The sequence below is a fragment of the Pelobates fuscus genome, chromosome 2 (genome assembly GCF_036172605.1).
Source record: "Pelobates fuscus isolate aPelFus1 chromosome 2, aPelFus1.pri, whole genome shotgun sequence".
Classification (NCBI taxonomy): Eukaryota; Metazoa; Chordata; class Amphibia; order Anura; family Pelobatidae; genus Pelobates; species Pelobates fuscus.
In genome coordinates, this window is record NC_086318.1 from 386,824,993 (window position 1) to 386,969,171 (window position 144,179).

The 144,179-nt window shown below is 42.6% G+C and overlaps 1 protein-coding gene across 2 annotated transcripts; it reads left to right on the plus strand.

The window, feature by feature from the left end:
- The first annotated feature begins 60,439 nt into the window (after positions 1-60,439).
- DUSP10 (dual specificity phosphatase 10) lies at positions 60,440-109,468 on the plus strand. Of its 2 annotated transcripts, none has more exons than XM_063441427.1 (4): positions 60,440-60,549; positions 62,267-63,125; positions 101,879-102,247; positions 108,170-109,468. In XM_063441427.1, the coding sequence occupies exons 2-4, from the start codon at positions 62,315-62,317 to the stop codon at positions 108,433-108,435; spliced, it is 1,446 nt and encodes a 481-aa protein (XP_063297497.1). In that variant the 5' UTR covers positions 60,440-60,549; positions 62,267-62,314; the 3' UTR covers positions 108,436-109,468. The 2 variants fall into 2 exon arrangements, with proteins under 2 accessions (XP_063297497.1, XP_063297498.1); XM_063441428.1 differs by lacking the exon at positions 60,440-60,549 and adding an exon at positions 60,576-60,775.
- The last annotated feature ends 34,711 nt before the right edge of the window (positions 109,469-144,179 follow it).

Below are 144,179 nucleotides of genomic sequence, written 5' to 3' on the forward strand. Positions count from 1 at the left end.
CCGTGTCCTCCACCTCTTACCCTATCTCATTTCCCATGCAGGCAGAAGGCATGATTATATGCGGGCTTTTCTCTAGTGAGGATGAAGCTCAGTGGGTCGTTTTTGCCTGCCGTCATATAAGGTTGTGCTTTTTAGTACAGGCCGCATTGCCACCATTCTAGAGACTCGGCTCGTGGTGTGCGCCGTCAGGCAGGTCCGATGTTGGGCTTTGTAGGGCGAGGATTCCCTCCGGTGGGGACCGGGATGACCCCTCCGGTCCATGTGGGGGGAGGCGAGGCCTGTGAGGTGCATCACAAGGCTGTTGCGTGGCAGCCAGGTTCGCAAACAGGACGGCGGCCGTCCGTCCCGCTCTCCACCCGCCTAGGCCGCAGACCCTGAAGTTCCATTCCACCCGCTGGGGGCTCTGGCACTCCCGATCTCAGGGCCTGCGGTAGCTCCAGCGTCAGCCCGGACACTGTATATAGCTTCAGGTCGCTCAATGTGCAGAAATTGCTTACGTTTTTAGCCATATTTGATCCGATTTATCAGGAGCCTCTCCAGCCTGCGACCGGTCAGCATGGCGGTCAGGCCCCGCCCCCTGCCTTCTGCATTTTTACCCCACTCTTTGGTCCCCTTCTATCATAAAAATCTTGAATATTCATGTTAATGGCTGCTGACGTTAGTGTGATCACAAATACAATTTTCTGATAACTTTTGACAACACTTTTGGCATTTTTTGTATCTGCGCTTTATGTCAAGTATTTAAAGCAGCACAGACCCTGAGTAGTCAGGCAAGGCCTAAACAGAACAGGGACATGTGAGAGAGAGGGGAGTGTGTAGAAAGAAATATTAAGGAGGTCCAAGAATGGTGGGTGGAGATTTAGGGCAAAGGGTTGTTCCCAGTATAAATAGGAGGGCATTTTGCAGGCCACACAGCCATCTTAATTAATCAGATTGGTAACAGCTTCCCGGCATCCCTTCCCCTGTGGTTGTTTATCAATTGTTCTTATTTGTTTATCACAGCGTGGCAGGGTTGGACCAACAGTCCGTGGAAAGATGCATGGTCGCTGGGGCTGATCCCTCCCGTAACCTCGATTACAGGTAGTGATAACAGACGTGCCCACTGAGCCAATGATCGACTAGTAGTTAGCATTAAGAGAATGGAAGGCCCTTTGATGCTGGTTGGGACAAAGTGGGAGGGCAGTTGCCCAAGTGATTGTGTCTGGTTGGCAAGGTGGTTTCTAAGCAATGTTTAATTTTGCTGAGAAAGTTATATTATGTTAATATGTTATAAAGTTGATGTTATAGATATATATATATATATATATAAAATGTAATAAAGCTGTGGCCTATTTCCACCAAGTAAGTTTGTGATTTGGTTATTTTGGGAAGTAAAGGGATGGGGCGGGGACAGTAAGGTGTTGCCTTTGGTATGCCCATACATAATACCCTCTACCTACGTACATGTCATCGCCTGTGGACTTTACATAATTTAAGAGACCTCTGACAGTAACATCGCTGCTAAGGATCAGGTGGCCGGGGGTGGGCAGGCACAGGTAAGTTTAAGTAACCTGAGCCTGTCCCTTGTGTGCCCCACCATCTTCTTCCAGTTGGTCGTCTTTTGAAGTGCCAGGAGCCAACGCCACTGCTGTATATAAAGTGTATTTGTACATGTTCTCCTGACAAACCTGAGAGAACGAGAGAAATCTCAATGTAACCCTTCCTGGTAAAATATTTTGTTATTATTATTATTATTATTATTTATAAAGACCCAACAAATTCTGTAGCGCTGTACAATGGGTGGACTAACAGACACGTATTTGTAACCAGACAAGTTGGACACACAGGAACAGAGGGGTTGAGGGCCCTGCTCAATGAGCTTACATGTTAGAGGGAGTGGGGTATAGTGACACAAAAGGTAAGGATAGGATAGAAAAGTAGGTTGCTAGGATAGTACTCATCGAAGGCTTAGTGTTTTGTTTTGATGACAGTTGCAGGAGAGGAATCAGGGTGCGGGGAGGGGAAAGCTGTTCACAGTTTAATTGATATGCTTTCCTAAATTCAAAGATTTTTTGAAATAGTGGAGACTGGGTTAAAGTCTAACAGAGAGGGGAAGGGCGTTCCATAGGAACGGTGCAGCCCTAGAGAAGTCTTTCAGGCAAGCATTAGAGGAAGACCACTGAGAAGCGGATTACAGTAGTCAAGGAGAGAGAGGACAGCCATTTTCTAATTTAAGTAAAATATTTTCTAGAGGAATATAACACTATAAAAATCAAGTAATATTTAAGGGGACATTTCCACTTTAAGGGGACATTTCCAAGTTAAATGTTTTTAATAATCCAACACAGTTATAAGCTATAAAATCAGTTTTATTTTATATTTTTATGAAATAGTACCGGTTACTTGATTGTATATGTCCATCTTGTAAATTTTCCACCCCACACAACCACACTATACTTACCACCTCACTGTACCCCTACAGTGCTGTGCAAACGTTTTAGGCAGGTGTTACAAATTGCTGTAAAGTCAGAATGTTTTCATAAATATGCCATTGTGCCACACTCACCCGTTTTGCAAAGAATATTTCTATTGGATAAATATATAGCTCTGGCCACTGACCGCCAGCAAACTTTTTTTCATGTGTTTGAGTTAAATGGTCTCAACTTGTCGGTTTTAACGTGTTGGTGCCCATAGGATTTTTTTTTGTTGCTTAGCAGAGAAAAATATTACAATTAGCAACAATGAGTGCTCAGTTGTTGCAATGGGAAGTTTTTGTCCAGCTGAGAAAAAAATTAACTAGGTTCATAGACTACAGGAAGTTAACATATGTAGCAAAATTAACATATATAACAACATTTTACCCATTACCACTAGGGGTAGCCACTATGTGGAGAAACACTGTGAGGCATGCCATTGTATGGCATGTAATTAATTAAATCTAATCCATTAATTACTGGGTTATGCATGAAGAACTGTTCAAGGGACATAGGATGCAATATTACAAATGCAATTAAATATGGAAAGGAGGTGAACTCTAATAAATGTATTAATTATGAGATGAAATATTGCAAACGGGAGGAAATAAAGTAAGTGGGGTGATCCATTCTGTGTGAGTTTTTCTTTGTTTTGGTGGGTTATTATACGTTTATGTGAGTGTTTCTTAGCATCTGACTACATGAGTCTGGTTTTCTCAACCTCAGACTTTGTCAAGTCTCTGCCTCAGACTTTGTCTATCGGTATGTGACAGATTGCATGCACCTTTCTTAGTATCTGTCAGTGTGAGACTGTCTGCCACAAACGGTCTCAATACCTCAAGTGACTTTTCACATTTCAATATTTTTTTTGTGTTTATGTATCTCCAGGTGTGTGTGTATTACTCTCTATCTGGGTCTCAGCTGCCTTTGTCTTTGTCACAGGATGTAACTTAAAGGCCACGATGTGGTTTTACTGACAAAAGCCAAAAAGGTCTTCTGTTTTATTTTTGTTTCTATTTGAGTTATTTGTAATAATAAAAATAAGTCAGAATTGTGTAATAATATTCAACTTAACCTGCCAGTTTTTTGGTTTAAATACAGTATACATAATTATACTGAAAATGAAGGTATTTGCAAAGACTGAAAAATGTACTAGCATCTTATACATGTAGGGTTCAATAAATTGCTGTGGTTACTTATCGGATCAAGTGCCACAAGTGCTCTCCTTGAAGATAATATACGGCGAGGGGGGGGGGGCGGCCTGGAGTTTGCAGTGTGACAAAGATTATGAGGTAATTGTTGGTCATAATTAAACAACGCTGGCTTTGCAATGGTGTTTGTGATTGGGCAGAACCGCTACTTTCTTTGTGTTTAGGCAGAACCGCTACTTTCTCTAAAGTTACCTTAAACACTAGAGTCTGAGACCTCATACATGGAATCTTCCATACATGGGCCATTTTGACAGACTGGATGTGACATCCCACCAGCAGCATCTGTCTCCATGTGAGGAAATTGGTGTATGGTGTCTAGGTAGCTGGGTGTACTTGCAAGTCGCTGCATCTATGAATGTGTGCCTATATATAATATATAATTGTTTCTCTTCACATTTTGCACTCTGTTAAATTACATACTATTACTCGCAATGGGTGGCCAGTGGCCAACTGTGAGTGTAAGCTGACTCTTTCAGCATGTCATTGGCTACAACGTTAATGCTACCCTCTTAGCAGAGTGACCAAGTAGAAGACTTAACGGGGAACTCTAAGACACATGACAGCTTGGTGATGTGGTTATACTGCCTAGCCCTAGAGCAAGCCTCAAAATTTCCACTGAATCACTACCGATAAGTGAGTGAAAATACAGCCATGGTGAGTAGAAATCACATCTGGTGTGACTCACTTAGTTTACAGTGATCAGATGCTTTTAGGTCTAGTCTGTAGTATAGGTTCCCTGGGTGCTATTTTCTGGATTTATGTCAAACTGTCTAGAAGTGTATTGACAGCAATTGGGACTCTCCACAGCACCCAGAAACCACCTTCTCCTTAGCTACATTAGTAATGCAGAATTTACATGGCTGTGTTATTATTGTCAGTTTTGTCCACTATTAAAGGGATAAAGTTCCAATTGCAAAATTAAAGGGACACTATAGTCACCCGAACAATTATAGCTTATTGTATTTAATCTGGTGAGTAGAATCATTCCTTTCAGGCTTTTTGCTGTAAACACTGTCTTGTCAGAGAAAATGCAGTGTTTACATTACAGCCTAGGGATAACTCCCCTGGCCACTCCTCAGATGGCTACTAGACGTGCTTACTGGGGCAGTGCTGCACAGTGTGCAGCACTACCAGTCTGTGTCTCTTCCCTCTGCATTGAGACACTGAACTTTCCCCATAGAGATGCATTGATTCAATTCATCTCTATGAGGAGATGCTGATTGGCCAGGGCTGTGTTTGGCTCTGCCCCTGACCTGGCTCCTTAACAGTCTCAGCCAATCCTATGGGAAAGCTTTGTGATTGGCTCAGAACACCACTTCTGATTATGTCAGCCAAGCAGGCCGATCAGGCGCAGAGGCAGCAGCTGCAGACATAAACAAAAGTGAAATGTTACTATATTTAGGAGGGCCAGGGAGGCTAGATGGTGGGTTTAACACTATAGTGTCAGGAATACATGTTTGTGTACCTGACATTATTGAGTTCCTTTAATTGTGGTGATTTCATGAGAGTTTAGCCTACATTTCTCAGCTTAGTAATGCCACCCGGGATATAAGAAGTTATAAGAGTGCAAAAAACTACAGAATCATGATTTCTGTTAATTTCAGTTAAGTTGGATACACCTCAGATGAAGACAGGTGGGGTGTTCTTTATATCCAGCCTAGACTTCTGGAATTACAGAAGTAGATAATTATTTTTTTTTTATCCCATCTGTTGTTTCTGTGTAATAGTATTTTTTAAACAACTAAGAACAAACAGCAAACCACATATTGAAAACATGCAGAAAGGTGAAGTATTACGCATTACATTTACCATGCTCCTACAGACAACATTGCAAATCTCACAATGCAAAAAAAAAATCACAATTTAGAAAATCATATAAAGCCTTTTAGTCAATTAAGGTTCATTTCTAACTCATGTTGTATGTTAACTTTTTTAAGTAATCTGACATTTCAGGGAGGAAGCAAAAACCCACAAACCTCATAGACATTACAGTATATCTGTTACAGCTGCCACAAATCAAAATGTAAATGTATTTTTTTCAAGAAGAACCATGTGTGTGCCCATTCGTCTACCCCATAGATACCCTAAAAATCTAATTTGTTCATTGATATATAGTATCAACTTATTTATTTTTGCTGACTGATTATTTTGGGAGGCTATTGCACTTGTACAGCATAACGTTGATTCTATCAAACACTATTTTCTTTGCAATTGAACAAGTATGATTGTGGTGTTTCCTCCTTTTAGTTATTATTGCTCTTCGGTGGCCTATTGGAGATAATTGTGAAATCACCCGACATACAGAAGAGTCCAAAATTATGTCTTTGGGATGAATGAATTCAAGTTTAATTTGGCAAGGCATGGGAGAGGAAATTTCACAGTAATAAACAATATGTAAGAGCTATAAACAACATATTTTCTACCTCTGGCTGAATTTAACCTGCCTAGGGTTCATACATACAAGAAAAGCAAGATTAAGTTAATAGTTAATATAATATTTCACGAGATGTGTGTGGAAAGCAGGGAGTTTTAGGGGGTAAGAGATGGGTAGGGTTCCCCCCCCTTCCTCCCCCGGCGGCCGGTGCGCTTTCCCCCCCACCCGTCACAATGATGTAGCTTTAAAAAATATATGTTTTACTGTTTAAGAAAGATGATAAAAAGAAAACATATTATACAGAGTTGGTCATATTCACCGCACAGCTTGTAAACCAATTACATTGAAACAAAAAGATGCAAAAATATCAGTGGACAGACATTTATTAAATAATTTTTAAAACATTGTGAGATATTTAACCCCTTAAGGACCAAACTTCTGGAATAAAAGGGAATCATGACATGTCACACATGTCATGTGTCATTAAGGGGTTAAATAGGTCTAAATTTCATTCACTCGCCAGTGATAGCGTATCATTTTACCTATACAAAACGGAATAGTTTAAAGTATACTGTCTAAGGGGAAAAGCTTTGTCGTCATCCCCTGATTTTCTTTGGTTTCTACAATGATGCCCAAAGAGTAGCCTTGGAGAACCCAAGAGGGCAAAATAGCCCTTTGCAATGATTGGTGTTATGAGGAAACTGCCATAAGTCAAACATAAGCTAGAGCCAAAGGTGACATAGTACTGCCAAAAAAAATCCTCATTTTATATATCTACGTGTAAAGGATATCCTGTTATCCCAATGTTCCGCTTTCGTTTCCTGTTGTGCTTTAATGAATTGTTTTATGTAATTTAGTGAGATTTATCTTTTATATTTCTTAAACCTGTATAAATATATAGGGTGGGGGGGAAGCATATTCAGTAAATGCACAAGATTTGCAAACGTTATTAATTCATGGTATGATTCTCTTACTATTAGGTCATTGTCACGTGGCTGTTCTACGCTGTGGATAAATAGTAATTAATTAAAGTCAGTGAGCATGAAGACACAGGAACATTGTCAGTCTAATGACTGGATAAACCTGTACCTCTGCTAACCAAGTCAGTTACTGGCACGGGGCATAGTGTCTGTTGATCAACTGGCAGAGGTATACAGTATTTTGTGTACAAAAGCATTTAATGACAGTATGACAGTATGACAGTATACCATTATTATATTTTATAAAAAGAATGTAACTTTTGTTATTATCAAATTTACTGTGAAACTACTGATGTAGGTATATTTCCAGTTTTTCCATATGATAAAGTAAGAAGCTGAACTAAAGTTACTTGTATTGTAATTGGGGGGAGGGGAGAGGGGAGGGGGTGCACAATAACTAAAAGTTTGCTATGGGTTGAGTTTTCTAGAAAAAAAAAAACTAAAAAAAATCTATGTATCTTATAATTTATCTTCTATACCTACATGTCCTTTTTAATTAACCCCTTAAGGACCGGACTGTTTTTGCGATGTTGTACATTTGCGACCAGGCATCTTTTTACACTTTTGTGGTGTTTGTGTTTAGCTGTAATTTTCCGCTCTCTCATTTACTGTTCCCATACAAATTAGATATTGTTTTTTTCAGGACAAAAGGGGCTTTCTTTACATACCATTATTTATATAATCTCATGTAATTTAATTTTTAAAAAATGAAAAAATATGATGAAAAATTGAAAAAAATACATGTTTTTTGACTTTTATGTGAAAAATCTTTTACTCATCTACAAAAGCAAATGAAAAAAACTGCTAAATAGATTCAAAATTCTGTCCTGAGTTTAAAAATACCCAGTGTTTACATGCTTTTTGCTATTTTTTTGCATGTTATAGGGCTATAAGTACAAGTAGGATATTGCGGTTTCAAAACATACATTTTTAAAATGTATCAATAGTGACATTGTAACACTATTATCTGCCATAAATCGCTGAATAACACCCCACATGTACATATTTTTTTTAAAGTAGACAACCCAGGGTATTCAATATGGGGTATGTCCAGACTTTTTTAGTAGCCACTTAGTCGCAAACACTGGCCAAAGTTAGCGTTCATATTTGTTTGTGTGTGAAAAAAGTAAAAAACTAAATTGAACGCTAATTTTGGCCAGTGTTTGTGACTAAGTGGTTACTAAAAAAGACTGGACATACCCCATTTGCAATACCTTGGGTTGTCTTCTTTTGCAAATGGTATGCCATCATGGGGGTAATTCTCATTCCTGGGCTACCATACGCTCTCAAAGGCAACGTAACCAACCTGGCCATTTTCAATGTAAAAATATTTGACCCATATATTTGACCCTGTAACTTTCAAAAACGCTATAAAACCTGTACATGGGGGGTACTTTTATACTCAGGAGACTTTGCTGAACACAAATATTAGTGTTTTAAAACTGGAAAATGTATCACAACAATTATATCATCAGTAAAAGTGCTGTTTGTGTGTGAAAAATGCAAAAAAAGTCACTTTCACTGACAATATCATCGCTGTGATATGTTTTACTGTTTTGAATCACTAATATTTGTGTTCAGCAAAGTCTCCCGAGTAAAACAGTACCCCCCATGTACAGGTTTTAGGGTGTCGTAGAACGTTACAGGGTAAAATACAGTGACAGCAAATTAAATTCTCTGGACTTTCGGCCTGGGTTGGCAGGCAGGTCCCTTAAATTGCAATCAATAAAATAACGTAATTATGTAAAAATATTACATAAATACGCACGTAGAATTTAAATATATATGCATATTTATATATTTGAAGTCTACGTGTATATTTATATAATTATTTATGTAATTTTGTATATGGACATATGAATAGTTCGTATTCTTTTTATTTATTTATATATACATAGATATATATACAATTTCATTCTAAGTGTATTTTGATATAAATATATATATATTAATATCAAAATACAGTTAGAAGAAAATTTCGTATAGATATATAATTTTTTAAAAAAATTTTATTATTATTTTTACATGTTTAATTTAATTTAAATTACTTTTTATTTGTATTTTATAATATATATATATACAATATATATAGTTATTATATATTATATATATATATACGTGTGTAATTTAATTATAAGTGTATTTTTATATTAATATATGTACATATTAATATAAAAATACACTTAGTATGACATTATATATATGATATATAGACGTATATTATATAGGTATAATATATGTCTATATATCATATATATATATATACACATATATAATAATAATTTTTTTTATTCACTTTAACTTTATTTATTTTTTATGATTTTACACTTGCAGGGAGACTGCCTGTCAGCACAGACAGTCCCCCTGCAGGCAGACACATGGACACCTATTGTGACCATGTGGTCGCCCTGTTGGGCGATCACATGGCCACAGGGGTCCTAATCCGCCATGGGGAGACTGTCTGGGCTGCAGGCAGTCTCCCCACAACGGGAGCACCGCCGATCGCCGCCGGGGGAACGACGGCGATTGGGTAAGTACCTCTTAAATTTAGGACGGTTCAGGACCGTCGTCGGTCCTCAACGCAAAAATGCCGATGACGGTCCTGAACCGTCCTGCGTCGTTAAGGGGTTAAAGGAACACTATAGAGCCAGGAATACAAACATGTATTCCTGACACTATATGTCGATGTGGCTGTTTAGGTGACCGTCCCTGCTCAGATTGTACTGAAAAGGTTATTTTACTTACGTTTTCTCCCACACAGCGCCTGCCACGCCGCGGCTGACTCTGCCTGGCTCCGCCTCCATGGCTGAGCTCATCAATCCTGATTATCTCAGCCAATCCAATGCTTTGCCATAGGAAAGCTTTGGGAGGCTATTGCACTTGTACAGCATAACTTCGTTCTGCACCAATCATCACTTCCTCAGAGAGATGCATTGAATCAATGTATGTCTATGAGGAAAGTTCAGTGTCTTTATGCAGGGTGTAGAGATGCTGAATACCAGTGCTACACACTGTGTAGTACTGGACTAGAAAGCACCGCTAGTGGCCGTCTGAGTGACTGCCACTAGAGGTGTAACTAGGCATCAATGTAAATACTGCCTTTTCTCTGAAAACACAGCGTTTACATTGAAAAGCCTGCAGGGACTGACAATAGACACCATAACCACTACCATAAGCTGTAGGTGTTCTGGTGACTACAGTGTGCTTTTAATTGAACCCCTGTGTAGTTAAATCCATTACTACATGAACATCTACTACAGCTCTCCGAAATTACAAAGTGTAGCAGCTAGGATGGCATTCTTCAGCAGCTTTTTTGGATATACATAGTCCTAAACATGAGAGCAGTTGAGGTTCCTTCCTTCTGTATTACTACGTCTCTATACAACCCAGCAAATACTTCAATAGTTATTTTTGGTTTGAAGGAACAAGAAACTGTTCCAGAAAAATTATAGTTCCATTTAACTGACAAATGTACAAGGATAGGTTTTTGTTTGTGCCCTAACTAACTTTACTCGTGTTCATTCATGGTTCCTTCCAATGCTTATCCTTTCTCCATTTAACCCAATACTAATGAGTATAGTCTACTATGGTAGTTTGCATAGACCTTTTGTAGAAATTATGCACAATGCTTAGATTCAGCATCACAATGAACGGCCTTTGTCAACTCGGGAAATATTACAGAGACACAGAAATTAAAACATATTGCTTTACACAAACACTGGAACAGTGGACAGTTAAATAAAATATATTTCAAAAAGAAAAGAACAATCACCTAAGCACTATACAGACCTGAAAGCCGTGTAAGAATAAAGTAGTTCAGAAAGAATTACAAATATAGAAAGTGAACAGCTTATAGTAAATTCATTGAGATTCACTGCTTTCACTTATATATAAGTTAACTGGTAATTAAAAGAGAGAGATAATAAAGGTGTTTTCGTGTAAGTGGATTAGTGAACAGCGGGAGTGTAATCCGACTGATTACCTCTGCTAATTTCTCCTCTCAGCCAGACTAGAACCATTAAAGAATCAAGCATCCATTCCCCCAGTAGCCAGACAAAACATAGTACTGGGAGTGAACTGATTTGTTTCAGGCCACACACGGCTTTTATGCACAGACCCCTACATGGGGTCCCTCACACAACAATACAGGGATTCCCTTCCCAGGGTCCTTTGTGCCTGAGAGATAATTGTGTGACAAAAAACTATAATTCAATTATCTGTCAGGTACAAAAAACCTATGCAAAATATACAGTACCCCAAAAGTACCCCCATCATAACTAGGAACCCCACAAAAGTTATATCCCTGGATAGCCCTGGTCTGAGTGTATAACATGTCCAAAGATCACTCAGATCGGTTTGGTGAAATTGGATTGCCATCGGGGTAAAGTCTTGACTGGCTGGACACGAGGGAATAGCCCAAAACAGTTCCAGAGAAATAGGTGTCCCAGCCGGTCTCTGTTCGGGGGTTCCTGTGCGAAAACCATGCAAGGGATTCTCTTGCTTTCAGTGTACGAATGCTCCACCCAGTCGGTAGCTCCCATCTCCTAAACGTCATTCATATAGTTGGTCGGGAAGTAGAAAGGGCAGCGGTATAACCTTTACCAAGGTTCGTGCGAGTGCCTAGCCAAATATAGTTCCAGGCACTTGAAGACCAAGTGCCGCTGCCCACGGTCGGAAGACAAAATGGCCGCCACCCTTTTGTCGACCACGTGCATTTGTTATACGAAATGGTGGCCACCCAGGGGGAGCATTCATTAATTATTTCCCTTGTGGTTTCTCACTTAAGTTACTAGGTGAGAACGTTCTAATAGGGTACCAGGGTGGTCCTCGTTCGGTAGTCGAATGTAGAGTGTTTGCATACCATAACTCCCGATCGAAAAAGATAAAACATACAAACACATACGAATTTGGTGGTAGGTTCCACCACAGGGAGACAACTGATTATTTAACCTCTGGGTAGGTATACCCACCACTTAGAGTAGGGGTAGGCAACCTTTGGCACTCAAGATGTTGTGGACTACATCTCCCCTGATGCTTTGCAAGCATTATAGCTGTAAGAACATTATGGGAGGTGTGTTCCACAACATCTGGAGTGCCGAGGTTGCCTATCCCGGACCTAGGGTGTCATTCTAGAGTCTTTAAGAACCATCAATGCCAACAGATGTTATAATTTTACTAACTTCAGAGACTATACTGCTAAGAAAGAACTACAGGCAAACTTACTATACCTAAACTGAATTTCATGAATTTTGCATTTACCTAAACTGAATTTAATCTGCTTCTCGTCTGCCAAGATTTCCTATAGCAGAGAAGTAGCATCCTGTTCAGAGTGCATTACCTCACCGAGCTTTTGTCATCTGCAAACATTGAAACGTGACTTGTTATGTCCTTTTGAGAAGTTTATACAGTAAATTTTTGGCTCGATATATATTTTGCAAACATTGGATATTGTCGAATGTGAAGGACACAGTTTTCTGCCTAAAGGAAACATGTGCTTGGAACAATAATATCTAAGTCTGGAGATTGCTCAGTGCTTAAAGTGCTAAGGCTACCTATTACTGATTAATATTGATGAAGTCAAGCTGAGAACTGTGAACTCTCTTAATGTGTTTCTAAGACCATAAATATAAAATAATTATTAAGATCTGCACAACAAAATAAATCACTCCAATTAGTTTTGTAAAAAGGTGTAGTTTTTTCCCCCCATAACATTGAGCAATGTCCAGCCATGGATATTGTTATTCCAATACATGTTTTGCTTAGGAAGAAATCTGTGCCCTTCAGATTTGACAATATCCACTGTTATGCATTCCAGTCCTTTCCCCTTTGACACACTTCAAAAGTCTGATAAGTGAAGGGAAGCATAATTTCTATTATCAGGTGCATTAAGTAACTGGGCTGATGTAATAGAGGCTGATACCTAAAGAAGGCTTGCCGAAGAGTGTTCGATAAATAGTTTAACCCCTCAAACTAAAATATGACTGGAGAATGCAGTTTCTGGGTCCCAAATAGTTGAAAATAGTTGAAAATAATGCCAAAATCCTAGTCACAAAATCTATACCCATTTGACCATGCATCTTGACCATGCATCTAAATCTCATCTCTCACCCCAAAATTAAACATGTCTCTAGCCTACCTACTGTCATAAGCACTAGAGGTGTGGTATAAGTTAAAAAAAAACTTATAACACCTTTCTTCCTTGAAGACCTATTTATTTTCTTTCCTATTTATTTATTTTCAAAACTCCCAAAATGTGTACAAATATAAAAAATGATACATTCTAAATAACTCTCCAGAAAAATAATACCCACATGCCCCCCCCCTTTCTCCCCCCCTAAATTATGATCCAAAGCCTCCATATTTTTGGCCTAGATGGTAAAATGGAAGACTATTCAGTCAGCAGGGCTTTGTCTTTATGTCTCTTGGATTGATTTGCTTGAGGGGAGACAGACAGCAGCCCTGGCGTGTTCCATTTGTGATTTTGAGTGGTTGGGAGATTAAGCCTGAACTGCAGATTCTTGCTGATGGTTGCAATTAAAGGTCCATGAGTCCGGTTAGTTCCCACTGTTTTGTATTAACATATATGTTTAACTTCATATTCCTATTGGACTTAGTTTTAGATATTTGCCAGTATTCTTGAAGGTTTTTTTTTACATTCAGCCCTCATCCAAGGTGGCCGCCGCAAATCGTCACGCGATTTACGAGTGTGACCTTATATATTCGAAGAAGTGAACATTCACTCCAGATTCCCTTCAGAAAGGTCTAGGAATTCGCAGTGTAGTATTTTTGCTCTCCTTGAATACATTCGCATTCCGTTAAGGCCTTTTAAATCTGATTTTCTAATTTCATAGCCGTGTCTGGTGACTCTCTAACCTGATCTTCATCATGTGACTCGATTTCTATAACAATTTTACTCCACACTTATCCCTCCCTCTTGCCTTCTATATAAACATATATCTCCTCGCTATTAACTGGGACAATACCACTTTCGCTGAATAAATTGAGTGGCTCATCTACTCCCATAAATGTAAGTAGGATTCTTACACCTTTTATTTATTAAAAGTAAGAGAGAGCACTATATTGTTTTTTTTGGGGTGGGGGTGGGGGTTTCTGTTCATGCTGTTGGAAAAGAGTATAACAGAGAAATATCCTTAAGGGGGATCATATCCCCCTTTGCCAGAACTTCTGAGCTTGAGATAAAAGCTTTCCCATTTTGAAAGCATTTCCTATTGTTCTAATACTCACCACATAGTACCAGTATTACACTATTGCAATGTTTCTCTTTTATGACTGCACACCTACCACCGAACATCAGTGAGGCTATGAAAAGAGCATACATATACATAAGTGGGGATTATACCACTGCATGCCATTTATCCTGGAGCTGGTTCATAAGCTCCTTAATATGTGAGTTTGCATTTATATACTTGTATGTTTTCCACGTATACAGATATACTACACTATTGGTTCTCCTCTCTATTCTCTTATATGTACCCATGGAAATACCTCCCAGCTACATAAGAAGCAAGATCACCTGGCAACCAGTGAAAAATTTAGGACTGTGTCCCTCTGATTTATTCATAATTTTCTAATCATATTTTATTACTTGTATATAATTAGGCACAGCCTTTTGTGTTTTTAAGTTTGTTTGTTCCTTTTTTGGGGTTACTGAGGGAGTCCCTCATTCTGAGTACCTGCTTGTCAGGGTACCTGTGGTCTCTACCTCCGAAAGAGGTAGAGACTTAGCTGTTCCTCCATGCAGACGGTCTGATGGCTCCCTTCCCCGCGGTCTATCCGGTCATGCTAGGCCGGCCGCGAGGGAGTGACTGCCTTTTACAGCATCTAGGCAGGAAGTAGTCATCAGGACACTCCCCCGGAATGACCTGTCAGTCAAATGCTGCAGGACCAATCAGGACGCCTCGGAGGCGTGGTTACTGCTCTGAACAGGGTATTTAACAGAGCTTCTTTCATTAGCTCATTGCCCTGTCGTGGTTCTAGCTTGTTCTAGTCACTCAGTGCTTGTGTATTCTATTATCCCTTTTGGTTTTGACCCGGCTTGTTTACCTTACTCTGCTTATCTCTGTTACCCTTGATTCGGCTTGTCACTCGCTTACCTGTCTTCTGTTACCCTCGACCTCGGCTTGTCTTTGACCATTCTATACTGTACTACTTACGTTAGTCCGGCCATTCTAAGGTCCGGTATACGTATCTGGCTACTGTTTGTACTCTGCGTGTTGGATCCCTGTCCCGATCCTGACATTACGACAGGGCCAATGGATCCTGCAAGTACAAACAGTCAGCTGGCTGCTCCTGATCCTAGGTTTGAAGCCATGGATCACAGAATGGATCAGATGGCGCTTGCGCTACAGGCTCTATTAGCTTGTGCCAATAACCCACTGTAACGGACCGTTTCACTTACAAGAGGATAAAACCCAGTTTAGGCGATAATCCCCTTTCCAGATGCACAGGCAGCTACTGCAAACACCATTCTCCCGGACTGGAACCACACGAACACTGGAACAGCTGAACAAGAAAAGCAGACATCGGCTTACACTCTTGGCAGTCAGCATACAATCCCATTCCCCCAAAGACCGAGACGACACATCGCTTTGAGGGTTAAGCAAGAACTCTGGACTGGGACACCCAGTCTGGCTTTTATTACAAACAAGTACATACAGGACACTCCCAGGGGGAGGATGAAATTAACCAATCACAGGGATGTACCTCCCACACATTTCCTCCCCTTAGATTAGCACTTAACATAATTATACCGTACACCCTTTTCCCCAATTCCTGGATGTACCCCAAATACATATGCTACACCTCCAAAACAGGTATCCCCTGATAGCCCTTATTCAGGGGGACAACATATCCAAGAATCAGGTCATTCGGATGAATGGTTCGGGAGATATGAAGTTCCAAAGATTTGATCGACCGCATGGGTAAAGTATCCGAAAACAGTTCCATGCATTTTGGCCCTGCGGTCGGTCACAAACAAGTGAATGAAACAGACGAATTACTGGTGTTATAGAGACTAAGGGGGATTCGCATGAATCCCCTAGTTCGTACGTTTCTTTCTACCGAACGGCGGGCCGTTCGGTAGTTTCCCCACGAAATCCTGGAAGTCTGGAGGTCTCAGCGGTGTTTGCCTAGTCGAGTGTCCGATTTCAGTTCCAGACACTCGACGGCAAAACACCGCTGTTCGGTAGTTTAAGATGGCCGCCGCCACGTGTTTGTTTCCCGAATGGCGGCCACCCAGAGGACACAGACCACACTACACTGATTGCCAATTACCCGTTTGCAACATTGTTGCAAACGGTAATTGGAGGCACACTTAGTCCTGGGTGGTCTGGTTGTTCGGTAGTTTCCTCAATACAATGAATGGAGTGATTCTACCGAACAATCAGATGAATGCTGGACATATATATAACCCAGGTTAACTGCATACAAAAATACATACATGACATTAAAGTATTAAAGGCCGGATTACTGTACTACGCTCCACAGTCTTAAAGGTACAGTAGTCCCAAAAGTCCCAATATGTCCATCGCTGCTTTTAAAGGGCCAGTAGCAGCAATATGAATTATTACATGCCCAAATATAGTGTTTCTAGAGCAATATGTCCAGGGGCCGTAGTCGCAGGGCAGGAGGCTAGCAGCCAGGCCTCTCCAGTTCACAGTGGCGAAGCTGGTTTCGCCACATTTCTCCCCTTTGCCAATTAGACTAACAGGGTACCTGACTTTCTGCCGGTCAGTGCCCTGGTTAGTCCAGCAACCCACCCACAAAACAGAAATAACAGAGCAGCCCACCCACACTAACCGGTTACTACATCTGGGTGAGGAAGAATTTTGTCCAGGTTCTGGTGTTTCACCACTGCTGGGTGGGAGACTGGTAGGCTGCCTTGGGGGGTTGCTGAGGGGGCAGAGACCAGCGGTACTCTGTCCGGTTGCCAGCACTACCACGGGAGTAGTCTGGTGGGCGCCTGGTTGCTGGAGACTGACTGTCTCCCCTTTATGTGCACAGCTCGACTGCCGGAGGGGGAGACCGACTGTCTCCCCTTTGGATCCATCACCCTGAGGCTGGGGAACAGGACCGACCGTCCCTATCCCTTGTGCTGTAAGTGCAGAGACTACGGTCCCATCTGCACAGTTGTGGGGCTTAACATCTCCCCTTGGTGGGTTAGGCTGCCGTGGGAGAGAGGGTATAACAAGCTCCTCTCTCTGGACGGTGAACTGCTGCTGGGGAGAGGGGTTAGCAGGCTCCTCTCCCTGCCACTCCTTCTGCTGGGGAAAAAGGAGACCAGCTGTTTCCCCTTTCATTCCCTTGTCTTGCGGTTGGGGTGCGAGACTGACTGTCTCTGCTCCCTGCAGGACACACTGCCGCTGGGGAGGAAGGACGGTGCTCTCCTCTCCCCTCCCCTCACTTCACACTGCCTTCCTGGCACATCACTTTGCTGCTGGGGGGCAGGAACAACAACCTCTGCCCCCTGTAACTCAGCCTGCCGCTGGGGAGGATGGACGACACCATCAGCTCCCGGAGACACACACTGCCGCTGGGGAGGGAGGACGCTGCTCTCCTCTCCCTTTACTTCACACTGCCTTCCTGGCATATCACTTTTCTGCTGGGGGGCAGGAACAACAACCTCTGCCCCCTGTAACTCAGCCTGCCGCTGGGGAGGAAGGACGACACCTTCATCTCCCTGGGACACACACTGCCGCTGGGGAGGAAGGACGGCACCTTCAGCTCCCTGAGATACAATCTGCCGCTGGGGAGGAAGGACGACACCTTTAGCTCCCTGGGACTTACTCTGCCGCTGGGGAGGATGGACGACATCATCAGCTCCCTGGGTTACACACTGCCGCTGGGGATCTGGGCCGACTGCCCAGCATCCCTGTAGGGCCGGTAGAGAGACCTCGGTCCCATCTACACCTGCCTGTTGTGGTTCCTCACAGGACCAATCTATGAGGACCCCTACTTCGGGTTCTTCCTGCCGCCTCGGGGGGGGGGGGGCGGCTAACCTCCTCGGATGCAGCCTCTACTCTGCTGCTGTACCACTCTTCCTGCTCATCATACTCTTCGTCCATCTTTGAGTTTTGCTCAGCCATGACCTGGTTCCAGATCCCCTGGAATGTGTCCATGGATATATAACCCCCATACTGGGCCACTTGCTGCCTCACCTTGGCCATAAAATCATCTTCAGCGTCAGAGCCTTCCATACTTGTCTGCTCCAAGTCGCTGGATACCTCTGCTGCCAGGGGCGCTGCACGAATGCTAACGTTGCCCTCAATTTGTAACTCCAAGGAATTGGTGTTCTGTAGCTGTCCTTCTGGCTGTGGGAACAATCCCGCAGCTTGTTGGTTCCTCTGCGTCGTTCGCAGCATGAGGTACGCCTGTACATCGTTGTAGACCCGGTCTGCCATCCGCTCCGCTCGGGCTGGTGAGAATAGAGCCATCCTGCTCCTATATTCCCTGGCAAACTCGGATTCCTCCTTCTCCCTCGGAGGTGCTGCAGCAGCTGCGACTCTGTCTCCTTCCATTTTCCTGATTTCCTTTGTAGATAGGGTCGCTGTACGGATACTAGCGTTGCCCTCAATTTGTAATCCAGAAATGGTGTTGTCTGTAGCTGTCCCTCTGTTTGTAGGAACGATCCCGCCGCTTGCCACCAATTGTAACGGACCGTTTCACTTACAAGAGGATAAAACCCAGTTTAGGCGATAATCCCCTTTCCAGATGCACAGGCAGCTACTGCAAACACCATTCTCCCGGACTGGAACCACACGAACACTGGAACAGCTGAACAAGAAAAGCAGACATCGGCTTACACTCTTGGCAGTCAGCATACAATCCCATTCCCCCAAAGACCGAGACGACACATCGCTTTGAGGGTTAAGCAAGAACTCTGGACTGGGACACCCAGTCTGGCTTTTATTACAAACAAGTACATACAGGACACTCCCAGGGGGAGGATGAAATTAACCAATCACAGGGATGTACCTCCCACACATTTCCTCCCCTTAGATTAGCACTTAACATAATTATACCGTACACCCTTTTCCCCAATTCCTGGATGTACCCCAAATACATATGCTACACCTCCAAAACAGGTATCCCCTGATAGCCCTTATTCAGGGGGACAACATATCCAAGAATCAGGTCATTCGGATGAATGGTTCAGGAGATATGAAGTTCCAAAGATTTGACCGACCGCATGGGTAAAGTATCCGAAAACAGTTCCATGCATTTTGGCCCTGCGGTCGGTCACAAACAAGTGAATGAAACAGACGAATTACTGGTGTTATAGAGACTAAGGGGGATTCGCATGAATCCCCTAGTTCGTACGTTTCTTTCTACCGAACGGCGGGCCGTTCGGTAGTTTCCCCACGAAATCCTGGAAGTCTGGAGGTCTCAGCGGTGTTTGCCTAGTCGAGTGTCCGATTTCAGTTCCAGACACTCGACGGCAAAACACCGCTGTTCGGTAGTTTAAGATGGCCGCCGCCACGTGTTTGTTTCCCGAATGGCGGCCACCCAGAGGACACAGACCACACTACACTGATTGCCAATTACCCGTTTGCAACATTGTTTCAAACGGTAATTGGAGGCTCACTTAGTCCTGGGTGGTCTGGTTGTTCGGTAGTTTCCTCAATACAATGAATGGAGTGATTCTACCGAACAATCAGATGAATGCTGGACATATATATAACCCAGGTTAACTGCATACAAAAATACATACATGACATTAAAGTATTAAAGGCCGGATTACTGTACTACGCTCCACAGTCTTAAAGGTACAGTAGTCCCAAAAGTCCCAATATGTCCATCGCTGCTTTTAAAGGGCCAGTAGCAGCAATATGAATTATTACATGCCCAAATATAGTGTTTCTAGAGCAATATGTCCAGGGGCCGTAGTCGCAGGGCAGGAGGCTAGCAGCCAGGCCTCTCCAGTTCACAGTGGCGAAGCTGGTTTCGCCACACCCACCAGAGGAGATACGTAATACCCCTGTTTCTCCTGTCGGTTCAGGTCTAGAGGTAGCCACAGTGGGTGCTTCTTCTCACATTACCCCCCCAGTACGCTATGGTGGGGCTCCTGAGAAGTGTCGTGGTTTTTTAAACCAAATTAGTATCCACTTTGAATTGCAACCTCGCTCTTATCCTACAGATAGGGCAAAAGTAGGATTTATTATCACCCTACTCATTGAGAAAGCTCTGTGATGGGCCAACCCACTATGGGAGAACGATAATCCATTAGTTTATAACTATAACGCATTTGTAGCTGCTTTTAGAAGAACATTTGACCCTCCAGGTAGAAAGGTTAATGCAGCCAGATTACTGTTGCGCCTGAGACAGGAGAACCAAACACTGGTGGATTATGCACTAGAGTTCAGGTCTCTGGCAGCAGAAATCAAGTGGAATGAGCAGGCGTATATGGATGTATTTTTGAATGGCCTATCTGATGTAATCCTTGATGAGGTTGCTACCAGAGAACTCCCTGAGAATTTAGAGGATTTAATTTAGTTCATCTCTCGTATAGATGAACGTCTAAGAGAGAGACAGAACACTCGAGAGAGGAACCAGAGACCTTCTTTTAGGTTAGCTCCCGCTGTTCCAAGTCCTGACTCCACGATATCTTTGCTTACTGAACCTATGCAGATAGGGTATACCCGCCTCTCTGAGGAGGAAAGACAGCACAGGAGAAGAGAGGGTTTGTGTATGTATTGTGGAGCCAAGGGTCATTTACTCTCGAACTGTTCTAACCGCCCGGGAAACGCTCGCACCTAAGTCTCTCTAGAGGACAGGCCTTGGGTGTTTCTATTTTGTCCTCTACTCCTGATTATAAAGATCACAGGCTTCTGCTACCAGTTTCCTTAACTTGGGGGAAGGAAGTAGTAAGGGCTATGGCATTGATAGATTCCGGTGCTGCTGAGAATTTTATCGACCAAGCCTTTGCTAGTAAGAACAATTTCCCATCCCAGCTAAGGGAGACACCCTTGGCCGTTGAGGCCATAGATGGTAGACCACTACTAGACCCTGTTATCTTTCGTGAGACCATACCCATTAATTTAAATGTTGGTATCCTACACGTGGAGAATTTATCTCTTCTGCTCATTTCGTCTCCTTCCGTTCCCATAGTTCTGGGGTACCCATGGTTGAAAAAACATAACCCTATTATCGATTGGGAGTTAGGAGAGATACTCTCGTGGGGCCAGGGCTGCCAGGATCGGTGTTTGTGCAAGGTTTCTCCATTAGCTAATATTAACATACCAGAGAATCCTACTCAGTCCACAGAAAGACAAATACCAGACCTTTACCTAGACTTAAGGGCAGTGTTTGACAAGAAGAATGCCGATTCTTTGCCTCCACACAGGTCATTTGACTGTAAAATTAAGCTTCTACCCGGCACTATGCCTCCGAGGGGCCATGTATATCCTTTGTCTGTTCAGGAAAACTCGGTTCTAGAGGAGTATATTCGGGAGAATTTAGAAAAGGGATTCATCAGGAGGTCTTCTTCTCCGGCCGGGGCTGGGTTCTTTTTCATTAAGAAGAAGGATGGCACGCTGAGACCTTGTATCGATTACCGAGGCTTGAATAAAATAACTGTCAGAAATGCCTATCCTATCCCACTGATTACCGAGTTATTTGATCGTCTTAAGGGCTCCAAAATCTTCACCAAGTTAGATCTCAGAGGGGCTTACAATTTGGTGAGAATCCAGCAAGGTCACGAGTGGATGACGGCATTCAATACCCGGTATGGCCATTACGAATACACTGTTATGCCATTTGGACTATGCAATGCTCCTGCAGTATTTCAAGATTTGATTAATGAGGTACTTAGGGAGTTTCAGCATGATTGTGTTATCGTTTACCTGGACGACATACTAATACACTCTAAGGAGATTGAGACTCACCATAGACAGGTCAGAAAGGTATTACACAAGCTGCTGCAACATGGCCTATATTGCAAATTGGAGAAGTGCAGTTTTGATCAGTCTCAGGTAGACTTTCTTGGATACGTGATTTCTGGGGAAGGTTTTAAAATGGATCCTGTAAAACTTCAATCTATTTTAGACTGGCCCTTGCCCAAAGGACTCAAGGCTATCCAAAGGTTTATTGGTTTTTCCAACTACTATAGGCGCTTCATTAAAGGATACTCCTCTATCATTGCGCCTATTACCAATATGACCAAACAAGGGGCTGATACTAAGTTCTGGTCTAAGGAGGCTCTGGGTGCTTTCAAGACTCTCAAGGAACTTTTTGCCTCGGCTCCCATTCTAGTCCATCCTGATACGACTCTGCCTTTCTTGCTCGAGGTCGATGCCTCTGAGACAGCAGTTGGGGCTGTTCTGTCTCAAAGGTTAGGGGTGGATAAACTGTTACACCCTTGTGGTTTCTTCTCTAAGAAATTTTCTGGGCCTGAGAGCAGATATGACATCGGGGAAAGGGAACTGTTAGCAGTCATTAAAGCCTTAAAGGAGTGGAGACATTTGTTGGAGGGGACCCTACACCCTATTACGATTTTGACGGACCACAAAAACTTGTCCTATATTGGGGAGGCTAAGCGCTTATCCTCTAGACAAGCTCGTTGGTCCTTATTCCTGACTCACTTCAATTATGTACTGACTTACAGACCTGGTTCTAAAAACTCTAAAGCCGATGCATTATCTCGCCAATATGAACCTTCTACTGTACCTGAACCAGTTCTTTCTTCTATAGTTCCGAAATGCAATATCATTGCTAATACGAATCTCAGGATTCATTCTCCATTATTGGCCGAGATCATTAAGTTGCAACATCTAGCACCTAAACAGACTCCTGCGGGCCGTCATTTCGTTCCTCCTGCTCTTCAACTGGAACTTTTACAGTGTTTACATAATAGCAAGATGGCGGGACATCCTGGTATTCGCAAGACTTACGCGTTGATCTCTAAGGACTTCTGGTGGCCTGCTTTACGGAGGGATATTGAGGAGTTCATCGCTGCATGTGAAGTTTGTACTAAAACCAAACAACCCCATACGCTTCCATGTGGATTCCTGCAACCCTTGGAGGTTCCAGAAACACCATGGTCCTGTTTGGCCATGGACTTTATTGTCGATCTACCTATCTCTAAAAGACAGACTGTTATCCTCACCGTGGTTGACAGGTTTACTAAGATGGCACACTTCATTCCCCTGCCTAAACTCCCGTCTTCTCCCGAATTGGCAGAGATATTCGCTAAGGAGATTTTTCGCCTACATGGGATACCCTCTCAAATTGTATCGGACAGAGGCTCCCAATTTGTTTCCCGCTTTTGGAGGTCCTTCTGCTCTCAACTTGGTATTAAATTAAACTTTTCTTCTGCCTATCATCCTCAGTCTAACGGAGCTGATGAACGTACCAACCAGAAAATGTAACAATATTTACGATGCTTTGTTTCTGAACACCAGGATGATTGGGTCGGTTTGATTCCTTGGGCGGAGTTTGCACACAACAATCTCGTTTGCGATTCTACTCATTCAAGCCCCTTCTTCATGAATTATGGTTTTCATCCGTCTATTCTTCCTTCGGATTCTCCTTCCCAGGGGGTACCGTCGGTTGATGTTCATGTTGCCAATTTGAGGAAGTTGTGGGATCAAACTCGACAAATCCTTGTGCACAACTCTATGTTGGTCAAGAAACACGCTGATAAACGTAGAAGGGCGGCTCCGGTCTTTGTTCCTGGTGATAGGGTATGGCTGAGCACGAGGAACATCCGTTTAAAAGTGCCCTCCATGAAGTTCGCTCCTCGTTATATTGGACCCTACAGGGTGCTGACCCGTATCAATCCAGTTGCGTATCGTTTAGCTCTTCCTAATACCTTACGCATCCCGAACTCGTTTCACGTTTCATTGCTGAAACCACTCATATGTAACAGATTTTCCTCCACAATAGCCCCTCCTCGCTCCATTCAGGTGGAGGGTCAGGAGGAGTATGAGGTTAACTCTATTATTGATTCTCGAATCTGCCGGGGGAGAGTACAATATCTGGTTGATTGGAAGGGATATGGTCCTGAGGAGAGGAGTTGGGTACCTCAGGAGGATGTTCATGCTCCCCGTCTCCGCAGGGCGTATCACTCTCGCTTCCCATCTCGTCCCGGTTCATTCCGCCCGGTGGGCGTATCTGAGAGGGGGGGTACTGTCAGGGTACCTGTGGTCTCTACCTCCGAAAGAGGTAGAGACTTAGCTGTTCTTCCATGCAGACGGTCTGATGGCTCCCTTCCCCGCTGTCTATCCGGTCATGCTAGGCCGGCCGCGAGGGAGTGACTGCCTTTTACAGCATCTAGGCAGGAAGTAGTCATCAGGACACTCCCCCGGAACGACCTGTCAGTCAAATGCTGCAGGACCAATCAGGACGCCTCGGAGGCGTGGTTACTGCTCTGAACAGGGTATTTAACAGAGCTTCTTTCATTAGCTCATTGCCCTGTCGTGGTTCTAGCTTGTTCTAGTCACTCAGTGCTTGTGTATTCTATTATCCCTTTTGGTTTTGACCCGTCTTGTTTACCTTACTCTGCTTATCTCTGTTACCCTTGATTCGGCTTGTCTCTCGCTTACCTGTCTTCTGTTACCCTCGACCTCGGCTTGTCTTTGACCATTCTATACTGTACTACTTACGTTAGTCCGGCCATTCTAAGGTCCGGTATACGTATCTGGCTACTGTTTGTACTCTGCGTGTTGGATCCCTGTCCCGATCCTGACACTGCTGCCTTTAAAATCATTTGTTGTCTAATTTCTTTGGCACTTATGCTTTTTGTTCAGCTAAATGCATATTGCACACCTGCTTTCCTTCTGGACAAAATGGGCAAAATGTATCAAGCAAACAAGTGCAATTTTGGGGATAATTCCCCTTCCTAGCTCTTTACCCCTTGCACAATTATAACTTACATTCTGTGGACTGTAACCTCACTGTTTGCCTAAAACTGTATATCGTGTACTTTTGTGATTTTTTTGTTTAACCATCATACAGCACTGTGGAACATGTTGATGGCTTGATGCCCTATTAATAAAATAAATAAATAATTTCCAATCTATAAGTACTGGTGTTTCATACTAGGTTAGACTAATTTATTTGTTTGTTAAAACTAATGCAGCCCACTGATGCCTGCAGGCAGCCGAGAGTAGCTTTTAGTGGCTAGAAGTTCATTCTGTTAAAGTATATTTCCAGCTGCATTAGCCTGGGGAGACTGTTATTGTTTCTTAATTATGCATTCTCCGTAAGAAATGACCTACAAAGAGATGTCTTTGGTCGGTATTCTAAACCTTGTTTTTACTAACCCCTTGTTCACTCAATACTTCTCCACCAGCCATCAAAAAGTAAATTTGTCACAAGAATCATAGAAAAATGCAAGTTATTCATTTTAAATCAAGAGGTTCCAAACTTTACGTCCCTCTTGTAATTGGCCTTGTTAAAATAGAAGGATCCAGGAAGGAACAGCAGATGATTAATTTTCTGTACATACTCTGCAACCTATGAACAAGCTAAATTATATATATATATATATATATATATATATATTTAAAAACATTATTATTATTTTTTTTTTCAATTGATAGTTTAACAACCCGAGTAAATTCTAGTGGAATGTAAAGAAAGAAATAATTATTCTAATTGGTAAATAAGATAAAAATAGACTAGTCTGATCTTCAGGATAATATTCAGCCACCAAGGGATTACAAATTGGATTTATCAAAACCTCTGTGGCATATATTTTCAAAAACTAATGCTGAAGAAGAATCCAAAAGAGCAGCAGACTAAAATACTCTACTCTTTACATATTCATTGTTCTTTTTTTAATCCTTTAAGACCGAGCACCAAAGTACATTTTTTTTTTTTGCCACAAGATGACTCAAAACTGTGAAAGTCATGGGGGAACACATCAAAGCCAATAAATGTATATTCATTTTTTAAAAAAAAAACAGGGCTGTGATATGATGGCAGATACACAGTAAAACTATTTGTGCATATGCAAAGATCTTTTTCGATGAATCAATGCAGTTTCGACACACACTCGCACGCACGCACGCATGCACACACACATACATACCCATCTGTTTATACTGAAAATTCCAAAATATATACTTGTGTTACTACAGGTTCATAATATTGAATTCGGGACTATGTACGGTTTTAATATTATTGTATATGCAGTTATTCCAGATACATTATTAAACATAGGGCTTTGTCATGCTTATATCATACGAGTCTCTTTTTATTTGTTATGCTTCATAAAACATATGGGTTCCAGATTACAGCTTTACAGTTTATATGGAGCGCCAGGTAAACTCAATGAAATAGATGTGATCTCTTGTTCACACTGCCATCCACTCTGATAAGGTGATTTCTGCATCCCACAATACATCACATATGAGGAGAACAATCATATATGTTGTTTTAACTTATCTGACATCAGAAGGTTCACACAGTAATATAGCTACCTATTTTACATTATGTTTGTCTTGACGGTGTCATTTTAAAACCCTAGATGTTATCAATAGGAGTTGTTTTAAACCGTTCTTAAACAGGTTCCATATCAAATAGTATGATAATACTAATACCGGAATGTTATCTAACACCTCATTTTATTTATTTATTTTAATATACTGCCTTATGATTGTATCTGTTTTATTTCTCTGTATTTATATCTGCTATTGCTTTATGACTAAATCAGTCAAACATCCTGCATTTTTGTAGCATTTTTTCTACCCTGAGTAGATATCTATTTCTCTTCCATCCACCCTCTCATTTTGCCTCATCCCAAGCAATATAAATATATATACTCTTTTCTAATACTCTGCCATAGCTTGGTACTTATCATCCTAATCCACCTTCCAAATTTGTGAAGTTTGATGGTAGAACTGCCATATGGAAGGAAAGCTGCCAAGTTTAATCTCTTATTTCTGCTGGACAGTTATCTAAATAAGCCCTAAAATGGTTTCTCTAAGCACCTTAACAGTGTATGCCCATTGCATTAGTTATGGTGTCTTAGAGACACATAGTAGCCAGGTGTAAGAGGGACAGCGTACACTGAGAGGCACAACCAAGTCGAAATGAGAGATGCCACAAAGGGTGGTTGAGAGTGACAAGGCTAAGATCCTGTACGACTTTCAGATCAAGACATACAAGCAAGTACTGTCCAACCAACCAGACATTGTATTGGTAGACAAGAAACGGAAGACTGCAATGAATGTGGATGTGGCAATACACAGTGACTGTAACATCAAGAAGAAGGAACATAAGAAGGTGGACAAAAACTAAGGTCTGAAAGAGAAGATACAAAGTATGTGGAAAATGAAGGCAGTGGAAGTCCAAGTTGTGATAGGAGCAATCGGGTTCTCTAACCCCCAAGTTTGAAGAGTGGATTCCACAGATTCCAAGTGGGGTATCTGAGCTCTATGTCTAGAAGAGTGCAGTTCTATGATCAGCCAAGATACCACACAGAACCCTCCGACTCATAGGCCCTGGTAAAGGTGTGAAAAACATAAAACACCTTAAAAAGCAAGATAATTTATTATGACTCCATTTAATTTGTCTAAACATCTAAAAAAACAAAAGACACTCTGTTACCCTAAAGTTCCTTCACATAAATTTGTTTAAAACACTAGAGTATTAACTATAATTAGTGATGTCCCGAACGGTTCGCTAGCGAATAGTTCCTGGCGAATATCGCTTGTTCGCCACAGATGGCGAACATATGTGCTGTTCGGTCCGCCCCCTATTCGCCATCATTGAGTAAACTTTGACCCTGTACCTCACAATCAGCAGACACATTCCAGTCAATCAGCAGCAGACGCTCCCTCCCAGACCCTCCCACCTCCTGGACAGCATCCATTTTACATTCATTGTGAAGCTGCATTCTTAGTGAGAGGAGGGACAGTGTAGCTGCTGCTGATTTGATAGGGAAATTGATAGCTAGGCTGGTGTATTCAGTGTCCACTACAGTCCTGAACGACTCGTCTGATCTCTGCAGTAAGGACAGCACCCCAAAAAGGCTAGAACATCAGTCTGCTTTTTTTTCTCTGTGTAATGTAATTGCAGTTGCCTGCCTGCCAGCCTCACAGCATTTACTGTGCCCACTTGCCCAGTGCCACCACTCACTCACTGGTGTCACAATAGCTTGCTTTTAAAAAAAACAACACTTTTTTGACTGTAATATAATAGCAGTCAGTTTCCTCCACTAGTGTGCATTTCAGGGCCTGCCCCGTGCCACCACTCACTCACTGGTGTCACAATAGCTTGCATTTAAAAAAAAAACACTTTTTTGACTGTAATATAATAGCAGTCAGTTTCCTTCACGCGTGTGCGTTTCAGGGCCTGCCAGGGCACAGTGTCACACCAGTGCAACTCATATCTGGTGTAACAGTAGTGTACATTTAAAAAAAAAAATGTTTTGACTGTAATAGATTGAATAGCAGTTAGTTGTCTGCCAGCGTGTGTGTCAGGCTCACAGCGTATACTGTGCCCACTTGCCCAGTGCCACCCAGTGTCACAATTAGTGATGTACCGAATGGTTCGCTGGCGAATAGTTCCTGGCGAACATAGCGTGTTCGCGTTCGCCATGGCGGGCGAACATATGCGCGGTTTGATCCGCCCACTATTCGTCCTCATTGAGTAAACTTTGACCCTGTGCCTCACAGTCAGCAGACACATTCCAGCCAATCAGCAGCAGACCCTCCCTTCCAGACCCTCCCACCTCCTGTACAGCATCCATTTTAGATTCATTCTGAAGCTGCATTCTTAGTGAGAGGAGGGACAGTGTAGCTGCTGCTTATTTAATAGGGAAATTGATAGCTAGGCTAGTGTATTCAGTATCCACTACAGTCCTGAAGGACTCATCAAATCTCTGCTGTAAGGACAGCACCCCAAAAAGCCTGTTTAAGGGCTAGAACATCAGTCTGCTTTTTTTCCCCTGTGTAATCTAATTGCAGTTGCCTGCCTGCAAGCTTCTGTGTCAGGCTCACAGTGGATACTGTGCCCAGTTGCCCCGTGCCACCACTCATATCTCTGCCAGTTCACAGTGCCACTCATATCTGGTGTCACAATAGCGTTCATTTAAAAACCCAAAAACTTTTTTCACTGTTATAGATTGAATAGCAGTTAGTTGTATTCAAGCGGGTGTCAGGCCTAAAGCGTGTACTCTGCCAACCTCTGCCAGTGCACATTGCCACTCATATCTGGTGTCATAATAGAGTGCATTTAAAACCCAAAAACTTTTTTCACTGTTATAGATTGAATAGCAGTTAGTTGTCTTCAATCGTGTGTGTCAGGCCTACAGCGTGTACTCTGCCAACCTCTGCCAGTGCACAGTGCCACTCATATCTGGTGTCACAATAGCGTGCATTTAAAAACAACATTTTTTTTTCACTGTAATAGATTGAATAGCAGTTAGTTGTCTGCAAGCATCTGTGTGTCAGGCCAACAGCGTGTACTCTGCCAACCTCTGCCAGTGCACAGTGCCACTCATATCTGGTGTCACAATAGCGTGCATTTAAAAACCCCAAAACTTTTTTTTCACTGTAATAGATTGAATAGCAGTTAGTTGTCTGCAAGCATCTGTGTGTCAGGCCAACAGCGTGTACTCTGCCAACCTCTGCCAATGCACAGTGCCACTCATATCTGGTGTCACAATAGCGTGCATTTAAAAACCGAAATTTTTTTTCACTGTTATAGATTGAATAGCAGTTAGTTGTCTTCAAGTGGGTGTGTCAGGCCTACAGCGTGTACTCTGCCAGCCTCTGCCAGTGCACAGTGCCACTCTTATCTGGTGTCGCAATAGATTGCATTTAAAAACCAAAAAACAGTTTTCACTGTTATAGATTGAATAGCAGTTAGTTGTCTGCAAGCGTCTGTGTGTCAGGCCTACAGCGTGTACTCTGCCAACCTCTGCTAGTGCACATTGCCACTCATATCTGGTGTCACAATAGCGTGCATTTAAAACCAAAAAACTTTTTTCACTGTTATAGATTGAATAGCAGTTAGTTGTCTTCAAGCGGGTGTCAGGCCTACAGTGTGTACTCTGCCAACCTCTGCCAGTGCACATTGCCACTCATATCTGGTGTCACAATAGCGTGCATTTAGAGGCAACGCAAAGAGAGAAGAAGAGGAGTCAAAGGAGGAAGGTGGCTTTGTGGAGGTGGAAGACCAAACACAGCAGGCGTCCCAGGGGGCTTGTTGTCACCTTTCGGGGACCCTTGGTGTTGTACGTGGCTGGGTGGAGGAAGAGACCTTCAATGATATCAGTGAGGACAAGGAACAGGACATGGCTAGCTTGGTATCCAACCTTGTGCAAATGGGGAGTTTGCGTTTGTGCAAATGGACTGTTTGCGGTCATTTGCGGTGCGTTAAACGGGGAGTTTGGTCTGTCACTGTGAAGCGGGCGTAGCCCTTACACTACCTGATTGATACAACATCATACCTGATGTTTTAAAGCAGGTTATTCCAAACAATTTAGGAATGTTAGGTGATTTATGCCCTTTATGGATTAAAACCAGACTCTGCATCAACTATGTAATTTTCCATGGGAGTTTTGCCATGGATTCCCCTCCGGCATGCCACAGTCCAGGTGTTAGTCCCCTTGAAACAACTTTTCCATCACTATTGTGGACAGAAAGAGTCCCTGTGGGTTTTAAAATTCGCCTGCCTATTGAAGTCTATGGCGGTTCGCCCGTTCGCGAAAATTTTATGTTCGCGACATCACTAACTATAATAAGTATGGCTGGCAAGTATGTCTTAAATACATTTTTGAATTAAATTACAATTTAGAAACACTAAAACACAACCATGTTTGCACTATGTAGTATGAGCAACCAATCAGAGCCTGTAATTTCTTGAGGTGAGTTCAATAGTTCCTAGCATCTCACATTTCACACTTTTAATAACCCTGATTATGTTATATACCCAGTGCGGCCCCTGGCGTTCGAAGTTAGGGAACATCTTTTATTTTTTAATGTAAACATAGGTATAGGAAGATTAATATAAGTGAAAGTTTTTTGTTTGTTTTTTAATTCTTTATTTATTTCAAGACAGGATGAAAGATACAGCATAAACAAGACTTCCATTAGCTTTAAACAGACACACATTAATGTACTTTGAACAGTAGTTGCACAGGTATAAACAATGAAGATAATGCCGGATATAGTATAACATGTGGTATCCTTACAAGGAATCCGTGCAATGTGTCTGTGACCCAATTTAAAAACACGCCATACCCGACATCCCGCCCTGAGGATAAGTGAAAGTTTTTGATAAAAGACACACTTTAACTCACACTAAAAAAAACAATTTGTTTAAAGGACACGGTGGCTCATATTACGCTTTATCTCTTTCTTAATTCCTCAGCAGCAAAGAAAGGATACTTAAATATTTAAAGAAAAAACAAATAACATGTACCACAAATGGTTAAATATATTCTAAACATATTATCCAATGAGAATGCTCCATGTGACTTTAGGCCACTCCTCTATATTTGCTGCTGCCTCCTCAGCTAAGTACTTCTCCATATATCTCTACACTTAACTTGTATATTTTATTTTATCTTATCATTTCTATTGTTTTTTCGTATGATATATCTTTATTATTTTTTGTGCCTTCACTGCCTTTACACTACCTTGGCACTCTGTGCCATCCCTTTTCCTTCACCCAGTCTCCCTCCCCCCGTCCTTACCCTGTTGCTCGTCTGCTTATTTATTTGATGACTTTGTTCTTTCACACCCGACTGCCTCACACACCTCTCTCTCAGACCACGAGCCTCACCACCAGGTGCCGACATTCAGACGGTCCCGGCAGCTTGCGGCTTCGTGTAAGGGAATTTCACCACCCGTGTATGTGCACATAGCTGGTGTGCATTGCGGCTGACATGTTTCGATTGGCAATTTTGCTGCGCTTTCGCACGACCATTTGCCAAACGTTTTGGGGGGCGGGCCAACTCTGATTGGTCGACTGAGTTGCTGGGCAAGCTCCCAATGTTCCCCAGGGCTCATTCCTGAGGTAACACTCGGTGAGATTGGTACTTGCCTGTATTATTGTTGTGCCTAGTTTTTCTTTGGTGCCTTTTCTGGGTTAATCAAACTCCTATATCACATCTACTACTACAGTACTATTCATCACTACTGTTAGTGTGTCTCACTCTCCCCTTGTTTAATTTTGTCCCCTTGTTTAATTGATTTTATTAAACATGCAGTCCCAGGATTTTAGCGCTCCTTCCGCTAGTGCCCCTAAACTCTCCTCGCCTGTGGTGGTAGCCAAACCACCTCTTCAGGCTACGCTGGAGGATGCATTGCAGGACCAAATGAACTTTGAGAAGTTTAATTCCCTACTGGACGCTACAATAGCGAAGTCGGTATCTCATGCCATCTTTACAGCCATGGGGACTATGACAGATAACCTGTCACACTCCATCACTTAGGCCCTACTGTCCGCCCAGAGACCACCTGCCCTAATGGCTCAGAACCCTCTGGAGAGTAAGCTGGAAGCCCCTGGTGGGCGTAAATCTGCTAAGAAATCCCGTCACATAGACAAGGCATGTTCCAAAACTTTTGAGATGGACAGGGTATGTCCTGTCACTGAGGATGTGGTTACACCACAACAAAGAGACCCACACCAGGCACAATTGGTGAGGACCTGAAAGAGGGCCAAATCCCTCAGTGAATCTTCTGACTCAGAATCGGAACAAGAGGAGGCACTGAGCGAGTCCGATGATTCTGGCACATATTTGCCTGACCACGGCCCCTTGTCAGGGCCTCGCGCTGATGCCAAGACCAGGGTGGGTGACTCCACCCTTCTGGATCCTCAAGGCGAACCACTCTTTGATCTGGACAGCTTAAAGCATCCACGTTCTTCAGAGTGGTACCCTTTGGTACACTTGGCTAAATTGCCGCACATATAATGAAAACACTTAACAAGGAGGCACGGAATAAACTCAAGGTGGAATCCCCACGTCCCACTATCCCTGATATGGCCTGTACCTGGATCCCCAAATAGCCTGATTTCTTGGTAAAACAGGATGGAAATCCAAAAAAGGCCTTGATTTCTACCTGCGTAATTGCCAGTATAAAATCCTGGATGCTCTGGGACCAAGTGCCAAGATTTTCGACATGGTCGAAACGGCCTTGGCAGGGGGTGTCACCGCTGACTTAATGGCCATCAGGGGCTGGATGCAAAGATCCGTGTGCTTACTGGGTAACGCCAATACTGCATTGGCCATAGAGACGCAAGTCCATTTTGATGAAAATAGAACCAAAGTTAGTAAACCTTGCGATCTCAGAGCCTGGAGCGCAGGCTAAATATCTTTTATTTGGGGACAACTTTGTGAAGGAGTTAGGCACGTACGTAGGGACATTCACGGCACTCGATAAGGCGCAAGCCAACATGAAGTATGTGTTCTCCCAGCGAGTTTGTGGCGGGGCCGGCAGATATCGGGGCTGTCTAACCGGCCGTTTCCTCCCGGGTATCATACCTGGGATCCCAAGGCTCCGTAAAATCCAGGTTTCAACCACCTGAACAAAAGTCCACCTCACCGTTGTCTTCAGTTCATGCCAGACCTTGGCAAGCTTGTGGACACAGAGGTTCTTCCTATGGCCGACGGCCTTATGGTAAGATCAATTCATGTTTCTACTATACCTATGATGGGGGGCAGATTGAAGAGATTTGCACATGTTTTCAAATGTTAACCTCAGATGCTTGGGTCCTTCATAAGGTCATTGGTTATTCTATAGATTTTGTGCAACACCCCGTACAGTGGTGCTTACCCAACCGCATCGGGTTCTCTGCACATGACAGGGGTTTGATGTCTCAAGGAATTCAATCCCTCGGATCCAAAGGTGCAATTCGGGAAATTCAACCCCAGACTCCAGATTTCTTGAGCAATATCTTCCTGGTCCCCAAAAAATGGGGAGGTGTTCGACCGGTCATCAAACTTCGACCACTGAACACATTTGTCACATACCATCACTTCAAGATGGAAGGTATCCACTCCCTCCGAGATCTTCTCCTCTAAGGGGACTGGATGGTCAAACTCGACCTACAAGATGCCTATCTCACCATACCAATGACCGAAGATTGCCAACAATATCTCCAATTCCAATTGGAACAGACCATGTGGCGATTCAACTGCCTCCCATTCGGCCTATCTTCGGCCCCATGGTGTTTCACTAAACTTATGAAACCAGTGGTTGTGTTGCTACGCAACAGAGGAGTTCGCCTCATAATATACTTAGTCGATATACTCCTGATGGCACAGGACCCTCATCAACTTCAGAAACATCTGTATTGGACGATAACCCTGATGGACAACCTGGGTTTCCTCATCAACTGGGAAAAATTGATCACCGAGCCTTCCCAATCAATAGAATTCCTAGGATTCACCATAGACTGTTTGTGGGACACTTCTTGTACCTGCCTCCAAAGTCAAGTCCATCAAAAAGGAGATCCGTCAAACTCTAGTCCTTCCTGTCCTGACCCTGAGGCAACTAGCCAGAATCTCCTCTCAGCATCGATCCAAGCGATTTTCCCTAGTCCACTCCACAGGTGGGAAATGGTCCATGTAAGAACAGACCCTACATATCAATTGCCTCGAATTGCTGGTGGGTAAGTTTGCTCTGCGAAGCCTCCTAGGTGTATCAACCAACTGCTCCATCCTGTTACGGATAGGAAACGTATCATCGGTGCGTTACATCAACCACCTTTGGGGCACGAAATCAACAGTCTTGGCAGAACTGGCGAAGGAATTCTGGTAATTCTGCCTGGATCGCAACATCTTGGTACGAGCGGAGTATATCATGGGAATGTCCAACGTTGTGGCAGAATGGAATTCCAGACACGTGAGGGATACCAGCGATTGGCATCTGAGTCCTTCTGTATTTTTTCGCATAACAGTTGAATTGCCAAGTACCACGGTTTTTCAGTTGAAGACCCGATCCGGAAGCTCTGGCGTCAGATGCTTTCCTATAATCATGGCCGAACACTCGCCATTACGCTTTTCCTCAATTTCCTCTGATTGCCCGGAAACTTCTTCATCTCAGACATTACCGGACTTCACTGATTCTTAGTTCCCCATTTTGTACGGCTCAACCCTGGTTCCTTACGCTCCTGGAAATGTCAATAGATTACCCGAGATTACACCCGGTATCCTCAGATCTTTTGCTAGATCTCGACGGGAACTGTCATCCATTACTACTCCAAGGACATCTCAGGCTATTGGCTTGGCCCCTCTCCGGGGATTCGGTCTCCTCATAGAAGTTTCACGAACAAATCTGGATCTCTTGGCAGGAGCTTGGGCTCCAAGAATAAGAAAATCATATCTCTATGCCTGGAACTCATGGAATGGTTGGTGCATGGAACAACAACTGGATCCCTTATCTACACTTGTGAGTCACGTTTTTGAGTTTTCTTACTAAACTTTTTGAACGCGAATTGGCATACCGTACGGTGAATCTCTATAGATCAGCTATATCAGCAGGCCACCAGGGTTGGAATGGATCCCCAGCAGGCCAACACCCCTTAGTGTATCGACTCCTTCGTGGCATCAGGTTTGCACGCCCACCTCACCCTAAATATTCCTCGGTGTGGGATGTTAACATCGTTTTCAGGTTGTTTGATATCTGGCCTCAGAACAAAGACCTTTCACTCAAACTTCTCACGGCTAAGCTGGTTATGTTATTCTGTTTGATTTCCTGTAAACGTGTCTCAGATCTTTGTGCGCTGGATGTTACAACAAGTTATTTTACTCCGGATGGCGTCGCCTTTAACATCTCCAGACGTACTAAGACATCCATCACATTGTTTTTTTTACCTGGCTTTTCCACATAATATCAATCTATGTCCGGTGGATTGCCTCATGGAATATGAAGACAGGACATCCTCCATACGTGACAATTCATATCCTGATTTCTTTATAGCTCTTCGACATCCACATCAACCTGTTTCCATGGTTACAATATCTATGGGTTAAATGGATTATAACGTCAGATGGCATTGATACTTTCACATACGGAGCACACTCGGTTAGAGGCGCTACGGCATCTAAAGCCTTTTCGTTGGGGTGTGGACTGGAAGACCTCCTACGTGCTGCTGTCCTAAGAAACTACTTTTCGGGAGTTCTATTTTTGTCCAATTCCACATTTTTCTTCTACGATGGTAACACAGCTTTAAACTAGCATAATATGAGACTCCGTGTCCTTTAATAAAATTACCAGATTTGACTAATTTCATGACGTAAAGTCATGATTTTATTAAGGACACAGAGGCGAGTATTATCCCACCCAGACAAGGTAAGTTGCGCCCTCCCTAAATCACTAATGGGCATATAACATTCATGACACTGTTGATTATGTTTGATTACTTTAATTCTTGGGATTATTGTTGAAACGACAGTTCAAGATGTTAGTCATAAATTGTGGACGTATATATATGTGTATATACAAGTTAAAAAAACGGCTTGTACTCACGGTCTTGAAATTATTTATTTCAAGACCGCGAGTGCAACCGTTTTTTCACTTGTATATTTATTTGGCTATGGCTTAGATAGCAACCGGCTTTCAAATCAATTTGGTTTAGCCTGAGTGCAAGGACACAAGCATCTTTTATATATATATATATATATATATATATATATGTATATATATATATATATAAATACAGTTCAGGATCATATTTTACCACATGTTTCTCTGTTTCTTCCAGCCTCATGATTGGTATCCTACATCTATACAAGTTGGCTCATGAAACGTTGGAGCATTGTTTAACAGTTCCTTCAAGTTCTACGATTCCATTCATCAGAAGCACGGTTTTTCTTCACGGTTGATTCAGCCTATGGCTCTGTTTTACTGGGATGTCTGTCTGCATCATCCATGGGCGTAGGAACCGGGGGGGATGGGGGGGACACATCCCCCCCAGCAAATCATGCGGGGGGGACAGGTAATGGGAAAATCCCCCCCAGCTCCGCCGGCCCCCCTTTTGCTGCAGCCGCCCGAGCGCTCTGTAGAGAGCCTCAGGCGGCTGCAGCTCTGCCCGGGCTGGTGCGTCCATGAGGGCGCACCGCCCGGGCGCAGCCAGAGGAGAGGGGCTGACAGGAGGGAAGCGCTCAGCGCTCCCTCCTGTCACTCCCTCAATGTAGCGTGGCTGAGCCCTGTATAGTCCGCCGGTACAGGGAGCATCTGTCTCCTGTACCCGGCCGGACTAAAAGGAAGTGAACACTGAGTGTGCACTTCCTGTTAGTCCGCCGGGTACAGGAAACAAAAGCTCCCTGTACCCGCGGACAGTACAGAGCTCGGCCACGCTACAACACAGGTAGGGGAGGGGGGAAGAAAGAAACAGGGAGGGAGGGGAGAAAGAAACAGGGAGGGAGGGGAGGGGGAAGAAAGAAACAGGGAGGGAGGGGAGAAAGAAACAGGGAGGGAGGGGGGGAGAAAGAAACAGGGAGGGAGGGAGGGGGGGAGAAAGAAACAGGGAGGGGGGATAAAGAAACAGGGAGGGGGGATAAAGAAACAGGGAGGGAGGGGGGATAAAGAAACAGGGAGGGGGTAAAGAAACAGGGAGGGAGGGGGGGAGAAAGAAACAGGGAGGGAGGGGGGAGAAAGAAACAGGGAGGGAGGGGGGAGAAAGAAACAGGGAGGGGGGAAGAAACAGGGAGGGGGGAAGAAACAGGGAGGGGGGAGAAAGAAACAGGGAGGGGGGGAGAAAGAAACAAACGGTGGTGAGAAAGTGAGTGACAAGGGGGGGACGGAGGGGGAGAGGGGAAGAAAGAGTGACAAGGGAGGGAGGGGGAGAAAGAGTGACAAGGGAGGGAGAGAGAGAGTGACAAGGGAGGGAGGGGGAGAAAGAGAGTGACAAGGGAGGGAGGGAGGGAGGGAGGGGGAGAAAGAGAGTGACAAGGGAGGGAGGGAGGGAGGGAGGGGAAGAAAGAGAGTGACAAGGGAGGGAGGGGGAGAAAGAGTGACGAGGGAGGGAGGGAGGGGAAGAAAGAGAGTGACAAGGGAGGGAGGGAGGGGAAGAAAGAGAGTGACAAGGGAGAGAGATTGACATCCATCACACACACACAATCACACAATCATGCCACCCTTACACACACAGAAACACACAATTCATCCTTACACACACTCAATGCACCCCGTGCACACACACACAATCACACAATCATGCAATCCTTACACACACAGAAACACACAATGCATTCCTTACACACACTCAATGCACCCCGTACACACACTCAATGCACCCCTTACAGACGCACACACTGCATCCCGTACATACACAGAATCACACCTTGCAGCCCTTACACATACAAACACAGATTCACACAATGCATTCCTTACACACATATCAGGACATCCCCTACACACTCCCCCCCCCCCTGTGAACAAACTCATTGGTGGAACATGAAGGTGGACCCTGGGACCCAGACCTTGAGCTGTGTAAAGGGCCCCCCAAAAATGGAGCTGCTTCCCGTTCTCACAGAACATTGATTTTTGGGACCACAGTTACAAACAGCCTCTAGAGAGCCTGTTCTACACCAGACCAGTGGAGCCAGACTGCAGCTAGAGCCCATCATCATCCTCATCTGGTTGTAAGTAGGCAATCTAGCATATTATTCGTGGCACTAATCTCTAATTTACCTCACATTAAAGAAACACTATAGTCCCCAGAAGCACTGCAGCTTAATGTAGTGGTTCTGGTGTCTATAGCCTGTCCCTGCAGGCCTTTTAATGTAAACACGGCGGCACTCCAGCACTGGCGTTAGTTAACATGGCAGAAAAATAATTGGAAAGGGTTAGGGGGGCTACTAATAAGGATAGGGGGAGAGGGGTAGGTAGAAAAATTATTGGAAGGGTTTAGGGGGGCTACTAATATGGATGGGAGGAGGGGGAGGTATAAAAATTATTGGAAGGGGTTAGGGGAGTACTAATATGAATGGAAGAGGTAGGGTGGGTTCTAATATGCATGGAAGGGGTTAGGGGGTACTAATATGCATGGAAGTGGTTAGGGGGGTACTAATATGCATGGAAGGGGTAGGGGGTTAATATGCGTGGAAGGGGTAGGTGGGGTTCTTTTGTGCATGGAAGGGGTAGGGGTGGTTCTAATCAGGAGGATCCCGGCGCTGTATCCAGGTAAATAAAACCCCTTCCCTGTAGTGACCCTTTAATGTTATTATTTAATCATTTATATAGCGACTGCAAATTCCGTAGCGCTGTACAATGGGATAAACAACTCCTAGTTTACGGAATAAGAATATACCCGGCGAGTAAAAATGCTATCCCCCCAGATTTTTTGGGGTTCCTACGCCCATGGCATCATCAAGAAAGAGGGACATGGGACATTATGGTGCAAGGAGCATTCTCATTGGATAATATGTTTATATGTATTTAACCCTTTGGGGTATATGTTATTTGTTTCTTTGCTGCTGAGGAATAAAGAAAAAGATAAAGCAAAACACTCGCCTCTGTGTCCTTAATAAAATCATAAATTTACATCATGAAATTAGTAAAATCTGGTAATTGTCCAATATTGTAATTTGTCTTGTCCTTCATTATCTTTCTTATTATTTATTTAATTAATGGGGAGAGTAAAACTAATTCATGCTCATTTAAATTAAAAATAAACCTCAATGCTAAATTTGAACTTTCTGTATTTTGGCCCACAGGGGAAATTCTCAATTAGTTGCCAACATTAAAAGGAAAACCTATTTCCAGCACAATAGAATGCAAGATTAAATTAGAAATAAATAGAAATGAATCAACCCCTCAGATCAGTTTTGCTGAAAGTTTTAAAAAAAAAAAAAAAATTTAGCAATTTAAGGCCAATTCTGATGAAATTGAGGGGCTTGCATTTGGAAATAAATTGTGTTAAAGTGGCTCTGCCAGTCCCTCCCCCTAGTGGCTTCAATATCTCCTCAATGTATTTTTTGTGCACCTGGTCCCACCTTTTCATCTTTTATTTTCCAATTTATTTTGGTGACTGACAGATGTTCTTCCCAGCCACTGCCATCTTTCTAGTCCTGGCAATGACATCACATCTTTGCCTTCCACTGCCCTTCCTCCTCCATGTGCGGCAGATCTCAAGCATGCTCACCTGTCACTTTACTCAAATATTGATGGGAGACTCGCAAGATATAAGGATGAAGGACACGACGGGCAGGTAAGTATTCTGGAAAAAAAGTGTCTTGACAAAGGAAATGGAACCTGCCTTAAGCTCCACCCTTTGTCATGTTTTGTCAAGAGGAGGAAAATAAACGAAGAAAAGTAGTCCCTACTTTTGTTTATGTAGTTTAAGAAAAATAAAAGAGAAAAGAAGAATGGATTAAGAGAAGGGAAGAATCAATTGAGGAAATGTAAGTTTGAGGTGACAGTGTTGCTTTAACACAGAGGCAATATCTTTCAGCCTTTCCTGGCAGGAGGAAAGACAATTGCAGAATCATCTCCAATTGATATATTACACAACATTTGATTGTACATTATCCAAAATCTTTTCATCTGTTTCATATTTTTTTTAAATTGTTTCTTGCTGAATTATGCAATCCACAAGTTAACATCTATTTGTTGTTGGCTCATGCTTCTTGGTCTGTCTTAGTAATTCAATCGTGTTTCAAACACAAGAAAACAAATTTTAAAAATGGAAATAAACATGCATGACTTAAAGAAACATTTCCAGAGCACCATAACCACTACAGCATACTGACTGAAAGGCACTCCTGGCACCATAACTACTACAGACAGCTGTCGTGTTTATGTTGCTTGGATTGTTGTTTTTTTTTTGTATATTTACACTTAATAAACACTCTTTCGTTTATTTGTTGTTAGTTGTGGCGATAGTTATGCTAACCTTTATAGGAGTGTAAGTTGGAAGTATACCAAATATGGAATATTCATATAGTAGGTGAGCGGAGAAATTTGGATAAGCAGTTATTAGCCAGAAGCAGTAAAATTCATTTTAATTCCAGGTTGCAACACTATAAAATGTGGAAAACACCATTGGGGGTTGAATACTTATGAATAGTGCTGTACCTCACCAGCCGTTTTGAATGTTGTCAGATATTGATGGGAAATTATAATTTTATTAAAGACACGGAGGCTCATATTATGCATAACTCTTTCTTTATTTCCTCAGCAGCAAAGATAGAGGAATATAAATATTGTCAAAATGAAAGAAAAAACTGAACAGGCATAACAGTCAGCCAATCACATAACAGAGGAAGTAGCTATATAAGTCCTGTGTCTCCCACAATCCCCCTCTTTCTTTGCTGCTTCCTCAGACAGCTAAGTATCCATGTTTAGCTCTCTTACTTGTTGTACTTTGATTGTGGTATTTCTTGTTATTATTGCCATTTACTGATTTTACTTTGGTGTTGTGTTTATTGATGCATCCCTTGTTTAAATGTATATGCATCGTTTTTATTTGTTGTGCTCTTAGTGTGCCTTGGGGATCCCTGGGGGTTTTTCCCCTTTACCGGGAGATTTTTTCTCTCCCTGCCTTTCCCTTACTCCCTCGCGGGTGCAAACAGTGATTTTTGCCGCGGCCGGTCCTTGCTTCACGACCGCGGCTACGTGCACTTCCCTGCCCGCCCACGGTCTTACCGCGCGGGCAGAGTGCACGCGCCCCTTCCCCCGACGGGTGCACGGCCGCGAGCACTTCCCTCGCGTGCGGCGGCCATTTTGGACGGACCTCCATGCGGTCTGCCTCCTAGTTGCCGTGCAGTCGGTCGCCTCGATCCCTCCCGGGCACACTAACGGTCTGGCTATTTCTTATTGCTTTTTCTCTGTGGGTTACTCAACCCTTTTAGTTCTCTCCTGCCCCATTTCGTTAGTCTAAAGTTTGCTCTTACAAACTATAGCCAGCATGCAGGATAGGGATGATGGGCCTACAGATCCCTCAGGGGACTTTAACATGGAGACTACTGAGAGTGCTATGGCCTCTCAGGAATTTCAAGCATTGCTTGAAGCCACTATGGCTTCCTCCCTGCAGAAGGCTATTGCCTCGGCCATGGGGGCTGTCTCCTCCTCATTTACCCACTCCCTGCACTCTATGGTTGTACCTGCAGTAACCACCCCAACTTCCCAGGGTGGGGGGTCCCCTTCCCCTGCCCAGACAGTGCCTGGGGCACGTAAGGCTAAGGCCAAATCCAAAAATGTCGGCTCCCACTCCTCGATGCAGGTGCTACCTGCCATGAATGACACGCTGGAAGCGGTCACTGATAGCGCGCACCCCACGCGCAAAAGAGCCCCTGGCCGGGCTAAAAAGGCTAGACTATGGAAAAGGGCCAGAGCCCTAGATGATGGGTCGGATACCGACCGGAGTGTGGAGGATGAGTCCGACCATATGGGATATGACTCCTTTGACGAAGGTGAATCTGGCGAGGATTTGCCCCTTACGGGCGTGACCCCCTCGGGCTCCTCTGCCAAGGCCAGTGGCCACTTATTAGACGCCTCTGGGGATACCAAGGCGATTCTTGACCCGCAGGGTAACCCCCTGTTCGACCCTGACGACTTGCGGCACCCCAGGTCCGCTGAGTGGGTTCCCCCAGACCATATTGCCCAATACGTGGCTAAGCGTATTCGCACCCCGCTCTCTAAAGAAGGCCGCAATAAACTGCGCGCCGAATGCCCGAGGCCTTCCCTCCCCGGCGCCGCCGGCAAAACCCCGGATATTGATCCCCAAATTGCCCAATTTCTCAATAAGTCGGGCTGGAAGCCCAAGAAGGGCCTTGACCACTCCCTGAAAGGGTGCCAGGACAAGATCCTGGATACTCTGGGGCCCCTATCAAAGTTATACGAGCTTCTCGAAGCTGCCAAATCTGGAGACTCAGTTTTGGATATGGATGTGGCCATTGGATGGGTCCAGCGGGCTATATGCCTGCTGGGCAACGCTAATACAGCTATGTCCTCCGAGAGGCGTAAGGCGATCCTCCTAAAGATCGACCCTAAGCTGGCCGCTATGACGGTGACAGAACCTGACCCGACTGAAGAGGGCTTACTGTTCGGCTCCTCCTTTGTCAAAGACATGGGCTCCTATGTGAAGACCTTTACCGCAATTGATAAGGCGCAAGCGAACATGAAGCGCATGTTCGCGCCCAAGGTTTTTGGAGGGGCCGGGCGTAGCAGGAACCGTCCGCCTGGCCGCGGTTACAGAGGCTCGTTCCGAGCACCCAGAGGTTCCTTTTTTCCGTCACGAGGCTTCCAAGACCCGAGAGCCCCCACCTTCTTCCCAGCCAGAGGCAGGGCTTGGGGCTCCAGATACCCCCGCAGTGGCGCTCCAACCAGACGTCCTTACGGTGAGTACCCCTTCTTCCCCTCCCGCTCAGGTTCAGGTAGCGGGGAGGTTAGCCTTGTTTTACCACAGGTGGGTGGCACTGACATCAGATGCTTGGGTACTACAGTGTGTAAGGGGATATCGCCTAGAGTTCGTTTCTATGCCTGTCCAGTTTTGTCCCCCCAGAGAACTGTCTCTTCCACCAGATCAGGACGAGATGATTTCCGCGGAAGTCGTGGAAATGTTGTCCAAGGGCGCAATAGAGGAACTGCCGTTCGCCGCAAGAGGCTTTACGAGCAACTTGTTCCTAGTACCAAAGAAAGGGGGCGGGGTTCGCCCCGTGATAAATCTTCGCCCTCTCAATGCTTTCCTGCGTTACAAACATTTCCAGATGGAAGGTATACACTGCCTCAGAGACCTTCTACGCCAGTCGGACTGGCTGGCCAAACTGGACCTGAAGGACGCTTACTTCACGGTTCCCATTGCTGCGGACTGCAGGGACTACCTGCATTTCACTTGGCATGGCCGACGATGGCGCTTCACCTGCCTGCCTTTTGGTCTCTCTTCGGCTCCTTGGTGCTTCACCAAGCTCTTGAAGCCGGTAGTGGCATTCCTCCGAACCCGAGGAGTCCGTCTCATTATTTACCTGGACGACATTCTGATCTTGTCCCAGTCAAGGGCGGACCTCCTACTACACTTAGAATGGACGACCGACCTTTTACAAGGTTTGGGATTTCTGATCAATTGGGACAAATCGGTCCTGACCCCCGCCCAGTCGATAGAATTCCTGGGCTTCAAAGTGGATTCCGTCCAACAGTTTTTATTTCTACCGGATTCCAAGATGAAGGCCATTCGGAAGGAAATCCGGATGGCTCTTCGTGTCTCGGACTTGTCAGTAAGACAATTGGCGAGAATTATTGGCCTCCTCGCAGCCTCTATTCAGGCGATCTTCCCGGGCCCACTACATTACAGAGCCCTCCAACGGCTCAAAGGTTCACACCTTCGACTGGGCCACTCCTACGAATCCCGGATACGCTTGGACGCGGAGTCCAGAGACGAGTTAGAATGGTGGTTGGCACACATGGAGGCGTGGAACGGGAGAGCCATTTTCGGCTCCGTCCCGGACGTAGTGATAGAGTCCGATGCCAGCTTGCACGGCTGGGGCGCTCGTTGTGGAGACGTTTCCACAGGAGGCAGATGGTCCGACGTGGAGAAGTCGTTACACATCAACTGCTTGGAACTTCTGGCAGGGGCATTCGCGATCCGCAGCCTTACCCCAGGGCGGGCGAATTGCTGCGTTCTGCTCAAAATGGACAACGTGCCGGCGATCCGTTACATAAATCACCTGGGCGGCACGAAGTCCAAAATGTTAGCGATTCTAGCGAAAGATTTCTGGCAGTTCTGCCTCTACAACAACGTCTCAGTGACGGCGGAACACATTCCGGGTCTGGACAATTCGGGAGCGGATTGGAATTCCAGACACTTAAGAGACTCTGGCGACTGGCATTTACACGCTTCAGTGTTCCAGGGCCTGGACATGTTGTGGGGAAAATTCCAGATGGATCTGTTCGCATCTCGGCTGAACACTCAACTGCCGAAGTTCTACAGTTGGAGGCCGGACCCGGCGGCGGTGGCGACAGATGCCTTTCTCCAAGACTGGCCGCAGGGTCACCTGTACGCCTTTCCCCCGTTCAACATGATCGCACGCACGATCTCGAAACTGGTTCGCCACGATTGTCGTGTGGCGTTGGTCACCCCTCTCTGGAGATCTCGACCATGGTTCCCTCGCTTGATGGAGTTGTCAATAGATTTCCCTCGGTTGATACCAGTCTTCCAGGACCTCCTTCTGGATCCGGATGGGAACTCACACGACCTGGTGATGCCACGCCAGTTGCCCCTGATAGCATGGTTCCTTTCAGGGGACCTTGGGTTGTCTCAGACGTTCCGCAAACAACTCTCCTGCTCCTCGATAACGCCTGGGCCCCAGGCACACGAACGGCTTATCGAGCTTCATGGAGATCGTGGTCTGGTTGGTGCATGGAACGGGCAGTGGATCCCGTATCTGCCCCTCTACATCTGATCCTGGAGTTCCTCACGTTCCTGTTTGACTCGGGCAAGGCGTACCGCACGATCAACCTATCTCGCTCGGCTATTTCGGCAGGACACAGGGGTTTGGATGGTTCCCCTGTCGGCAGACATCCTTTCGTATGTCGCCTTCTCAAGGGTATTCGCCTTGCACGTCCTCCTCGGCCTCGTTTCTCTGCCTTTTGGGATGTCAACGTGATGTTGCAGTTCCTCTCATCGTGGTACCCTAACCATGAATTGACTTTGAAACGGTTGTCATCCAAGCTGGTGATGTTACTCTGTTTGATCTCTTGCAAAAGGGTCTCTGACGTCAGGGCCCTGGATTGGGACGCCGTTGCATTCACCCCAGAAGGTGTTACTTTTGACATATCCAGGAGGACGAAGTCTGCATCCAAGTCGTTTACTTACCCGAGGTTTTCTGGTTGTCCGGCACTCTGCCCAGTGGATTGCGTCAAAGTTTATCTGGATGCTACACATTCCCTTCGCTCCGCTGATCTACATGATTTGTTCTTATCTTTTAAGTCACCTCACCGGCCAGTTTCGACACCTACTCTGGCACGTTGGGTGCGTTGGCTACTATCTTCTGCAGGTATAGACACCTCTGTTTTTACGCCTCATTCTGTGCGGGGCGCGATGGCTTCGAAAGCATCCTCAGTCGGATGTCGTCTAGAAGACATTATGCGAGCGGCGGACTGGTCCAGGGAATCGACCTTTCGAGATTTCTATTTCAGACCAATTGAACACATCGCATCTCGAGTAGTGGCACAGCTTTGAACTTGCATAATATGAGCCTCCGTGTCTTTAATAAAATTCCCAGATTTTACTAGTAACATGACGTAAAGTCATGATTTTATTAAAGACACGGAGGCGAGTATTATTCCCGCCCACCCTCCCGGTGTGGATTCTGGGAAATGAGATGCTTCGGTGCTATTCAGGTATGCTTTTCAATTAGGTCTGTATTTATATCATGTATTTATATCATGTGTTTGCATCATGTTTTGGATGATCTTGACCATTTTATGCTGGATCCTAATTTTATATATTTTCTATTTCAGAATACAGTTTTTTGTATGGCTCCTCACGGTTATGTTTGGTAAGTCTACAGTTTTGAGTTTGGAAATTACCATATTTTTCTATCTTTTTTAGCTTGAAGTTTTCGTATTGTTTCCCGTTTCCTGTTTGGATCAAGTGGGACATCGTTATCTTACCTGGTCTTCGGTTTTCGCAAGAAAGAGGGGGATTGTGGGAGACACAGGACTTATATAGCTACTTCCTCTGTTATGTGATTGGCTGACTGTTATGCCTGTTCAGTTTTTTCTTTCATTTTGACAATATTTATATTCCTCTATCTTTGCTGCTGAGGAAATAAAGAAAGAGTTATGCATAATACTCGCCTCCGTGTCTTTAATAAAATCATGACTTTACGTCATGTTACTAGTAAAATCTGGGAATTCTCATAAGAATATGGTTACATATCAGGGAGCCTTGACAACAAAACCACCCCAGATACAGTTTGTAAGTTATAGTCGTTTTCCTGGAATATTATATTTATATTTAGTATTAAACTTCAAAGTTTAATATTCTAATTAAAATCTGAGAAATAAAATAGATTCGTACTATATAATAAAATGTAGATGTTCAGTTAATGCTAGAGAAACATGGGTATGCAAGCATGACCTGTTTAAGCTGTAAACTCGTGAAGAAATTCCTCTAAAGTTATCTGGCCACCTTAACAGATCAGAGAAGAGAATTCATATGCGTGATGTGAATGAATGTTTTTCTTTTCTGGATTCCAATCATATCTTACTGAGGTGACCTATGCAAATAAAAGGAACATGAGTAATACCCTTGTAATTTTAGGAAAATGTTCCTTTTCTGGCTGAGTATTTTACAGACGTGTTACTTTGTGAGCCATACAGATATGGAAAACATGCAACTGTTTGGGCAAATTAAAGGATCACTATAGGGTCAGGAACACAAACATGTATTCCTCACCCTATAGTGTTAAAACCACCATCTAGCCCCCCTGTGCCCCTCATGCCTCCATATCCATAAATATAGCAAACTCTTACTGTATTCAAGCCTGAAGCTGTAACTCTGCATGCTGTTTGCCTCAGAAAAACAAGCAGTCTGCTCACATTATCAGAAGTGGTAGCCTGAGTCAATCACAATGCTTCCCCATATGATTGGCTGAGACTGACAAGGAGGCAGATCAGGGGCAGAGCCAGCATGATTCAAACACAGCCCTGGCCAATCAACATCGCCTCATAGAGATTAATTGAATCAATGAATCTCTGAGAGGAAAGTTCAGTGTCTGCATGCAGAGGGAGGAGACACTAAATGTTTGGATTCATTTTAGGCAGCCATGACCCAGGAAGGATCTCTAACAGCTATCTGAGGAGTGGCCAGTGAAGTTATCACTAGGCTGTAATGTAAACACTGCATTTTCTCTGAAAATACAGTTTTTACAGCAAAAAGCCTGAAGGTAATTATTCTACTCACCAGAACAAATTCAATAAGTTGTAGTTGTTCTGGTGACTATAGTGTCCTTTTAATGACAAATCCATGCCTTGTCCAAATCCATGCCATGAGTTGCAGGATTTATTCTTAACAAGGTTGATTTAGCCTTTCATGTTTGTAATGTTGATAAAATAAGTACCAATAAGTCTTCCTGAAGTGTATGCATTTTGGTTTTAAGAGTGATGCTTGGAATCAGCAATGGTGCATATTGCCGATAAAGTAGCCTTGAACAGTCCTTTAACGGGTCAAATTTAAAGGTCCACTAAAGGAACCCAGATCTTTTCAATTAAGTGGTTTGGGTGCAATGGCCCTTTATCCATTGCAAAGTTAAACGCACCTTTAATAATGAAAGCAACTAGAGGTGCTTCCCTCTGTAAGTCAGACTCAGTTTTCAATCAAATGCTGTTCGATTTGCCACAAATGCCTACGGGAAAGCAATGGATTGGCTGAGGTCATCAATCTTGATGTTCTCAGCCACGGGGGGAAGCACGACCATGGCAAATCCAGTGCAGTTAGGGAGTAAAGGCAAGTAAAACTCACCTTTTAAACCCTCAGAAGGGGAAACACACACACACCAAAATAGGTAGGGTAAGACTATAGCATTAGGAATACATGTTTGTACTAGAGTATAGCTTTAGTATTCCTTTAACTCGATTTAAAGTCAACATTATGCACATATATATCTAAAATATTTCACAAGTAGCTGTAATTTAGTCTCTTGAAGAGAAACTATCGAAATCCTTGTCTACACAAAAAAATAACTCCTTTTTTAAATGTGTGTTGTCAGACATAGCATGCGTGTCCCTTGACTCCTCGGGCGTGCTCTGGGATACTGTCGGTTTATTTGTGCACAGAATGTTTGTTGAGATTTTAACTCCATAATTTATACACATAATCAGCTGTAAGACAGAGCTGCATCTTTATTTGCGATTATTACCGTTTAGTTGAATACCACTAAAAATATTGAATCAAGCATTAGCTTTATACATGTAATTAGCCGATGTTAATGGCTTATTGTATGTTAAAGTAGAGTGCATTCAATATGATGTCTATTAAAGAAGAAAATAACAGATTTACTTTACAACCTTTTATTGTCATAGGGATCGCATTCTGTATTTACCCATATTACATGCTTCACATGCTTTTATGTATATGTTTAGATAAGGTTACTGTATTCACGTTGAAGTTATGGTTAGTTATGGTTAGAGTTAGTATTAGGTTTTGGGTAGTGAAGAGGTCGTGGTTTGAATGCTAAAGTAGTGTAGGGGTTGAGAGTTAGGGCTGGTACAAAGATTAGGGTAGTTTAGCGGTTAAGAGTTAGTATTGGGTGGCATAGTGTTAACTGTTTGTAGCCCACGGAGCAACGCAGGGGGGGAGTGGGCCTTGACAGGGCCAGAAAGTTGGCAGGTGAACTGGAGTTCAAGGGGTGGGCCTAGCTAGTGTGGGGAGGAGAGGGTTAGTTTAAATAGCGGCCATTTTAGGTTGAGGCCATCTTAATCTGAGCTGCCCTTACCTGTGAATTGTTACAGGTCAGAGTAGCTCTTCTTCTTTGTCTTTACTGCAGGTCATGGCGTCCGCCGAAGAAATCATGGCAGGAGTACGATCGTTGGTGCAGGAGAGAGGCTTCGGATGGTTACAGGAGCAGCTGGGGGTTCCGAGCACGTCTGCTCCCCCCGTCGGTGCGGCGGAGAAGAGGCCTGTCAGGCGGGCGAGACCGCCCCAGCGGCTCAGTCCGGGTGCGGTGCCGGCGGCGCGGAGGAAGAAGAGCCCTGCGGTCAGGGAGCGTGAGGTGGCTGGTGGGTCTGGAAGCCGGGGAGGCTCGGAGCGGCGGCCGGTGCTGCAGGGTCGTCGCGTTGCCGGTCAGGTGCGACGGAAGGCCGGGAAGGGGCCTCTAGCCCAGAGCGCCCTCTGCCGGCGGGCGGAAGAAAGGACACCCCTGGATGTTGCTGGTGCCCAGGGCAAGGAGGCTGAGCAGAGGATCGGAGGAGGAGCAGTGCTGGTGTCCCAGCGTCCCGGTGAGTCGCCCCCTGGGGGCAACACTGAGGGGCAGGGGGGTGTCAGGGGATCGGGGAGGACCATGACAGCGGGCTCACATGGAGGTGGTGGGGTCCAGGCGGGCAGCTCGACAAGCAAGTCAGCCCTGTCAGGGGTTAGGTCCTCAGCAGTGGATTCCGGGGAGGAGGGGAGCCAGAGGAGAGGGAGTGTGCCACAGCCCAGCGGCAGGTCAGAGGTGCAGAGGGACTACAGCCAGGAGTGGAGCGTTGGAAGGGGAGTAAGGGAGATGGTGACCGGGAAGGACAGCGCGAGGCGGGATAGTCGAAGCCAGAGGAGGGGCCATGCAGACGGGGACCCCCGGGGGTGTGATGCGCGGGAGGCCTTCTCAGGTCGCTCCCAGGTTCAACGGCGCAGGGCAAGACCCACGAAGAGGGCAGATAGAGCCACACCAAGCAGCGGGAGGGATGGATATGGCAGTTCAGGACGATCTTCGGAGCCAGGCAGGTCCAAGGACAGGAGTAATTCGAGGAGTAGGGATAGGAGGAGGAGGTCCACCACTAGGGACGGATGGAGGAGGTACCGGCGCAGCGAGTCAGGGTCGAAAGACAGTGTTGTGTCCAGGCGGAGTGAGACTAGGAGCGACCGTGGGTCCCAGGCCAAGCGGGGGACGGGGTCTGGTCGTGACAGGACAGGAGACAGATGTGACGGACGGGTGAGGCTCAATATGAACAGACTACCCAGGTCACCTTCTCATTACAGGTCACGAAGTGTGTCGCCTACAAGATTGGATCGCAGCAGGGCGGGCAGGAAACGGCGTCCCCTGGACGCTTCGGAGCCAGTCGAGGCGGCCGAAAGGACGGTACCCCCGCGGCCATCCGAGGTCCGGGGAGTGGGTGGTGAGTTGACATCTACACCTCATTCTGGGAGTTTGTTAGGATGCTTACAATCACTTTTGGGGTCCTGGTCAGGGGAGGCTGGGTCCCCTGGGCACTTCGGGAAGGTGTGGGCAGCGGATAGCGACTTGGGTGTGGGAGGGGGTCCCGTGGCGACAACGGCGGGGGGCGCGAGAGGGGCAGCTAGACAGAATGTACACGTGTCCTTCGCAGGACCGTTAGGCTGTCATTTGAAGGCTGAAGTTAAGGAGAGGATAGGAAAAGGGGAATTTGTCGAAATATTTTCGCTTCTTCCCTTAGAGGAGTTTTTAGATTTAAAGGAGGAAGACAAGAAGGACGCAAAAAAGGAGGAAGAGGAGAAACGGCGTAAGTATCGAAAAATACCTAAGACATTCGGTAACTGGCTGCGTGCCTTCTGTATACTGGCGAGCGTGATCGGGGAAAAGAACCCGGAACGGTGCTCACAGCTTTTTTGCTATCTGGACGGCATTGGGGATGCATACAGGACTTACGGGGGACTCGCTTGGTGGAGGTATGATGAGCAGTTTAGGCAGCGCCTAGCGGCGAATCCGGCCATGCGGTGGGACCAGATGGACCTGCCTTTGTGGATGAGGTTGATGATGGCCCAAAAGAGTGCCCCCTTTCTCGGGACAGCCGGCGCGGGCCCTAGTGGTGGCGCGTCGGCGGGACAGAAGAAGGGGTTGTGCTGGCTCTTCAACGAGGGGCAGTGCAAGTGGGGAGCGTCCTGTAGATTCAAACATGAGTGCTCCGGCTGTGGCGGCAATCATGGCCTCTCCAGATGCTTCAAGAAAGGGAAAGCTGGCACTGGAGGGGGGGGCACTGGCGCGGCAGCCCCTGTTGCTGCGGCGGGGGGCATCTCCGGTGAAGGTAGACGCGATGTTGCCGTGGCTAAGGCAATACGCTAATCGGGAAGTAGCCAGATTTTTGTGGGACGGGTTCACGAACGGTTTCGTGATTCCGTTCCAGGACAGGGGTCCGGGTGTGCTTTGCGGGAACCTCAAATCGGTGCTGGCTCATCCGGGGGTGGTTAGGGAGAAGTTGCAGAAGGAGGTGAGTTTAGGGAGGATGGCAGGCCCGTTTGCGGCTTCGCCCATGCCGGGTTTGAGGGTGTCCCCGCTAGGGGTGGTCCCTAAGAAGGAAGTGGGCAAGTTCCGTTTGATACATCACTTATCGTACCCGGCTGGGGCGTCGGTGAATGATGATATCGACGCGACCTTGTGCTCTGTCTCCTATACATCATTTGACAATGCTGTCGAGTTGGTGCGGAGGGCGGGGCGCGGGGCATTGATGGCTAAGGTGGATGTGGAGGCGGCGTTTAGATTGCTTCCCATTCACCCGGATTGTCATCATTTACTTGGTTGCTACTTCGACGGGGAGTTTTTTGTGGATCTCTGTTTGCCTATGGGTTGCGCTATATCTTGCGCATACTTTGAAAAGTTCAGCACGTTCCTGGAGTGGGTGGTCCGGAAGGAGTCGGCCGGGGGTGCGGTGGTACACTACCTAGACGACTTCTTGTGTGTCGGCCCGGCAGGGTCGGGGCGTTGTGGGCAGATACTGAAAGGTTTTTGAAAATTCTTGTTTGGCCGACATACATAACATAAAGCCCCTTACTAAGTTTGAACAAAATATCTCTTTTCAAGAGAGAAAAGCTATAGACTCAATTAAAAAGGATATATCTATAGTTGTTAAACCAGCAGACAAGGGGGGAGGAATAGTCGTCCTTGATAAAAGTTGGTACATACGGGAAATATACAGACAATTAAATGACACGACTACATATGTAAAACTTAAGAATAATCCCTTAGAAGGAATTAGAAATAATCTAAAAATATTCTTGGAAAAAGGTTTGGAGGACAATATTTTAGATAAGAAAGAATTCTCCTTCCTACTCCCTGAACATCCGAGAATTCCTGTCATATATATATTGCCCAAAATGCACAAGGACGTAACAAACCCCCCAGGACGCCCCATCGTCTCTGGAATAGACTCGGTTTTATCTGCATTATCCCAATATATTGATTATCACCTACAACCTTTGGTTAAAAAGACTCCAGCATTCTTACAAGACTCTATGAGTCTGCTGAATATTCTAAAAAAATTTTGTTGGCAAGAGGACTATCTACTTGCAACGTGCGATGTATCTAGCCTCTATACAATCATCCAACATGATATAGGATGTAAAGCCGTCGAATTTTATCTCGAGGCTACTGAGGCATATGGAGACCCCCAAAAATCGTTTATTTTGGAGGGAATTCGCATGATCCTACAGAACAACTATTTTTGGTTTGAGGAGGAGTTCTTTATGCAAATCAAAGGGACAGCCATGGGGACCAAGTTTGCGCCAAGTTATGCGAATTTATTCATGTCCTTTTGGGAACGTACTTTCGTCTTTGGGGGACATGGCTTTGGCGCAAACTTGGTCCTCTATAAAAGATATATTGACGATATTTTTATCATTTGGAAGGGGCCGGAGAAGACCCTTTTAGAATTTTTTACTTACCTCAACGATAACGAGTGGGGAATCTCCCTCACACAAAATGTGAGCAATAACAATGTTGATTTTTTGGATCTGAATGTTTTTATCCAGGACCAAGTTTTAATGACTAAAACTTTTTTCAAAAAGGTAGATGTCAACAGTTTTATCGAATTGGATAGCTGCCACCATCGTCCTTGGCTAGACAACATACCCAAAGGACAGTTCCTTCGAATACGAAGGAACTGTACCAAAAAAGAGGACTACACTAGTCAGGCTATGTCCCTTAAAAATCAACTAATACAAAAAGGGTATGAGAGTGACGACTTACAGGAAAAAATAGATCAAGTCGGGGACATGGATAGATCTCCCCTGTTACAATATAAAAATAAAAAGGATTTAAGTGAACAAAAACAGATCCCCTTTATTTTTAATTTTTCTAGCAATATAGGTGCCATTAAGAAAATTATTAACAAAAACTGGCACATTTTACAACATGAGGAGGACATTAAACAATTTGTAGGCATAAAGCCCAAATTTATATTCAGGGGTGCAAGAAACCTCAAACAAATGGTAACTTCCAGCTTTATTAAAACTGAAGTACCAAGAAACTTTTTAAGTGACTGGACACAAGAACAAAAAGGTTTTTTCTACTGTGGGGCGTGCAGAGCCTGCTGCAACACCCTAAGACCGAATAACAAGAAAGTAGAGAAATTCCATTCCACAGTGACTAAAAAAGAATATCACATTAAAACTTTAATTACGTGTCACTCTACTTATGTCATCTATCTTTTGCAATGTAGTTGTGGATACCAATACGTGGGGAAAACGTCCCGCCAACTTAAAATTAGGCTTAGTGAACATCTAAGAAATATTCAAAAAGGGTTTCCGAACCATAGTGTATCGAGACACTTTTTACAACATCATGGCTCGGACCCTAAGTTTCTGAGCTTTTTTGCCATTGAAAAAGTAGTGGGACACTGGAGAGGTGGAGATATATCGAAAGCCCTTAGTTTAAAAGAATCCAAGTGGATTTTCGAATTACGCTCTCTGGCCCCAAAAGGTCTCAACATTGATTTTGAGATCAATAAGCTGTTATAATTGATGGTATCTGAGAACTCATTTACGAAGAATTTTTATAGCATTTATATCTTTTCTATTTTTAATATGGTCCTTTTTAGGATGTTTTATTTAATTATTTATAATTATTTTATTCTATATCATTTCTGGTCTAGTCGGTTGAGATCAGGTTATTAATAGACAGCTATTTTTTATATTTTAGTTTTCCTAGTATAGGAATTTTTATATATGGTTTATTTAACACTGTTACATTGATGCACCCCTAAATAATGCAGTGCATTTATTATCTGCATTAAAGAGTTATAAAATGGGTTGCATTTATATGTGTATAGTGGATGTTGGTATTAATACATGTATATTTTGTGTTTTTCTTTTATTTATACGCAATATGTGCCTTGCGTGTGAAATCATTCATAAGAGGACTGTTTGCCCACTCTTAAGATGGCCACCTTATCTTCAAAGCAAAAATGGACACTCCTACACTCCCAGGAGAACGAAGAGAGTGTTTCCGCCTCCCCATTATGATACCAGAAGCAAGATTGATGGGCTCGGCTAATATATGCGTCACCGGAAGTGACGCGACGGGCGGACTCCATTTTTGGATACGTCACCGGAAGTGACGAAACGGAACATCGAAAGAACCCTAGATATACCTATTTTCACAGTCACACATGATTTTATCATATCATGGTAGCTGACTGTGATGGGGATAGGATGTATTGACTGTTTCTGGTGATTGTTTTGTATATGGTATATTTAATCTGTTTATATGCCCTTCCGAACCGGATGTGCAGCCATATTGGAGGTGGCAGATCACATCCGGTCCGGACCATATAAGGGTAATTACATATACAAGTGCTGTGAATTTGTTTAATTAAGCAGGTAATGATTCCCCTATATAAACTGTGGTTTATCTATTGTAACTTAGAAGAGCACCTGAGGAAGACCACATCTAGTTGGTTGAAACGCGTTGTGTGTGCAATATTGCTTTTTATTACTTATCTTTTAACTATCCGTTAAAATAAATTACTATCCTGATACTCCTGGCTCCTGGCTCCTGGCTCCTGACTCCTGACTCCAAACTTGATGATCATTGGGACCTAAGGGGAACTGGCCTGAGGATTCCAGTAAATGTGCATGTCCCATTTAAGTGACATGAAAGCTGTATAAGTCCTGAGCCTACTTCTAAACGGCTCAAAAAAGTGTGAGTGATTCCATCTCAAATTTTCACTTTTAAGTGTATATACTATACAGGTTGCACTATGTCCTTCTCTGTATTTATATTTTTTATATAGGGATTTTCCATTTGTCAAACCCTATCATTGTGTACTAAGGAGGAGATACCTATTTGCTATACCCCAGGTAATCACTCCTGTTTGGTGTGTGTGTGCGCTCAAACCTTTTTGGTTGTACATGTTTCTTTAAGTATATTTAGTGGTGATATACTTGGTTTTGGCTGCACCATCCACCGATTTGACCCTTTAGCGCCACTTCTATACTATTCACTGTTACTTAGATACTGAAAGTGTTCCAGTGGGTAGCACATAAGTTTGGGGTGCCGTTGGCGGCAGATAAAACGGTGGGACCGGTAACGTGCCTCAGTTTCCTAGGGCTGGAAATTGACTCGGTGCGCGGGGAGTGCAGGTTGCCGCTTGACAAACTGCACGCCCTGCGGGAATCGGTGGATGCGGTGGCAAAGGCGAGGAAGGTGACGTTGAGGGGTTTGCAGTCGTTGATAGGGAGCCTTAACTTCGCTTGTCGGGTGATTCCCATGGGGAGAGTTTTTTGCCGGCTGCTGGCTCACGCAACGAGCGGGGTGAAGCGGCCGTCGCACTACGTGAGAGTTTCAGCTGAGATGAGGGCTGATTTAAAGGTGTGGGCGCGTTTTTTGCGGGATTTCAATGGTCGGGTGTTTTTCCGGGTTCCGGTGGGGTCCTCGGAGGATGTGAGACTGTTCACGGACGCTTCGGGTAGCGTAGGGTTTGGGGCCTTTTTCGCGGGTCGGTGGTGCGCGGAGGAGTGGCCGGTGGCTTGGAGGTCGAGCCCGCTGATTAGGAACCTGGCATTCCTGGAGTTCTTTCCAGTGGTGGTGGCGGTGACGCTGTGGGGTGGGGACCTTGCTAACAAGAAAGTAGTATTTTATTCGGATAATATGGCAGTGGTGCAGGCCATTAATGGCTTGTCCGCGTCCTCGTTGCCGGTTGTTCGATTGCTAAGACAGTTGGTGTTGTTATGCATGTCATTTAACATTGTGTTCAGGGCTAAGCATATTCCGGGTTTGGAAAACGTTGTGGCTGACGCGTTGTCTCGTTTTCAGTGGGATCGTTTTCGGGAGGCGGCACCGGAGGCGCAGGAATCGGGACACGCTTGCCCGGAGGAGATGTGGCAGCTCGCGACATCCTGCTTGGGGAGTACATAAAACATTCGCTGGCCCCGGGCACATGGTCTTCTTACGTTAAGGTTTGGCGGGTTTGGGATGAGACGGTGCTTCTGTTAGGCTCGGATGTCTCCGCATCTAGCCGGTTGGATGTATTGTTATGGATTCTGTGCCGTTTGTTTGCTGAGCGTTCCTCCCCCTCCATGGTGGATAGGCACCTCGCGGCCCTGGCGTTTCTCTTTAAATTCAATGGTTGGGTGGATGTGACCAAACATTTCCTGGTAAGACAAGCGGTGCGGGGCTTTCGGAAAGGTAAGAAGGTTCGGGATGAGAGGAGGCCGGTTTCATTTCAGGTTTTACAAGGTTTGGTGGAGCGGTTACCGGACATATGTTTTTCGGGGCACGAGGTGGCTCTGTTTTCAACGGCGTTTGTATGGGCCTTTTTCGGGGCCTTTAGGATTGGGGAATTGGTCAGTGCAAGCAAGGCGGGTAATGGGGGACTGAGATTGGAGGACGTAGCGGTGTGTTCGGACAGGGTGAGGATACGGTTGGCCCGTTCCAAGACGGATGTCTTTGGGAAAGGTTGTGCGGTTACACTGGGTGCGTTGCCGGGATCGGGTGTGTGCCCTGTGGCCTGCGGGGCCAGGTTCCTGGAGTTAAGGCCGGAAGTCAAGGGTTGCTTTTTAGTGCATGCGGACGGTTCAGCGCTGTCGCGCTTCCAATTTACTAAGATTTTTCGGTTGGGGCTAAAGGGGATGGGGTTAGACCCCTTACAATTCGGAACGCACTCCTTCCGCATTGGGGCGGCCACGGAAGCCGCACGGCTGGGTTTGGGGAACGAGCGGATCAAGCGTATCGGTCGTTGGGAATCGATGCGGTTTCGATCGTATGTACGCCCAGACAGGTTGGTGTGAACATAACAATATGGGGGTGCAGCTGGGCTGCTGGGGTGATACTTACTGTTGTTTTTGTCTCTCCTAGGTTGGACGGCATGGATAATTGGTCATTCTTACGTCTATTGGGCTCAGAAGAGAGCTGCAGTTCGAAAGAATGGGTTACAGCTGGGCTTTCCTTTGGAGCAAGTGGAGATATACTGGTTTGGGTATCGGGGCTTCGACTGGCGGAGCGTCAGTGGGGAACTTTTTCGCAAGGTGACGGGTCGGGCATTGCCAGACGTGGTGGTGATCCACGGCGGGGGTAATGACCTGGGTCTGGTGCCGCTGCGCGGCTTGGTAAGGCAAATGAAGCGAGATGTGGATCGGCTGCGGGACCTGGTCCCTGGCGTGACAGTGGTGTGGTCGGAGATGGTGCCTCGGTGCAGGTGGAGACACGCCAGGGACACGGCCGCGGTAGCACGATCCAGGGGTAAGATCAATAAGATCATGGCTAGTTTTGTTCGGAGAGTGGGGGGCGTAGTGGTACGGCACAGGGAACTGGAGGAGATGTTACCTGGTTACTTTAGGTCGGACGGTGTGCACCTTTCTGATGTAGGTTGCGACTTATTCAACTTAGGCTTGCAGGAGGGGATCGCGCAGGCCCTATTTATGTGTGGTGGGGGTCGCACATGAGCTTAAGGGGTCAAGTCATGTGCTGTGGCGGAAATAGGGCTTGGGTAAACTGGCTATTTGGGGGTTATGAATGTGTTATGCCAAGTTCTAGGCTGGAGTAGGACGGAAGTTAAAGTGTTTGGTAGGTTCTAGCCCGGAGGTGGCGACGAACCTAGGGGTGTAGGGGTGTCTGGGTACACCCCTGCAGGTAAACAAATGTTGGGGGCCTCTTTGGTAGGCCAGGTATTATTCGTTATGTATCAATTGTTATGTTTGTATTGTTTTGGTAGGGTCATTGTCGGGGGTATTTGGGATCGAGAGGAACGGAGTTATTACTGTTGACAATGACCCTAAATTGTTAATTTAAATAATTTTATAATTAATAAAGCTGTGGATGTTGTACTCCAACAGAAGAAGCGGTGTCTGTGTTTTATTTATAATTTTGCACATGCCGAATAACGTCTGTGCACATGTCATGTAGCCCACGGAGCAACGCAGGGGGGGAGTGGGCCTTGACAGGGCCAGAAAGTTGGCAGGTGAACTGGAGTTCAAGGGGTGGGCCTAGCTAGTGTGGGGAGGAGAGGGTTAGTTTAAATAGCGGCCATTTTAGGTTGAGGCCATCTTAATCTGAGCTGCCCTTACCTGTGAATTGTCCCTCCCACCCTCCCTTTATGTTATGTCTTGGGGTAGTTCCCGTTTGGTCACAGCGGCGGGAAATAGGGCTTGGGTAAACTGGCTATTTGGGGGTTATGAATGTGTTATGCCAAGTTCTAGGCTGGAGTAGGACGGAAGTTAAAGTGTTTGGTAGGTTCTAGCCCGGAGGTGGCGACGAACCTAGGGGTGTAGGGGTGTCTGGGTACACCCCTGCAGGTAAACAAATGTTGGGGGCCTCTTTGGTAGGCCAGGTATTATTCGTTATGTATCAATTGTTATGTTTGTATTGTTTTGGTAGGGTCATTGTCGGGGGTATTTGGGATCGAGAGGAACGGAGTTATTACTGTTGACAATGACCCTAAATTGTTAATTTAAATAATTTTATAATTAATAAAGCTGTGGACGTTGTACTCCAACAGAAGAAGCGGTGTCTGTGTTTTATTTATAATTTTGCACATGCCGAATAACGTCTGTGCACATGTCAAGTGTTATGATAGTGTGTAGGGGCTAAGTGTTAGTGTTGGGTTAGTGTAGGGTTCAATGGCTAGTGTAATTAAAGTGCAGTGTAAAGGTTAAAGGGAGGACGTTTATGCTAGGGCAGCACCAACACATGTCCCAGTACTGCACAAGATTAGTGTGAGTTACAGTCCCCGGCAGCATCTATTTAACCCGCTGCCATCAATAAGGTAGTGTCTCTCCTAATTGCGTGGTGCAGTGGGGGTGAGTTTTTGTTTTATTTACCTTCACTTATAATTCATCCCAGTGAACGCTCCAATAACATTTTACTGGGCTGAAGGAACAAGGAACTGTCGCTTCTCATCACTTCACGTGACAGCTCTTATTTAACTGCAAACTCAGTTCAGTGACCCATTGTTAAATATATGACAAAAACAATTCAAACAAGATCTGGCACATCCCTGTGTCAAAATAAAAGAATCTCCATTGCCCAGCAGGCTGCATACTACTATACTACCATAACAGCTATAATGATATATACTTGTAGTCTAATGTATATGATGTATCTATCCAATTAACGGGGACACACTAACAGCATTTGGATCTAACTTTAAGTACTGACCCAGTTTACTAGAACCTCTGCTCTAGTAGAACCAGAACTTTAACAATCTCTCTGATTTTACTGGAGTACCATAGAGGTTAGTCCATAAACTTGGAATTGTTTAGAATTGTTAAGGGAATTACAATATCTCATCGTACTAAAAAAAAACCCCAACTCCTGCAGCTGTTATTTACCAGTGTATTGACCTAAAACCTGCCAACTCTCAGTCAATTCTCCACGCCGTTTATTGAATAGCCCATGCATGCTGGCAGCCCATTCACAGGACAGTGAGGAAGTGAGAGGTTAAACCACACTGACTGTTTCCTTTACATGTAAATACAGGGCAGCTGTCTTCTCCGGCTCAGTCTGGCTGAGGGACGCTTCCCATTGGCCGTCAATGACATCAGCTGGGTTTAGAGTTGACCCCGCCCCCTCCAGTGTAGAGGAGAAATGTCAATCATCGGAGGCTCCACCCATTTCGAATCTTTCCCTTTAGTGAAAGTGAGAGAGTGGAATCCTGAGATAGGTCAATGGAACCAAGTGAATGGAGCATTATTATATAAATCAATACCAGGGGAGACACAGCACAGCCACAGTAAGTGTCTGCATGTGGGATGCTGTCCTGCCCATTAGAGGGATGCACGCACCTGATGATTAGCCCTGCTTGTCATGCTGCTGCTATGTCACTTAAGTTTGTTATACTGCATGTTATTAGTGTCAGATTTTAACAGTTTCACTGGTCCTGTGGGTATGCAGCTAAAATTTGAACACCATGCTGTTATGTTGAAGGAGAGAGATTGCTGCAGTGGGGTGAGGTGAGTACCATACTTTGATCACAACAAAGATAGGCTATATTCACCATCCAAGGGTTAGGGCACACAACTCCCATCACTGTCAGGCAAGCTAATAGTGATGGGAGTTGTGGTTCAGAAGGAGACAGCCCTACCATGGATATTCAGCACTCTTATAGCCTTTTTCGTTGTATCTTCCAGCCAACAAGTAGATATGGAGATTTGATTAACTGCATTGAATGTGTTTTTTTTTTTTTTTTCATATTTTTATTCTTATTTTAATTTACGGTAAACAACGATCTATAGAAAATGCATAGTGTTATGATGGATGGAGAGGGAATGCTGCAGAGATGCAGATGTTAGTAGATTCACTTTGGCAGAATCAATAGGAACTTACCTGAGACGTTGAAATGACAGAAAACACATGGTCATCTCCATGCAAAAAAAAAAAATATATATATATTTTTCAGAGTGTTCTTGGCAGAGTTTGCATATACAGTAAGTCATGAAATATGATCATATAGCTAAAATTTAATGATCACAAGAACGCTTAAAGTCATGTAATTTTACAAACCTGACATGATCTTCCCTTTGGCAATAAACTGCTAAGTAGATTGTGGAGCTGTGAATGATGCTGTCTAGTGACCTCTGTATAGGGGATGACTGATCATCAGTTATGTATATGTGTCACATCATAATTACATGTAGCCATTTCTTAGATCTAACAATAGTCTTTGTAGTGTAGGTATTTAGTTTTTTATACTATGAATGTTAAATATAGATACGGTTTGGGTCCTAAACACGTCTTTTGGAAATATTTGCTGTTTTGTATAGGAAGCTCTGTATATTAAACAAATTGTCCTATGAGCTAATAAATAGATATTGCAGTTCAATAAAACAATGGTGCATATCTGCATTAGCCAGTTCTGAGCACCCTCCTGGTCATGGCTATTTGGCAATACGTTAATGTGGGTTTATTCTGCATGGACTGATGAAGGTCTGTTAAGCCAAATTTTATTTCAGCCTGCATAGTTAAAATGCATGCCCCTCTCTATTTATAGCATCAGTAGATTCATGCCATAAAAAAAGCCTTGCATTTCCTTATCTCTGCACTTGGGCTGGTCACCCTGAATGTCAAAATACTTGTTTAATTATGTATCAATTTGTATCCCCTAATAAAAGATTTAACAGAAAGAAAAGTCACTATATCTGGTTTAAACCATTAGCTGCTGTGTAATGCGTTGGGAGCCCCCTGGCATAATAAATGTGTTTTGTTTTGTTTTTTTTCGTTATCAGAGTGGAACACAGCAGAGTCACACTGTCACTGATAGTTTAACAATTTAACAAATAGAATGTTCACTATAATCCTTCAGACAGTGGGATACATTGGGGTACATTACCGAACTGTCTTGATAGTCATCTTTTTATTATTGTTAATATTATGAGTTTAAATGTGTTTGGGTTTAGCATTTATCAGTTTTCAGCTAATTTATTTACTGCTTTTCTCCTGCACAGACTGTGACCAACGGTTCTACCTAAATTGGCAGTGCTGTCGTCTTCCTCATGCCTCCCTCTCCCCTCGACGGCAGGCTTATTGTGGCACTCTCCAGGCCTGTGAGACCTCAAGAACTCAACCTTTGCCTAAAGTCTTCCTACCTTGAATCCTGCTCAATTAGCGAGAACTATAAATCTTTTTTAAGCACAAGCATTGTGTCTCTAAACACAGCCAATCTGACGTATATGCCCTCTTCCAACGGCTCTGCACGTTCCCTGGGTTGTGGATGTAGCAGTGCCAGTTGTTGCACTGTGGGAGGTTATGAGAAAGACATTCAAACTCAGAGTCAGGCAATAAGTAGTTCTACCATTTCTAACAGTGCTGCAGGAACTTCATCCGCTACTCATACAAACCAAATGGTCAACAACAATGAGAACAGTGGTGCTTTGAGTCCATCTGGAGGCGTGGGAAGTCCCGTGTCTGGTGCTACCAAACAATTCGCCAACATAAAAATAATTTACCCCAATGACTTGGCCAAGAAGCTAACAAAATGCAGCAAAACTCACTTACCAAGTCAAGGGCCTGTAATCATTGACTGCAGACCCTTTATGGAATACAATAGAAGCCATATTCAAGGAGCTGTACATATCAATTGTTCTGACAAGATCAGCAGGAGAAGGCTTCAGCAGGGCAAGATAACGGTATTGGATTTAATATCCTGCAGAGAGTCTAAGGATTCGTTTAAAAGGATCTTTTCCAAAGAAATTATAGTTTATGATGATAATACCAATGAACCAAGTCGGGTAATACCTTCACAGCCTCTCCATACTGTTTTGGAGTCACTGAAAAGGGAAGGAAAGGAACCTCTGGTTTTAAAAGGTACATCTCATCTATATATTTTGATTAAGAACATCTTATTGACCGTTTGAGTGTCGGACTTTGTGCACCTCATTGACAACCCCTTATCAGTTCTTAAAACCCCTTATCAGTCATGCCCACTGGTTAATTGTTTTAGAGAATCTTAAAGGAACACTATAGGGTCAGGAACACAAACATGTATTCCTGACCCTATAGTGTTTAATCCACCATTTCTCAGAAAAGGCAGTGTTTACATGAAAAAAGCCTGAAGGGAACTATTATACTCACCAGAACAACTACATTACGCTGCAGTTGTTCTAGTGACTATAGTGTCCCTTTAAATGTTGTTCCATTGGGAATGCTTATAAAACATGGACTATACAGGTTTCAGAATCCACCCAAAGTAAAAATAATAATATATATATATATATATATATATATATATATATATATATATATATATATAGTGTATGTTTATACCCTAAATTTAGATGCAACGCCGAGTTCTTCACAGTATTTTATTTACACAGTTACCATTTCCCTTAATGTTAAATGTGCCTAGAACAAGATACACGATCCTATTGGTTTTTAGAAGGGTCATATCCTCCTTCCTCTGTGATGCTTGAATGATTGATGATTGGCATTACTGCTCAGGGATTTAAATTTTATTGTTTTTTTCACCAAACAGTATTATAGTGAAGATTGCTGTCAGAGTACAAAAGGGGAAGCACAATTTGTTTCCATTATATAGCATAAAGTCGGTGCTCTTTACAATTCTATTTATCTCTAGGGTTGTGTGTTTGTGATCTAAAAAAGATATTTATAGTATTTAAAAATCTGACAATTTGCCCAAGGTCACAGAAGGACATTTGCCAAATAACTCTTTGCATGCCTGTGGGATAAATGATGTATTTTATAATCTAGTTATATAATACTATACCGTATTTATCGGCGTATAACACGCACCTCATTTTTAGAAAGAAATTCCAGGAAATTTCCCCCCTCATGCCATAGTATTCCCCCCCCTCATCCCATAGTATTCCCCCCTCATCCCATAGTGTCCCCACCCCTTTCCATAGTATTCTCCCCCCTCCCATAGTATTCCCCCCTCCTCCCATAGTATTCCCCCCTCCTCCCATAGTATTCCCCCCTCCTCCCATAGTATTCCCCCCTCCTCCCATAGTATTCCCCCCCTCCTCCCATAGTATTCCCCCCTCTCCTCCCATAGTATTCTCTCCCCCTCCTCCCATAGTATTCTCTCCCCCTCCTCCCATAGTATTCTCCCCCCCCTCCTCCCATAGTATTCTCCCCCCCTCCTCCCATAGTATTCTCCCCCCTCCCATAGTATTCTCCCCCCTCCCATAGTATTCTCCCCCCCTCCCATAGTATTCTCCCCCCCTCCCATAGTATTCTCCCCCCTCCCCTCCCATAGTATTCTCCCCCCTCCCCTCCCATAGTATTCTCCCCCCTCCCCTCCCATAGTATTCTCCCCCCTCCCCTCCCATAGTATTCTCCCCCCTCCCCTCCCATAGTATTCCCCCCCCTCCCCTCCCATAGTATTCCCCCCCCTCCCCTCCCATAGTATTCCCCCCCTCCCCTCCCATAGTATTCTCCCCCCTCCCCTCCCATAGTATTCTCCCCCCCCTCCCCTCCCATAGTATTCTCCCCCCCCTCCCCTCCCATAGTATTTCCCCCCCTCCCCTCCCATAGTATTTCCCCCCCTCCCCTCCCATAGTATTTCCCCCCCTCCCCTCCCATAGTATTTCCCCCCCTCCCCTCCCATAGTGTACTTCCCCCCCTCCCCTCCCATAGTATTCTCCCCCCCTCCCCTCCCATAGTATTTCCCCCCCTCCCCTCCCATAGTATTTCCCCCCCCTCCCCTCCCATAGTATTTCCCCCCCTCCCCTCCCATAGTATTTCCCCCCCCTCCCCTCCCATAGTGTACTTCCCCCCCCTCCCCTCCCATAGTGTACTTCCCCCCCTCCCCTCCCATAGTGTACTTCCCCCCCTCCCCTCCCATAGTGTACTTCCCCCCCTCCCCTCCCATAGTATTCCCCCCCTCCCCTCCCATAGTATTCCCCCCCTCCCCTCCCATAGTATTTCCCCCCCCTCCCCTCCCATAGTGTACTTCCCCCCCTCCCCTCCCATAGTGTACCTTCCCCCCCTCCCCTCCCATAGTGTACTTTCCTCCCCCTCCCCTCCCATAGTGTACTTTCCTCCCCCTCCCCTCCCATAGTGTACTTTCCTCCCCCTCCCCTCCCATAGTGTACTTTCCTCCCCCTCCCCTCCCATAGTGTACTTTCCTCACCCTCCCCTCCCATAGTGTACTTTCCTCCCCCTCCCCTCCCATAGTGTACTTTCCTCCCCCTCCCCTCCCATAGTGTACTTTCCTCCCCTCCCATAATTACTTACCTGTCCTGAAGCGTGGGCCGGCTTCACAGCGCGCACCGCGGTACAGGAACTTTAATTTAAGGTTCCGGTTTCTGGCGGGACTGAAAGGAAGTGTGCACACTATTGTGCACACTTCCTTTCAGTCCCGCCGGAAACCGGAACCTTAAATTAAAGTTCCTGTACCGCGGTGCGCGCTGTGAAGCCGGCCCACGCTTCAGGACAGGTAAGTAATTATGGGATATCGGCGTATAACACGCACCCACGATTTTTCCCCTATTTTCAGGGGAAAAAAGTGCGTGTTATATGCCGATAAATACGGTATTTTAGTTTGATCTATAGTTTTTACATTTCCGTGCAAAGTACCGGTAGCTTGTTTTGCCAAGTTATAATTCATGTATTGAAATATAAAAAAATTATCGTAAGAAAAAAAAATAGTAACCACTGCATGTAGTGTTCATTTTTACATAAATGGCTAATTTTTGTTAGTTTGCCAACAAGTTCCCAGTGTTCCCATATTTGCTGTATCTGGGTTCAATATTTGAGCCCCATGTCCCTCCTAACAATATGCATACATGTGCGAACTCTTATTTTTCACTGTAAATCAACACCAAATAAAATCTAGCCCGTAAAGCCACACTAACATTCCTCTTGGATCCACTAGTGAAAACCTGTGTTTTAACCGTGCTAATAAACACACTGCTTTGGCAGAGTTCTATTTTTTTTACATCTACAGCTCTGCAGAGGAACTGAAATGGCATACGCTTTCTCTGTCCAATAGCAAACTTCGTACGTCATTAAGAGGTGCTTTCTAATATGGGGGCAAGGAAAGAAAGCTATAAGCATACAGTATTACAAAGAGTCTTTGCAGGCAATTATAGTAGACTGTAATGCTCTATATATTACGGATGCTGGGCATACCTACTTTTTAGGAAACTCTATTCACACTAATGCGATCAGATTGTTTTTAAAAACAATGTAAATTAAAATTTTCAGTAACCCAAAACAACATTCTATACACAAGTTTGATTTTTTTAGATCTTACATTTATGCTCTAGTGATGTATGTCTACAAACTAATACGTGCTATATATTGTTTTTAAATGAAACAATATATAGTGTATGCATTAATGCCAATGTGTAATTTGTACTGGCAAACCAGTAGGAACAGATAAAGCATGCTCACTTACTCATATCCTTGTGCAAGAGAATCATTTAAAAAAGTAAGTTAATTTCGCATGAAATGTCCTTTCACAAAGCAATTGTGATGTTAAAAATGGAGTCGTAGCAAGAAAGCTTGATGACTCAAGTCATAGCTTCCTTATGTGCTTGACTCAAAAATGCTCTTTTTTTTTTTTTTTTCAAACTGTGTAAATATATGCTTTATTTTTAATAATCAGACCAAAAATGTATCAACTCCATGAGTGCCAAAGACCATGTTTTGTATTATTGAATTCGGTATTAAGACTTTATTACTTTACAGCACACCACATCAGGAAATAATTATAGCATTTATTCTGCATTAAATAATGCCTTTCCCACGCTTGATGTGCTGGGTGTGTGCAGTCAACACTTTTCTCATTTGTGTACACTCATATCTCACGCGCCTCTAATTGTTTGCACATTTACTGCCTTATTTCAGCGTTGTATTTGCAGTTTCAGTTTGGTTAGGTACAAAACCATATTTTTTCATTTAACTGACGCTTATCAATGAGTCATTTTATTGCTGGTGTGTTTATTTTTCTTGTGGTTCCCCAAACGAATAATTTTTGATAACACTTATATGACAACCAACAGATTAATATACAAGCCAGCTTCCAGATGGGAAATTCGAGATTGTGTGTTAGCCTTGTAAGCAAAGTCTGGTTCCAATACCTTGGCTGTGCTTTGGTTAAATCCCAAAAAAAACACACCACGTAACATGGATTTATCATCGACAAAATGTATGGATGACAAGGTCAGCCTCAGATGGTAACAGCCTCAGTAACTCTGCAGCTTACAAAAAAAAGAAAAAAGAAGCCCCAGTTTTTTGCAGACCCTGGCAATAAAATTGAGTTAGTACTCTTCGGAGCATGAATGCATAGATAGATGGTTTCCTAGCCTCTTCTGCTCAATACTGGTCCTATCTTTTTATGGAACAACAAAGGTATATGCATGGGCAAGGGATGCAATAGGTCCATTATGCACATCCTAATAGACCGGTTTGTCTTCCCCTTCCTCCATTTGGATCCCTACTGTCACTTTGGCATCATTTTAGTCGCTCTTTATCTAGTAGAACCTAAAAGGCATGAACAATTGGCAATAGCAATATTTTGTCATTTATTGCTTTGTTTTTTTTAATTAAACATTAAATAGTAATTTAGAAAAAAAAAAACATTTATTTTGATTAATGCATTAAACTTAATGATAATTATGAATTAGTAATGAAGGAATGGTCACTTCCGGCACTAGGTGCACACAAAATAAGTGTTGCTATGGGAGGGTGGGGGTTCTACAGTTGTCATTTCTTTTCAGGAGAATATTGCTTGTTACCAAAAAAAAGATCACTAGTATAGTGACTTGACAAGGGGAGGAGGTGGTGCCCGTCTGGTGACTATCAGCAGGGGGTGTTGAAAAATAGAAATCTTGGGCACCCCCCTCTATTGGTTATGTAGTAGTGAAAATACCGCATTGAATGCCTGGCTCAGCAGAATGTGCTTATTTCTGACTGCACTTTTATTGATATTCTGGTGAGCATCAGCAGCCGTTCTTCATAGGTAAAGAGAAGAGGACATTATAGAGAGAGGCGGGATTTGTCATGACCTATCTCTACCTCTCTGTTAGTGTAGTGGTGATTGAGTTTGCCTTTGGACTCACCCCCCAGGTGTTTCTGGAACCTTGCAATGTCCCGCCCTATTGAAAAATGCAGAATATGTTTGTATTTCTATGGGACAGAGCCTTGCAGCTAAGACTAATTTTTTTTTTTTTTTTTAGCATTCCGTAGAGTACTTGTATTCCTCTATGTATGGTATGTAGATTATATATATATATATATATATATATATATATCATTTTTTTTATTTATTTATTTATTTTTTTTCTGACGTTTGCTTCGGTCTTTTTACTATAGTCCACAAATATGACAGAGGTATGCCCCACAATGCCTAGAGTGTAGGTACACCATAGACTTAGTGGGAAAGCCAAACACCATACACAGAGCACATCGTCAGCAAAACACATATTTGTAGTTTACATCTAAATGATAATATAACTTCGTCAAGTTTCCTGGTTGGGGCAGATCCCTTGTTGGTCACACAATGTTATTATGGTTTGCACCAGCTTGAATTTCAGGTATTGAGTATGGAGTCTAGGCCCTTGACTCTGTCAGATTTCATTACTCTACAACTTTGTCAGATAGTTTGGGACTGTTCCAGTTTTTAGTCCCTGCGTTTCCATTATGGGTATCACAAATCCCCATAAAGTGCAGTAAGTGTTTTATTAGATATGTTTAACAAACATAGGCATTGCTCCGCATATTCATCCCTGAAGGATGCTAGCTAGCAGGGCACACTCCTTTTCCATAGAGCCCCCTCCAGTCATGACACTAGTGTCACTGGCATGCCCCCTACACATTGCCATCTTCCTATTCTGTTTTATTCTCTAGAAATAAAAATACTTACTGCCAAGTAAAAAGAAGTGAATATAACAAGTGCACTCCAAATGAAGCCATGTGCTTCTAAACTCCCTACGTAAATCTACTTCCGAATTATTTTTGTTGAATCCAAATAATTATATTTTGAATAAATAGCTTTCACAAATGTAAAGTGAAATTAATAAGTAGTTTTTACTGTGTTTCAGCTCCTGATACATATGGAGTAATCATTTTAATAAACTGTGATAAGGCACTTTTAAAGAAACACTATAACGTTAGGAATAAAAACCTGTATTCCTAACACTATAGTGTTCCTCTCCCAAACTTACTAGGACCCCTCACCCCCGACAATGAAAGAGTTTAAAACCCTTTTTTAAACTTACCTGCTTCCAGCGCTGAGGTTCCCTTGGCGCTGGCTAAGTCTCCTCCTCCAGCGTCACGGCACTCACCGCACGCACATTAAAGCTTCCCTCATAGGAAATCATTAAATCAATGATTTCCTATGAAGAATTTGAAGACATTGGATGTCCTAATTCAAAGCGTGAGGACATCCAATGTCATTTCACAAAGTAAAACTATGTTTGGCAGCAGAAAGTTTCTTTAGTGGCTCTCTGAAAGAGGCGGACTTAACCCTGCAATGTAAACATTGCAGTTTCTCAGAAACTGCAATGTTTTACGTTGCAGGGTTTAACAGACAGGGTCACTGCACCCGGAGATGTCTATAGTGCCCGATCAAATAGGATACGTAGCTCACCAACCATTGTTGACCTGATTATTACCAGCTAGCCATTTTCTCCAAAAAGCATGTTCATTGATGGTTAATATCACTTTATTGTTACCTACTCTTGCTCTGCACTACAAAGGTGTTACCTTCAGCTTCTTAGCTTGTCCAACCTGTATTTGTCCTCTGTCACAGGAACAAAAAGTAATGGAAATCTACAATCTATTTGTAATATAGTTCATTCAAACAAAGGCATATTTTGGATTGAAAGACTCAACAGCTTCAAATTTCCTTTGAATTGACCTTTGTTACAGGGAGATTTCAGCTTTCATCATTACTCTAGTGTACACGCAATGGATTCTTTTTCATAAACTGTTTTTACGAATTACGACTGACCCAGCATAAACGTAAAGTTGAAATAGGTTTGACATTTGTCGTTGATATGCTTGGCACCAAATTACAGTTTTTTTGTTTTTATTGAACACTTTAAGTGTCTAAGGCACAATACAAGATGCAAGTCGCATTTGAAGACCAATTCAAAACCAATCCCTACAACATACCATATTTTTTAAAATCTTATTTATTAAAAGCATGTGGTAGATGAGACTTTTTGCCAAAAATGCATAAATCATATTTAGGGACATATTAATGAGGCTTTTCTGAATGACAACTTTAATAATAGGTCAACACCAGTTATATATAGCAACCAAGAAAATTAGTATGACTTTATGAACCTTTTGTGAAACCCTAGATTTTTAACAAGTGCACCTAAATATAATTATTTCTTGGGTATTATTATATTACTGATTATTTATTATTCAGATAGTGATTTGTTAATACATTTCCTAACATTGCTAATATATTTATAAAGTTGAACCATTTTGGAACATTGGCTTATCTTAACTAAGAAGCACACATTTAAGTTCTATCGACTTTCATGCTTTTGATATTTTTAGTGAACATTTTTAATTCACAATTTTTCACTTTAATGCTATTGCATACTATTTACCTTTTTGGTGGCATGCATGTGCATGTGTTGGTAACCCAACAAATAATATTCTTACAAGTGAAAAATAAAAGGGCTCAGACCTTTGATATAAATCCATTACCAGTGTCACATATTTATGAGACTCTAATACAAATTTGTGAATCTTATATCTTCTCGAAAGCATTCAAACCCTAAAGTGTACTTATCCTTTTTGAATCACCACTGTCTCAACTTGACCCTTGTATTTCAGTGTTCTTCTGGTGTCTTCCATCTCAAACCTCCATGTCCTCCCTCTCCCATGTCTCTAACCGGTACCCCAGGCTTTCATTGCCTCTTCCTACCGTCTTAACAACCTCCAAGAAAAGCATTTTTTGTCAGAGATCCCTCCAGATGCTTAACTTTCCTGACCGCAAAGGGGGCAAGTAGTTTATTGGAACCGGATTCAGTAGATATGTACATGTTCCACTCACTCAGACTTCTTCCAGCTCTGTCCTTAAAGCACTTCCCATTCCTGTAATCAGATCGAGAAGATGGGACTGGAAGTGAGTGTTGGGGTGCCTTTGTTCCAGGACAATTTACAGATGATAGTGATTGACCTTAACAGAACGCTGGACAAGGGATGCTTGTATAAGCCTGCCTCCTAGTGGTATCAGCATGAATGTAAACCGCTCTTAGCACAGCTCTTGGCCATCAGAAAATGTTAGTGGCCAAACAAGTGGGTTAGAAAAGATGTCTTTTAGGCAAAATTTGAGGGGTCTGGCTGCATACCAGGTGAAATTCACTACTCTAACGCAATCATGGCTGTCGTGTGCACTTGATTGTGAACTACATTTACCATGATGCTTAGTCAATCTGAGCCATGATTACTCTAGACCAGAGATCTTAAAGTGCCAGCCCAGGGGCCATTTACGCCCCCCCAAATAGTTTAACATGGCCTGCGTCCACCTACCCTAGAATAGAGAAGTATATCTCAGTCTTGGGCATGCCTCTTTGTGTGCAGTTTGCTTTTGACCTAGGGCACATCAGTGCCACAAGCATGCCTTTATTTGCTGCTGAGGAGGAAGCTGTCTCATAAGTAAAGTTCTGGCATGCAGGCTGGAACTTGAGTGACGAGGCTGACTGATCGACACAGTGCAGGAAAGCAGCCTCCATTGAGAGTTCTGCCATGCTATACATCCTGGGGGGTATATGTGTAGCTGTGTGTCTGTTTGCAAGGGAGTAAGGATTTGTGTGTGTGTGTGTCCATGTGATTGGGAGTACAGATTTGTGTGTATGGGTTTACACTACAATGCCATTTTATTTAAGCAGGGCCCAAGTCACCTCTATTAAATTGACCATTATTTTCTGATGTTTTGTTTACCTGATGTACATAGCTGCCAAATATGCAGCAACTTTGAAAATATTAATATGCAAACAGAAATATGACTCTAGCCATAAAATCCAGTCACTACTTGTAAATTAAATTAAAAAAAAGAAATGATAAAGCTCCTTGACACTTTATTGTACCATAATCACAAGCAGTACTTAAGGTAAGATAAGAGTTTGTTATATTACCCAATATCTTCTTCTGTCTGGTGATTATAACTGACTGATGTATCAATACATGGCATATTTATGTCACTGTTGTACAGTCTGAGGCTTCTTCTTTGAGGCATAGGAAGAAGAACATGGAAGACAGGCGCAGTCTGGACCACTTTGGGGTTAAACCGTCTATAAACGGTTTAATCCCTTAAGATAAGACAGCGCAGACCTCCAGTTCAAAACATAACTTAATTGAGATGAAGTTGCAATAGTACTTGGAGAGTTCCCTTAATTTGTTCATCTTAGTTTTCTAAATGAAAGTCTTTTGATATCAAGATAAATTTGAGCCATAAAGGGTAAACTTCATGAAGTTTGTTTGAGTTCAGACAATTCTAAAAATAATCGTCGCTTTATTTTCAGTGGGCCAGTCACTCCGAATTAGTGACACTTGGCATTACTGTGACACTATACTGTCATACTTGGCCTCATCATATCCTGCGCTGAGCATTGCTCATACCCACACGTATCTACATGAACATAAATGCTTTTATGATGGCTGTTAATGCTTTTAAATGGCTGCAGTGTCACATATTTTTTACACTAGTACAGTTTGATGATATTTATTATTTTTATGGAATAGCCAGCATATGCGTCATATAAATAAATGCTGAAGTATATTCAGTGAGATACTTTCTAATAAGCTTTTTTGTGACTTCCTCCTATGTCCCCAAGAAGTGGAATAGCAGACGAACGTAGCATATAGGGAAATAGGCTTTTAATACTATCTGCTGGATCTGGCACAGTTGGGAGGTATGCAATAACAGTTTAATGAACGTATTACATTATGCTATGTTAATGTTTTCTTGTATTTGAGTAGAAAATCTGCAAAAGCAGATACTTTGCTTTGAGAATTTTTTTAATGTGATATAAACAGGTGGATTGGGATTGGATCAGGACTGACTGATGGATCTTAGCCACTTCCTGATCTGTGCGTATGTCATTACAGAGCTGTACTACATATTGTAAGCCATCTATGTTGATGAGTGATAGGTGAGGGTATGGGACTTTTTAGCTGGAATATTCTTGACATATATACATTTGCTAGAAATTATGTTGGCACAGTGTACAGATAATGTCTTGCCTTCCATTTAAGATCATATGTGTTCCACTTTTGACATTTAAGACAACATAGCATAAAAGTTAGCTACGTATTATGTATTTGTTCAACTATTACAGAGATTTTAATGTTTTCACATTTAACACTTACATTTCCTGTCTTTTGTGCTTTGAAAATATTTAACATCATGCACCTGGTATCCTCTTCCTGATTAGCTACTAATTTTCTGGTTTGTTTTTTTTTAATGTTTTTTGATTGTTTGTAAAAGCAGTGTTACATACTTTGTAATTGGTGTGCAGAAATTTGAGATGGTAAGATATATATATATATATATAGTCAGCCCATCTATGACTTTATTATTTGTTTATAAATTGTGTAAAAAAAAAAAAAAAAATATCCTAGGGCAGCCAGTGACACAATTGATGCGTGCTGATGACACCCATAATGGGCGGGCCAGCCCGGAAAGCATCACTTCAGGAAACTGTAAATTCGAGTATGTTTAAACGGTTTTGTGATATAATAAAAACGAGTTTTTAAACTTTACTGACTGTTTTAGTACACTAGCTATAGTTCATTTCAGTGCATTGAAAATATGTGTGATGCCATGTTGGAAGTGTTCCTGATTAACCTGTAAAACGTGATTCATGAAATGCAAAAAAACTTACTGAAATATTCACATTTTTCATATTCACCATATGAGAACCAAGAACAAAGTGTAACTTACCTTCACTAATAATGAGTTGGCGCACATTCTTTCAGAATCTTTTATCAGAGTAAATGCTGGATATGTCGTTAAGGTGGTTCTCAAGCACGTGGCAATACAACCTAGTCTTCTACTCAATGCCTTATACCCTTGAAATACTTTTTGGGAAGATAATGCTAGAGGTAAACTAAGCATTAAAACATCTTAGGCTAAATGAAGCAGTTTTGGTGTATAGATCATGTTGCTGTTGGATCACTGCCCAATTATCTGCCATTTAGGAGTTAATCCGCTGTGTTTATGCCGCTATAGCCTCACCAATCTGGCTGTAACTCACAGAGCCTTCATGATACTAAGGTTTATGTTTTTCATTTTACAGCACAATGTGTTTAATTTAGAAGATATTTTATTTTGCTCTGTTAATGTAACTTTTATCACACTTAGGAGGCTGTTGCAGGCTCTGTCAGGCAACTGGGAGTGCAGAATATAAGGAATTTTACAGCTTGGTCCTGGTGTCTACAGCATGTCCCAGCAGACTTTTTAATGCAAACGTGGCTTTTTAATAGAAAAGGCAGTGTTTACATTGCTGCCTAGCAACACCTCTAGTGGCAGTCACTCAGACGACCTAGATGTGCTTCCTGTTTCAACGCTGCAGTGTGCAGCACTGGCGTTCAGCTTCTCCATGCTTTGCATGGTGGCGCTGAACGTTCCCCATAGCAATGCATGGATTCAATGTATCTCTATGAGGAGATGCTGATTGGCACTTTTTGCATAACTTCCCAATGCTTTCCTATGGGATGAACTGGATTGGCTCAGATCATCAAGATTGATAATCTCAGTCATCCAAGCAGATAAGCTGCAGCTAGACTGGCGGTGTTGGAAAAAAGGTGATTCAATTCACCTTTTAAGGAGAGCGGGGGCGGTCACTAAACATCCACACCAACACACACCAGCAATATAGCCCCTGACACTATAGTATTTCTTTACGTAAACTGCAATAAGGAAAGCTAAAAGTTAGACTTTTTCAGGAAGTGTGTAAGGGGGCTGTTTGAGTTACTGCCAGGCAAGGTGTGGTTAGGGCTGCATAACCAAAGTGATTTAACTCCTAAATTGCAGATACTTAAACAGTGAGACTGTTATACACTAAAACTACTTCATTGACTTAAAGTTGGACTGCTGCTTAGTAGCCCTTCAAAAATAGCTTAAAGTGACACGTGCCAGCTTAACTTACTACTCTTATTTCAGTCATCTCTTCACAGGTTTGCAATTATGCAAACTGGTTCCATATTTTAGGCACCTATTTGGAAAATCTGCAGGTTTAGATCTATAATAAGTCTATGAAAGTTAATATATCTACTAGTGTCAGAGCGTGTTTAAGGATAGTAAACCCATTTCTAACAATAATAAATAAATACTTATAAATAAATACTAAATAAAAAGAAACTCAACTCTCTGGAAGCTGTTTCAGATTTACATCTTCCTTGAATAACAAATGGCAGCTTTAAGTTACAACAAAGGTGTGCCTCATTTAGAATAAAGCATACCCTCTATAGCTCTGCGCAAAATTGTATCTCCGTCTGCTTTATTTTAGGAAATGTATTTTCACGCTTTGCAATTCAGTCGTAATTTATTGCTGGAACAACTGATCCAATGTTTCTATGTTTGTAAACACTGGTTGCTAGTTTGCCAGTCCAAGTTTAAATCCCACGTCCCCCAGCTCCTACCACGCATTCCTTGTTTGGTTGTGCTTGTGAAGCAGGCAGCTCTGTTAATGTTACCTTAGTACAAGATCACATTGGAGCAAAATTGATCATAGGACCTGAGGAGCACTGGGTTTAAATTACTAGCTCAGTTCATAGCTATGTTATAATGGTGATTGTGGGAGGTTATCAGTGAACTTTATTTTTCACGGCAATGTAGATAAAGAACGTTTGCATTTAACCTGCATTTTCGAGGGGGATCAGATGTGTTTATGTATTTTTTATGAAAGACGTTGATGATGACTTTGCCTGTTTAATATTATGCTGTGAGTTTAGATGCATCTGTTTGACTTGTTCTGGTGTAAGACAACTGTTTGTCTCGAGCGCAGTGTAAATTCGTCACAGTAGGGATTCAGAAGAGTTTTTTTGGGAAGGCTTTTTAGGGATTTTGGTCCATGATTAATCAATAGTGTTACATTCACATTACGATTCTCCTGTTCAGTTTCATTCATGAACATTAGGCATTAAAGAGTTACTATAGTCAACAAAACCACTACAGCTTAATGTAGTGGTTCTGGGGCAAAGGGCCTGTCCCTGCCTGCTGAGCATTGTAAACACTGCCTTTTCAAATAAAAGGCAGTGTCTACATTGCTGCCTAAGATGACCTCTAGTAGCTCTCACTTGAACAGCCACAAGAGGGACTTCCTGGATGAGGTCCTGCAATCTTAGCATGACCTATGTTCAGCATCTCCATGCTCTGCATGAAGACGCTGATGCTCCGCACAGAGATGGATTTTTTTAATGCAACTGTATGAAGAGAGACTGAGAGATTGGTGCAGTGCGGCGATTTGCCACCTATGCCCACTTGCCTCCCAGTTCTTTCCTATTGGGGAAATATTGGATTGATTGAGATAATCAAGATTGAGGATGTCAGCCAAGGATGCGTGGCGCAGCACGGAGGCCAATACTGCAAAGGCTAGAGGCTAAGCAAATCTATTTATTTTTTATTGCAGGGGGAAACCTAAATAATCAGAACACTATAGCATTAGGAATACAATACTAAAGATGTAGTGTCTCTTTAAATGTTCCTTTAGAAGACTGTGACGGAACACCGCCTCTGTGTACCATGCCCACATATTTGCCTGCTTATGGTTTTCAGGTCAGGACTATTTAACAATGTATTGCTTGTCTGTGCCTCTCCCCCTTCCTTTTCTGAATGTATTCCTTGTCTGTGCCTCTCCTCCTCCCCCTCCCCCTTCCTTTTCCCGTCACAGCAGGACGTTGTCCCTCTTCCATCCCGCATCGGCTTCTTGGGATTGAAACCCCTCTTGTTTTGTGTTGGAGACCCAATGTAGGGGTCTATGTATGTAAAACCCTGTGTGACGAAATAAACAGTCAGTTTGTGTTGTCATGTTTGCTGAACCAGTTTTAAATGATGCCTGATTTATATATCCATTTGTAGTAGGACATCTTGGGACTTTTGACTAACCACAGAGAGTAAATCTATTAAGATTCCCTCCCCCTAAGCAACAAAAACAAAACAAAACAAAATCATACAAACAAATACATAAAAAACGGTTACAAAGAGAAATTACAAACATTTTTCCTAATGCACTTTATCAGCACTTTTGTCTTAATGTTTTATTATATTAGCAATTACTGATATATTTCTTTATTAAGATCTTCATTATCAATTTCACACAGTTCTGTTGCTCCAAGTTAACTGGTGTTCCGTCAGGTACTTACTAACTAGTGCAATTGAGGATTGATCATGAAACATCAAACATGCTAACTTTGACCGTCTTGATATTGAGAGAGAGACAGAGAGAGCGTGTAGGGCAGGGGTAGGCAATCTTTGCCACTACAGATGGTATGGACTACATCTCCCACAATGCAGCCAAAATATTGCCAAAGCATCATGGGAGGTGTAGTCCAAAACACCCGCAGTGCTGAAGGTTGCCTATCCTGGTGTAGGGTATTATCAGCGGAGTTTGTTTAATCATGCACTTGCTCTGCACTTTTCCTCAGTCCTTTAGACACCAGCTAATAGATCCCCTCGGGAGGACTTGGGAAAAATTGAGCGTCATATGATAACATTGGTTGACTTGGTAGGTCTGAACCAATTATATGTGTTAATGGTGATGAAACTTTAGATATTTATGAATTAACAAATGACAGTGTTTGATGGAAAAAGAGTGCTTGTAACCAGGGGCTGGTGAACATAGGGACTAATAGAGCTGCAGCCCTGCTTGTAATTTTTTACTTGCTTTTTTACAAGAAAGGATTGAGCCTCTCGCCCAGCTGTCTATTGAAATCACACTTTTATGAAAGAGGGCACACTCGCTGCGTTTGTAGTGGACACAAATATAGGAACTAGCAAAATCTGACGATGATGTTGGCTATTGATGAATTAGTTAATATAATAATGCAGTTAATACTAATGAAGTTTCTACTGCTATACTTTTATATTCAACATAGTATGTGGAAAAGTGCATTTGGGACTGGGAGCTATTACAGCTGTTTTTACTGATATTTTAATGCATATGCAATTCCCTTTCATAACACCACAAACCATACGTGTAGCAAATTGTCATAAATTTCTGCCATGGTATTTGCATTTTTGTATATTATTCTAAATATATGATTATATATAACATTTACCTGTTTGGTTAAGTTGTTGTAAATGTAATTGCTTATTGTAGTGTCTTAGCAGAGTGCTGTGAATGAAAAGGACTTCTTGTAGCACAGTATTTATTGAAAGTAAATTTTTTATTCACAAACTCATAACTTGGGAAAACAATGTAGCGGGCTGTGCTACAATTAGGCATTGCCTCTTTGGTTATGGAAGAATCGCCACCTTGAAATTTGAGAACCTGAAACTGGTGAGTGACGCCCAACTTTAAATACTTTCAAAAGTTGGTTGGTCAAGTCTGTAGCAAAGTCGTGGTTTATATATGAGGTCTGTCTGAAAAGTATCCAGCCATTGTTAATATACTGAGAATGGTTTGTCGATGTAACCTGGCAGCCAAGGAGAGTGGTTTGGAATGCGCATACATGAACCATGACAACTTCAATGTACTTTTACCTTCTTGATCCTGGAGTGTTGCCTGTGTCCTTGTTCTTCTGTGAGTATTCTAGTGGATTCAGCATTGTTCACCTTTGGCACGGAGCACCCCCATGACAGAAGGCATGATTAAGGCTCTCTTGAGCCGAAACTTTGCACTCTATGAGGTGGTGTGTCCTGAAATAAATTTACCTTCTTGATCCTGGAGTGTTGCCTGTGTCCTTCTGCTTCTGTGAACTTCATTGTACTAGTCAGTGGGGGGCGCTAGACGCTGTTGAGTGAGCATGTGTATTGTGTGGCCATTGCATTCAAATTGACTGAGCGAGGAGAACAACAAAGCTGCATCAAATTTTGCGTTAAGCTTGAACACCTCTGCGGAAACCATTGGATGATTCAGAAGCTTTTGGGGACGACGCAATGAGTGCAGCGTAAATAAAATCACCCAGGTGACTTAGCCCAGATTTGGCAACCTGCGACTTCTGGCTTTTCCCAAAGCTAAAATGACCTTTGAAAGGGAAGAGATTTCAGACAGTCTATGAGATTCAGGTAAATTCAACTAGGCAGCTGATGGCGATTCCAACAAAAGATTTTGCAGAGTGTTTCGAACAGTGGAAGAGACACTTGAATAACTCTGTGAGATCCCAAGCTGCCTACTTTGAAGGGGACTGAGGCGTCATTGTCCTAGGTACAATGTTTCTTGTATCCTGTGTATCTTGTATGTTAAATGTCTCTATTTTTTATATTACATGGCTGGATACTTTCTGGACAGATCTCGTACATAATAGGTATATATAGGTGTCTTTTCCAGGGTGCAGTATCCGGTATAATAACTTTAATGTGATTGATGGCAGTGACCTTAAAATAGGCCATATTGTTAGAAAAATAATAGTAAGCAGACAAGAGTTTGCCAGATTTTGAGATAGATTTGTATAATATTACTTTAGAAACAAAAACATGACCATCCTGTACAGGTTCTTGTACAGCTTAAAATTTCAGTTATTGGCAGTGGTAGGCCCAACAGGGAACTTAAAAGAAAAAACTCTGGATAAGGTAACATCCTCATTGACCCTTCCACTGCTCTCAGATTCGTCAAACAGGAAACAGGCTGTTTCGGACAGGGGTGCAGCTAAAGCTCTAAGCCAATAAGTAGCTTCCCATTCACAAAATGCCCCTCCCATACCCACTAGGTCACACCTTTGCGTTTGCTCCACTCAAAGGCAGACTCAGAGTGCCTACCACGCTTCAGGATACTACACTTTGCTGTGCCATGTAAGGTTGTATCATATATGTAATGCACAAATCTAATGATCCCGAAGGGTTGTATCTGCATTGTTTCCCCTTAAATGCAATTGATCACACCTTATGTTCCGTTTAATTGTTATATTTTTCCTTTGTTGTTCCTTTGGTATACCATGGTATACTGCTTGTCTGCACTATCTTTTCTTTATGTCTTAATTGATTGAAAACTTAATAAACTTTGATTTGAGAATAAAAAAGAGTTGCTCCAAACATTCTGACCTGTTCAGTGATTTTAAGTGGTCACGGTGTCTGGAGTCTGTATGTGCAGCGTTTTACCATGTTATACAGTATACAGAATACATTAAGGTTTGATTTGTTTTAAACAAAACACAAATAGATCAAGTTTCAGAATAAAAATTAAATATGTAATTATGTCACGTTTGTGGACAACACACAACAGCGCACAATCAGGGAGCAGAAATGGTACAATATGGTAAAAATGGGGGGAGGGGGGAGAAACCTATTGGTAGCGGAGGGATTAAAGCATAAATAAATAAATACATTTCCCTTACATTACATTTTTTGTTGCAGCAAACTCTGCAATCTGTGTGTAGTCGCTTGTGTTGCTGCCTCTCCAGCGTGCTGTGGCTGTCGTGATGTGTCTTGGCTGATTTCTAATGGTCAGTGAGGCTTTTTGCAGGGCACCAACAGCCTTAAGGCAAAGTTGCTAGCAGTGCATGAAAATTGGACGTGAATGCTCAACAGTTTACTACAATCTCTGTTGCCACCTGTCACATGTTATTTGTCAGAAAGCAGAGCCAGGTTAAAAATATAAAGCACAGAAGCACATCTATTACCTGGTTTATTGAACATCATTTCGGCATGATTGAGTGTAAAAACGGCAATGCATCTACGTATGTACCGAATGTTTGTTTTCATTGCTCACAGCAAAGCTTGCTGCGTATTGACTGCAATGTCTGATGTTATTTGAATTTAGCATGTTAAAAGGAATTTGTGTAACTTGAATAGTATTAAATTAACCTGAATCATGCAAGCGTGTGTTGTACGTCAACCACTAGCAGCCTGCTATTTAAAGGGATACTATAAGAGCCCAAACAACTGTAGCTTAATAAAGTTCATGCCTCTGAAGCCACACTGCTCAATTTTCTGCCATTTAGGAGTTAGATCACTTTGTTTATGCAGCCCTAGTCACACCTTCCTGCATGTGACCTATACAGTCTCCCTACACACTTTCTGTTCAGATAAACCTAATATTTAAACTTCCTTTACTGCATATTTGGTTTAATTTAGAATGTCTTATCTCCTGCTCTGTTCACAGCCTGCTAGAATCCGTTTTGCTTTATAAGACTTTACATTTGATACATGGGCATATTATGTTACAGTTATTTAAAGTTTAGTTTCATTAAATGACCACTCTAGTGCCAGGAAAGCATACTTGTTTTCCTGGCACTAGAGTGCCCTGAGGGTGCCCCCACCCTCAGGGACCCCCTCCCACCCGGATCTGGAAAGGGGAAAGGGGTTAAATCTTACCTTTTTCCAGCGCTGGGCAGAGAGCTCTCCTCCTCCGATCCGCCTCTTCTCCTCCCCGTCGGCTGAATGCGCACGCGCGGCAAGAGCTGCGCGCGCATTCAGCCGGTCACATAGGAAAGCATTCATAATGCTTTCCTATGGACGCTTGCGTGCTCTCACTGTGATTTTTCACAGTGAGAATCACGCAAGCGCCTCTAGTGGCTGTCAGTGAGACAGCCACTAGAGGAAAAAGGGGAAGGCTTAACTAATTGATAAACATAGCAGTTTCTCTGAAACTGCTATGTTTATAAAACAATTAGTTAACCCTAGCTGGACCTGGCACCCAGACCACTTCATTAAGCTGAAGTGGTCTGGGTGCCTAGAGTGGTCCTTTAAAGGAGATGATAGGGATTGTATTAGATTATTCAATATGGGAGTTTAACAACGGACATACTGGATGCAACAATACGCATTGATATGCTACATTTGTTTTTATAAATTGCCTATCTCAGTGTAAGGATACATTTCTGAGAATGATAATACCAGATAGTTGGCATTACAGAGTCTCTTTAAAGGGAAACTCCACTGTCCAAATACAACAATAAATAAAAATCATTGTTTAGTAGATATATATATACCAAATGAAAACATGTAAGTATTTAATTATGCATTTTTTAATTGGGGGTATATGTTAAAATAGCTTGCAAAACCTGCACATCTCTTGCCTGCAGCCTTTGTATGCCCTCCTCTTTTAACCCCGCCCAGACTTTCTGTGGCTGTCCAATCGCAAACTTGAAATGCTGCTCAATGAGAAGTCTTTGCAAGGTAGAGTAATTGCTACCTATTATGTTTAGTTCCACTGAGCTAAACAACCAGGGAGTAACAGAACTTGTTGTCTGATTGACAATGGGTATAACAAGGTAAATTAATAAAAGTGCCAATTTGTATGGAAATCTGCACTTCTTGTAAGTACAAAAAGAGGACACACTCTTCACACATAAAGTTCTTCTGCAAGCTCAAGTTCTTTAGAGGTCTGGAGTACCCCTTTAGATATTTTTGTGTTACTTTTCCTTTTAGTGATGCTTGTTGAACTTGTGAATGTAATAATACATCCTGTAGGCCATGGCTGTTTTTTTTTTTTGTTTTGTTTTTTAGGTAGTAAGTTGTCCTGTAATAATTCCAGTTATTGACCTTGGTTCAACCTACAAATAGTGTTTAGACTATATACATATTAGCTTAGCTATTTGCATTATGTAATCTACCTGATTTTCTGGTTCTCGGTGACTGCACATACACCACTCTGCACGTACCACAGGGCAGCCTTGACATATACAATCAGAATGTTAAAGTGAATTACTTTCTTTTCGAACCTTCACCATCAATATTTTTATTTAATAGTACTGCATTGGAAGAATTAGGTGTTATAAACTTTAATTAAAACTCAATCATTTCTTGCTGCCTAGATTTTATTGACCAACATGAACTTTATTGTTAGAATTTATTCCTATAGCTCCAGAAACTGTATTGAATATTGTAGTGATGTCCTCTATCTATACAAATTGCAGTAAGTTTCATGGTTGATACTGTATGAGTAGCCCCAAGTATTCAATCTTCTCATCTCACAACAGGCACTGTGTATATTAGTCCTCCCATGGGATTCAGAAAAAAAATTATATCTTATATCCTGCACACAAACAGTAGATATTGATCCCTGAGGAGAAATTGAACTAAGAAAAAAAAAATGTTCGTAGTGGAAGTAGAGGGATATAAATAGGCAAATCGATACTGTGGATATTAAGTGAGAGGGTAGAACAATTAAATGTGGTTCAAACGGTTTTTATTTGTGTAATCGGAAATGTACAACAGTGCGATGGGATAGCAAAATAGGAGACACGCAGGTCTCGCAAAATCGGGAACATCAATATGATTATAAATGAATGTAAACCTAAACAGTATTAGAAGGCAGTACAGTATCAGTATCGGTAAGAGGTTCTTGCATGTCATAATGTAAGTAATAAAATCACTATGTTAGATGTCCAATACAGAGATTTTAGATCCCATTAGAATTATCTGCGTAAGTGTGTACATTTCCCAGGGGATCACTAGCACGATATCCACATTGAGTTCCTAAACCGGTGACTTCTCTGCCCAAAAATCTACAATGAAAAAGGGCAGTCTAATAATCCTTACCTTAAAGACCACTAAAGGCACCCATACCACGATATCTCATTGAAGTGGTTTGGGTACAATGCTCCTGCTGTCTTAAACCTGCAATATAAAGCACTACAGTTTTGTAAGACCGGCAATATTTTCATTGCGAGTTTAAGCACATCTCTATTGACTGTAAGAACCCAGTCAGACTCAATCAAATGCTGTTTATAGAGACCATTTGATTGTTTCACTAGCCTCAATATGAGGAAGCATTGGATTGACTGAGATCAACAGGGAGGCAGGGCGGCTGTGGCAAGACCAACACAGCGAGGGAGTAAGTAAAACTTACAATTATAAGCTAACATGGGAAGGGGGAGCAGACTCCAAAATAGGTAAGGTATTCATGGTTATATTTCTAATGCTATTGTGTTCCATGAAGTTTGGAAGAAGTATAAGACATGTGTACCACCTGCCAAAAAATCTGGACACCATGAATGTTTTACTTAACGGAACATGTTTCCTATATACGCAGATGTTTCAGATTATTACTTTGATGAAGAAATAAAAATGTAGTAAGCAACACAAATAGTTTACAATAGTGGTGCTATTTATGACTGTTTCATGGCCACAAAACCTTCTTGTCATCTCAACTAATGAACACAGAGGACTGTTTTCTCTCTAGAAGCTTTGACCTTGTACAGGGATACATGATGACCATAAATTTGAGCTTTCCCTTCGGGGGGAGACCATGTTTCTCATCATTAGAAGCAGTAGCTAAGCACTGTGAGTAATGTGCTGACCCTGTCAATAAACATTCCTTGGATACCCTTGGCATATTTGTAAGCATAGACTCTAATTAAATTAACATCTAATCCTCATTTTCCCTTTCTTATAATTTGCATTTTCACGTCTTGTTAGTCAGTATTGAATTAAACACAGGCCTTTGTACTATTGCTTCATGGTACGGAACTTCAGGGCACGGAACACACATTTAAGATGAGCTGTGTAATCCTTGTAAGGATTCTAGCTGTGTCTTAGATGCAGGAATTTACAAATCTGATTAATATATTCTGATTTGCTAAAAATCATATAGCCCTTACTAAAGGCACCTGTGAAAATGTAAATCATATTGTCTCAACACCCTTGAAATCCATATATGAAATAGATGAAATCTCCTTTCTTCAAGATGTCCTTGTGTTCTTCGCACAGTTCTGTAGATTAACTATGCATATATTGTATATCGATGTTCCATGCTCTCATATCGTCTTGAAGACTCACTTCTCCGATGTAAACATTTCTAACTATTCCAGTGCTTCCTCAAAGCTTCCTCTTAATTTTATTTTCCATCCTCATAAAATCCATTTTGAGAACTGGAAGCCAACACTGTTGCTAAGTCAATTGTCTTGTGGTTATTCCAAAGCCTTCTCATTTTCTTATTCCCCTTCACTTGCCCCTATGTTTGCCTTTGAGGAAGTGTATTTATATATACTCATCAGCATCAAACCACTGACAGGTGAATAACATTGATTATATCATTACAATAGAACCTACAGAGGGGTGGGATACATTAGGCAGCAAGTGAACAGTAGGTTTCTCGAATTTCATGTGTTGGAAGTTGAAAAAGTGTTAAAGTGAAAAGATCTGAGTGACTTTGACAAGGGCCAAATAGTCATGGCTAGACGACTGGGTCAAAGCATCCCCGAAATGGCACGTCTTGTGGGGTGTTCCTAGTATGCAGTGGCTAGTACATACCATAGGTGGTGCAAGTAAGAACTACCGGCATCAGGTTTGCGGGCCCCAAGGCTCATTGATGAATGTGGTTTGTTTTAGTGTAAAGACATGTGCACTTATATATGTGATGACAAAATTGCCCCAAGTGTCAAGTAATGAGACTAATGGCCCTTTCCACGAACCACAAATTGTTAGTGCATAGTTTTATGTCACTTGTTGTATTGTTGTTACCATATTGTTAGACTGTTCTACCAATCAAGGCAGTGACTTTTGTCGTTGGTATTCAACTCATTTCTCCCATGAAGAAACAAATATGCTTGCAGTTGCTTTATTTAAATTTTCCTTATAGGGATATAAAGAATGCAGTTTGTACACTTTAGGCACGTGTTTATGCAATACACATGAACCCATCACACGTGGCTATTCATTAAATGAATTGTAGCAAACTAAAAATTAAATGGCAAAATTAAGGCTACAATTAAGCTAAAATCTCAAAATGGATATTTTAGTCAGTTTTTTTTCATTTGGATTTTAGTGGATAACCCTGCCTTTCTTTATTAGTGGTCACATGACATTTTTGTATGTACATTTCCTCAAGTAAGTGTAAGCTCTGGGTGGTTTTCACAGTTCATGCAGCAAGAGGTATCTGAAATCTTAGTTTGGTGACTTCACAGCTTAGTAGAAATGTAAAAAAGGGAATCAGACAACCCAAAATAGCGCAAAAATGGGCCAGTCAGTGTACTGCAGGGAGTGAAGCATGTTTTGGATGAAGTGGTTTAGAGACTTTGTATTTATTGCAGCATATTCTTTTTTTATTCATACAAGTAAAACCAATAGATTGTTAAAAAACTGATATAACAGTTGAGTGGATCCAATTTGGGCCGTATTCCTGACTTAAAAGCAGGGATCAAAGAAGAGAGGTGTCTCCTGACTAGCACCAAGGCTTAAACAACCTGAGGGCAAGCTATATCTGGGCACCTAAGTAGGATAGCAAATTATGATACATTTAAGTTCTAAACATATGTTATTTGATATGCTGTCCCAGTGTGTTTTTATCTCTTTGTTCTGTTAGAGATATATGCTGAGAAACAGGAGACACCTTAGAGGCACAGAAACCCCATTATTCAAGCTATTTCAAATAAAGCTCCCTTAAATATGAGTGATAAAACAATTTTATCACATATCTCTTCATATTACACAAAATACTACACTATAATATTTTTAGATTTTTTTGTGTGTTTTTTGGGCTACTGTCTATTAGTAAAGTATTTATCTAGCTGAGGTGGCCACCAATTTGGTTTTTATTTTAGTTTATGTTTGTAATAAATGATACTTGTTATAAGATACACATAATATATCTTTAGAGTATGTTTTTACTTGCTTTTCGCCACCTGTATACAGGGACTAAGTTTGTGCTCCACCCACATACTGTTTTTTGGTATTGTCACTAAATTACACAATATACTGTAATATTGTGTGTATACATGTTGCAGTGCACCATTTTCACGCAATGAAGTCTAGTGAAAGTAACCGATACTGGTGATGTGACTTACACATTTGGGGTGATCCTGCATTGTTACAGATAGCATTTCACCTTAAGGGATGGCGCTGATGATTCACTGACATAGGCCCCCGATTTTAAAATGTTTTCCAAATGATTCAATACTGTTAGAAAAACCTTCCAAATTATTTTTCTACAAAAATCACCATTAAAATCTAGGGAAATTTATTTTTAGATTAGTCATTTGTAAAGGTTTTCTTACTGTATTGAATCATTTGGGAAGTTTATTATATTGAGGCCATAGTTTTTTTTTGTGTATTTATGCTTGCATGTATAATTTTTATATATATATATGGCATTTCCACATAGTAAGTAGAAATGCAAAAAAAAAATACTTGTATCTGCCAACCAAGGCCCGATTTTCACATTATTGATTAAGCTTTTCAAGTGATTTGTGTTTTGAAAAATATTATAAATTGTGACAACAATTGCATCTATATATATATGATAGATTTTTTGATATTGTGATATTTTTTTTAAAAAAATAAATAAAGTTTATCTAAAAATATAAACTCATTTGCTTTTTTCAGTTGACAGTGTTTAATTATTTCACTGGCTAAAACCCTCTTGGCTCTTTTAAACATAGCTCTGAAGCTTCACTGTGCCGGGGCTCGCAAGCAGAGCCTGTGCCCGGCAGAGGTGCAAACAGAGAGCCTCCAAGTACCACCAGACCACCAAGAAATATGTAGCAGGAGCCTCTACCACCAGATAACCAGGGAATTATGTGTCCCCCTTCCCTGGCCAGATGTAGTAGTAGCCTAGAGGGGCTGAGGACACATATATAATAAAATATAAAATTACTCCCCTACACACACACATACACTGGATTCCCTAAACACATACTACATGCCCTATACACATACGCTGAAGTTTACTGTAATTTTGATTTTATTTTGTTCCACCATACATTTCTAGTTAAAACATATATAATATATATATATAAAATATTCCGGAAATTGGCTAGTTAAAAATAAATAACACAAGTAGTGCTATTTTTTTATATTCTTAATTATTTTATTCTTGGAACAGATACACATAGTAATAACCGTACGCCAATAGTAACATGGCCTATATTTACTTTTAGACATGACGACAGCCCTATATACGATATACGGTGTTATTGCTTCTGCTCAGTTGTAACAACATAAAGCTTTATGATTTATGACTTTGATATTTCCACAGAACAAAGATTAGGATATTGGTGTTTAGTATGGTTGACTCAACTTGAGAATCAATAAACTACCATCTGTCAAAGCTACGGCATACTGTAAAAACATCTATTTCTGCCAGGAATTTCTATTTCTATGTAAATAAATGGTCTAAACGTATCAAGAGGGATTGATTGTGTTTGGACAAAACTGTCATCTTTTTTTATCTGATGAGGTTTTAACTGTAGATCTCCAATCTCCAATCAAATGACAATATTGCAGTCCAACAGTCCTCTGTAGTGCTTATGGTGCCAGGAGTGCCTTGGTACCCCTCATTGTTTAAAAACGTTTTGACAACTTACCTGTGGTCCGACAGGAGCTTGCCGCTGCCTCCTCTAGAGCTGAATGCTGCAAAAGGAGTTTCTGTTAGCTCCACTGAGGTAAGACCTAAGGCCAGCTCATTGGTTGAGAGCATCGGTTGAGTGCTATCTGTGTATCTGCACCCCCTGCACTGCCAACGTAGGATCTTCTGTTGGCAGAAGGTTCTGTTGGATGTGATGGCACCTGGTGAACTCAAAGTATGTTGCCAAAAACCGTTTGTAAATGGTTTGACAACTTATATGGGGGTAGGGGGCGCCAGGGCGTTCCTGGAACTATCATTACTACAGTGGGCTCTAGTGATTATGGTAGTCGGAGTCTTGCTTTACGGAACATGGTCATTTCATTGGCATTTTTTTTTCATTTCGCTTTCATACTTTAACAAAATTGCATCTATTGTAAAAACACAACAGATAAAACAGACACAAGATTTTTTATTTTTTTTGTAGTAGAAGTTTAATGCCATTTTGGTATAATGTGCAGAGGGATTCAGAAAAGTAAAAAAGGGTGAAATACAGAGGGGGCAAGCCAAACACATTGCATCTTACAAAATTAAAATTGAAAAGGTGAAGTACATTTTATTTGCTTTTAGAATATACATTGAGACAGGTTTATTGTAAGCTAATAATAAGTAAGATTTCAAAGGAACACTATAGTGTCAGGAACTCAAACATGTATTCCTGAAACTATAATGTTAAACTAACTATTTAGGCCCTCGGACTTCCCTTTATTGCATGGTAAAGGTGTTTTTACTCATATTTTCTACCACATCTCGCTGTGGCTAGCTCTCCCCCTATGGCTCAGGTCATCAAACTTGCATCTCTATGGGGAACAAATCATTGCATCTCTATGGGGAATGTTTAGCGTCTCCATGCATAAGGTATAGACACTGAACAATAGTGTTGCACAGTGTGCAGCATTGGACTAGGAAGCTTATCTAGTGGCTGTCTGAGTGACTGCCACCAGAGGTGTTACTAGGCAGCAATGTAAACACTGTATTTTCTATGAAAAAGCAGTGTTTACATTAAAAAGCTTGCAGGGACAGATCAGTCTTATTTCTTAGAACTTTTATGTTGTCATATTTCTTTCTTAACATATCTCTTACTAACTGCTCGTCACTTTAAATTCTAACAAAAAACCTTATATAAATATCAACCTTATTGCTCATATCTACATTAGTTGATTACAAAGATATAAAAGAGAAAAATTAAAACTGGGGTGGTGGGGGAGAGGAGGGGTAAACTCAGATGTATTCAGGGATATATCGATTAAACAGGAGAGACTTATAAGAGCAAATCCGATCTTAAAGAAGTCTGTTATTTGTAACTTGTTTAACGTCCAGCCCTCTGAGTGGTACATACATGCGCTTTCAGTTCAGCTACCCTGGCCTTAAATTTGAATTCACTCTGAACTCACCTTGAATTCTCACTTTATTAAAATAACCTTGAAAAAAAAAAATACAAAAAAATGTACCTCCACGTTGATCTTTCATTCCGCTGTAAATTATATACAAAGTATATCTTCTTTATTTTGCTTAGGCTTTGTTTCATGGATGTTCTATAGTATATTTTTTATAATTTAATTTGAATGTTTTTAATTTAACTTTCAGTTCAGTACTGGGTATACAATACACACACAGGGATCAAAAACACCAGATTACACAGGCGATGTATTTAGAGTCCATCAATTTCATTAATTCAGTAGAAAACAGCCTCATTCTCCATATGTCACCATAAAATGTATACAGACAAGATTTACAATTGGACAGACGTGGCATCCCTATATATTTATTTCCTCTTCTTCAGTTGGGTAAATAAATTCTCAAGCCACCTGTTAGCATTACATCATTCATTCCCAAGAACACAGTTGCACGGAACGCTTTAAACAAAGTAGTTCTTCTTGTATTGTTTGCACTCAAAGAGCTGATGTCATGCCAACTGATGTCATTGTATGCCTTTGTATCATCACCATAGCTACCGGGCAGGTGGAAAGCCTACCGCTGATGTCATCGTAAATATAGAGGTTACAAGAGTTTTAAAACAGTTCTTTTTTTTCTTCTTATGAATAGAACCAAAGTCCCTACCACACTTGGAGATAAGAAAATCCCCATATTTATTATTTGCTTTGTAGACCATGATGTTGGCATAATAGCATAGTGTTAATACTGCAGAACCATTCAATTTAATTTAATGATCCTCTCAATTCTTTTTGAAAGTTTTTTGTTTTGTTTTTTTTAGAAATGAGTTTATTTGTCCCAAAATGTGACTTTGATGAAGAAGAATTGGAAACAAAGATCAATGAAACAAAATGTAAAAACAAATAATAAAACAGTTTTCTGTAGCAGTTAAATTTTGATTAATTCTTTAACTCAAAGAAAATTATAATCATCAAAATGTAAAACTTTTTACATTTCTTATACCAGGAATGACGGAGAAATGACATGGGAAATGTTTTTCCAAAATATGCAATTTGTTAAAGTTCAGAAATTCGGTTGTTTTAATCTCTTGTTCATATTGACCAAAATTTTGCTAATCCCTTCTCAACTATAAAGTCATATCTGTTTGGATTGTTTTGGATAACATTCTGGTGGAAGAATAAGGCTTCAAGAAAAAGTTTCTTTTTGTAGCGGAGAGCTGATTTCTCGCAGCTATTCTCCACTTTAGATCCAAGGGAGGCTCAGGAACAAGTCATTAGTAAATCCACAGCAGAGTTTCCAGCAGGTAAAAAGGTTCAGCGAAATCCCCACAGCACTCCCAATAACTGGACGACACACAGTTTCAGGAGTAGAACTGACAATCGTTTATTCCAAGGTTTCTTATAAAGCCTGCTCCCATGCAAGGGAGGGAACTACAGTAATTATGACAGTAACCAATACCATTCTTGTTACCTCCCACACATCTCCTCCCCTCAGAGTGAGTCATAATCCCCTTAAGTTGTACAGTACTTTACCCCAAACTTGGATGTACCCCTAAACCATCACATATCCTTAATATCAGGGTACCGCTAGGTAGCCCTGATCTGGGTGAATATAATATCCAAAATTCACCCAGATCGGACCAGGGGTTCGGTAGTTACAGGCAGGGGAAGTTTGACCGACCGCACACGAGTTGGTATCCGAAAAGGGTTCCACGAGAATGGGCCCTGCGGTCGGTCTCCGTTAGGCAGTTAAAACAGGCATTTATAATTGCCATCCACATTTACATTCACCTAGATAGTGATTCCCTCATTCGGTACTTTATTACTACCGAATGGGGATTCGTTGTGTTTCTCCGTTCGGCAGTTACGGAGCTCTGGAGGTCTCAGCGGTGTTTGGTTGTTTGAGTGTCCGATTTGAGTTCCAGGCACTCGACGACCAAACACCGCTGGGATTTTCATGCGTAAGATGGCCGCCGCCACGTGTACGCATGCCGAATGGCGGCCACCCAGATACAATGCTAATGAGCCGGTTAACTTGCGGTTGGAAGGAATGTGAACTTTAATAGCCGGCACACTTCTCTCTGGGGTGGTCCCTCCGTTCGGTAGTTTCCATAAGTATATAGTACGGATGGAAACTACCGAATACCATACAATACACACACGAATAGCAATTTCAACATAGGGAAAACATATACAAACACAGTCACACAGGCATTTTGCAGGACAGGCTCACTGCATTCCGCTACACTGCTCCCCCTTGCCCACAAGCCGGCATACACAGTCTGATCCCACACGGATCGGCTTGGGGATGACCGGGGTGCTCACGGATCATTTCTCCAGATCAGTTTGTCGTGACAACCCGTCGGCGTTTCCATTTTGCTTACCCGGGCGGTATTGAATGTTAAAGTCAAAAGGCTGCAGCGCCAAACTCCAGCGCAGCAGCCTGGCATTGTCCCCAGCCACCCGGTTCAGCCAGACTAACGGGTTGTGATCCGTGAGCAGCGAAAAAGCCTGTCCGTACAAGTAGGGTTGCAATTTCTTCAAGGCCCACACCACAGCCAGGCATTCCTTCTCGATGGCGGCGTAGCTTACTTCCCGGGGTAAAAGTTTGCGACTGATGTAAGCCACGGGATGTTCTCCGCCATCGGCCCCGACTTGGCTCAATACTGCCCCCAATCCAAACATAGAAGCGTCTGTGTGAACAAGAAAACGTTTAGTTGGATTGGGAGCGGCCAAGACAGGGGCATTAACAAGTGCATCTTTCAAGTGTCGGAATGCCTGCTCACACTCCGGGGTCCAGGTTACTTGGCGGGGAAGGTTTTTACGTGTCAGGTCCGTGAGGGGTTTGGCCAGGGCACTATAATTGGGGACAAATTTCCGGTAATACCCTGCTGTCCCTAGGAAGGCTAACACCTGGGTTTTAGTTGTCGGGGTAGGCCACTGTGATACTGCCTCTACTTTGGCGGGTTCCGGCTTCTGCTTACCACAGCCCACTCTGTGGCCCAGGTACTGTACCTCGGCCATCCCAATACTACATTTAGCTGGTTTTAGGGTCAAACCAGCCTCCCGGATCCTGTCTAGAACCGCTCCTATATGGGCCAAGTGTTCCTGCCAGGTATCGCCAAATATGGCAATATCATCGAGATATGCGCAGGTATAGTCTTGGAACCCATCTAGGAGGCGGTCCACCATCCGCTGGAAGGTAGCCGGCGCGTTTTTCATCCCAAACGGCATGACCTTAAATTGGTACAGGCCGAATGGGGTGACAAAGGCGGACTTAGGGATGGCTTCCGGGGCTAAGGGAATCTGCCAATACCCTTTGCACAGATCAATCGTGGTAAGGTATTGTCCCCTGGCCATCCGGTCTAGTAATTCATCGATCCTAGGCATCGGGTATGCGTCGGATACGGTCTTCTCATTCAGTCTCCTGTAGTCCACGCAAAAGCGGGTCGTGCCGTCCCGCTTTGGTACGAGGACCACTGGAGATGCCCAGGGACTATCTGAGGGCTCAATCACTCCTAACTGTATCATCTCCTCAATCTCTTTGCGCATATTCTCCCGGACCGCTTCAGGGATGCGGTATGGGGTCTGGCGCATGGGAAGTTGACCGGGGGTGTCTACTCGGTGGGTGGCCAGAGGGGTGTATCCAGGTACATTAGAAAAGGTCTCCTGCTTTTCCTGCAGGAGTTGTTGTACCTCGATACGCTCCTGTGGGCTCAACCGATCCCCCAATACAACTGCTCCTAAATCCCCAGCCAGCTGTCCATCTTCTAACAGATCGGGGAGGGGTAGGCTGTCGCTCTCTTCAGAGGTGGGGGCGCAGATAGCTGTCACCTCCTCTGAACGCTCCTGGTAAGGTTTCAGCATGTTCACATGGATCATGCGTCGCCCCCCATTCCCTGCGCAGTGGCCAATTATATACGTGGTGTCACATCGTTGTTCTACCACTTTATAAGGGCCTTGCCAGGCGGCCTGTAGCTTATCGTGTCGGACAGGTTTTAAAATTAAAACTTTCTGTCCGACCTGAAAGCTGCGGTCCCTGGCGCCCCTATCGTACCAGGTGCGCTGATGCGTCTGAGCTGCCTGTAGGTTTTCCTTTACCGTCTTGGTGAGTGCTTCCAGGCGATCTCGGAGGGTCAACACATATGGTACAATAGGGGTACCGTCCACGCTACGGTCTCCCTCCCAGTGCTCTCTAATCAAGTCTAGGGGTCCCCTTACCCTCCTCCCAAACAGCAGTTCAAAGGGGGAAAATCCTGTAGATTCCTGCGGCACCTCCCTGTAAGCAAACAGTAAGTGCGGCAGGAATTTTTCCCAGTCTCGGTGAGTCTCGGCGAAGGTTCGGAGCATCTGTTTTAAGGTGCCATTGAACCGTTCGCAGAGCCCATTAGTCTGGGGGTGGTACGGAGCACTAATTATAGGCTTAATTTTGCAGAACTTCCAGAGTTGTTGGGTAACCTCTGCCGTGAACTGAGTGCCCTGATCCGAGATGATCTCCCTGGGTAACCCCATCCGGGAGAAAATCTGCATCAGTGCCTCAGCCACCGTCTCTGCATGTATATTCGTTAAAGCTACCGCCTCGGGGTAGCGAGTGGCATAGTCCACTACGGTCAGGATGTACCGTTTGCCCGAGGGGCTAGGTTTCCGAAAGGGGCCTACAATATCTACGGCAACCCTATGAAAGGGTTCTTCAATTATGGGTAGGGGGTGCAGCCTCGCCTTACGCTTATCCCCCCTCTTTCCCACCCTCTGGCACGTGTCGCAGGTATTACAGTACCTGCGTACCTCCTGGCTAATCCCTGGCCAGAAGAAACTTTGGGTCAATCGATATCTGGTACGGCTGACCCCCAAATGTCCGGATAGCGGAATATCGTGCGCTATCCGGAGTAATTCGGTTCGGTACCTCTGAGGTACCACCAGCTGCCTTGTAGCAATGGGGTCTGACCCATCTATCTGTTTACTTGTTTCCCGGTACAATAGCTGTCTGTCCCATACAAATCTTTCCCCCTCTGCCCCCGGTTGGATAGAGGTGACCTTGTCTCGGTATACCTGTAAGGTAGGGTCAGTGATTACCTCGGCTACAAACTCGTCAGGAGGGGCCCAAGGGATACAGTCTAGGGAAGGGGAGGAATTTCTTACCTGGACCTCCGGCAGTGCGTTGTTTTGTTGGGTGCGGGCCTGTTGCCTGGTGACTACTGGGTGTGCTTCTTCAGTAGTTTGTGGTTCAAATGCGGAGGTGAGTTTGCCCAGATCATTCCCCAGGACCACCTCAGCAGGTAATTGCGGCATTAGTCCCACTTCCACATTCCCGAACCCCGCACCCCAATGCAAATGTACCCTGGCTGTGTCTAGCCGATACACGGCTCCCCCTGCAACCCTGACAGCCACAGTCTTATTCAGCTTGGCCTTGTCCGAAACCAAATGGCTTTGCACCAGGGTGATAGTGGCTCCCGAGTCTCGGAGCCCCTGCATAGGCTTCCCTTCCAGATATACGGTCTGCCTATGGTGCTGGCGGTTATCCGCATGTGCCTGTAAGGGGTTGGCCTCATGCAGCACTTCCCACTGTTCCACAGTCGTGACTGGAACGGCAGAGCTGTAGGGAAGTGGTACCTCGTCCTGGTAATGATGTGCTGCTGCTCTTGGTGGTGGTGGTGGAGGCCCTGGTCGGATCCAGGTGTTGCGTTCCCTGGACTGCGGACAATCTCGCTGGTAATGTCCCCACCTCTGGCATCGGTGGCATTGCACAGAAGCAGGTGTGCGGTATCTCTGCTGCGCTGCTGCTGGTGCTGGTGGAGGAAGGGGTCTTGGTGGGGGTTGAGGGTTAGGAGAAAAGGAATTTACCCCTAGTGGCCGCATGGCCGGTTTGGTACCCACTGCCTTGGTTTGTCTGCGAGCATCCATAAAGTCATCTGCCTTTTTGGCAGCCTCGGTGAGGGTGGTGGGGTTACGATCCCTCACCCATTCCTGTAGTTCTGAGGATATACCCTCATAAAACTGCTCCAACAGCAGCATTTGTAACAAGTCCTCCATGGACCTCGCTTTACTCGACTGCATCCACCCAAGAGCTGCCCTTTCTAGTCGGCAAGCCCACTCTGCATGTGAATCTTTGTCCACCTTTTTCAATTCCCTGAAACGTCTCCGGTATGCCTCTGCTGTTATTGCATACCGGGCCAGGATAATCTCTTTCACCCGGTTATAGTTCCTAATTTCCACATCTGGTACAGTGCGGTAGGCTTCCGCTGCCCTTCCTGACAGCCGTCCTGCTAATATGGGTACCCACTCTTCCCTTGGTATGTTATGCAGTGTACACAGTCTCTCAAAGTCCTGGAGGAAGGCATCTATATCCTCCTCTGCTTCCACATACGTTTTAAAAGCTTGATAGGGAATTTTGGGCTTACCCTCTTGTGCCACAGCTCCTGCTGTACTTCTTTCTGGTGTTTGTGGTCTCCTATTTCTCTTCACAAACTCCTGCACCTCTGTCATGGTTTTAGAGATGATCTCTGTGGGTGGGTTTTCCCCATAAAAGGCCAATCTGTATTGTAACTGCCTTTGGAACTCCTCCTGTTCTGTTTCAGGTCTTTGTTCCGTGGCCTGGACCTCCTCTGCTCTGTATTCTGCCATTACTTCGGTGATAAGCGTTGCTTTGGATTTGCTGCTGGCAGAAACACCTTTCGCTTCCAGAAGGTCTTTCAATGTGGTTCTTTTTAGCGTAGAAAGGTCAATCTCCATTAATCCTTGTTCCTCTGTGAGTCTGGATCCCAGCGCTGCCAACCAATGTAGCGGAGAGCTGATTTCTCGCAGCTATTCTCCACTTTAGATCCAAGGGAGGCTCAGGAACAAGTCATTAGTAAATCCACAGCAGAGTTTCCAGCAGGTAAAAAGGTTCAGCGAAATCCCCACAGCACTCCCAATAACTGGACGACACACAGTTTCAGGAGTAGAACTGACAATCGTTTATTCCAAGGTTTCTTATAAAGCCTGCTCCCATGCAAGGGAGGGAACTACAGTAATTATGACAGTAACCAATACCATTCTTGTTACCTCCCACACATCTCCTCCCCTCAGAGTGAGTCATAATCCCCTTAAGTTGTACAGTACTTTACCCCAAACTTGGATGTACCCCTAAACCATCACATATCCTTAATATCAGGGTACCGCTAGGTAGCCCTGATCTGGGTGAATATAATATCCAAAATTCACCCAGATCGGACCAGGGGTTCGGTAGTTACAGGCAGGGGAAGTTTGACCGACCGCACACGAGTTGGTATCCGAAAAGGGTTCCACGAGAATGGGCCCTGCGGTCGGTCTCCGTTAGGCAGTTAAAACAGGCATTTATAATTGCCATCCACATTTACATTCACCTAGATAGTGATTCCCTCATTCGGTACTTTATTACTACCGAATGGGGATTCGTTGTGTTTCTCCGTTCGGCAGTTACGGAGCTCTGGAGGTCTCAGCGGTGTTTGGTTGTTTGAGTGTCCGATTTGAGTTCCAGGCACTCGACGACCAAACACCGCTGGGATTTTCATGCGTAAGATGGCCGCCGCCACGTGTACGCATGCCGAATGGCGGCCACCCAGATACAATGCTAATGAGCCGGTTAACTTGCGGTTGGAAGGAATGTGAACTTTAATAGCCGGCACACTTCTCTCTGGGGTGGTCCCTCCGTTCGGTAGTTTCCATAAGTATATAGTACGGATGGAAACTACCGAATACCATACAATTCACATAATACACACACGAATAGCAATTTCAACATAGGGAAAACATATACAAACACAGTCACACAGGCATTTTGCAGGACAGGCTCACTGCATTCCGCTACACTTTTTTTCATTATTTGTTTCTTATGATTTATTCCAATTTTTTTATATCAGTTGAAAAAAAATTGTTCTTTGAATTTAGACAACTGTACTATTTGCTCTTAATTAAACGATTTAGCGCTGCAAACATTTGATTAGGGAACAGAAACAGATCTAACAATGTTATGTGAGCCACTAGCTTATTGGACAAATCGATATGTGCAGTTCTATAAATCAGCAATAAGATTCAACTAAATACCTTAAATGTATTCACAATGCTGAACAGTAATCCCTTTTAGAACTGACTACAGTATACTGTATAACAATATGATAATTTGCTGAAAAATCATATTGTTTTATAGTTCAGATTTAAAGTAATTCAGTATTTTGTACAATGTACAACTGTGCACTTGTTAGCACCCTTTATCACACAGCACAGTGGAATAGCTTACTTTCTCAATATTGGTATTGCGTTTTTGAAGCATAGTATCCACTATACATTATTTGATGTTCAGTTACTGACTATGGCTGGATCCAGAGGACAATACTTCAAGATATTCAGCAACTACAAAAACAAAAAAATAATGTAGTCCAGGTTTATATCCTGATGAGTAACATGACTCAAGATAGGGCAGACCAGACCCTTCCTGTGCCAAAAAATAGGGACACAATCGAATGAGTGAGGACCTATTTTTGGATATCAACCCATGGAATAAGAACCATTACAGTAGAAAGCCTTGGCATAGATTAAATGCTGCCAATGTCCTTTATATATTATACCTACGTATATCCTCTGTCCTTACTCCCACCTCTAACGCTCGCCTCCAAGACTTTTCCAGGACTGCACCTCTTCTGTGAAACTCCCTTCCCGGTAAGAATTTCACCCAGTCTCCACTCATTCAAAAAATAATTGAAAACTCAATTCTTCAAGAAAGCATATCAAATAAACTGTTAGCAGGTTTTTATCCCCCACCCTCCATGACTCCTCTCCTGCAACTGTCAAAAATTACCTACTAAGCCCTCAGTGAATACTTTTCTAACAACCTACTTTGTACCCCTACTTTTACCCTTTGTGTCACTTTTACCCACTCCCTCTAGAATGTAAGCTCATTGAGCAGGGCCCTCAACCCCTCTGTTACTGTGTGTCCAACTTGTCTGGTTACAACTACATGTCTGTTCGTCCACCCATTGTACAGCGCTACAGAATCCGATGGTGCTATATAAATAATAATAATAAAACCCTTGGTAGAGGTAAAGGCTGTCCCATTTACTTGCTACCGCTAGCCATACTCCAGATAAAAACATCTATGTTAAAGCCCCCCAAAAAATAGCTCTCTTCAATATGACAACACATGTTTTAATATTCTTAGCGGGTAAAAAAAAAAAACACCGTTAAGGAATTTAGGCATCTTAACTTTTCCTAGGCTGGGGCATTCTCATCGGGCCAGGTGGTTCCCAAACCATCTGGTCCCAATAATTATGACCTCTGACCCAATAGGGTACCAGGGGATGCCTAATCGAAAATCTAACTCTCCCAAATGTGGCCAAGGGTGTCCAAGGTCCTGACAACCTACCTCTTCAGACCCTCACACCTCACCTGACCCCAGCATAATTCCACGTAAATATCATGTCAAGACTCATTAAACATTATACTTTTTTTGATATGTTCTTAATATTTGCACTGATGATTCTTCTATAAGTTGACCATGATATCTTCTAGAATACGAAGCATCAATGTTAATGCAACATTAAAATGTTAAATAGGCTAATACGCCTTGCAATTCAGGGATGGGTCTTAATTAGTCTTTTGGCACACTAACTTCATAGTGATACTGAAAGCAAATCCTGGGTAGGAAAAAGGCCAGGCATCATTTTACATCTGGAGCTTTGACAGGCATAGAAATAGCAGTCAGGGAAATATATTTAGGTGTGTGGATAAACCTGACCTGATAGGGTAAGAATTGATACTTTGAGTGCCAGAGAATTACTCAACATTCTGGCAATCATATGACAGATCTGGATTTTTCTTGTTAGACTGCTGTCACTATATGAGTTTTGTTTTTTTTTAAAATTTTAATTAAAATAAAAACAAATGGCATGGGGGAACACCTAAACAAATGAAAATATTAGTTGATACTTATTGCGCCCTAGCTGAAGAAAAGGGTGTTTTTGGTGCAGCCATCCTTCTCCTGCATCCCATGGAAGCCTCACAGACCAGAAATGTACTGTCAGATAGCCTTACTATTCTCATCCGTGCATAAGGACACAGAATTGGCTCCTGTGGGAGATTATGCAAGATGTCTGCCTTCATATGGATATTTAGGCTTATGCAAAATTAGTTTGTGTGTCATGTGAGAACATTCCAATGACAGAAATTCAAAGTTTGCAAGCCAAAAAGGCTTACTAATGATTTTGATTGTTTAAAAAAAAAAAAAAAAAAAAAAAAGCTTTACTTAAAGTGACTTTGTCCCAGCAATATCACCTTTGAGTATTTTATTAACGTAATATTTCTATGAAATACTTACATTGACTTCTTTGAAATTCCAACACAATCAAAAGATATTATTATAAGACAAAGTAGGGACTACTTTGCCTTGTGGTGAACGGCGAGGTTGACATAACTTGACAAAAGTTGGGCTTCCACTGTCAAGTTTTGTTAATTCCCACAGCTGTTGCTAGTATTGATATATGGAGAATACTGTGAGAGTACACTAGAATATACAGCAGTGATTTGGGCTCCTGGTGGACGATTCACTAGAAGCTAAAGAAGTAAGATGGTGGTAAATCCAAGGAAGTTCTTCTGGTGAGTATTTCTCCCCCCCAGCTTCACCTCCATTCACTGCAAACCAAGTGGGAATGTCACCTGCAAATACCTGAAGGTGACATAGCCACTTTTAAAGCACAAGCCAAATAAAATAAGTAACTGTAGTTTATTGAAGCTGTTCAAATCATTACATTTGCACCATTAAATTATCTTGCACTCTAAGCCCCTCTTACACCATAACTAGAAAGTTATCTTCCTCATTATTGGGACAATTCAGTTGTACTCTTTAATAATGTACACACATTATAAAAATAAACAATTTTATATAGAATTTACAACAATTTTAAGCCCTTGTAATAAAAGTTAACTCTCCCAATAACTGCAACATGTTTGTAGAAATATACTTTTATATTTTTAAATTACAATTTCATACGGAAAGGTCGTCTCATGTATCTTTGGCTTTTAATGAGGTGGGAATGTGTCTTCCTACACTACCAATGCTGGGTGAGTGGTGGCAATATACCCTGGCATCTAGGAGTTAATATAAGAGCAGAATTATGGTTCCATGGAGGAAACGAGAAAATTAATTGTCACCCCACTGAGCTCCCTTAGCAACTCTTCCTTTGGAGTGTAGGGCAACAAATAGGATGGTGTTGAGATGCGTTGTTATATTTTAGCACTATTCCTCCTATACACAGTCAGGAATAAGGCTCCCTCCCTGAACGAAAAGGTAAGAAAAATTAAGAGAACTTGTAATGCAAAAACAAATCGTGTGTAGTCAGCAGGAGTCATTGTTAAATCACTGTTGCTTACAGGATAAGGAGATGAGCTTTGGCTGACCAGCTTTACTGTTTAGTAGCTGGGTCTTTCATAGCTTGTATCCAAGACCATAAAACAAGTTGGGTTATCAAGGTTTCCTTATATTGGCACAGGTGTTATAATAAATATCTCTTTCTTTTATATTCAATTGTTCTAATATCTGTTGGAGACTTTTGATGAGAGAGGTTATGTCTCAATATGACTTTTGTGTTTTATGTACTCTGACAATATAACATTGTTGTTTTCATCCTAAACTGAAGTTGGATTTAGTTTACACATCACACAGTGTATGTGCATATACTATGTATTAAGACTGAAATGGTTTATAATCCTTTTTTGTAATAAGAGTTCTAGTTTTTGTGTGGGGTATATAAACAGGTTTCTTTTTTTGTTTTGTTTTTTGCAGGTGGACTCAGTAGTTTTAAACAGAACCATGAAAACCTCTGTGATAATTCCCTCCAATTGCAAGATTGCTCTGATGGAGGGGGGGCTTCCGCTGTATCAATTACACTACCTCAATCTGTCCCGAGCACTCCAGACATCGAAAATGCAGAGCTGACCCCCATTTTACCCTTCCTTTTCCTGGGAAATGAACATGATGCCCAGGACTTAGAAAAAATGCAAAGAATGAACATTGGTTATGTCGTCAACGTAACAACACATCTTCCTCTATATCATTATGAGAAAGGAATCTTTAATTACAAACGTCTACCAGCAACAGATAGCAACAAACAAAATCTCAGGCAGTACTTTGAGGAGGCATTTGAGTTTATTGGTAAGTCACTTATGTTGTGACTCTCTAACTGAATTCAACAATAGTATCAACAATAGCAAAGGTTATGAGTTTGTTTGATGTTTTATTACAGTTGTCAATTAAAACAAACTTCGTGCATTTATTTCACCAGTCTACCCCACCTGAATAAGTCTATTTAGCTAAATGTTTATAATTAATGGCAGTGTATAATTACCAATATTACCAATATACTAAATATTTAATATCTATTGATTTAATATTAACAATGTTTAGGTATATGTATGTATGAATCCCAATTTTCTCTTTATGTGTTCTGTACTTTGAATTATTTTACTAATTATTCACTTCTAACAGTAACCTTAATTAATACACCTGCTTATTGTCTTGCAAGTTTTTGTGTTATTTTACCATCTATATTATATGCCTAGAGTATTTATTTAGTCCAACCTCACCATGACCTTACCCAAACTGCAATCCCAATGCATTAGATGTGTGGCCTAATATTCATCTAAAGTCTTTTAGAATGATTTTCTTGTCTTAAATTAGATCGATCATTGTAGCTCGAGAAGGATTAAAATGACACATGGCCCTAGGCAGATTACCAGTTTGACCCCACTACCCATTGATTCTTCACATAGGGTAGGTTAATGGGGCCAAGCAAATTCATAGTTCCCTGTCTGAGACTTCTGACCTTAGGCTACTGCCTACGAGCATCGTATGGGGCTCCTGTCTAATCCCTGGGCTCTAGTTGGCCGCCTAGGTTCGCCTTGTTGTTAATCCTTCTCTGAATATTTTCCTACTTTCTTGCAAAATTGGAAAGCACTTTAAACTATTTTTTTTGCCTTCTTTTGGTTCAACAGCAAAAACAGATGTGACGCTGAATTTGATGAATGCCAGTCTTTTTGCAGCCTATGTAACACTTATCTTAACCTTAGTTTTATCTTTTTCCAAGAGTCCCAGATCTGATTATTGCAAGTCTTTTTTGCAGCTTATGTAGCTATATAACACTGATCCTAACCTTAGTTTAATCCATGTACCTATTTCCAAAAGTCCCAATACTAATCCAACCTTCCATTTCCATAAATTAATGTAGCTGGTATGTTTATACCTTGAGGTGTTTGCCTTGGGCTGGTTTGTCTTATCAATGTAAAACCCACTTTCATTATATGGATTAAAAGCACTATTGATTGATTGATTGGCGCTGAGGGTATATTAAATATATCTCTGTCTGTACTTGGGTACTCTCCGAGTTCTCTAACCATAAGTCTATTCAAAATATTTTATCAACATTTTATTTTTATACATTTATTACAAAATATTTCACACATATAAAACATTTAACCGCTCATAAAGAAAGCTAAAGTTATATTATATCAGCTGTTAGATTGGAGAAAGAAAAACACTGTCCATAACACTTTGAAAAGCAGTGATTTGCCAGTTTTCCTAACAAAATGGCTTTAGCATTGAAATCTAGCCAAGACTTAATTTAACAAAACCGAAACTTTCCATCTCTAGCCTAGAGTTTTCCGGTATTGCCTGTACTTGCAAGAAATCGTGCTGATTGCTAGGCATCACCGTTATAGTTAGAATCTGTTCTAGAACTTAGGATCTAACATAAATAGCTGAACTTCCAACTGGAACCAAATGCAGAATTCTGGGTACTAAACCTTCCAGAAAAAGTCTCTCTAACAAAGAACAGTCTATCGTAGGACTTACTGACCCTTGATATTTAGCTTTACCTATGGGTATTAAACCTTCTACCGCTAGTAGAAAAGCCTTGATTGTTCTGTCAATCAAGTCCATCCTCATCTTTATAACATATCTCTCTAAAGACTAATCGTCTACAAGGAGAGGACATACTGACCCTTGAGATTTACTTTCAAGCTTTTCATATAGGGGTTTCATTTAGCCCTGCAACTAACAATTATTCTCATAATCAATTAATTAGTCAATTAATGTTTTAATTAATTAACGATTCAGATATTTATTTTTTTAATCTAAAATATCTAGTCCACTCTTACTTAATTGTATTAATTACATTTCAATGTTTATAAAATAGATAAAAAAAAAAAAAAATTAAAAATGTCCAATCAGCTTTGGGCAGACAGATAATAGTGCACATTCATTCAAATAACAACTCCCATCACTCTAGTAAGTAATAAGCATAGTCCTAATTCACCTGATTTAAAGGAACTGTATGGCTTTAGGAATACTAATTGGTAGCAGTTCAGTTAACGGTTCCCCCACTTCCCAAGTGGATGAAAAAGTTACCGTATATACTCGAGTATAAGACGAGTTTTTCAGCACATTTTTTGTGCTGAAAAACCCCCACTCGTCTTATACTCGAGTCAGTTGTCTGTATTATGGCAATTTTCATTGCCATAATACAGACAAGGACCGGGGGCTGTCAGGAAGCTGTAACTTACCTTCACAGCAGCTCCTGTCAGCTCCCTTCTCTCTTCTCCGGTGCGTGCAGCTCCCAGGTCAGCTCCCTCTGCAACTCTCGCGAGAGCCGCGGGGTCAGAGCGTTGCCACGGGTTACCGTGGCAACGCTCCGCGAGAGTTGCAGAGGGAGCTGACCTGGGAGCTGCACGCACCGGAGAAGAGAGAAGGGAGCTGACAGGAGCTGCTGTGAAGGTAAGTTACAGCTTCCTGACAGCCCCCTCCTACAGCCCATCCACTGGACCACCAGGGAGTGCGAGCCCCCCTCCCTGGCCAGCTAACAAGCAGGGAGGGGGGACGAAAACATATTAATAATAAAACAAATAATAATAATAAAATAAATATTAAAATAATAACATAAAAAAAATAATACAATTAATGATAAAATAAAAAAAAATAGTTACCTAAAAAAAATAACATTAAAAAAAATATTAAAATAATAATTAAATCATAATTAATAAAATGCCCACCCCCCACCAATGCTCTGCACTCGCACACACACACTGCACACACACACACTGCATTCATACACACACTGCATTCATACACACACTGCACTGCATTCATTATATACACACTGCACTCACACACACTGCACTCACATACACACACTGCACTCATACACACACACTGCACTCATACACACACACTGCACTGTATTCATTATATACACACTGCATTCATACACACACTGCATTCATACACACACACTGCACTCACACACACTGCACTCACACACACACACTGCACTCATACATACACACTGCACTCATACACACACTGCACTGCATTCATTGTACACACACTGCACTCATACACACACACTGCACTTCATTCATTGTATACACACACACTGCATACACACACACTGCATACACACACACTGCATTCATATACACACTGCATTCATTATATACACACACTGTAAATAAATATTCAGTTAATATAATTTTTTTAGGATCTACTTTTATTTAGAAATGTACCAGTAGCTGCTGCATTTCCCACCCTAGTCTTATACTCGAGTCAATAAGTTTTCCTAGTTTTTTGGGGTAAAATTAGGGGCCTCGGCTTATATTCGGGTCGGCTTATACTCGAGTATATACGGTAGTTAATTTACCTTGTCTCCAGCTTCGCAGAGCTCCCTCCATAGCCAGTCCCGCGTCCTTGATGAAAACTGATAATCTCAGCCAATCCAATGTTTTCCCACAGGAAAGCAGTGGACATTGCAGGGTTAAAACAACAGGGAGATGACGCTCAGAGCACTTCATTGAGATGGGTGCCTATAGAGTCATTTTAATATAAACAATTCAAATGATGACTACTATTATTTCTGGATTGCACATGTGATCTAATCCACATAAACTAGGAGCAGTTGTAAACTCAATCCGAAAAATACATTTATACTGCCCTTCTACAAGTGACACGTGTAGCTGCTGGTATTCTCTGATATGCAGATCTCAAAGTCCATATTAAAATGGAACTGTCAATTTCAGAGGTCTTCGCATATTTCGCATATGGTGTGGATCTGGTGGCCGTAGGGTGCAGGGGAGGTGAGTTTTACTTTCCTCAAGCTGTCCTTCACGGCCAACACCTTGTTAACACTGCAGGTCCTCTTTGGCTCCCGGCGCTTCAGTGCATAAGAATTCAACACTGAGGTCTTTGGAAGATCCCGCAAGACCGATCCATAGACAGAATCCTACAACCAGAATCCCTACTTTGTCTTATGGTATCTTTAGATTGCGTTGGAGTGTCAGTGAAATATCAGTGAAATTCCAATGGATTCTTTAATAATTTTAATATTTCATACAAGGGTTTCAAGTTTATACCCTCCATGTAACACTAGAAACTGTATTAAGCGTTCCAACACCTTTATCCATGTAAAACAGCTGATCTCGTAAACACTCTCTTCTGTATACACCTGCCAAGCTAGATATTACAAAATTAAAACAGCACTGTGCATTTGCCCTTTTCTTAGGGCTTTGTCAAAGTGCATTTGTAATAAAAATCTTTATTTTTCACAATAAAAGTAACACAATGAGTAAACGATTTTCATAACGGATTATCAATTTTTTTTTCGATCACTTTTTTTCAGCTGGTTTCATTTGGTATATTTAATATTTTTTATATTTTACCAACATCCAAACATTACCAACATCCAAACTACAGACCCATTTGCCAATATGTTCCTCAGTCAGTATTTGCTCATAATCCATTCATGTCCAGTAGCTGCACCATTAAAACAATGTCTGTAAGTCTAGTCTAGATCTAGAACATGTATAGTGTTTATATTTTAATAAGCAGGGGGTTCTGCTATGTTTTAATTTCTAATAGAAGTTGATTGAGAAAAACAAATAGCACTCAAAATGTTTACACTACATAGAAACCTGACAATATCTCAAATATGTTCTTGTGGCTGAGAATGATCACAATGTTCAATTTTCTAAAAGCTGTTCATTTGGAGCTCTGCTGGGTTTAATTTAGATTATATGTTGTGTATATATTGTTTTTGCTTTTTTTTATAACCCATTTTATTTAATGAAGAATTAGACAAAATTATATAGGGATTTGTCCAGCCTGAATTGTAAGGTTTTTGAAATACAAGGCCGAGAAAGAAAAGTAATCTCTCGCTGCTTCAAATGGCATTATACAAATTGTCAGGTTATGTTTTGTGGGGAGAATATCTTTTGACCAGCTGCCATAATCGGTCTTGTTATAAAAATTCAGCAGCTAGAACAAGTGTATGAATAGCACTTAAAAGAATTGTAGAATGATTTTTTTTAAATGAGCTTACAAAATGGTTATTTTGCTCGATACAACAGCACAGTGTTACAAGCTGTTACATTGGAAGCTGAAATTGCAATACCCTTTAAGGAGAACAAAAAAAAAGCAAGAAAAAATATGTATAAAAACCAGTGCTAGCTAGCTAGTACATGGTGCCATGTTAGATTTTTAGTGTGATTATTTTTTTTTGTGTGCTTTAAACAAGTGGTTTGCACTAAACTGATACATTGTGTGGAGCTTATAGCAAAGGCAAAAGGTTTCAACTAGGTCTATAAGATAGGTGTCCTGGAAGGGGGAGGATGCTGGGGTATCTAGATGCTAAACAAAGAGTTTTGGTAAGGCAAAACTCAAAGACTCAGAAAAACGTCTCAAATCTCTGAATTGCTGATATATCTATCTATATATCTATTTTGACAACCCAATTTAAGCTTCTCCTTTGCACATACAAAAGCAGAAAAAAAAATTCTGACCAGGAATAATTTTTGTCTGGTGGGCACAAGGAAAGATAGTATCAGGATGGGGATGACTTATGGAACCAGAACAAAGCATGTCGTAAATTTTATAAGGTGATCCCCTGGTTGCAAATGTAGTCTCCTGATATTCTTACTAAATTAGCACTTGGCATGTTATCATCACAATTGATTTACAGTATTTTATTTAATGATAAATTACAGTATTTTTCTCTTCTGTAATTAGACTATATGGTTTTGTTTTTTATAGAGGAAGCTCACCAGTGTGGAAAAGCCCTTCTTATTCATTGCCAGGCCGGTGTCTCGCGCTCAGCCACTATTGTGATTGCGTACCTAATGAAGCACACGAGAATGACCATGACTGATGCCTACAAGTTTGTCAAAGGAAAACGACCAATCATTTCTCCCAATCTGAACTTCATGGGGCAGTTATTGGAATTTGAAGAGGACCTAAATAATGGGATTACGCCACGGATTCTGACACCAAAGCTAATTGGGGTAGAGACTGTAGTGTAGCAAAAATAAAATTGTGTATATAAATATTTGGGTGCAAAAAGCAAAAGCTTTCAGCAAATTATTATTTGAACAAAATAATAAAAAAAAGACTCTAAATTATCCTTTTCTGGATAAAAAAAAATACCCAGGACTAATGGAACACTGAGGGTAGAGGTTGGATAGATGCAATGAATACCTTTCAGGTTGAAATAATGGATAATATAGAGGTTCCAGGCTTACAGTTCTTGAGAAAACATTGATCATCTTGCTTAAATAAAACCTACGATAGGTGGTCTGTGCAGGTTCATAGACTAGGCAAAGTTCTGCTATTGGAAATCCAAATAAAAGCATAAGAGTATGGGCCTTAACTGTCAAAGACATTCTCTCAAGACAATGAGATTTTACTTCATATCTGCCATAGAGAATCTATGAAGATGGCAATTAAATTGAACTGTTAAATATGGGTGTGTTCAGTTATATTTTTATATTTTGGGTTGATACGGTTTCATCAACAAGGAACTTGACCATTACTTGCCCTTTGTGGCTTATTGTGCAATAATATTGTTTTGAGTGTGAGATTTGTTAGAGTGAACTGAATGTTCTAAATTAGGGGTGGATGACAGGTACCTCTCAAGCTGTTGTAGAACTATGCCAGTGACTTGCAAGGCATCACGGGAGATGTAGGCCCACAACTTCTGTCTGCAACCGGCAAGCCATCTCAAGAGATGTAGTTTGCCGAATTGTGGTGGGCACGCCATCATGGACAATATATTTCCAAAACAGCTGGGGAGCTACCTGTTGGCTTCCTCTTTTCTAGAGGATGAAATGTGCAAAAACAGGAGATGGGTGAAGGAAAAAAAAAAATTATTATTGTTTTCATTTGAATCTGGTTATGGTGCCATAAACCTTGTTAAATATGTATATCAGAATGTAAAAAAAAAAAAATAAGAGGTTTTATTTTAACTAATTTTTGCACAAAAATATAGGCGTGTTCCCATTGTCTGTGTAAATTGTCGTTTTGACTATAAAACTGACAAAAAAGTTATTTTGACAATGCGTATGTTTCTTTTATTTCTGAATATATTTTTTGATACGTTACCCAATGTTGTTTGTTTTCCTTTCAGGGGATTTTTAACGGGCTTTTACCAAATGTTTATATCAATATTTAAACCACACAGTTCCATGGAAACTTACATTTTAATATTATAGGTGACATTTAGGTGTTTTTACAGTCAACTGTAATAATTTAACATCTAGGCAAAATATTGTATTTGTAGATTTTTTTTCAGTGTGTCTGTTTTGGCTTAAGACAGATTTGTTATCCACAAAACAATTGTATTAACAAGTTCTGTAAATGAAGCTCTGCAAGTAAAATCACCAACAAATAGAATACAATATTTAATTAGCTGAAGATTAACTCAAAATGGCTGCCAGAGTGATTAGAGGGCCTCTATAAGCACCCATACCACTTCATCTCAATCAAGGTGTTTGAACGACATGTCCGTGTTAGCCCTGCAAGTAAAAACATTGCCATTCTGCAGAATTGCAGTGTTTTCATTGCAGGATTTAAATGCCTCTACTGGCTTTGATTCATGCAGCTACTAAAGCTATTTCTGTCAGATAGTCTCATAAAGATCATCTGATTGGCACAGCATTGCATTTTGATACGCACATGCTTTAGCCTCCCAAAGCTATTCTACAGGAAACACTGGATTGGCAGAAATTGATTTTCTTGATGATCTCAGCCAACCAGGCAGAGCGGTACACATCGGTCAGCTGACGCTCTATGTACCTTCTTTTATGAATTGGGAGCTACTGATTGGCTTAAAATGAGTTGACCACTCTAATCTAATCATGGATGCTGTTTGATTGTTTAATGGCCATAACTTACATTTTGTCATGCCATCTTGGCTTTAGTATCAAGCAATACATATTGCATATATTTTCAGATTTAAAAAATAAAATTTTCACAATCCTCTTGCTATCACAGGTCAATAAGAATGTTTGAACCATTAGTTAACAGTGCCATCTACAGGTGCATGTTTTGCTAATTTTTTTTATTGATTTTTTTTTTTTTTACCAATCTTCGGTTTAAGAATGTCTAGCAAGTGTTATTCAAAAGTGAGAATTGAAGGTTACTTCACAGTGAATTTAAATTCAAAATAAATGAACTGGAAATGTTTTCAGCTTTTACCTCAGCTATTCAAACTTCAGTTTTAAATTTTAAATTCTTTTTTGAATTCATTTTGAATTTTCACTTTAGTATCACCACTTTGTAGGTGATACAAACTGCAACTCTGGATGTAAACACAGCATTATTCACTAAAGTCTGAATTATCCTATACTAAATGGGCAAAACCATCCAGCTGCATACTGGACCATTTGGACTGCAAAATCTGAGCATTGTTCACACTATTTATCACTATATGGGTTTGGCCTGAATAGGCCTGAATTTCTTGGTTTTATATGTCATAATAGCATAATAATATGTACAAACACATACACGCTGACAAAATATCATAATAATATGTACAAACACATACACTGACACAGAGATACACACACTGACAAATACAAAGGCCCTGACTCAAACTCAGATACACACACTGACACATTCATACACCTTGATACACCAATACACACACCTTGACACACAGATACACACACTGAAACATACACACACTGACATGAACAAACATACTGACACACAGATACACACACTGAAACATACACACACCTGACACAAAGATACACACACTAACACATACAAATATACTGACCGATACATACATCATGACACACAGATACACACACTGATATACAGCTTGACACATACAAACAGATACACACACTGACACATTCATACACCTTGATACACCGATACACACACCTTGACACACAGATACACACACTGACACGAACAAACATACTGACACACAGATACACACACTGACACGAACAAACATACTGACACACAGATGCACACACTGACACATACACACACCTGACACAAAGATACACACACTAACACATACAAATGTACTGACCGATACATACATCATGACACACAGATACACACACTGACACATACACGCATGCTCAGATACACACTGACACACACCTTTTTTTGCCAACCATATTTTTATTGAGGTGTATATTAGAATAACATGTTTAAGCATCTGTGTCAATAAAGTATAGACTGTAGATGGTGATACAATAAGCGTATAGACACGGATATGAGATACAGGTCACATGGCATATAATACAGCATGTCACATATGAGATTATAATGCCTCATTTTAAATTAAATGAGAAGAATAGTTTGTACACAGTGCTAAGCATACTGACTGTGGTTGAAGAAAAACAGGCTAGTCTTAGGCACTGAGTGGCAGGTTTGCAAGAGAGAGAGCACAAGCAATAAAAAGAGATGCATTTTAGTCAAACAGTGAAATTATGAATGCTAAACTAACATGGTTTCCATAAAATTATAATATTGCTATGCAGGGTTAGAAAAAAAAAAGCAGGTCAAAATATTTTAAAGGCTTTAATGAATCTTACAAATCTTACACTTATTTACTCAAGTTTGAATTGTCAGGAATACGCAACTTGTCCTCTATATTGACATTCACGTCATACCTGGTAGGGGTTTTCATCTATGCCGGTTAGATGAATCTATACTTTTTTTTTTTTTAACCTATGTACTATAGCAGTTATGGTTCCGATTAGTATTACATAGTTTAGTAGATGTTCCCCTAGTGAATAGAGCCTTCTCTTTTGGACTAGATGGTCACTACTTTGGCCTGCCCACTAGTGGACATTTTGGCACCTTCTAACTTTATGCAGCTATCCTGCAGACATTTATTGAGGCACTGTATAGTGAATAACCCCCTACGGTAGTTATTATCTAGTCCAAATAGCCTTTTACTTTGTATATATGTATATAGCTCAGTTTTTTGGTGTGTAAGACGGTGGCACTGTATATTGTACTAATATCTTTTTATCTTTTATTATACTTTTTATTAAAAGTTATGTTTTATTTCGAATAAGCTGACTTTGTGTTTGGTTTCCTAGGGATACAATGCACCCTATTATCCCTCCTCTCCTGATAATCTCTCTCTAGTTTTGTAATTTGTGGTGATTATTAATGGGTGGAGATGCTGAATGTTGTTCCTGCAGTCTTTGCAGGACTGCTTCCAGGAAACCTACAGCTGGTTAGGCAGTAGTGTAAATACTGTTTAGCCTGCAGGGACTAGCTCTTAGCCCCAGAACCATTACATCAAGCAGTTAAATAAATTTGAATCAAGTTTAAACATGCCTTCAATCTCAGGTACGTACATCGCCATGTAATTTATGAAGAGTTACATAATGATTTACATTTACAACTTTTTATTATATATTTTTTTTCTCCACTTGTTTAGCTTACGTTTGGTTATATCTGTCAGAGAATTATTATGGGAGTTGTAGTTCAGAAACAAGGAGGGTGGGTTGCAGTTTAACGTCCCTGGCTTAAACTGTAATGTCTTCAAAATGACTTGCATTCCTACACCTTCCAAGCATCTTTCCTAAACATCTGTTCCAGCCTGAAAGTTGATGCATTTTCCTACTCTACACACAGGGCCGGCGCGTCCATAAGGCGGCACAGGCGGCCGCCTTAGGGCGCACCGGCTCTGGGGGTGCAAAATTCCAGTGACCGGCAGGAGGGAAGTGCTCCCTCCTGCCTGGTCACCTCCTGGATCCCCGGAGCTGCTGGGTGGCGTGCGGCTGCAGTTGATTAGGAGGAGGCGGCGAGGGAGCTCTCTGATCTCTCTGACCGGCTCCCTCGCGCGCCTTTTGCTGATGCCGCGGGAGCCGGAATATGACATCATATTCCGGCTCCCGCGGCATCAGAAAACAGCCTGCGAGGGAGCCGGTCAGAGAGATCAGAGAGCTCCCTCGCCACCTCCTAATCCAGTCAGCCACGCAGCCCCACTTGACCACCAATGAAAGACCCACGCCAGCACTCCAGGTAGGGAGGCTGGGTGGGAAATTTACATTTAATTTAGATAATTAATTACTGTGTGTGCATGTCAGTGTGTGTGTCTGTCAGTGTGTGTGTGTTCGAGTTTGTGTGTGTCTGTCAGTGTGTGTCTGTCAGTGAGTGTGTGTGTGTGTCTGTCAGTGAGTGAGTGTGTGTGTGTGTGTCTGTCAGTGTGTGTGTGTGTTCGAGTATGTGTCTGTGAGTTTGTGTGTGTGAGTATGTATTTTTCTGTAAGCCTGTCTGTATGTATGTATCTGTATGACGATATGCCTCTGTATGTATGTATGTGTCTGTATGTCTTGTACGTATGTTTCTGTATGTCTCTGTATGCATGTATGTAACTGTATGCCTTTATGTCTCTGTATGTACGTATGTGTGTGTCTCTGTATGTCTTTGTATGCATGTTTCTGTATGTATGTATGTGTCTGTATGACGGTATGCCTCTGTATGTATGTATGTATGTGTCTGCATGCCTGTATGTCTCTGTATGTATGTTTCTTTATGTCTGTATGTATGTGCCTGAATGTCTTTGTATGTATGTTTCTGTATGCCTGTCTGTATGTATGTGTCTGTATGACGGTATGCCTCTGTATGCATGTATGTCTTTATATGCCTGCATGTCTCTGTATGCATGTATATCTCTGCTTTTATGTCTCTGACTGTATGTGTCTGTATGTCTCTGTATGATTATTTCTGTCTTTGTATGACAGTGTACCTGTATGACTTTGACTGTGTGACTGAAAAATGATGCCTGTGTGGCTTGGGAGGAAAGACACCACAGGTGAAGATGCATTTTTTTTTTTTTTTTTTAATGAGAGTTGGGGGCGCCAAAATGCATCTTCGCCTGTGTAACTAAAAATCCTAGCACCGGCCCTGTCTACACAGAACTCCATGAATATATGAGGAGGGTATTGGATAACTAAATGGATGTTGTTATGCAATGTCCTTCATCATGTCTGATGACAAGCACATATTAATCACACTAATGAGATACCCCCCTGGCATCTCCTGAAGGAAAAATAGTCGTTTTAGTCATTTAAACATTGCCTTATCTTTTTCATTGTAAGCCATGCTAAAATGTGGCCACTAATTGTGTCCATTAGATGTGTATTTGTATTATCCTTTCCTTAGTATTTCTAATATTTTATATTTATTTGCTTGCATTTAATTTTATTTATTAATTCTTTATATATTTCAGAAATTATCATTTGTATCATGAGTTTAACCATCAAGTTTCTTGATGGCTTAATGAAGTGGTTTTGGTGTCTACAGCCTGTCCCTACAATCTTAGCAATGTAAATACTGACTTTTCAGTGTCAGTGTTCACATTGCTGGCTACTTACTTACACCTTTAGTGGTACCAGAGGTGTCCACTAGAGGTGCATCCTAGTCCAGTGGTGCACAGTGTGCAGCACTGGCATTCAATGTCTCCACACACTGCATGGAGGCACTAAATGTTCCCCTTAGCGATGCATTGATATGAGAAGATGCTGATTGGCCAGCGCAGCGTTTTGCCACACATGGGCAATGACCTCCCAATGCTTTTTATGGGAAATTATTGGATTGACAGAGATCATCAAAGTTGAGAGAGTAAAGTCACCTTTAATCTCCAGACAGAGGAGGCGCCAGGGACCTAATGCCGCATGCCAGCACTATAGTGTCTGGTATAAATATTTGTGTTCCTGACACTGCAGTGTTCCTATAAGTCAGCATTTCCCAATTGGTGTTCCGCGGTCCACGAGAACAAAAAAATTGGGGTTCCGCCGTGAATCGCCACATGCAAGATGGCCGCCTCTCCCTGCTGTTCCCAGAAGGTCGGAAACAACAGAGATAGCGCAACTGCGATCTTACTAAGAGATCGCAAGACTGTGCCATTATGCATGACTGCCCTCAGCCCGCCCTCAATCAGCTTGCTCTCTTTCAGCCCGCCCTTCATCAGCCATTTCATGTGCACTCAGTGATAGAGAGTGGAAGCATTCAGGCAGACGCTCAGCTCACAATATTGGCTAGAGAAGAAAGGATTTATTTTACTGCCTTTAGAGAGAACTGCCCTTTAAAGTAGTGCCCATTGTGGCATATGGGGATAGGTTTATTTTTTAATTTTTTTTTTTAATAGAGATTGTGTTAAAAGACTGCAGCTAAAAACAAGTTATACGGGTTGGCAGGGCCGGCCCGAAACATTGTGCTACCTGGGTCCAAAGATAAAATTCTGCCTCCCCACCATTAAATCCACCCTTACCAAAACACGCCCACATCCATTATGTCAAATCATGATGATTAAAACCCAAATAGAATTTTAGGATAATGATTGGATCTATACACTCCAGTAACATATTTAGAGTAATGCACACTAAATTAGACATCACTATATATATATATATATATATATATATATATATATACACTGCTCAAAAAAATAAAGGGAACACTTAAACAACACAATGTAACTCCAAGTCAATCACACTTCTGTGAAATCAAACTGTCCACTTAGGAAGCAACACTGAGTGACAATCAATTTCACATGCTGTTGTGCAAATGGGATAGACAACAGGTGGAAATTATAGGCAATTAGCAAGACACCACCAATAAAGGAGTGGTTCTGCAGGTGGTGACCACAGACCACTTCTCAGTTCCTATGCTTCCTGGCTGATGTTTTTTGAAACATTTGATCCATTTTTAAATTTTTGTGTGATTTTGTTGTCAGCACATTCAACTATGTAAAGAACAACGTATTTCAGAAGAATATTTAATTCATTCAGATCTAGGATGTGTTATTTTTGTGTTAGTCCCTGGCGTTATCTTATAGTTAGGATGGCCTTATGCCTATCCCACGCATGCTTAAACACCTTTACTGTGTTAACCTCTACCACTTCAGCTGGAAGGCTACTCCATGAGTCCACTACCCTCTCAGTAAAGTAAAATCAGACAATCCCGATTCCATTGCCCCCAACCAAGATCAGATGACCACAAGCAAAAAATCAAATGCAGGACTAAACTGGCCATGTAGTTTGATCACAGAAGGGTTCACAAATGAGTCTTGGTGGTGTTTATTGAACATCTATTATTAGGGGGCTTTGAAGGTTATATATTTATAGGTACATTCCCAAACTCATTATATCCAGAACCTGTACAGATGGGATTATATCAGAACCTTATTTTATGCTAATGGTATGTCTTCATTGGTATTAAAATATTAGCTAAGTACAATACACAATCACTAACAATAACAAACCAAAAAGTTTAATTTGTCATGTGGCATGTATGCCATTAGATAAGGGTATTTGTCTGTACCAGGTCCATCTATGTGTGTGTGTTGGGGATGGAGTGTGTGTGCGTACTGTGAATTGAGTGTGTCTCTGTACTGGAGTGCTGTGTGTGCTGGGAATGAAGTGTGTGTCTGTTGGTGTACTGGGGATGAAGTGTGTATCTGTGTGTTAGGGTTGCAGTGAGTGTCTGTCGGTGTGCTGGGGATGCAGTGTGTGTCTGAATTTGTGCTGGGGATGCAGTGTGTGCCTGCTTGTGTGCCAGGTCTATGCGTGTGAGTGCAGTGTGTGCGTGTGCTGGGGATTATCTGTGTGTCTGCATGTTTGCTGGGGATGCAACGTGTGTGCTGGGGATGAAGTGTGTCTATGTGTGGATGCTGGGGATGCAGTACATTGGGGATGAAGTGTGTCTCTGTGTGTGGGTGCTGGGGATGCAGTGTGTCTGTGTGTGGGTGCTGGGGATACAGTGTGTGTCTGTGTGTGTGCTGAGGATGCAGTGTGTCTGTGTGTGTGCTGGGGAATGCAGTGTGTGTCTGTGTGTCCTGGGGATGCTGTGTGTGTCTGTGTGTGTGCTGAGGATGCAGTGTATCTGTGTGGGTGCTGGGGATAAAGTGTGTGTCTGTGTGTGCTTGGGATGAAGAGTGTGTGTGGGTGCTGAGGATGCAGTGTGTCTGTGTAGGTGCTGGGGATATAGTGTGTGTCTGTGTGTGCTTGGGATGAAGTGTGTGGGTGCTGGGGGTGCAGTGTGACTGCCTGTGTACTGAACTACAGCTAATCATGACACTTACCCTTTTGCTTCCGCAGTGGTGTCTTTTCTGGCTGGAGTGGGATCTGACCTGTCTTCTAGTGGCTCCAGCTCCGCTCCTTAAGACCCCACCACTCGTAGCCTGCTCGTGACTCCTCTAGCCCTGCGAGTCCTGGCTGCCTGCCGCCTGTGCTGCTCTGTTGGTTTTCTAATACGGAGGACATTCTGATACTGTGGCCTGGACGACACCTCTACCAGCCCATGGCAACAACCACAGCACTGCTGCAAAGTATTGAAAGTAAATCACTGAAGTTCCGGCAGCACAGAAAGAAATGTCAGAGCGCCGAAAATTCAGTGACGGCCTGGCAACTGCAGCTCAACCTCCCTCTCACAATGCCCCTAATTTGTTAGAATTTTGGGCAACATCACAGCCCGCCCCGTCATAGGGGCTGAGCAGAGTGATGATCTTTCCCCAACTAGTAATTATCCTGGTAGATTATGACAGTCAAAGCGCTGTCTGGAGCCATAGTCCCAACAGGACCTATGGACGGGCCGGCACTGTGCGTAGGCATTCTCATATTTTTTGTTGGTTAAACTTATTAACATATTTTTTCTGCTTACTATCTGTAGAAATCAGTGAAATACCAAAAAAAAAAAGAATTTATTTCTAAGAGCTGTTAAAACAGCATCCTTTGCAGTCAGGTAGTAAAATCTGCACTAAAGTGTTTTTTTTACCTCCAAGACTGACTCAAAATCCTGCTTATGGTGAAGTTCTAAGTGCTTTATAAAACATCCTTTGCAGTCAGGTAGTGAGATCTGTTTTAAAGTGTGCTAATCTTTTTGCTCCAAGACTGACTCGAAATCCTGCTTACATTAAGTTCTTTGTAAGAGCTTTATAGGAAACCGCATCCATTGCAAGTAGTAGTAGTTAAATCTGAATTTTACCCCAAAAAACTGGGAAAACGTATTGACTCGAGTATAAGATTAGGGTGGGAAATGCAGCAGCTACTGGTAAATTTCTAAATAAAATTAGATCCTAAAAAAATTATATTAATTGAATATTTATTTACAGTGTGTGTATATAATGAATGCTGTGTGTGTAATGAATGCAGTGTGTGTGTATGAATGCAGTGTGTGTATGAATGCAGTGTGTGTGTATGAATGCAGTGTGAGTGTATAAATGTAGTGTGTGTATGAGTGCAGCGTGTGTGTATGAGTGCAGCGTGTGTATGAATGCAGTGTGTGTGTATGGGTGCAGTGTGTGTGTATGAGTGCAGTGTGTGTATGAGTGCAGTGTGTGTGTGTGTGTGTGTGTGTGTGTTGCAGAGCCTTGGTGGGGGGTGGGCAATTTTTAAAAAATTGTTTTATTATTTTAATTTTTTTTATTATTTATTATTATTTTTTATTTAATTTAATTATTATTAATTTTTTATTATGATTTATTATTTAATTTAATTATTATTATTATTTATTATTATTTATTATTTAATTTAATTATTATTTTTTTTTTTTATTATTACTATATATTTTTTTCACCCCCCCTCCCTGCTTGATACATGGCAGGGAGGGGGGCTCTCCTTCCCTGGTGGTCCAGCATTGGCAGTTCAGTGGGGGGGGGAGAGGGGGGCTGGCAGAGCTGTAACTTACCTCTCCTGCAGCTCCTGTCAGCTCCCTCCTCCTCCGCGCCGTCCGTGCAGCTCTTCTGTCAGCTCACACTCTAAGTCTCGCGAGAGCCGCGGCTCTCGCGAGACTTACACTGGGAGCTGACCGAGGTGCTGAACGGACGGCGCGGAGGAGGAGGGAGCTGACAGGAGCTGCAGGAGAGGTAAGTTACATCTCTGCAGCCCCAGTCTGTATTATGGCAATATAAATTGTTATAATACAGACTATTGACTCGAGTATAAGCCGAGTTGGGTTTTTTCAGCACAAAAAATGTGCTGAAAAACTCGGCTTATACTCGAGTATATACGGTAATAGTTTATGAGCAAAATATTTACAAATGATAATTAAAAAGCCACCTATTTAAAGGTTTGTGCTATGGCGTTCCACGATGTTGGTATACTATGTCAAAGGGTTCCACAGGAAAAAATAATTGGGAACCCCTGCTTTAAGTTATTAATATTTAAATCTAATCTTGTTGGAGCAGCAGCGAGTACCAAGAGCAAACTTTGTGGAAGAAGAGTCAGCTGCCACTTTATTAGGTAGACCTTTAAATTATTGGGTAGACTGCCATTTTCTCATTTTCGGAACATCCTGAATTCTTTGTGAAGTGAATTTAACAAGGTTTGGTAAACCCTTCTTAGGGACTCTAAACCATATTGTCATGACAACAGATCATGACGTTTCTTCAAATTCTGGTCAAAGTCTCCTGTTGGACCCACATCTCAAAATCTGTTCTATTGGACTGAGATACTGGTGACTATGGATTACTGAATTAAGCTTACTGCCATGCTTCTAAACCCAGCTAAAGACGATGTATGTGTCTTTTGTGACATGGTGCATTATACTGCTGTTAGAAAATGGGTAGACATGACCACAATGAGATGCAATTGGCTAGCAAAGATACATAGGTAGACTGTGGCATTTAAGGCAATACCTCAAGCACCATAATCACTAAAGCATGCTGCAGTGGCTATGGTGCTAGGAGTGCATTTCACAAGCTTTTTTATTAGATTGGTTAATGTTCCATAATTGTGATTGTGAAAAAAATGACATGGGAATAGTGGACAGATAATTAAGGGAAATTCTCTTAAATTTTGCTTGATTCCCAGTCTAGGGAATATATATATATATATATATATATATATATATATATATATATATATATATATAAATATTTTATTTTTTTCCCTTTATAATTATACTGCATATGTATGGAAATTGTAGGGGGTCTATCCATAAGGAACATTTCTCTGATCCTAGTTTAGGAGGCAGCTTGCATCTCTCACTATGAAAAAATGTTTGTGAAAAATAGATTCATTAATTAATAAGAATTTTTTTTGTATAATTAACTTTTTATTTAATGTTTCAGAAATGCATACACAGAGAGCATACAAGGTTACAGCTGCGTTTATAACATACAATAAATCAGGGGTAGTCAACCTTTAAATACCAACCGCCCACTTTTGTATCTTTGTTGATGGTAAAATTTCCTTACCGCCCACCAGTGACGCAGTAACTAATTTTATAGCACAAGTGCAATTTTTTTTATTTTTAACAGTTATTTTCCTTTTTTTTTATATTTTCTATTTTTTTTTAACTTTCTATACTTTTTTTTCCCCTATGTGTGTCTGTGAGGTGCGGTGTGTATGAAGGGTGCAGTGTGTATGTGTTTGTGTGTAAAGGGTGTAGTGTGTGTGAGAGGTGCAGCATGTGTATGAAGGGGCGGTGCGTAGGTAAAGGGTGCGGCAGTGCGTATGTGAGGGGGCAGTACGTGTGTGAGGGGTGTAGTGTGTGTGTTTGTGTGTGAAGGGTGCATAGGGTCTATGCTGTGTGTAGGTGGGTGGGATGTGAAAATCCATCTTAATGTCTCCCCCTCCCTTCTTCTTACCTTTTACCAGGGAGGGGGGACATATGCCCAAGGGGGTTTACAGCAAGGCTGGCTCTACTTGGGCCAGCAGGGGAGATAAAAGGATGCCCCCTGCCGGCCTTGGTCCACGGCCATCAAGGCCCACTGGGTGTTCTCTGCAGAACCCACCACCGCCCACCTGAAATCTCAAACTGCCCACTAGTGGGCGGTAGGGACCAGGTTGACTACCCCTGCAATAAATAGTTCCAGGTTCATGCTATCCTCGGTTTTGTAATTCTGATAGAGACCAGAAAATTGTCAAACAAGATTATTTACAAGGAAAAAGTGGGAGGGGGTGGAGCGGAAAGAGGGGAGAAGAAGGTAAAAAAAAGGAAAACAATGTATATGGAGAGTATTCGTCTTATGAACCTATCATATTGTTACAGGTGAGTCTGCATGGGTTCCAAAAAGGGGGGATGCTCAATTTGTAAAGCTCACATTTTTTCCTGTCATGTGTGCAGCTACCTGGGAGCCTGTAGGCCCCGTCAATTATGATGGGGTTCTTAATGTTTGGGTGACTCTCTCGAGTCTCCAATGTACTGCTGTTAGAAAATAGCTGTAAAAGTTGTAGTCAGCCATTGCACTTAAATTTCAGTGTATGTCTACATCTTATCATAAGATGAATACCAAAGTTTCTCCATTGTCCTCTATCCTAGTAAACCAAAGGGATAGAGATGGTGTGGTGTCTCACTTCCAGAAGAGAGGTATCAGCTGTTTTGCTTTGTTTATAATGTGGATTGTCAGGGAGTGTTTGTATTTGGATGGGGATGTGAGGATGTGGTATGATGGAGTAGGTAGGTGGCTGGGAGGAATGCTGGTTGGGGTATCATAGAACTTATGAATAAATGAGGCAGTGCTTCCAGGGCCGGCGCTACCATAAGGCGGCACAAGCCGGCCGCCTAAGGGCGCACCGGCCCGGGGGGCGCAATCCTCGGGTGACCGGCAGGAGGAGAGCACCCTGCATAGTGCTCCCCTCCTGCCGGTCATTGCGTGTAGAGTGGCTGAGCGGGCGGGCCGCGGTTTACCCGGTCTGACAGGAGATGCAACAAACTGCTTCCTGTCAGACCAGGACAGGAAATAGGATCCTCTACCGCGTACCGCCCGCTCAACCACGCTACATGGAGAGAGAAGGGGGCACAATGAAAGGTAGGAGGGGAGTGGAGTTAGGGTGGGGAGAAGAGTTACAGGAGGGGGGGGCACAAGAAAAGTAACGGGTGGGGAGAAAAGTTGAAGGAGGGGGACACAATAAAAGTAACAGGGGTGGGGAGAAAAGTTGAAGGAGGGGGACACAATAAAAGTAACAGGAGTGGGGAGAAAAGTTGAAGGAGGGGGACACAATAAAAGTAACAGGGGTGGGGAGAAAAGTTGAAGGAGGGGGACACAATAAAAGTAACAAGGGTGGGGAGAAGAGTTACAGGAGGGGGGACACAAAAGTTACAGGGGTGGGGAGAAGAGTTACAGGCGGGGGGTACAAGAAGAGTTACAGGAGGGGGGGACAAGAAGAGTTACGGGGGGGACAAGAGGAAGTTACAGGAGGGGGGGACAAGAAGAGTTACAGGAGGGGGGGACAAGAAGAGTTACAGGAGGGGAGGTGGGCAATAAGAATTACAGGAGAAAATGGAGGGGCAATAAGAGTTACAGGAGGGAGGGGGGAGGCAATAAAAGGTGGGGGACATTTAAAGGCACAGGAGGGGAGGTGGTACAATGAAAGGTATAGGGGAGGAGGACATTGAAAGACACAGGAATGCTGGGGGGCACAAAGAAAGTCACAGAGGCTGAATGCACACGGGGGCAAAGAGACACACAGAGGGGCTGAGGGAGGACACATAAACAGACAGAAGGGTTGTGGGGAGAAAGAGACGTACAAAGGGACTGTGGGGGAGAAAGAGCCACACAAAGGAGCTGGGGAGAAGAAAGAGACAGACAAAGGGGCTGGAGTAAGTAAAAAATACACAAATGGGTTGTAAGAGAAACACGAGGAGATAAAACACAGCAAAGCGGGTGTAAGACACATAAAGGAGAAAAAGGGAGTAAGATATTCGAATGATAGGATATAAAACACTGAAGGGGTAAGAAATTCAAAAGGGGGGGGGGTTACTTGACACACAGGTGAAGATGCATTTTTTGGGGGGGAGGAGGGGCGGCAAAACGCATCTTCGCCTGTGTAGTCAAAAATCCTTGCACCGGCCCTGAGTGCTTCTCCAGAAGGGTACTATATCCTGACATTTCCACGACATGTGAACGAAAGAATCCAGGGATCTCCCACATCTCCAACTTAGCCCAGCTTGTTCAGGGTGTATAGTCTAGAGGTGTCCTGGTGTTATATACCACCAAGAGCTGATTCCTGAGTCTTGCTGACAATGATGAACTAGGTCGCAAATCTTGTACCACTGGGCCTCAGTAAACATCTCTCCAATGACTAGTTCACATTTTGAGAAGAAGGTAGTGCGGATGCCCCTGTTGCTGTTGAAGGATGGCATATAGTTAATAGATGCCACGGGGAAAGGGATCAGGGTCCTGGCATTGAAGCTCAAAGGGTATGAGTTATCTAAACAGATTAGGATGTTGGAGGAATTTGGAAATATATTCACATATTTTCGTGTATGAAAATTGTACCATAAAGTTACTGGTTGGTTGGTCAAGGAGTTTAGTAAGAGGTAGAATCTTGCCATCTGCAGTCATTTGGTGAATCCAGGGTAATCTCTGTGGGAAAATGCAGGATGGTCCCCAAACCCCTCACATTGTACAAAGTCTGGAATATGAGTCAGAGGTAAGATAGTCCCATTTTGTTTTTTAAGGAAAAGTTGTGAGGAAACTATTGGTCTGCAGGTTTGAGGGTTCAACCACAGAAAAGCAGAAGGTGTGACGCAATTGACTTTGAAGGTTTCTGTACCCCATCATTAGCTCACTCAACGACATGGAGTAGGTGATTAGCATGGAACTAAAGCTTGAAGTCAGGGAAAGCCTAACCTCCCCTAGTCTTAGGCAGCATCAGCTGCAATAATCTTTGACTAAGATTAATACCCTTCCATATAAATTTGATTAATAAGATGCACAATGAGGTAAAGAATGCTGATGGTATGTTAATTGGAAGGGTTTGTAAAAGATATGAGATTCTCTGCAATATATTCATTTTAGTAACCGCCACGCACGCCAGCCGGAGCAATAACCCATTCACAAAGTGTTTTTTTTGGATGTTGTTGAGATTGGGTATAAAATATGTCATAATCCCAGCGGCCGTCAGCTCTGTCCATTATATGAGAAACGATCGGATTTTGCCACTCCTGCACCTCTCCACTGTAAGGGCATTGATTTGAAGAGTCGAAGAGTCCACAGTCCCTGGTGTCTAATGTTGCCCTTCAAGTGGCACCCAGAGAACCTGCCATATCCTATGTATGCCACTGTTTACATTAGTTTTAATGGAGTCTGTATATTATGAGGGATCTAAAGAAAGCCCCCAAATATTATCTTACTCCATGTGCATGGTGTGAGCGGTTTAGACAGGTAGAAAGCCCATGGTTCTTCATTGCTTCGACTTCATTAAAAAAACATGTTAGCATGCAGTCTCACCTAACTAGTTTAGATTTGTCATCAATTAATATTTTCTCTTATAATGCATGTAATATATTTAATTGCATTGTGAGGCGAATAAAGTATTAGGCATTTCACTTGATGCTTAAAATATTTAACAAAGTATAGTAACCTTCCCAACAGTTTCAGAAGCTGTGGAAAGCTAATAAGAGTCTAAAGGCTACAAAATAACATGATCAGTCTTTCCTTATAATTCTCTCCATCTCATTGATCTGTTGTTCTTGTGTACTTGATGTTAAAGATCAATAGCATTAGTCTATATGATAGAAGTTGAATCTACCCGCTTGGTATTTCAAAAAGACTTCTCTGGAACAAATACAATTCTGTACACCAGAGGAAAGTCCTATGATATTTAAACGCAAGCTGCTGAATTAAACAGAATTTGAACAGGTTTTAAGAAGGAAGGCTAACCAGTAGGCACAGTGTAGCAGATCTTATTTGCTTTCCTTTTCTGGCATTTAGATTGTGTGATTTCTGATGTTAATTTATTAATACAGCCGAAATATCGCTTACTGCACATTCAGTTTGAACATGTATGTTATGTATATCTTCCCAATTCATTTTGGTACTATCAGCACTCTATCATCAGAATGTGTTATGTTTAAACTATGCAACATTCCTTCCAGAATATGACTGTACTGTATTAATTAGAGTCAGGATTACATGCCTTATACTTTATTTATTACATTTACGTTTTTACATTTCCATCCACAAACTAACTTTCTAGTACAGAGTGTATACCCGAACAATTGTGACTTAATTGAATGGTAGTCATCAAATCCGGCGAGTCAAACAGGGTTATTCACTAGAGTGTGAATTGGAGAGAATTCAAGGTGAATTAAAACAAGTACATGCGGAATTATGTGGTATTCAATACAATCTAGCCTTGCCACGTTACTTAAGCAATAGAGATTTGGTAAAGTGCAGACCCTGCGCTCAGCACCCTTTTCCCGAATGTCAGCTGGGCCGGGGGACCATCCCCTCCCCCTTAGGAACATGGGGGGAGCACACGGGGGATGGCTTTTTTTTACATTTGACAGCTGCTTTGAGAATAAGCTGGCTGATATATAAAGAAAAACATAGCGGTATCATGCTGCTTTCCACTAATTGTTGAAAACTGGTGCTAAAGAAACCTAAATCTGGGGCTTTAACCCCACCCCACACCCCCAGCAATACCTCTGCGTGCAGCCTTTGATATAAAGAGTGTTCGGTAAGATAAGCGGGCCTTCTGGTAGCTACTAATTTCATGTAATCTCTGTGAAATAAGCAGGAGCAATTTACTTCACAGACATCCCCACATAAAATCGCTAAAGATTTATTTATTTCCACTACATTTTATTTGATCTTAGTTATTCTGCGGTGGACATTAGGTAGTTGTGGGCCAAGCTAGTTTAGTTATAGCAGAACTGATTAGGGTGTGAGGAGCATTATGACTGCAACGTAGACATCATGTGATGTCCCTCTAGCCAAGCACCTAATGAACTGTATTAAAAAAACAGCAATATCTGGAAAACCCATTCACAATTATGTAAATCTCCCAGCAAACCTGATTCGTTTCCAGGAGCCTAACAGTTCATTTATCGCATACAAATATATGATGGCAGGGACATTTTAAAATGTTGGGTCTGATTTTTCTTTTAGTGAAATATTTTTAGTAAAACAGTAGCCACAGTGTTTTTAGTAGCCACAGTGGGTTATTGAAACATCATAGTATGGCTAGGATTCCTTCATAGGGAAGATACAGAACATACATGCTAATGTCTGCCAGGGATTTGTGGGAGTTACCCTCTAAGACATGAGCTGCCTTTTGCAGCTGCCGCCCTTAATGTAGTTCTGTTCCCTTATAAAGGGAGAGAAGCTGAGGAGAGAAATGTAGTCTTTGTCTCTTGAATATCTGGGAGACATGCAAGTAGCAGCTGCTAACTGGAAGTTTGACTCCCAGTAACCTCAGACATTCTAGGAAATGTAGGTTGTGGCAGACCACCGCCATGGATTCCTTTTCCCGTAGTATTATAGTATCCATATTGGTAATTATATTGAAACTGTGTGTGTGAATGTATGCCAGTGTGTATGACTGTAACTGTTTTTGATTGTCTGCCTGTGTGTGTGTGTGTGTGTGTGTGTGTGACTGTAATCTCTAACAAGGTAACAGGGATGGAGGAATTAATATTTTCATGTAAATCATTAATTTAATAAATCCCCTATACAAAAAATACACCCGTGTACACACACACACACACACACACACACTATACATGGATGAGGGGGGATGACCAGGGGGGTGCTGTGAAGATTTATGGGTCTGGGTCCAAGGGTCCCCAGTCATGCCTCCCCTCCTCCCCCAGTCATGCTCGCACACACACAAAAACATCAACGCAGTCACTCATATATAACCTTTGGGGCAATATATATGGATTTATATAGGACATATCATGCCAATGAACATAAAATGTATAAACCTGGTACATCGTACCAATGAGCAGTAAAAGCGTAAACTTGGTATATCATGCAAATGAGCAGTAAATAAAAAAAATATGTATACCATGTTAATGAGCAATTCATACATAGACTGAATATATTTTGCCAATGAGCAGTAAATGCATAAACGTGGCATATCATGCCAACGAGCAGTACATTCATAACATTTGTATATCATGCCAGTGAGCCACATGTGCCTCCAAAAAGCCTGCTAGTTCCATGTGCCCTGAAACAACCTGCCAGTGCCATCTCTCTGCCACCAGCCTCCCTGTGCCATGTCTCTGCCCTTAGCCTCTCTGTACCTTCTCTCTGCCTCTAGTGAAGGTGACAGTGTGTGTGTGGGTGACAGTTTGAGTGGGATGGTGACAGTGTGTGTGAGAGGGTGACAGTGTGTGTGCTAGGGAACCCCCTCCCCCCCCCTTCCATCCATGTCTCACCCTCCTTCCATCCCGGTCTCTGTTTCCCTCACCTGCCCCTTATGCCCCCCTGCCCTCCATGTCACCCTATCCCTTCCATCCCTGTCTCCCCCTTCCCCTACATGTTCCCCTACCCCTTCCATCCATGTGTCTCCCCCTCCCCTCCATGTCCCCCTACTCCTGCCATCCATGTGTCTCCCCTCTCTCCCACCCCCCTTCCATCCATTGATCTCCCCCTCCTCTCATATCCTCCTTACCCTGCCATCCATATCTCTCCCCATGTTTCCCTGCCATCCATGTATCTGTTCCCCTTCCTTCCATGGCCCCCTTACCTGTCCCCCTACCTCTTCCATCCATCTCTCAATCCCCCTTTGATCCATGGCTCTACCCCTCCCCTCATGTCCCTATCCCCCTCCATCTCATTGCTCTCTCCCTGTCATCATGTCTCTCTACCCCTTCCATCCATGTGTCTTCCCCCTCCTTGTCTCTTACCCCTGCCATCTATGTGTCTCCCCCCTCCATGTCCCCTGCCATCTATGTGTCTCTCCCCTCAATGTCCACTTATCCATTCCATCCATGTGTCTCTCCTTCCGCAAATGGCAGGCAGCTGCTTCCCTTACAACACCAGCTCTCACACCTAACGATATGGCCCCCTTCTTTGCTATATTACCTGTCTAGGCAGGGGAGGGGGGTCTCTCTAACTGTCCTGCATGGTGTGTCTCCTTCACCCTGAGCGACGGGTAGTCACGTGACACCTGGCACACCTACGCAGAGCTGGAAGGGAGGTCCTCCCCTGCTTGCTTAGTCTGCGTGCGTTTCCCTTATGGAGCCGCATGTTGCCTGCAGGCAGAGGGGAGCACAAAAATCATTTGTCAGACTGACCAGCAGGGGGTCGGTTTTGCCGACGATTCAGCGAACTTGTTAAATGTTAGTAACAGGTTCGCACAAACTGGTGCGAACAGTCTGAATCCTACCACTGTTTATATCTATAATAATTAAGCTATTTATATTTACACCAATTTCACATCAAATATATACAGCATCCATCACTTTTTCACTTTGTAATTCTTTAAACATAAAAAAAAAATGAAATGCAAAGTGGAAGCAGCCAGAACACAGTGTAACTATCATACACTGAACAAAATTTTAAACACAACATTTGTTTTTGCCCCCATTTTTCATGAGCTAAACTCAAAGAACTAAGACTTTTTCTATGTACACAAAAGGCCTATTTCTCTCAAATATTGTTCTCCTTTGCCAAGATAATCCATCCACCTCACAGGTGTGGCATATCTAGATGCTGATTAGACAGCATGATTTTTGCAAAGGTATGCCTAATGTACACAAAAGGACTATTTCTCTCAAATATTGTTCACAAATCTGTCTATATCTAAGGCATACCTTTGCAAAAATCCTGCTGTCTAATCAGCATCTAGATATGCCACACCTGTGAGGTGGATGGATTATCTTGGCAAAGGAGAACAATATTTGAGAGAAATAGGCCTTTTGTGTACATAGAAAAAGTCTTAGATCTTTGAGTTCAGCTCAAGAAAATTGGGGGCAAAAACAAGTTTTGCGTTTATAATTTTGTTCAGTGTATTTGAATGCATATTTTAAAATGTCCTTTTTTTCTTATGCATAATTATACTTTTGTGGACGGAGAAAATGTTTCTCCTTTTTTCTTCTGTACCCTTTTCCCAAGTTGAGTTTCCCAAGTTTTTTTCCAAAAGTTCATAATGTCTAAAATAATATATCAAGGATGATCAATGCTCCTGACAAAAAGAGCATTCTGCTTTTATTTCATCCACATATGTGCTGATTTGACTATTAATCTGAAAATCATTCGAGGAAACAGTTCATTAGCTGGATAACACACAGTGATCAAAAGGACCAATTTTAAACAACAGAGGGAAGATAATATATGTAACCCTTGGTCTTTCTGTTTACAGATTTGAGGTTGACTTTCAACAAGCAATGAGAAGAAATTGTTATTGTGTTCTAAGCAATTTATGTAAGTTTTTGGTTCATATACCTGTATGATATTTTCTATATCAAATACTTTGAGTGTTTTGTTGCACCTTTCAACCAATAGGAGCATTTTTTTCATTGTTATCTTCATCCTACCAGGTTTTCTGTTCACTAAAAGGGCATTTCAGTTTTTAGAAACCAATACTTTGAGCCTTTGGTGTATTTTAATAAACGAAAAGATATGAAATCCAAAATTTGCACTCATATCAAAGAAAAGACAAAATTATCATGTGTCACTTGGAAAATCAGAAAATTCGAAGGCTTTCCTTCGCAGCTGACAGGCAGTCTCCCTGCTTCTGTAAAATAAATTAAAAAATGTTATTAAATAAAAAAAATAATATATATATATATATATATATATATATATATTTGAGATAAATATACATATATTATATCTATATATAATATGTATGTATATATCTTATATATATAACGTCATACTAAGTGTATTTTCTTATGAATATAAACATATAGTAATATAAAAATACATGGAGTAAAATTACACACGTGTATATATATCCTGTCCTCTCACCCCTCTAAACACCTGGTGGAATTTTTATGCACAGGTCTCACCCACCGGTTTCACACAGGGCTCATTTACATGCCAACAGGGGTGTTAGAATGTCACAATTTGCAGTCAGCCACTAATAACCCTACTGCAGTCGCTATCTTACTACAATTGGAAGTGGACCAGGGATTTGTCATGGGTCCTTTTGGTAATCCCCCCCTTTTCCAGCTGGAGAACTAACCCTATCGGGCTGGTCTCATGAGGTATTCAGATAAACAAAGGCTCATCATTGACCTATCCGCACCCCACTCTTCAGCCATCCCCAGCCTAAACTCATTGATTCCTTCTAAAGAGTTTTCCTTACAGTACTCCACTATTTACCACGTTATTGCAGATATCAGATCAGCAGGGGTAGGGGCCTGGCTTAGCAAGACGGATATAGTCAATGCTTTTAAACTGTTACCTATACACCTCGTTATGACACCTGCATGGAGTTAAGTGGCAAGAAGCCTACTAGTTTTTCACAAAACTCACTTTTGGGGCCAAGAGTAGTCCAAGAATTTTTGTCACGTTCGCAGAAGCTTTGTGTTGGCTCCTCCTTAATACCTGTAGGTGCCAAAATGTGATATACTATCTGGATGATTTTCTGTTCATCGAAGCCAATACCAACCCCCCGGGTAGCCTAGACAAGCTGTCAAACTATTCACCGCACTCGGGGTCCCCGTATCACCCACCAAAACTGAAGGTCCAGACACAGTCATCATTTTCCTAGGTATTTCTGCTGGATTCAGCAACTATGATGGCCAGCCTCCCCAGAACAAAGATTGATAATATCCTACATGACATTAACCACTACATGCACAGGGGGTCATGCAACCGTAAGGAACTACAATCACTGTTGGGTTCACTAAATTTCGCCATGCGCATAATACCCCAGGGCAGGGCTTTCATTTCCAGGCTCCTCGCCCTGTTCCCCACCTTCACCAACGACTATGCCCGCATATCCTTGGACTGCCCTGCAACTGCCGACCTTCAGATGTGGTACATTCCTCTCTGACTAGAATGGCAGGAGCATGTTCCTTCCACAGCTGGATTCTCAGTCACCTTTCATTTGGACAGACGCAGCATCATCCGCGGGACATGCGGCCATTTTTGGCACAAATTGGCTCTGGGGCACGTGGCCAACAGGACCACAGGGCATCGAGGGGTTTCACACTAACTCGGCCCTCTTTGTAGTATACCCAATAGTTGCCGCAGCTGTCACTTGGTGTAGGTTGTGGGAAGGTCAGTCAGTACGCTGTTTCTCTGATGACATGGCAATATGCCACATTATCAACGAAAGGCCGCTCTTCCTCCTTGATAATTATGAACTTCATTAGGAAACTGACATGGCTGGCAGCTACCCATCACTTTCACATTGTATGCTCTCATGTTCCCGGCATATACAATACGGCAGCTGACCAGCTATCTTGCTTTCAATTTCAGGCTTTCAGACCGTCCCTACCCTCGGCAGCTCGTATGGCAACCCCATCTTCCAAGACCTTGTCATGGAGTAGATGAACTACTTCAGCACAACCTCACTCTCACAAATTAGCTTGGTCCACTAGCACTCAACACTCGTATCATAGAGTTTTTCACCTATATAAACGATTCATGTCTGACCATCACTTAACCAACTGGTTCGAGGTAGCGTCACTAATGGCTTTTGCATCTTTTTGCCACCTTAAGTTAAATTTCTCACACAACACCATTAAGCTTTACCTCACAGGGATACAACACCACATGTATTACTCCTTCCCTAACCACAAGGGTCCTTAACCTCATACCCCATCCGCACACTACTGAAGGGTATAGCAAAGGCAGACGGTCCATCAACACTCAAAAGATTGGCTATTGACATAAAGATGTTCAAATCCTTGTCCAACCTACTCGATCAGGCACCATTTGAACCCAATACTAATGCGGTTATTAAAGCCGCCATGTATCTGGCCTTTTATGGGTTTCTTAGACCACGGAAATTCACCGTTAGTGGCCAACTACATAGCCAAGGGTGCCTCCTCACGTCACATCTCACGAAACACACAGACTACTACGTCCTGTCTCTACCTAAGACTAAGACAAGTCAGATGGGGGAACCAGTCCACATAAACTACTACCCCACGGGTAACTTTTGGTGCCCAGTAAAAGCACTAGACGTTTTCTTAGCCACAAAACCAACACAACCCGCAAGGCCTCTACTTATGGTGCACGATATCATTCTCACCACGGCGAAAGTCATGCTTTACGTTCGAATGCTTATCACCAGGCTTGGTCTGAACCCTAGTAGCTACTCGGGGCACTCCTTCAGAATTGGAGCGGCCTCCACAGCCTCTAGCCCAGGGGTAGGCAACCTTCGGCTCTACAGATGTTGTGGACTACATCTCCCTTGATGCTTTGCCAGCAATATGGCTGTAAAAGCATTATGGGAGATGTAGTCCAAAACATCTGTAGAGCCGAAGGTTGCCTACCCCTGCTCTAGCCAAAACGTTCCCGTTCATGTCATTAAAACACTGGGTCGTTGGAAGTCCTTAGCTTACGCCACCTACATCCCGCACCCAGTCCAAGAGCTTAGGAGGGCTTTCATTAAGATGTCTACATAATAATGTATATGTGTTTATTTATTTATGTTTACCAATAAATGGTTATCTTGCTTTTCTCTTTTTGCCCACTTTATTTACCGGCCTACAGCATACGTCGGTTTCGGCACACCTCAACCGACTATTTCCTTTTATTGTATTACTCTCCACCAGAGTATTCCATATCATATGAGAATGCCCCGAACACAAGTTGGAAGGCAGGGCCTGAATTTGTGGGAGGGGCTATAGACCTACTTAAGGGACTCCCCCCTTCCCTCACTTACCTTCGTTGGTCTAGACGAACAGCCCCACCCTCCACTCCCATTATTCATATTTCCTCTATGTAAGCCCACTTTATTTACCGGCCTACAGCATACGTCGATTTCGGCACACCTCAACCGACTATTTCCTTTTATTGTATTACTCTCCACCAGAGTATTCCATATCATATGAGAATGCCCCGAACACATATATATATATATATATATATATATGTATATATTAATAAATAAAAATACAATGTATATATATATATATATATACACATAATTACATAAATAATTTCATGAATATACACGTAGACTTCAAATATATAAATATGTATATATATTTAAATTCTACGTGCATATTTATGTAATTTTTTAGATATATTTCTTTTTTAAAGCGGCACTGTCATGCCGAACTTACCTTTCCTCAATCTCTTCCTCTTATCCCCCTCTCTCAGGATCTGTTATTCTTTTCTTCCTGTCTTCTTTAGTTTTCTTTAAAATCATAAGACAAAGTAGGGACTCTGTCTTATGGAGGATTCCTCCGCTTGACCAGCTCTGACCAGCGGAGGAGCAAAGTGTGCTTCATTTCCGCTGGTCAGAGCAATTTTCCCATGATCCCTAGCTTTCCTCCCAGTTCCCACAATGCTTCCTGTCAGTATTGCCGAACGTCCTGTCACTTAGACAGAACGCCGGCAAAACTGCCGAATTGCATCCTAACAGAATGAGAAGAGTTTCTCCATTGGTGTTAGGATGCAATTCGGTACTTTGTTCGGATCGGAATTTCATTCTGATGAATGAAACCCCGATCCTATTCATTGCTGTGGCTGCATCTTGCAGCCGCTTAGTAGATAACTCCCTAATTCCCACGGTATCAGGGAGCTATCTACTAAAAGGCTGAAAGACCTAAACTGGTCTTTCAGCCAACTTTACTAATACTAAGTAAAAATGAATAGTAAATAATATGCCCCTACTCGCTATACCGCGAGTAGGGGCATGTCTAGTAAGCAGTGAGCAGCCTGTGGCTGCTCACTGTAAAAAAAAAAAAAAAAAAAAATATTGCCCCCCACCCCTAAACGACGGGTGGGGGCTGTAAAGTAAAATAAGGGAGGGAGACCTATTGTCCCCCCCCCCGGCCCCTACCCCTGAGCGGTGGGTGGGGGCCATAAAGATAATGAGGGGGGTCCTACTGTCCTCCCCCCCCGGCCCCCACCCCTGGGCGGCGGGTGGGGGCCATAATGGTAATAAGAGGGGGGGACCTACTGTCCTCCCCCCCCCGGCCCCCACCCCTGGCCAGCGGGTGGGGGCCATAATGGTAATAAGAGGGGGGGGCCTACTGTCCTCCCCCCCCCCGGCCCCCACCCCTGGGGGTCGGGTGGAGGCCATAACAGTAGTAGGGGGGGGACCTACTGTCCTACCCCCCCCGGCCCCCACCCCTGGGCGGCGGGTGGGGGCCATAATAGTAGTAGGGGGGGGGGACCTACTGTCCTCCCCCCCGGCCCCCACCCCTGGCCGGCGGGTGGGGACCATAATGGTAATAAGAGGGGGGGGGACCTACTGTCCTCCCCCCCCCCGGCCCCCACCCCTGGGCGGCGGGTGGGGGCCATCATAGTAATAAGGAAGGGGGGGGGGCATACTGCCCCCCCCCCGGCCCCCACCCCTGGGCGGCGGGTGGGGGCACTAAGTAAATCCCCCCCCCCCCCCCCCATCAAGGTGACTAGGGGTGCCCAAGCCCCTAGTCACCCACCCCCCACCCAAATAAAAAATGCCCCTACCTACCCCCCTCACCCTAAAAAATAGTGAGGGGGGAATAAAATTGCTAACCTGTAAAGTAAAATTAAACTTACCATTCGACGTCTTCTTTTTTCTAAAATCTTCATTTTTCAGCCCCAAAAAAGGCCAAATAAAAAACCATCATAGCCGTCGAACTAAAAATAAAATAAAAAACCCAAGCGCAAAAAAAAAAACCCGACGAAAAAGAAAAAACCCGAGCGCACATAAAAATAATCCATCTTCACCCATGGAGGGCTCCGCGCAGACTGAGCTCCGCAGGGCGGGGCAAGGCTTATAAAGCCTTGCCCCGCCCTGCAATTAGCCTAAGAACACTCTGATTGGTGGGTTTAAGCCAATCAGAGTGCTCTTTGTAATTTTACAAGCGTGGGAAAGTTCTTTGGAATTTTCCCACGCTTGTAAAATGACACAGAGCACTGTGATTGGATGGCTTGAAATCCATCCAATCACAGTGCTCTGTGTCATTTTACAAGCGTGGGAAAGTTCTTTGGAATTTTCCCACGCTTGTAAAATGACACAGAGCACTGTGATTGGATGGCTTGAAATCCATCCAATCACAGTGCTCTGTGTCATTTTACAAGCGTGGGAAAGTTCTTTGGAATTTTCCCACGCTTGTAAAATGACACAGAGCACTGTGATTGGATGGCTTGAAATCCATCCAATCACAGTGCTCTGTGTCATTTTACAAGCGTGGGAAAGTTCTTTGGAATTTTCCCACGCTTGTAAAATGACACAGAGCACTGTGATTGGATGGATTTCAAGCCATCCAATCACAGTGCTCTGTGTCATTTTACAAGCGTGGGAAAGTTCTTTGGAATTTTCCCACGCTTGTAAAATGACACAGAGCACTGTGATTGGATGGCTTGAAATCCATCCAATCACAGTGCTCTGTGTCATTTTACAAGCGTGGGAAAGTTCTTTGGAATTTTCCCACGCTTGTAAAATGACACAGAGCACTGTGATTGGATGGCTTGAAATCCATCCAATCACAGTGCTCTGTGTCATTTTACAAGCGTGGGAAAGTTCTTTGGAATTTTCCCACGCTTGTAAAATGACACAGAGCACTGTGATTGGATGGCTTGAAATCCATCCAATCACAGTGCTCTGTGTCATTTTACAAGCGTGGGAAAGTTCTTTGGAATTTTCCCACGCTTGTAAAATGACACCGAGCACTGTGATTGGATGGATTTCAAGCCATCCAATCACAGTGCTCTGTGTCATTTTACAAGCGTGGGAAAGTTCTTTGGAATTTTCCCACGCTTGTAAAATGACACAGAGCACTGTGATTGGATGGCTTGACATCCATCCAATCACAGTGCTCTGTGTCATTTTACAAGCGTGGGAAAATTCCAAAGAACTTTCCCACGCTTGTAAAATTACAAAGAGCACTCTGATTGGCTTAAACCCACCAATCAGAGTGTTCTTAGGCTAATTGCAGGGCGGGGCAAGGCTTTATAAGCCTTGCCCCGCCCTGCGGAGCTCAGTCTGCGCGGAGCCCTCCATGGGTGAAGATGGATTATTTTTTTGTGCGCTCGGGTTTTTTCTTTTTCGTCGGGTTTTTTTTTTGCGCTCTGGTTTTTTTATTTTATTTTTAGTTCGACGGCTATGATGGTTTTTTATTTGGCCTTTTTTGGGGCTGAAAATGACGATTTTAGAAAAAAGAAGACGTCGAATGGTAAGTTTAATTTTACTTTACAGGTTAGCAATTTTATTCCCCCCTCACTATTTTTTAGGGTGAGGGGGGTAGGTAGGGGCATTTTTTATTTGGGTGGGGGGTGGGTGACTAGGGGCTTGGGCACCCCTAGTCACCTTGATGGGGGGGGGGGGAATTTACTTAGTGCCCCCACCCGCCGCCCAGGGGTGGGGGCGGGGGGAGGACAGTAGGTCCCCCCCCATTATCGTTATGGCCCCCACCCGCCGCCCAGGGGTGGGGGCCGGGGGGGAGGACAGTAGGTCCCCCCCCCTTTTACCATTAGGGCCCCCACCCGCCGCCCATGGGTGGGGGCCGGGGGCTGGAGGACAGTAGGTCCCCACCCCCTTATTACTATTATGGCCCCCACCCGCCGCCCAGGGGTGGGGGCCGGGGGGGAGGACAGTAGGTCCCCCCCCTACTACTATTATGGCCCCCACCCGCCGCCCAGGGGTGGGGGCCGGGGGGGAGGACAGTAGGTCCCCCCCCTTTTACCATTAGGGCCCCCACCCGCCGCCCAGGGGTGGGGGCCGGGGGCTGGAGGACAGTAGGTCCCCACCCCCTTATTGCTATTATGGCCCCCACCCGCCGCCCAGGGCTGGGGGCCGGGGGGGAGGACAGTAGGTCCCCCCCCCTACTACTATTATGGCCCCCACCCGCCGCCCAGGGGTGGGGGCCGGGGGGGAGGACAGTAGGTCCCCCCCCCTTTTACCATTAGGGCCCCCACCCGCCGCCCAGGGGTGGGGGCCGGGGGGTGGAGGACAGTAGGTCCCCCCCCCTATTACTATTATGGCCCCCACCCGCCGCCCAGGGGTGGGGGCCGGCGGGGGAGGACAGTAGGTCCCCCGTCCCCCCCTTATTACCCTTTTTTTTTTTTACAGTGAGCAGCCACAGGCTGCTCACTGTTTAGTGGACATGCCCCTACTCGCGGTATAGCGAGTAGGGGCATTGGGGAGATTTTAATCTCCCTTGTGCTATTATGGGGGTCATATTGACCCCCATAGAGTGAGGAGGGGACCTGGGAGGCTTATGAAGTGGTGGGGAGCACTGCTCCCTGCCGCTTCTGTCTTTACATATTGCAAGGAGGGAGCTGCACGCCGGTAGCTCCCTCCTTGTAATAAACCGAACAAACAAACGAACACTGATACACAGTGTTAGTTTGTTCGTCTGATTTTTTCTATTCATTCATTCGTCTGTCTGATGAATGAATGAATAGGTGAAATTCCCGTTCGCATGTCCAGATGTTTCACTGGGCATGTGCGGGAATCTCAGGGCTATCTAGTGTGGGAAGATGACGTGTCCCACAGGGACTTCACCTACCCACACAAAGATGGCGGCGCCCTGAATATAGATCGGGGCAGAAAATAAAGAATAAAAAATAGGTAATGTGGAGGGCATAGGGGCATTTGGGGGTGACTAGGGGGTCGATTGGATGTAGTTGTGGCGGGAGGGGGGTTAAAAAAAAAACGGAATTCGGCATGACAGTGCCGCTTTAATTAATTTTTCAGAAAAAAGGGATACAAGCATATCTTAACACAAAGAATTCCCATATCATATTGAATAACATAACAATATTGTAATATTACAATATAAATAATTATTTGACATTCTTATCTTAATTGTATCTTTATTATATTGACAATCCCTTTTATTTGTTAAATGTTGCTTGGTTGCAACGATACCAGAACAAAATTAAAAAAGAAAAGAAAAAAAAAAACAGAAAAGAGTAAAAACCACAAAAAGAAAATTATAATGAAAAAAAAAAAACGTTATGCTTCTTTTTTCTTATTTATTGGAGACATCTTGCTTACAATGCTTTACCAGTTACTAAAATGTTTTGCCTACTATGAGAATTTTATCTTAAAACCCTTTACTCTCACCTATTATTTAATTTCTAGCATCACTAACCAATCCCAGAAGGTTCATATTACTTATTGTAGCATTGCATTCTTTCCAAACCTCCCCTTTATAGTCATATAAGGATGTAGGTTGTCTAGCTGCTACTTCATATCTACCCACATGTGAATATAATTTATAAGTTCCGATATAGAAGGAGCCTTAGTTTTTAACTATTTTTTTGCTGTTAAAGATAGCGCTGCTATAAGAATATGAAACATCAAATATTTAATGGGTTTAGTATACTGATTCTTAAACACAAATAACAGAAGGATTGCCAGATCATTCTGAATTACTAAGTTAGTATGTATTTTAATACATTGTATTACTTCTTCCCAGTAACTTTGCATTATAGGGCAGCTCCACCATATATGTAACATATTACCTATATCTCTCCCACACCTCCAACACATGTTAGATCTTAAAGGGTATATTTTTGTTATTCGATCTGGTACCATATACCGTCCATTAAATAGTTTACGTGCTGTCTCTATGTGGGAGGCAAATGACATGCCCATGGGTTTATTTATTGCTTTTAACCAATCACTTTATATTATTTGATGGCCTAAATCTTTTTCCCATGCTACAACATATGGTATTGATTTTATTATTTTGTCAATGTTTAAGAGAGCATATATAACTGAAATAGGCTTTTTAACAGGAATTAGATGTATACAGAATTTCTCAAAATCTCTCACCATGATCGTATCTGCATAAATGAAAAAAGTGCTGTACTTGGTAATGAATATAATTTTTCCAGTTGAGAGAATGTTAACATTTTCCCTTCATGATACAACATATCCCACAACGGTTCCATACTTTATAATTAAAGTCAGGTATGAGAATCGATAATGTCATCAAGGAAGTAGCTAAAGAAGTTGGGCAACAACTACATTAGTGACTCTTATTCTCATCCCATATTGATAGGGTTGTTGTTGTAGTAGGTAATACACTGGTACTTTGTTGTCTGTATGATGGCAACAGCCACATTAAGTCTGAAATACATATTCAATTTGTCCAATATTTTTCTATTAGGACCCATTGTGGTAAGTTTTGTTGTTGATGGGCTGATAGTAGGCTATTTAGAATAGCCGCTATATAATACAAACGTATGTTTGGAAGGTTCATACCTCATTTTGGAAAGGGCATATATAATGTGGTCAATGCAATCCTAGGCTTTTTACCTTGCCAAACAAAATAATATTTTTTTTGTTGAATTAAGCGAAAATAAGATAATGGGACTATAATAGCAACTGTTGTAAGTAGATATTGCATTTTGGGTAATATAATCATTTTAACTGTGGCTATACAGCCAGACCAAGATATTCATTTATTTTGCCAATTATGTAATATATTATTGATTTCTTTACTAAGCTTCACATAATTTACAGTCGCGACATCTGGTACTCTCAAAAAGGTCAAAAGGGTAATGATTCAGGTAAAGACTTAGATAAACCTTTCCGTGAAAAGAAATTTGATTTACTCAGCTTCTCTAGTTTTCCAGACTTCTTCTGAAGTCTGCGGGACGTACTGTGAGGCATAATATCGTTACTGTTTACTGCTGTTTTACAACTTCAAATGGTTTGCAGCTTATCACACGCTGTCTCGCTGAACTCGTGTTGCCGAGCCGCAGCGCAGCTCAAGCGACCATCCTCTTCCGGTCACGCCTACCCCCCTCCTCACTATATGTTCACGCTGAAACACGCTACGTGATATTTTTACATAATTTAGTAATTTTATTGATTGCAATTTGAGGGACCTCCCTGACAACCCTGGCTGAAAGTCCAGAGAATTTAATTTGCTAGCACTATATTTAACCCTGGAACTTTCCATGACACCCTAAAACCTGTATATGGGGGTATTGTTATACTCAAGAGACTTTGCTGAACACAAATATTAGTGTTTTAAAACAGTAAAACATATCACAGAGATGATATTGTCAGTGAAAGTTAAGTTATTTTGCATTTTTCACACACAAATGGCACTTTTACTGATGATATCATCGTTGTTACATTTTACTATTTTGAAATACTGATATTTGTGTTCAGCGAAGTCTCATGAGCAGGGCCGCCATCAGGGGGTGACAACCGTGACAGTTGTCACGGGCCCGGCGGCCCTGGGGGGCCCGGACTGCTCTGGCAGTCCTGGGCCCCACTTTCTTTCTCTGCACACATAGATAGCGAATATCGCTATCTATGTGTGCAGCCGCGGGCCCCCTGCTCCCTGTTACCGCAGAGGGGGCCCAGGCAGCACACAGCCTCTTCTCTTCTCCTCCCTGCTAATAACTCTCGCGAGACCCGGTTGCCATGGCAACGCTCCGCGGGTCTCGCAAGAGTTATTGGAGGAGAGAAGAGGAGAAGCTGTGTGCTGCCTGGGCCCCCTCTGCGGTATCAGGACGCCAGGGGGCCCCACCATGCCACCGGACCACAGGGGATGGAATCTCCCCCCTCCCTAGACACAGGTAAGCAGGGAGGGGGGAGAAAAAAATTAATTAATTAAATTAATTTTTTTAAAATAATGTTAAAATGCCCCCCCTCCCCCTCCTCATTGGACATTTACACACACACACACACACACACACTACATACACTGACACAACACACAGACACTACATACACTGACAAAACACACACACACTGCATACACTGACACAACACACACACACTGCATACACCGACACAACACACACACACTGCATACACTGACACAACACACACACACACTACATACACTGACACAACGCACACTACATACACTGACACAACACACACTACATACACTAACACAACACACACTACATACACTAACACAACACACACACACTACATACACTGACACAACACACACTGCATACACTAACACAACACACACACTCTGCATACACTGACACAACACACACACACACACTCTGCATACACTGACACAACACACACCGCATACACTAACACAACACACACACACACTGCATACACTAACACAACACACACTGCATACACTAACACAACACACACTGCATACACTGACACAACACACACACTGCATACACTAACACAACACACACACTGCATACACTAACACAACACACACTGCATACACTAACTCAACACACGCTGCATACACTAACACAACACGCGCTGCATACACTAACACAACACACTCTGCATACACTGACACAACACACTCTGCATACACAAACACACACACTGCAAACACTAATACAACACACACTGCATACACTAATACAACACACACTGCATACACTAACACACACAGTGCATACACTAATACAATACACACACTGCATTCAGTAATACAACATGCACTCTGCATACACTACACACTAACACACTCACTGCATCCACTATACTGACACACTCACTGCATTCACTACACATTAACACTCTGCATTCACTACACTAACACAGACTCTGCATTCACTACACTAACACACTCTCTGCATTCACTACACATTAACACACTCTCTGCATTCACTACAAATTTACACACACACACACACTACATTCATTACACTGACACACTCTGCATTCACTACACCCTAACACACACTCTGCATTTCTTACACACTAATACACACTCTGCATTCACTAAAATATGCACACACTCTGGATTCACTATACTGACACACACTCTGCATTCACTACACTAACATACACTCTGCATCAACTGTACACACAGCATCCACTACACAAACATCCTGAATTCACAGTACACACACTACATCCACCACAAATTGAAACATTCTGCATTCACTATACACAGACACTGTGTCTAATACACACACTACATCCACTACAGACACTGCATCCACTAAACACATTTTATCTAGTACATACAAACACTACATCCACTACATCACTGTACACACACTACATCCACTACTCAAACACACTCTGCGTTCACTATACACACTGCATCCGCTACTCTAACACACTCTGCATTCACTGCACAAACAGTATCTAATACACACAAACACTACATCCATTACACACATTCTAATTCACTTCCACTATACACACCACATTCAGTCCCGCATCATTGTCAGCGGACTAGGTAGGGCGTGGGCGGGCCCGGGAGGGAGGGGTCGGGGGGGCCCAGACCTTGTGCTTTGTCAGGGGCCCCAAAATTTCTGATGGCAGCCCTGCTCATGAGTATAACAGTAACCCCCATGTACAGGTTTTATAGTGTTTTTGAAAGTTACAGAGTCAAATATAAGGCTTGATTTTCTGTTTTTTTATATTGAAATTTGACGGATTGGTTATGTAGCCTTTGAGAGCGTATGGTAGCCTAGGAATGAGAATTACCCCCATAATGGCATACCATTTGCAAAAGAAGAAAACCCAAGGTATTGCAAATGGGGTATGTTCAGTCTTTTTTAGTAGCAACTTAGTCACAAACACTGGCCAAAATTAGCGTTAATAATAGGTTTTTGCATTTTTAACACTAACAAATATAAATGCTAACTTTGGCTAGTGTTTGTTTCTAAGTGGCCACTAAAAAAGACTGGACATACCCCATATTGAACACCCTGAGTTGTCTACTTTAACAACATATGTACATGTGAGGTGTGATTAAGAGGTTTATGACAGATAACAGTGTTACAATGTCACTAGTGATAAAAAAAAAAGCTAAGAACATGTTAACATTGGGTATTTCTAAACTCAGGACAAAATCTTGAAACTATTTAATACAGGTGTTTTTTAGCGGTTGTAGATGCGTAACAGATTTTGGGGGTCAAAGTTAGAAAAGGTGTGTTTTTTAAAGTTTTCTTCCATAATATTGTATAACTTTTTATAGTAAATTATACGATATGATGAAAATAATGGTATCTTTAGAAAGACCATTTAATGGTGAGTAAAACAGTATATAATATGTGTGGGTACAGTAAATGAGTAAGAGGAAAATTACAGCTAAACACAAATACCGCACAAATGTAAAAACAGCCCTGGTCCTTAACGGACCACTATAGTGCCAGGAAAACATACTCATTTTCCTGGCACTATAATGCCCTGAGGGTGCCCCCACCCTCATGGACCCCCTCCTGCCAGGCTCTGGGAGAGTAAAGGGTTAAAACTTACCTTTATTCCAGGGCCGGGCGGGGAGCTCTGCTCCTCCTCTCCGCCTCCGATCCTCCCTTTCGGCTGAATGCGCACGCGCGGCAAGAGCTGCGCGCGCATTCAGCCGGTCTCATAGGAAAGCATTTACAATGCTTTCCTATGGACGCTTTCGTGCTCTCACTGTGATTTTCACAGTGAGAATCACGCAAGCGCCTCTAGCGGATGTCAGTGAGACAGCCACTAGAGGATTTGGAGGCTGGATTAACCCTATTATAAACATAGCAGTTTCTCTGAAACTGCTATGTTTATAAAAAAAGGGTTAATCCTAGAGGAACCTGGCACCCAGACCACTTCATTAAGCTGAAGTGGTCTGGGTGCCTAGAGTGGTCCTTTAACGGTAAGAAAATTGAAAAACGGTATTGTCACTAAGGGGTTAAACCGCATCATATCCATCTAAATGATTTCCTAGCTAAAGCTAACATGTTTAACAGTTTGAATTACTCAATGTTCCAAGACACTTATAGGGTTATTCACTAAAGAAAGAATTGAAGGTGAATTCATAATGAATTTAAATGTGAGGCCAGATTAGATAAACTGAGAACATGATTTAGAGATTGTTTCCAGTTCAGCTACTTTAAACTTAAATCTGAAATTCACTTTGAATATACCTTAAATTATCACTTTATTGAATAACCCTGTTATTTTTGTTAATTACAATACGTGGTTTAAAGAGGTCACCAGAATCAACTCTAGCTTCTATTAGATTATGACATTACTGCAGAAATAAAACCACAGGATGATCCTAAAAGGATTAAGTG

What these genes read in the sequence shown, in the direction of transcription:
- DUSP10 (XM_063441427.1), top strand. Translation starts at nt 62,315, where the DNA reads ATGCCTCCCTCTCCCCTCGACGGCAGGCTTATTGTGGCACTCTCCAGG. An exon ending in GGAACCTCTGGTTTTAAAAG is followed by an intron (nt 63,126 to 101,878) that starts GTACATCTCATC and finishes TGTTTTTTGCAG; the next exon opens with GTGGACTCAGTAGTTTTAAA. An exon ending in GGAGGCATTTGAGTTTATTG is followed by an intron (nt 102,248 to 108,169) that starts GTAAGTCACTTA and finishes TGTTTTTTATAG; the next exon opens with AGGAAGCTCACCAGTGTGGA.